General features: G+C 41.7%; 6 protein-coding genes across 7 annotated transcripts; 2 read left to right on the top strand and 4 right to left on the bottom strand.

Moving 5' to 3' along the window:
- Positions 1–14,750: 14,750 nt before the first annotated feature.
- Positions 14,751–19,421, bottom strand: tmem236 (transmembrane protein 236). The gene is made up of 4 exons (XM_030075021.1): positions 19,168–19,421; positions 18,618–18,690; positions 17,608–17,731; positions 14,751–15,391 (listed from the first exon to the last, which is right to left on the bottom strand). Exons 1-4 carry the CDS (start codon positions 19,419–19,421, stop codon positions 14,751–14,753), a joined length of 1,092 nt encoding a protein of 363 aa, XP_029930881.1.
- A 760-nt stretch (positions 19,422–20,181) lies between these two features.
- Positions 20,182–31,558, bottom strand: stam (signal transducing adaptor molecule (SH3 domain and ITAM motif) 1). Its single transcript, XM_030074433.1, has 14 exons — positions 31,203–31,558; positions 30,275–30,359; positions 29,879–29,954; positions 29,595–29,690; positions 29,303–29,449; positions 28,711–28,801; positions 28,241–28,436; positions 27,663–27,757; positions 27,222–27,310; positions 26,149–26,236; positions 25,675–25,729; positions 25,357–25,510; positions 24,141–24,262; positions 20,182–23,260 (listed from the first exon to the last, which is right to left on the bottom strand). The coding sequence occupies exons 1-14, from the start codon at positions 31,240–31,242 to the stop codon at positions 23,032–23,034; spliced, it is 1,563 nt and encodes a 520-aa protein (XP_029930293.1). The 5' UTR covers positions 31,243–31,558; the 3' UTR covers positions 20,182–23,031.
- Positions 31,559–32,352: 794 nt separating this feature from the next.
- Positions 32,353–64,692, bottom strand: colec12 (collectin sub-family member 12). Its single transcript, XM_030073661.1, has 10 exons — positions 64,240–64,692; positions 61,192–61,242; positions 43,971–44,093; positions 37,216–37,302; positions 36,072–37,115; positions 35,186–35,779; positions 34,579–34,721; positions 34,363–34,472; positions 34,013–34,155; positions 32,353–33,435 (listed from the first exon to the last, which is right to left on the bottom strand). Exons 1-10 carry the CDS (start codon positions 64,244–64,246, stop codon positions 33,416–33,418), a joined length of 2,322 nt encoding a protein of 773 aa, XP_029929521.1. The 5' UTR covers positions 64,247–64,692; the 3' UTR covers positions 32,353–33,415.
- Positions 64,693–68,604: 3,912 nt separating this feature from the next.
- Positions 68,605–74,082, top strand: clul1 (clusterin-like 1 (retinal)). The gene is made up of 9 exons (XM_030073663.1): positions 68,605–68,717; positions 70,306–70,447; positions 70,722–70,870; positions 71,022–71,192; positions 71,655–72,093; positions 72,489–72,611; positions 72,722–72,936; positions 73,493–73,671; positions 73,931–74,082. The coding sequence occupies exons 2-9, from the start codon at positions 70,345–70,347 to the stop codon at positions 73,944–73,946; spliced, it is 1,395 nt and encodes a 464-aa protein (XP_029929523.1). The 5' UTR covers positions 68,605–68,717; positions 70,306–70,344; the 3' UTR covers positions 73,947–74,082.
- Positions 74,083–74,304: 222 nt separating this feature from the next.
- yes1 (YES proto-oncogene 1, Src family tyrosine kinase) lies at positions 74,305–103,641 on the bottom strand. The gene is made up of 12 exons (XM_030073662.1): positions 103,256–103,641; positions 91,479–91,769; positions 89,314–89,413; positions 88,133–88,231; positions 86,904–87,007; positions 86,442–86,591; positions 84,404–84,559; positions 80,974–81,153; positions 80,091–80,167; positions 78,852–79,005; positions 78,448–78,579; positions 74,305–76,420 (listed from the first exon to the last, which is right to left on the bottom strand). The coding sequence occupies exons 2-12, from the start codon at positions 91,759–91,761 to the stop codon at positions 76,212–76,214; spliced, it is 1,644 nt and encodes a 547-aa protein (XP_029929522.1). The 5' UTR covers positions 91,762–91,769; positions 103,256–103,641; the 3' UTR covers positions 74,305–76,211.
- A 634-nt stretch (positions 103,642–104,275) lies between these two features.
- Positions 104,276–110,590, top strand: adcyap1b (adenylate cyclase activating polypeptide 1b). 2 transcript variants are annotated; one of them, XM_030075516.1, is made up of 5 exons: positions 104,276–104,422; positions 107,896–108,000; positions 108,996–109,130; positions 109,497–109,601; positions 110,261–110,590. In XM_030075516.1, exons 1-5 carry the CDS (start codon positions 104,334–104,336, stop codon positions 110,442–110,444), a joined length of 618 nt encoding a protein of 205 aa, XP_029931376.1. In that variant the 5' UTR covers positions 104,276–104,333; the 3' UTR covers positions 110,445–110,590. The 2 variants fall into 2 exon arrangements, with proteins under 2 accessions (XP_029931376.1, XP_029931377.1); XM_030075517.1 differs by lacking the exon at positions 109,497–109,601.
- Positions 110,591–113,041: the final 2,451 nt, after the last annotated feature.

The raw sequence follows: 113,041 nt of genomic DNA, 5'->3' as shown, positions 1-113,041 counted from the left end.
TTGTTAAAATTTACAAGCAGATGGGATGTAGGAGAAATTGAAAACAAATACAAGGATAGTTAACTGGCTCTCCACAGTAGTCAAACACTACAACTAACACATCAGATATCATAACATGTACACACTATCAAACAAACAGACAGTAAGGCATCAAACCACCAGGGAACAGACAACGTGGATAAAAAAAAAATGCTAATAAAAGACAAGAAGAAAAAAGATTTATGCCTCATACTGTGGTGGATAACAATAAGTGTCTTTTCATATTATTTTTAAAGGCTGGTTGTATGGACGGTGTTGTCTGGGTCGAATGAGGTACATTACAAGTGGTAGGGAGTCTATAAGAAAACCTAAACTGAGAAGTACCACTGAAAGAAAGATGGCAACATATTACAACAGCCATGGACAAATTGTACAATTTGTTGAGTGTAAAAATCCTATCAGGGCAAAGCCAGGGCAGATATGGACACATATTTGTCACCTTTGTTTGGGATTTTATGTCTGAAAAATCAAGATGATGTTTTTTTGCTGACTTGAAAAAAGAAGGCAAAGACATATAGTGTTACTGTGTAATGTTGCATGGCATCACATCTATACTTTTCTATCGTTAGTTAAACTAAAACAATGCCTCACAACCTCCATATTAATAAGTTAGACAGGTGGTTTACTGCACAGTGGCAAATGCAGACATGCTTCACCACAAGATTTCATTGCACAGCACTTTCTCTCCGAACGTCCCTGACTGAAAACCCAAGGTCCCAACATTTAGCCTGTGACCTGGGATTGAACCAGACTCAGAGCTTTACTAAATCTGCTCCATGACACCACAAATCTCCCCCAGCAAGAGTCAGCTCATAGCTCTCGAGTGCTAAGAAATACCCAAATTGTCTGCTGCTTACTTTGACTCACGCCAAGCACAAAAGAGAAGTGGTGACATGAGGGAGCCTGATCGTTGCCGCATGAGTTGCTGGAAGCAGCTATTCATGACGTAAATAAAGAAGTGACTCTGTGATTAATCCAAATATGTTACACCAGTTATAATAAAGTGTCATGTACCCGTGACATGAGCTTAGAAGGCACAATACATTCATGGATCATGTACACATACAGCATCCTTACACTAACTCCTGTATCATACATGCAAGCAGTTTGAGCATTTCACTCAGAATCTACAAATACAGTGTATAACAAATGAATTCACACAGTAGGTCCATGTGGGAATTTTGAATGAAGACTGTTTCAAAACTGCTGGGATAAATGGTGTTATATTGTGGGCTAGTTGTAATGGACAACATCTCGGATGTCACATTTCAGATATTGGTGAAATTTCAGAGAATAATACATATCATTGCTCAATTGTGGCTTTTTTTTTTCTTTTACATTTTTTATCACTTTTTTTTTATGACACTTCACCCTTAGCCTACAGTATATATTCTGTATCTGCACACTTACCTTGACATCAAAATAGAAAATATCCAGATGTCTCATGCATCATTTTTATACACATTTCCCTGTAATTCAGCAGCACGTATTTGGTATCTTTGGAAATGCTAGGATCTCCACTAGAATTTGAAATAAAGTTCTGTGGGTTTGAACAAATGCATTTGTAATGATGAACCCAAACCCCTCAGGACCAACAGAGCCAGAGTGGTCTGGTTGTCTGCATGTCATACACAATCTCTAGGGTGCCAGTGCCCAGATTTTCACAGCATGCACAGGAATGATGCATGTCACTGTGCCGTTTGAGCATTTCAAAATGTAACCTTTATAAATTAACCTTTATTTTGCTAGGATAGTCCCACTGAAATTAAAAATCTCTTTTTTTCAAGAGAGTCCTGGACTTATAATCTGCCAAGGGGAAGGGCATCACAGCATTTGCTTAGTTGTCTGTGCATCATCTAAAATATCTTAGACATCATTGATCACATTTTGACAAAAATTACTTGTATGATATACCTGATTGTTGTTTCCTGCCATTATCAAAATTGGACTGACATGCTTAAGGGGGGCACCACAATATTTCATTGTTTGTATGTCGCACACAGTATCTTGGACAGCAATGAATGGCATCTCTTTAACTGCTACATAGAAACATGAGGTTTCATATTTTCTGCCTTTGGTTCAATTGTATCGTTTGTGAGGAATGAAATGTTTAATGTTAACTTTTTGAAATGTAATAAAGACATAAAAATTCTCAACATGGGCAATAATAGATTATACCTTCAAATATATTGTCAGATGTGGACAGTGTTAAATGTGGACACAACATCCAGGGGACTTAAAACAACGTGTGATAAATCAAGCACTCCCTATATCTGTTCATTATTGTGTGTTCGACTGCAACAGTATTTCCGATAAAACAACTGACGTTTTAACAGTCCAGCACATAAACAGAGAGTTCTTACTGTATGATGCACACACCTGCATTATTCACAGAGTCACTAACACACAACCCCACAAAAGCACACTGTACGCCTGTCTCATCTCTCTCCCCAGCCCACCGCCCCCATACACACACCAGTGCACACACGTGCTCATGTGCACATGTGGTCTCACACACACACATAAACACACATCTGTCCCTAAGCTTCTTACAGGCCAGTGTGTGTGTGTGTGTGTGTGTTAGAAAGCTGGGGCCAACAGCACATGCAGGAATGGATGGCACGCACAACTCCAGGCAAATCTCCAGACCTTGGACCCCCACTCTGCCGTCTATCAATACAGCCAGCTGGAAAACACACATCTGCTTGACCTTAAAAACAGACTCCAGAATTAATTGTCGCCAGCAGGTGGACTGAACCAAAATGCTGAATAATTTTTTCATTGTCTCTCTTGCATTGACATTAAAGTCATTCAACTGTGGTCGAGCCTAATTGGAAAACTCGGCACATTTCAGCCCCTCCTGCTCCACACTCTCTGATTCAGGCCTAATTGGTGCTACATGACATGAGACTCTTTTTCTCTTTTGCAAATATTTTATTTTATTTTTTTTAATTGGCCTGGCAGCGTAGCATCATGCAGGCTGGAGAAGAGCGCCAAGGGCTTTAGGATAGCTCTGACTGCACAGCTGTTGGATAAGGGACACAGCAAGGCAGCTGCTCAAAGGAGCCATCAAAGATAATGGCCTTTTGCTTGCACGGACATGTTTTGTTAACCGTCTTGTCCAATAACCTCAATTATTAGCTCTCTGCGTCCCTGAAAGGAGCAGTTTTCTATACGACATGAGCTTCCTGAGGAACTGAGCAAACTGTTTTGAATCAGCCTGATGCTAAACCACAGCAGACTGAAATCCCCAAACTTGTATATGAATGTAGCGCCAAAGATAACAAATTAAAGTAGATAAGGCTGACAGAAATGAAAAAAGCACACAAACTGAACTGTTGTAATCCACCCACGGCACCCAACCCCACCTTCTCTCTCCATCTCCATCCAGAGAGGCAGTACTCACCCAGGAGACATTTTTGTTCTTGGGCCCTTTTGACATGGTGTGCTGGTGGAGTGGGACCCCGCTCCTGATCCTTTCCACTCAGCGTCCTGACACACACAGAGCCCAGTCCACCTTAGCAGCAGTCGGCTGGGCATGGAGACAGGATTTTCATTTGACTTCCTCTCTCTCTACTGTTCCCTGTGCCAACAACCCTTACCAGATAAATCTTACATGTGCCTGGAACGTCGCCCTCCAATCACACCCGGCTAAACATGCTCCAAAATAGACCCAAGAAGGAGGAGGAGTGGGAGAGAGAGAGCAAGAATAAAGAAGGATAACTCCAAAAACTGCTGGCAAGTTACACCAGCGGAGGCAGAAATGGAGGGTGCAGAAAAGTTCGATCTTCCTCCTGATTCTTCTCCTTCCTTCTTCTTGTCAGTGGGCTGTCAGTCTCCCCTCTTTGGGTTCATTATGTATCTGAACCCTGTATGAATATGCGGCCAAAGATCTGGCCGATGCCCCTCCTCCATGATGCCAGGAGCTTGGCGCCAGCCAACGGCCAATCCTGCCCCCCTCCAACAGCTGGGAGAAGAGAGATTTTAGAGAGATGGATGGAAAGGGAGGGAGGAATAAGGGGGTAGCGGATAGGAGAGCCAGACCAGAGATGGAGAGAGGCACACACATGAAGAGATAGAGAGATGGAGAAACGGTGAGAGAGCACCGAGCACAGATAGCAGCGACAGAGGGATGAAGGGGGAGTGAGAGAGGAAGGAGGGAGCGATGGAGTGAGTGGAGGAGGAGAGACTAGAAAGGGCCAGTCAGTGTAGGTGGAGCAGTGGAGGGCACGGCGAGGCTACACAGATCAGCAGACAAGTTACTGATCATGGGATTTTATATATATAAAAAAGAAAAGAAAAAAAAAAAAACGCCCCTGTGTCAACTTGGTACATCCAACAGCACTGGGACTGAGAGAGAGGGAGGGAGTGTGGGGTACAGACAAAGAGGAATAGAGTCAGAGAGACAGAGAGAGACAGAGAGAGAGAGAGAGAGAGAGAAAGGGAGTGTGTGTGTGTGTGTGTGAGAGAGAGAGAGAGAGAAAGAGAGAGAGAGAGAGAGAGAGAGAATGTGTGTTTGCCCATCAGTTTGCATTCATGTTTTGACTCTAAATCATCACTGGACTGGTGAGCTTAAGTGATTGGTCAGAGAGAGAGAGAGAGAGAGAGAGAGAGAGAGTGAAGCAAGGAGGGATTGAGAGAAAGAGAGACTGATGGTATTATAGTTGGATCTCACGCTTTGCCAATCCTAAATCCCAGCCTCAATTTTCACATGCTTGGTCCCCTGTGGAGGCCCAAAGTCACAAGAGAGGTTAGACACCTTGGAATATGTTGCACCCTAAGAGTTGGACAGGTTACTTTCAAAATGTCATCAGTTATAGATTAAAAATACCTGCTTCCTCCACTGGATTACACAAACTCACTAGTGTCATGTGATTACTTTTGATCACCATGTTCCTTAAATCAAAAAAAAAAAAAAAAAATTCTAAACTAACTGCAGGTCGGAGACTTACTCATTTGAAACCATAATTGAATATTTCACTAATGAAAAATTATGTTAATGGATACAATCTCACAATCTAAATGACTCTTCCCTGCAATCATTGTTTATTTTATTCAAAAATTGAAATGGATTCCATTTGTGCGTGTGTGTGTGTGTGTGTGTGTGTGAGCAGATTACTGTAACCCCATTACATTTAATCCAGTACTCTTCAACGCTTTGCACTCTAGCAAAAAATAAATAAATAAATAAATAAATAAAAAATAAGCCCATAGGTGAGCACACCTGCAGAGTCATGTGGTCAGAGTCTCATCTATGATTAAAAAAAAAATCCTGTTGTCTCCGGTGAAGTGGGACACAGCAGTGTGAGATGACAACACGTCAGTACCAACCACACTTGGTTGCATGTTTACCAAATCGACAGGATTTTGATGCAGCGTCATAATCAATGTCCATCCCTGCTCTGTATGGATCCGTGCTCCCTGCATATTCAGTCAACTGAGGTGAGCTGTAACAGCATAAGAATTGCAACCACTGCTACAGAAAATACCGAAAAAAAAAAAAAAGAAAAAAAAAAACAGCAACCCAAAACAAAATTTGTATCAATATCAGTGGCCAAACAGAACATGCTTAGTGCTGTAGCCTGCAGTAGAAGTGAAACTGAAACCAAAATGTAGATATCAAATGGATTCAGAACTAAAAACTTCCAAAGTGCTGTCACAGAAAAGCTGGTATGAATACATCCAAATTTGGTACCAATTAGGAGAAAATCATCACACGCCAGAATGATTATGAAGCCCTGAATGTAGCATTTTGAATATAATAATTAGATCAGAACTCAGCAGGCTTTCATGGTCAAGCTGTGAGACAGAGGATGTGTTTAAACACTGTTGAGTTTCCTCCTCATCCTCTCCCTCAACCATTACAGCTCTTAAGGCATGGGACAGGTGACAGCAGCTGAATATATCCTCCAGGAATCATATTTCAGGAGAGTTAAAATTTGTCTCGGTGAACACTGAGAAAAGCAGGCAAAAAGAGCGCTTCACTGTCACCACCGATAATCCGACAAGTTAAATGTTTCCACCAGTGACGTTATCTGTTCATTTGACTGTTTAAGCTTCTCCCAGAAGTCTCTCAAACACTGATGCGCGATTATCTCCAACATTCACGATCGTGCTAAATCGACGTTCAGGTATACAGCTGGCATGTCCAGGTGTGCATAAACAGCTGTGCCTGTTTCAGTTGGCAGGAACCTATCGCTACATCTCAGCCTTGTCAACTAGTGATTTGCGTGCAAAGCTTGTTTCAAAGCTTGTTTCTGAGGTCACTGAAGGTCGCTTTAGATAATAAAGCCACATATGTCGGGGGAAATCCTCCTAGAGAAGAGAAGCGACATAGTGACGAGGTACTGAAATATACTGGGGTGAAATTCACAAAAGTGCCCTTAAGATATTTCTTAAGAAGAAATTTCAGGAGGTTCTTAAGAAAGCTAAGGTGAGTTACATCTTTTGCAAGCTTGCCTTGGTTTCTTACGCATGAGCTTCTCAAATACACCTGATAACCTTGATGGGGAGATTTATCCTTGCAGTATTTATATATACAAAGCAATTTTGAACAATTGCTTAGGGTGCAACATTGGTTACCACCTGTTGGGGAACGGTGTCCTAAGTGCAGCTGTTTCAAGTGTTTGTGTCTTTTCTCAGGTTGCATTATGGGGCTGTGTGGCCGGACCTCAGCGGAGCCCTGCCCCTCACTTGCTGGCTGAGTCGATCTGACATAACAGGCGTTCTCAGCACAACATTATGAAAACAGCAGAGACAAAGCAGGGAATAGTATAAGCCCGTTCTTAGAGCCAGGCAAGCACTTAAGGTAATCCAGCTCTGTCTCTGTCCCCTGCCAGCAAGGGCCAACATCACAGACTCACACCTTGAGGAGCATCTTTAAAAAAATGTGGCTGGGAATGTTGAGTTTTAGAGGAGTTATTGATCATATACACTAAGCTTAAATTTCTTAATAAATAAACACTGCTGTGGAGCTTAGGATATGTATTGTGACAAACAAGAGATGTATCCAGAATCACGTCCTGACAATGACTGATCCATCTGCTGTTACCTCAGAGCTGACTGTGTGTAGTTGGCATCATAATGTGGTGTAGCAGAGAAATAGAGAAAAAATACCAAACAAGCAATGCACTTGGACACCATTAGACATAATGGAATGCCAGTTTATCAGTAATTTTTCTTGACTGAGTTTGTCTTCAATATTTGCAGACATAGTGGTTCCTTCCTTTAACGTCCGCCTGCATACACAGGGCTTTGTGACTTTGCTCGTGCTAAACTGTTGTAAGCAGTCAAAATCAATGACACAACACTGAATGTCCCCCCTGGTCCCATGACTTGATGTGTCATTGCTTTCAGCCATCCCTGGCCTTTGATTCTATAAGCCTCTTTCCTAGCTTGTTGCTGAGGTGGGCACACATACCATGCAGTACTATGTGTTAATCTGCGAGGCTCTGCACTGACAGCCTATTGAGTGTCGAGCGTTGACAGTAAGCCTATTTCCTCTAGGAATGTGGCTACGATAGGGTCTTCTGCAGTCAGCCTCGTCACACAACGCACAGCTGGGAGACTCCATACTGTCAGCTTGAACAGGGCTAAACAGAGGTGGAGGAGGGACAGAGAGAGAGAGAGAGGGTAGATCACTGGACAAACAAAGACACTGAGCATCGCAAACAATGGGAAAAACAGGGACATGCAGAGAGCAAGAAATGGCAACAAAGGAAGAGAGGGTGGTCCAAAGAGTGAGAGGAAAAGATAGGGAAGAAAGAGGACAGATAAGAGGAGAGGAGTGAGACTGAGTCACCCTGTCCTCCCTGCTCCACCGTGTCATTGAGAGGACAGTAAAACCTGGCCCCTAATGAGATAACTGCGCCCAGCGGTCCTCCCTCACTCCTCTCCTCCTTCAGACAGCCCTGCCAGGTCAGACAGTGTGAGAAAACCCTCTGTCAGATTTAGTCCTCTACCCCACACCAACAGGGTAAACTCCAACAACTCAAGCTAGATCCTAAAGCACTCCACGTTTATTAAAAGTCACCTGGTGCAAATAGTCCACAAATTGTCTACTTGTCTTCATTGATCCTGTATACATGCTTGGTAGCATCAAGCAAGGTGACTACTGCTGAAATAAACTGTTGCCTCAGGGGAAATGAAAGTGGTGCTATTACCCAGTAGTGGTTATCGGCTTTCAGGTAGTGTTTTCATGTCTCTGTGTACTGGAATCGATACAATGAGCTGTTTGACAATGCCACTGTCTGTTCTGATAAACCGCAGCCCAGCTGTAGACTCGCATGCAGTTACAGCCAATAGACGGTTATTGAGTACCTTGCATGTAAACCCCAGCGAGCAAATAACAGGTTGCAAGCGTCACCGCTGCCTCAAGTACACTATAGTGTGCATGGCTGTGCCTGGTTACATACTGCAGACATGGAGTAGAATGCAAAAGATATTTGGTATTAAATGTGAATGAATTAGCATCACCGCAATTGTCATTCTTAAGAATCAAAGTACGGCTGGTGACTGCACTGAATACACACTGACATGTTTAGATATGCGATTATCGGTCATGGCTTTTGGAATAGTACAGTTGTTTTTATGTTGTTGTGCTGTCTCCCCTCTCCCTCTTATCTCCCCCTTTCTCCCTCCCTTTTCCTGCCACAAAACAACTCCACTGTTGCTATGGGATCAAAAGGACGGATGCTGCAAGTGGCAATGCTGCGATGGTCACTTACATAGGTGGACTGCACTCTCCGCCAGTGTCCCAGCCCACAGCAATACATCAAGACATCCAGGGGGTGGGAAGAGGAGGGGTCAGGCTGAAAGAGCCTCCAGTGTCGGTCTCTTCAGGCCACACGTGCACACAGGATCCTCATGGCACAGGTGATCCACCTGATTGCCAGTGATGGATTCCTGGAGAGTTCAGGAATCCTCCCTCCCTTCCTCAAAAAAAAAAAAAAAAAAAAAAAAAATCTGAGTCCTAACTCCCAAGTCCACAGGTTCTTCACAGGAGGATCACACAGGATTCAGCTGCTGATCCCTCTCATAAGTTGCGTCCTCCGATGAGTCTGTCTGAAGGAGCCCACAGCTTTCCATGCGGCGGCAGGTGATCCTGACATCAGAATCCTCACTGCATCTTCAAAGTCCCCCGCTCACTGGGGAGCCTGGATCCAATCTGTACTTATCCCAAGTCCAACGACTCTCTCCGAGACATGCACACAGCCTGGCGTGCTGAGGAGTGTGTGTGTGCAAGGTGTGTGCGTGTGCTCACCTTATCTCAGCAGGGGGGAAGACTTCATCTACCATGCTATTTTATTTACAATGCCCCCTCCTCCCCTCTCCTCGCCCCTGTCGCAGAACCTCCACTCAAGCCCCCCCCACCCCCCAGTTCAGCAGCCCTGCCAGTAAGCCCCCTGTGTGGGCTGGATACATAAAGTAAATGTCATTTTCTTCTCTTCTTTGTGTCTCTGCGCCCTGTAGTCTCTCAGACTTATCCAATCAGAGCTCCTGAATCGCTCCACGTCCGTCTCGCCTCTATCAGCATGTATCTCACCCCTCGCAGCCCACTGTGGGAGCTGTAGAATCAAGTCCAGATTCAGAGATTTTTTTTTTTTTTTGGGGGGGGGGGGGTTTCTGTGCCTTCCTTCCCTTCTTCCTCCTCAACCTCCAGCTCTAGCTCCTCCCAGCATCCCTCTCGCTCCCTCTCCTTCTCTCTCTCTCTCTCTCTCTCTCTCTCTCACTCCGCCACGCTCCTCCTCTATCTCAAGGGTCCTCTCATCAGGGGCGTTCCTGCTTACCTGAGTCACTCTTTTCACTACTGTAGTGACTGACTGTGTATGCACGTGTCTCTGTGTGTGTGTGTGTGTGTGTGTGTGTGTATGGAGGCTGCAGCTGAAGAATACTGCTGCTCTCTCTCTGTTGCCATGCTGGAGCAGGTAACATTCCGCTAGCGCAGGAGACACACAGGCTGAATTCAAATGCGCCTCCAGCGCCACGGATTTAAAAAGCCCCCGCCGCTATCCCTCCCCCCCTTCATCTCTCTATCTGCCTTCTCTTTTTTCCCCTATCTTGTTCTCCCTATCTCGGTCGGCTCCCTCTCCTTCTGTCATTTCTCCCTTTGTGTCATTTCTCCTCTCTTTCTCTTCCTCTCTCTCTGTCTCTCTCTTTCTGTCTCTCTCTCTCTCTCTCTTTCTCTCTCTCGTTTTTCATGTTTTCTTGTGAGTGGGCTGAAGAGGCTCTGAGGACAATTCTTTTCCCTTTCTCTTCAATATGCTGACTGTGAAGTTAAAACTGAATGAATTAATGCAAAGCTTCTCTCAGCATGTGTGTGAGGCACATTTGGTGACAAGAAAGCCTCTGCTTCAGAGAACTCTTCATTTGCAACGTGGATCTTACAGGCGGAGATAAAGAGGGATATATGCAGGCTGGTGCCGGTTGGAAGTATTTATTTTTCCTTTGATCATGTGGAACATGAAGTCTGTCACTGAATGCACTTCCAGCCTACTTATATGAAGTGCTGTAAAAATGGGCAGAGTACCCCTAGCTGCACTAATGCTTTCTTGAAGATTATAGTATGAATCATTAAGGAGTAGAGGGATGATCATGGCTGTGGGGAAATGAAGAGAGGTTAATTTTAGTTTCTATTAGCACTTTCACACCAGTTGATGAAAGCAGGCTAACACTGGTGCCTCATTTAGCCACAAGAGAATCACAGATGAGTTACTCAATAAACTCTGTCTGGTGTCCTATCATTTGCTGTGTGTATCATTTATAATGTCTTCTACAAGTTGCTCTGCTCAGTGTGGCAATGCATTTCAAATGTATATAAACTTCTGTTTGGAATTCACTCGATTTATCAACATGGGTATAGAAGAGGGTTTGCCGCTATTTTTCAATTTCTTTCATTTTTCCTACTTGGGAGAGACAGCAGGTGCTAGTTTGGCAATTCCCTTACTTCTTTTGTCCTGCAGCACTGGCTCATCCATCAGTAGGACAAAGACCAAGTGCTCCATGGGGCATAATTCTGTCAGACTTGTCCTGGTGCAGGACTGCAGATTATACACAAGCATCTCTCTGTGGTGTCACTGTGGCATCGTCCATTGATACACACTCACACACCAAGGTCAGACTCCAATGAGTTATATGGCCATGGTATCACATAAACCACCATGGTGCCTGTGCCACAGGCAAAAGATTAGGGTGAGGTGCAATTTTGCCATAGCCAAGGACAAAGCATGGAATTAGGAGTGACAAGAGAGAAAGAAAGTGTATTTATCCACTGGCTGGGAATATTGCAAATATATGTTGAAGAACAATACTGCAAGTGACATTTTTAGTGTTGGAGTGTGCCTGCCAGAATTAATACCAAATGCATTGTGTATTCTAGGTAAGTCTTAATTTTCAGTATTATTGGCACACAGAAGCCTGTATTTTTTAAATGATGGGAAAAATGATTTTTATATAATTTTGTCTAATGAACCCAACATAATGGTCCAAGCCTGCACTGTTAAGTGAAAGTAATGGGTCAATTCAGTATTCAGTATCAGTTACTTAACGTTTCATGCTATGTAACTGTATCAGCATTAAGAAAGTGCTACAAGTGCTGAGCTTCAGAGCTCAGGTCCACTTTTTGAAATTCCTTGTGTTTTAATGTAAGCTACGGCAGGTCTTGCTCCAAGGTATAGTTAATCACACTGACATTGGGGGCCATGTGCAAACAATGTCGCTGGAAAGCCATTTCAGGAAACTTCAGAGTGACACGACCTATCAAGCACAAGAGCTAATTTAATCAACTTAAATTAAAAATGCATACCACTGAATAGAAAAGGGGGACATTTATTTAATACAGCTTGAGTTTGCTTGATGCAGTTCAGTCTGTTTCCAAATACAGTGGAGAGAAAAAGATTCTGCTGACAAGAACTTAACTCACTCAAAATTGGCAATGAATCTATATATATTTTTTTTTTTTTGGTTGTTTTTTTCAAAATTGAAAAAAATTGAGAATCCACATTGGAGTGTCCTGTGTCCAGTGATGTTCAACAACTCCTGAATAGGCGAAGTACCCTCACACCTGAATATTTCCACAATCTTTAACGGTAGGTTTTATGCATGGTCACATTCACCTTCCTTGCAGCTGTTTCCTCAGTGAAGCTTTGCAGTTTCCACTGCAAAGTTCAAACTTTTATTCATCTGTAAACAAGACTTATACCCAGCCCTCATCAGTGAAATTTTGGTGTCATTTGACCCATGCTTAATGTTTCGATTTTCTTTGTTGCTGAAGATGTGGTTTGGAAAGTGCTACTCTCCAATTAAGGCTGCAGTTTTCCACTCATCTTACTTTTACTAACTGGAACAGTGTGCTCTTTGTTCGGCTGGCTTTGTCTCTTGGATGCAGTTGCTGTTCTGCATCAAAAAGATCTCAGCTTGATGTGCTGGTCAGATGGCGTGTTCATCTTAGGTTTGCCTGGTTTTGCTTTGGATAAAAATGACTCAGTTTGTGAAAATCTCTCCAAAATCTCTTTTGAAAACTTTCAGCATAGCTTTAATTAGGGACCGGGATCGTTTTTAGCACTTAGCACTCTCACCCAACTGGAAAATAGTTTTTCACGTAAAGTCCTTGTTCAGAGTCAAAGCACTAGCAGTCGCACTAAAAATGCACAGGTGACTATATTAATCTGGCCAGTATCTGGTACTGTCTATGAGGAGTACAGATATGTAAATATTTGAATGACATGAATACATAAATTTGAGAAAACCTAGATAAACTTGGTTGCATACAAGTCTTCGCATTTTTTTTTCATCTGTTCTGCAAATTGTATATTGGAATAAGAAGCACCAAATGAGTACTACATTAGTTTTTGATGAATGATGAACACAAAGAGGTCTTGGTAATGAGCTCAGACTTTTGGGCCCCACTATGTAGGGGAGAGTGGGGTAATTTGTGCCAAGGGGCAAGTAGTGCCACCCCTGTTATCTAGAAAACCATAGAAGAAGTTGGTCATGTGACCACATATTTTTGAAGAGGCATCCATTTCACTCACCCCGCAAAGAAGGGAGACACATGGCTTGAGAGGAAAGCACATTTCAGTTCAAAAAACCTTTTCTTGCCCTCCAAAGTAAAATTTCTATGATCAAGGTTTTTTGATTGCTGTGTTTGAACAATTATAGAAAACTTTGAAAACAGTTCACACAGGTTTTTGTACTTTAGTAAGCTACACCATGAGTCTATACAGTTAGCATGATGTTAGCTCAAAACAGCTGGGGGATGCATTTTTTTTTTCAAAATGGTGGGCTTGGGGTAATTTGTGCCAAAGGGCCTGGGGTAAGTTGTGCCAGTGGCACAACTTGTGATTATATACTATATATTACTTTATTGTATTTTATTGTTATTGTACATTGTCTTCTTACCTTTGATCACTAAAACTATTCAGATTCAGATGAAGATGATTTGCAGGTGCTCATTTTGGAATTTTTATTTTGTTCTGGGTATGTGTTCATGTGGCGCTAGGCCTCATTATAGAAAAGTGGCCTGTGATCTTGTTAAAATAATAAATAAATGTTAAATAAATAATTTTGTATTGAATTTGTTTTGCTTTTACCGTATTTCACCAATTAATCACCCGGCCGCAAATAGCCGCCTGGTTCTTTTAAACGCCTGGGGTCTACACCCATTTTGCGTATTAAACGCCCACCCAAATAACCGCCGGGGCGATTATTTGCATTATATTGAGGTAACCCAAAATAAGGCTATTCACCTTATTTTTGCAGAAGTAAACAGTTAGCCGCACAATAACTGTGCGGCACTTCCGTTTTCTGTCAAAATAAGAGCTAGCTAACGTTAGAAAAAAGGGTGTACCGTAATCTTAAATTGACCGACTGTAAATATGTTGGACAGTAACTGTCATCACAATAATGGCCTGGTGCAGGTCTGTGCAAAAATAAATAAATGCCTGCAGCGAATAGCCGCCTGGTTCTTTTAAACGCCTGGGGTCCAAGTTAATTTTGCGTATTAAACGCCCGGGCGATTAATTGGGGAAATACGGTATATAGCATTATCATTTGTGAGATTAAAATGATCTGTTTTACTTCAATTATCAATGGCACAATTTACCCCAGTGTATTCTCTCTAATGGCACAATTTACCCCGCACCGGGGGCAAGTTGTGCCACAAAACCACTTTTTTTTTTTTTTCGAAAGCTATATTTCTCAAACCGTTTTTAGAAGATCCAAAGTGATTGTTCCCAGGGATGCACAACATCCTAAACTATATGTGCATATTTTAGTTGGAGGCATTACTGTAATCCCCTCGCTTTAAAGGCACTTTAAGTAAAAATTGGCACTACTTACCCCACTCTCCCCTACAGCACATTTAAATAAAGGTTCTTTCATCACTGCTCTATATTATGCTACAGACATGGTAAAGATAAAGGAAACTGAAAAAGGAGCAGAAACACAAAATCAGGTATCAATAAATACTATCAGATTCAAGTGTGTCATAAAAACAAAGAACAAAAAACAAACATTTGGCTCACTGTGTACTTCAACAGACGTATCTTGTTTGGTTTTAAATGTTGAATCATTTCAGTTTGTAATTTGGATGAACTGGGTTTCAGTTATTCTGTTGCCAGTTGCTCTTCCTGCTAGACATAATCATACCAACTGTTCAACCATCCGCAATCAAAGAGAATCGTCTGATCAACAACAGAAGATGCTGCTCGTCCTCAGAACATGCTCTCCCCTCTGAATATCCTCAGCTTGGCCAGGAATGTGAAGTAGACAAAGGTCAGGCAGACCAGTAGATTTTTCACCGGGTACAACACAGGCGTTACATAACCAAACACAACAATCAGGGCTATTCGAATGATGAGAAAAGGAAAATCCTGCAGAGCAAATCCTGCAAAGGATAACAATGGGCTCTGAGGCATGATGACCAGCCTAAAAGTAGACAGGAAGGCTAATATGTAGATGGGGAACACCCAGCCTGAGTAGAAGACTGATGGCTCTCCTGACACTCTCACAATCTCCACAGTGTCCAGCCAAAACAGGAAGCTATCCACGAGAACCTCTGCCCTTCCATCCCTGGCCCACAGGAAGCGGAGTGGGCCTGAGAAGAACTGGGGGCGTGAAGGTGAGGAGTACAGGTAGGCAGTTCTGGGTGCTCGTGAGGTGACTGTTGAGCGGCTGGGCGATCCATCCATGTCCTGCCATCTCCCAGTGGTGCTGCCATTCCTGGCCTCCGGCGAGCCTTGGGTCGACCCGTTTTGGCCCCTGTCAGGATACACCTGGCCTGATACAGTAGTCACCTGTTCTAGGTGGGTAAGGATGGGGCCCGGCAAGTCAAGGTCAGCATCCAGGCTGTCTGCTGGAAATGACAAGAGCACACAGTGCACAGATTGGCTCTGCTGCAGACACTTTGGTTTTCTCAAAGCATATCTGTGACCAGTGTCAATCTGAACACCATTTTCCCATCATTTTCCATCACATGCATTAATTCTGACCTTTATCTTGCCAATTGTTTTACAATAGAGGTCATTTACATTTAGCTTGCCTGGGTGTGCAGCTCTGCAGAACATCCCTATGAGACCGACAGATACTCCAAAAATCAACCCAAAAGCATCGAGAGCATGTCTTTCTTCATACAGCCTTGGTGGATGCTTCAGCACTTCCTTGCCCATCAATATGTTGAAAAATACTCTTGATCAGGATGCAAACTACAAGGGAGCCAGGATGAACTCAGCTCCCCTTAATAAGACATGAGCTCTCTTAAAGATACCCTCTCAGAGTCCCTCTCTTTTAGCCCTCTCTCTCTTTAAGAGAGAGAGAGGGCTAAAAACCCAGCTCTTTAGTAAATACCTTCTCACCTAATGGATTGTGTAATCCTCTATATAATAATAACAAAAAAAAAAAAAAAAATCTGCCTCTATGCTTTCTTCCTTCCTCTATGCACTTTATGCACTCTATACATTACCTCCTTGTGCTGCCTTGTAGCACCTCTGTCCTTTGGACCAGAACCAGAGCTTTATGGCACTTGATGTCATTGTTCTCTCCTGAATAGATCTTTGCTGGTGGTGTATAAAAGTCTTATATGTACGTCACTTTGGATAAAAACATCTGCCAAATGTGAATTGTAACTGAATTGTAATTGTAAAGACATGATTTGGGAAATGTTCTCATAAAATATGAATTGACAATATGCAGGATTTTCTTCCATATAAAATTCACAGGTGGCTGCCTTTCTTAAATGTCATGCCCCAGCATGACTAAACACATTATTTTTGAGTTCATACTAATAACCGCCATTCTGTATGTAGGCCTTCAACAATATAAAATGTCACAATTTTCATTGTGCAAATGATCCAACTGCTTAGACTTACACAAGCCTAAATTCAGTCTTTTTCCTTAGACACAACTGAGTTACCAGAGGAATACTACAAAAATATTACAGGCAACCATGTGCTTGTGCGCATTGCTTCAAACCTGCATCCACTTCCAAAAAACCAACCAACCAACCAACCAACAAACAAACACACTGCTCTTGGTGTGCCCAACAACTGAAGACTGCTAAAGGGACAGTGAATTGGTCTCTGTCTGTCCATTAGTGTTCTTTCTCAGCGTCTACTGGACCATTTTGGTTGAAACTTGGGAAAATTATGGATGTTGATACTGGGGTCCGGCAAGTTGAATATAAACCTGACTGGCCAACAGTGACACCACCAAGCCAACAAGGCCCCACGTTTCACACTAAATATCTCGGACAGTGCTGGGTCAAAACTGATGAACCTTTGGGATAAGATGCATTTCACACTGATATCCAGTATCTACAAAATTAAACTGATTGGCCCGCCACAGAGCCACCATCAGGCCAAAAAATCCTCCTTCAAGCAGCAGTGTCTTAGACACCACTGGACTGACTTTGATGCACTGTGATGGAGATGATGTCGCTTTATATTGAGATGTCACACAGAAATAAGATTAACTGTCCACAAAACAAAACTGAATGACCCACCACAGTGCCACTGAAAGGCCAAGAAGTCCCCACACTTCAAGCCCCAAGTCTAAGATACCACACACACACACACACACACACACACACACACACACACACACACACACACACACACAAATGCACCCAGGGTGACTTGCACTAATGGTGGGAGTCATCATGGTCACTACTGAGTAATTTAGTCGTGGCCATTACAGGACTGTATTGGAGAGCTGCATCCAGGCATCCAGGCAATGATAGCAGTTCTTTAGTGAAACACTGGATGGAATTTGGATTAGAATCAGTCAGTATGAAAGAAAATCATGGGGGGAAAGGGTCCTTGTTCACAATGGCTGAAGTGGTTGAAGTTATGATTAAGACCAACTGCTGCATTAGTCTATGATAGCAGTATGAGTGTATCAGTCCCTTTGAAACATTTAAATTGATGTGACTGAAGGGACAGTCAAGTCAAACCATCAAGTCAAACCATGATCCCTAACCCTAACTGTACTGGACTAATGCAAACTATAAACACTTACAAATACTGATCACATACACTTGAAAGTAATTTGTGCCACCTGTTAGTGATGCCTTACACTGTCCAGTGAGCCTGCATGGGCGAATCCTCTCTATGATGTCCACACAGATGAGAGAGAAGAGAACCAAGGAGACAGGCAGCTCAGTGAAGTGGTCAAGCTTGTGTCCTCTATCCATCTGTACCTGTGAACGGTAACGCCAAAAATCAAACAGAAAGAAGAGAAAGAAAATTTGATCTGACACATTGATATTATAAAAGATGAAGCAGGAGGAAATGAATTTGAAATTCCTCATTACAGCATTTGGTTGGTTTGAAAAAGACAAGCGAACGTATTCCAAATTTTATGAACTCATCCAATTTTATTACCGCTGTCATAAAACACAATGGGAAGTCACTGAATGCCCTTAACAAAATATTTTAAAATACTGGATGTGTAAACATGTCTACAAAATTTGTGGCCAAGTCTCAGTGGTCAAACATTCTTATTTATGGTTTTGAGAGTGTAAGAATAACATATGAAATAGCACACTTATATAGTGTAATCACTGTGTTATAGTTGTTCCCAAGGTTCATAGCATTAAGCTTTGGGTTAATGACCAACCTGTTTGCTCACACTGGGTTGCTGAATACCATAAGCTCATCCAGTGCAGTCTTGTGACAGGGGGCAAATTTCCAAAGCATTTTGAATCTCATAAAGAAGGTCCTTCTCAGTGCAATTTGTTATGAACATGGAAAACATCATTGGGAGGGAACTTGCCCACTAATGCATTGAGTTCTTTGTAAATGTATAAGAAACTAAACTCAAGAGAGTGAGAAGAAACTTTTGAGAAGTGATCATTTTCTTTTTTCTGTGGTGCAATGTGCCGTGTCAGCCGCCGCTCAGTGAATAATTATAGTGCTCTACAAACGCATTCTCTCACACAAGGGGTCGTAAAATGAGATTGTGCCACACAAATGGACTGTTTACAACAAATATGCCTCTTGGAGGACCCCATTGGAGCATGACAGAGAACATAATGTCAACAGATGCTTTTCAGTGACAAGAACAATCAGTCTTGATGACATTACCTTGGAGCTGGATATCAAAATAGCAAAGCACGGTAATGTACACAGAATGAGATAGGCCAGTGCGGTGGGTCTCCTGCAAAACAAACAGGTTTTCAGCTCATCTGAATGTCTGTTCCGATCGGTAATTGTATTCCCATTAAGAAGCCTGTCATTCCTAGAGGCAAAGATCTGATCCTGTTCACATTGTATTTTGCGAAGCGTTGTACTCTGAATTTCATCATTTTTTTGTTATCATATTTCTCCATGTTGTGTTCTGATGTCATTTAAATTCTATTATCCAATCTGATCGTGTCTTTGCCCTCTCAATGTTGATTGCTTTGTTTTAGGAGAGACATTTTATCAGCCTCTTGGTGTTATCTTACCATCATATATATGTATATATATATATATATATATATATATATATACATACATACACACATACACACACAAAATAGTACTTATATATTTATATATTTATAGATACAAAATAGTACTCATATATTTATTAGTTTATCTCCATGTGTTATCACTGTGCAAATGACTCAACTAAACTAACAGCTCCACTCACCACTGTGTGATTTCGGTGATGAACCTGCGTTTCCTCAGGATCGCGTATTTGAGAGGAACCCACACCAGCAGAGTCACAGAGGTCACATAGGCGATGGAGGCCGCCACCACTAGCCAGTAGGCTGTCAGATCCATACCTCTCACGTCATTCATGAGGCTAGCAAATCTCTCCATGACAACAAAGACTGGCACGCTGAGGGCTGCAAACTGCAGCACCTCGTACAGGATGAGCTTGATGGTCTTCCCTGAGGGCATGCTCCCTTAACGTTGTGGGTTTGAACCCTGTTGATCGACTGGTCTGAGATGAGGGCAGAAGACGTTCACAAGCATCTCCCACAAAGGAGACAATAGTGCCTCGGTTGGACTCTGCACACTGACATTGCTTACTCTGCACTGGAGGCCGTATCCGTTTATTGCTGAGGTAATGAGGTGGTCATGCTTGCCTTTTTATGGGCTCACAAAAAACAGCACTCCCATCTCATAACTTCAAGGAGAAAATTATGTTGAGCCTATTGCTGAATTATACACTACCAAGTTGTGCATAAGTGGTGATTTGATCACTCTGAGACTCATGTCTGCTTTAACAGGTCAGTATTACTGTTAAATGAGCAGAATAACTGATTAAGAACAGATGCAAAATAGTACTTAACATATTACTCTGCTTAGTTGGTCTTACATCAAAGAAATAAGAATTATTAAGTGGTGGTAAAGCCAAGTTAATACACAATTCTAAATGCAGCTCTAATTCTCAGAGCATGTAGAAAATAACTTGCTCATCAACAAGTGCTAAAGCAAACAGTCTTAACCTTTTACTGCAGCCTTGAATGTAGATTTGTTGAATCTCTGAACATTATTTGACCTCCATCTAGTGGCAAGGCAGAGAAGACAACAACAAAAATCGGCTGCTGATCAGTGAAGTCCCTGTGTAACAGAAAATTACTTGTTTTTCTAACATTGGTCTAAGAAATTAAACAATGAAAGGCAGACACAAAATAAGCAAAACAAGCACATACTATTCTGTACATTTGGCCTGGTTTTATTGTGAATACCAATTCATAAGTATGGTTAAAAGAGTACATACAAACAGCAGGGTACAATTTTAGACAGAACCTTTACAATAACGATGTTTGTTTCAAACATAAAAACAGGCAGCATGTCATTCCTGTACAATAAAGTTACATCAGGGCTGCAGTCCGACGCTGTCCTGTGGTGCAAAAAGGTGGTGCAATTGTGATGAACTGGCTCATGGTCCCGTGGTTCCAGAATAGCTGCTACTTTGATACTTTCTGCCCTCTTTGATCCAACACATAGCTAATACTGGATGATTACAGGGTTTAGTTGAAGGCAACAACCAGGATACCCAGTCAGAACTCTGAAACTCCAACTTAAATGTCTAAATTGGGTTGCAGAGTGCAGAATGGCCACTGGTTTGCAATTTTACAATTACCAAGCATGGAGGGGTATTTTGTATTAAGGCGGTGCGAGCACAGCAAGGAGTAGCACATTTGAAGGATAATTTCTCAAAGAAACTGGAATGACAATTCTTTAGTCAGATCCACATACAAATTTGCTGTTCAATTATAAATCAATTCAAATTTGAAAACTACTTCATTTTGCTTCTTTAAACAGTGAGGTATGCATCAGCACTCCACATTACACATCAACAGAAAACTTCAAACTAAAAGTTGATTTTTCAATATTTGAGAACACTCTTTCCAAAAGACAAAAAACCTTCAACATAAATGAGCCAATGACAATCCAGAAAAAAACAAGAGTGTAAGAATGTGCTTTTATCAAACAACATTTTCTGATGTATAGACAAGGTGCATTGACAAGATATGGGAAGCAAACTATGATGCCAATATGAAGCTACCTGGAAATCAGCCTGGAAATTTGTAGCTTTGGGAGAGACTGGGAGACAGATGTTTAAAAACCTGAATAAACTCATTTCAGTTCTGTTTCAGGTATAATTTGTTTCAACGTTGGACGAGCTTGATAAAGGAAAGTTTGAAATGCATGGGTGAGATTTTTCACATTACAATTTGACCCTACAATACAATAAGCAGCTCCTGGATATAACTTGTATCAAACACAGAGAACTCTCCACTTCTCATGTGAGCAACTTAAATATACAACTAAGTTAGGCAGAATATCACATATTCCTCTTTTCTCTCATTACATACTCACATCATGTACTGCTTTAAAATAGCATAACAATAATCAAAATATAAATTAAAATGCACTACAAAAAAAACATAGTATCCTTTTTTCAACACTGACTAAAGAGATGCTTTAAAGACATTGGGGAATTCAGAGAGTTCACCCTTTAGTAGCCGAGTCTGTGGTATGAGTCTGTTAGTACAGCTCCTGAGCAGGAGCGCTAACCCTAAGGATCCAGAACTGCTCATTTTAAAAAGGAGGACTCTGCAGTATGACATGGTAAGTCAACCAGTGTAAACAAAAAAGCCCACAAACAAGATAATGCACTCATGCCAAGTACTGTTCCATCTCATTGGCCTGATCTTGTTGGTTTTTGGCAGGTGGGCATTCTTTCACTTTGCACTCTTTGGCTTTTACACTGTTGGCCCCTCTATTCGCCATTAACATCATGACTGCAGAGTTCACCTTTAAGGCTGAGCAAAACTCAAAACGGAACTGTGCTAACATACAGCCCACCATGAGGTCGTCATGTGGCTTCAATACTAGTTCAGTAGAGTATATATACAAGGTCATGTGCATGCTTGAATTCTTCATGTTTCTTTTCCCTCCAAAAAAGTGTCTTCAGTTTTCAGTACTTCTAAAAGATGACAACACACACAGAATGTAGTAGCCTAACATTTTCAGCATTGCTAAAAGTAGTGTCCTTTTTTCTGATAAAAAAAAAAGAGAGAAAGGTAAATGTAACTCAACACCCCTTTCTTTGTGATGTGGGATTAGCGAAGCAGTTGCTAAAGTGGGTGGGATGGCTGTGACATGTTACAAATTTTTTCTCATGTTAGTGTGTGTAAATGAAAATGAATGATCATATATTGCTGAGGCTGCGTGAGCTGATAGTTGCAGCTGAATGTGTATGTGTGCGTATGCACTTGACTTTGTGTGTGTGTTTGTAAGCTGCTTTACACTTGTCCATAACTGTACCTCGGGTACAGTGCTTGTATGAATGTGGAGTGCATGACTGCCTGTATGCTTATCACGCTGGGTCAAATAGTATTTGCAAATACATTCTGTGGTTCTTTTTAGTTTAATCAGGCTACACTTGCTGCCTCAGACCAATTTCTAAATCATCCTCTCATAGTGGGATAATTGTCTAAACTGGATTTTCTTCACAAGGCTATCGCACGTTAAAAGCCAGATTTGGAAGTTATCAAGCTTAAACTGTGATCAAACTCTTATAAAAATCCAACTGAATGCAATTAAGCCACAATATGCAAATAAGCTGTGTGATGACATAGAAGGAAAGACTGGGGGAAAAACAACGTAATGCTGACACATTTAAATAAACCGAGCTCAGGGAGAACACATAAAGACCACTTTCAGGCCAAGTGTGGACTCACAAGATATCTCATTCAATCCAATCTCAATTATCAAACTCAGAAGCGTACCCGTACACTTAAATACTAGGTGGATGGGAACTGTCTGATAGAGCTATACAGTATCTGATAAGTGTAAGTATTTCAAAGTTCAGTTCAGTATACTTTTATGTGACTGACACTATCTGAATTTTTCTGATGCAATAAATCCCACCTAGTCTGGTGCTCTGATGACGATAAAAGAGATGCAAACAAGTATTTACAGCTACTATTTGAGCCAGGACTGGTGTGTGTGTGTGTCTGTGCATGAGAGGATACAGTGAGCTCTGGGGGTCCTATAGCAGTGCTTTCTCTGAATAGGGGGCCTGTTGGGTTTCTGGGGGTGGTATGCTCTGGCCAGAGGGGGCACTGTAGTTTGGTGTCTGAGTCATGCCTGCAGGGTTGGTGCCTGGGGCTGGGCCGGGGGCGCTGGCTGGGTTCTGGTAGGACTGGACGTCTGCCGGTGCCATGTTGCCTGGAGCTGTGCTATAGACTGGCGGCTGACTCATGTACATATGAACATCACTGTGGAAGAGGGTAAAGCAACCTTAATTACCAAAAAGCTTGTATTACATAATTACTGATTGCGGTTGCATCAGTGTAATTACAAACACGTCAACTATGACCATGACATCCCCCATGATTGGCACAACTGGGTGCAAGTTTGTTTATTTCTTTCTTGTATGTGTGATGTGTGACAACTGAGACATTGCTGCTTGAAGCTTGGGGACTTTCTGGCTTGTTAGTAGCACAGTAGTGGACCAGTTAGTTTTATTTCATAAATGTTGCATCACAATGTAAAAAATGCATCACTCCTAGATTCACAAATTTGACCCACCAGTGCCTGAGATGTTGAGCGTGAAGCTTATTGCCATGTTGGCCTGCTGGTGGGACAATCAGATTTATATTCAACATGCCATTCCCCCTAGTTTTGGCCAAAATAGGTCAGCAGAGGCTCAGAAACTGCATGACAGACGGACAGATGGACAGAGAGAGCCCAATCCATAATCCATTGACAGATCTCTGATCATGGGGTCAATTAAGACTGTATCAATTGCTTACTTTACTGATTAAGAATCACCTCTGTCATTATCAGTGAACCTTAAGGGACAAAGGAAACAGAATGTGTTTCAAATCAATCACTAGAAAACAAAGACTGACTCAAAAAAAATGAATGAAAAAGCCTTTTTAAGACTATGTTTCTGTTTTTATCTTAATATGTTTATGCTTTTGTTTTCCTCTTTACTAAATAGTTTATACTGGCAAGTGACAGTATAAGTGGCAGAGAAAGTAGGATGACAACATGGAAAGTTCTTTAACATGGTCAGCTTCGGGATGCAAAGATCTCCTTTATTAGAATTGGAGGCCTGGTAACGTTGAGATTAACTTTCTGTTTTCTGCTCACCTGGGGGCAGGCTGGCCAGGCATGGGGGTGCCAGCTTGAAGCTGCTCCATGGGAACAGCATAACCTTGCACCCCTGTGCCACTCATGGCATACGAACCCGCTGCAGGCTGACCAGGGTAGACCTGTGGACACACCCAATAGACATACACATGCAAAAGTGTTGTAGTGATCTCTTGGGATTTAACAAGGAAAATAAAACATAGTTTGGAAGATCTAAGACAACCTCATAAAGAACCAACCCTTGAACATACTGTTGACACATTCTGCATGGTTAATGAAAAAAAAAAAAAAAAAAAAAAAAAAAAAAACTATGTGAGTTAGACAAGAAGATAACTCTTGCAGACCAGCTCCTAAGGGACTCCGCCAATGAACCTGATTTCATACTGACAAAGGACTCCTTAGAACCATGGATAAAGATCAAGAAGTTCAAAGAACACAGCCTTGATTGCCGAAATAGACATGTCTTCCAATGGCTGAACAAATCAGGACATGTGAGTGAGAAACCTCTCTACACTTTTGGATCTAGTATTGCTAAGCTTCCAGATTAAGATTGTGATTTGTTTTTTTTTTTTGTTTTTTTTTAAGAATGCAGAGATGTCTCTACCAGCAAAAAGCAATCCATCTTAGTATTGACTGTCAAGGTACACAAGAACCCCTGCTGCAGAGGCAAATAATGCATGGGTATCACAATGATACCAAACCAGGCACCACCGATGGAACCAGAACTATTCTTCAGTCTCACAGACTACTCACGCAGCTAAAATGAAGTATTTGTTTTCAGTTTAGGAAACACCCTCATACCGACAAGTAATCCTGAGCCTTTCTGGACAAAGGCAGACCTTGAACATGAGGTTTTGATATTCTTTTCCACAGCAACAGAACTAGTCTACCATGAATGTGGCATCTCTGACCCCAAGATTTTTTTTTCTTTCTCCAAGCTGCCAGAACCCTGAGAAAGCTATCTAATCTGACTGGTCAGAAAAGGCACAGCAGAGGGACGAGCAACTTGTCCAATCAAGCGGCCAAAGCCTGTGTCTCATTTTTCCCTGGGCCATCTGACAAATTCTTACAGCTGAATCCTCCTTAGTGAATACCGTTCAATGTAACTACAAAGAATCATGTCTTCCTGAATCACTGCATTCGTCGTGATTTCATATTTACTAAACACAACTGAATTTCTCAGTACACTTAACTGCCTGTGACATGCTGACCGTACCTGTTGACCTGTGTTGGCAGGTTGCTGCATGTAGTACTGCTGGCTCTGCAGCTTGGCGTACATGGCGTAGACTGGATCTTCATTCATCAGCTTGGCGTATAGAGACAGGGCCTCCATCACCTTCACGTTCAGCTCTGACAGCTCTGAGTGCTTCCTGATATGAAACATACACATTCATAGCAATAGAGAGATTCCTTCCATTAAACACTGCATGATGGCTTGGATTTTGGAGGTGTTTATGTTGGTTATGTGGAAACTGTATCGTTCTCTATTGGCAAAACAGTGATGCACAACTGATGTAATGACTGCACAATGTACCTGTCTATATCCTCCAGCTTCTGGTCAATGAGAGGTCCCATCTGGTTGCACGCACCTGAGAAAGACAAATTCAGTTATGTGGCATCTTTCATGCAAGTCATCACTACTCAATTTTCTTCCACCTTTCTGAACAATTAAGAATGAAAAATATATAAAACCTGGTCCTGTGGGCTGATTTGGTTTGTTTCACTCTCATTCACATAAAGCGTAACTCAACCTCATACCCAAATCTGTGGAGAGCCTGACTTCTACAGGTAAAACGTAGGGTGCCTGGTCTTTGGTGGCTGGTGATGTCACCATCCGGGTGGAGACACCACCTGTCACCAAACAGCAGATACCCTACTTTTTAACATTAGAGGTCTAGCGGCACCGAGATTTGGTTTGGTTACTCTTTAAACTGAGACTCACGTTGCCTCTGAATTCCTTGCCCATATGAGAATTGATAGAGCTCAATTCAAAGCTAAATCAGCTTACCTTCCAACTGTAGTAACTCGACTGCGTCTGACTGGTTGTCTGTGGGATCTGCACTCTGGATCATCTGCAGTAGCTGGTCCATCTTCTCCTGAAAGGTTTTAATAATGTTTATATAGCTGGTACTCTCTGTGAGGGAGGAGCTCATTCACAACATGCTATATATGAATTTAGAAAGAAAATTAATTCACAGTAATTAATCACTTCCGCTTTCTAAAATACAGATCTTGACAATCATTACTTTATTGTTGCATCATTCTATCATCTGACTAAAAAAATAAAGGAAAAACAAACAAACAAACTATAATTTGCTTTAAAATTTTGCTGTCAATCACTAATGAGGGCATCACTTGTTTTTTCCAAATGGCACATCTCATTTTGGAACATCATTGATTAATGCAAGACTGACAATGGGCCTCATTCACCAACCATTCTTAAGAAATTTGTTCTTAAAACCTACTTACACAGTTTTCCCAAAGAATGTGACATTGACCAGTGTTTATTATTTGGGATTTGTTCTTTAGAAAGAACATAATCTACATGCACTCAAGAGCACACTTACTCTTTTCTTCAATTTTTCATTTGTATAATATTATAGGATTTAAATTACAATCATATTTAGATCATTCATATGTATTAACAATTATTTTCATTATTTTACAAAATGTTATGGTCTATTGAAATAAATAAACACTACACTACAATATTTTTTTGGCCTAAGATGTGAGATCAAACCATGTTTCTCCAGATACATAATGAGTAACAGCATCCCATGCATCATTTTTTCCTAGTACACAGCCCTGCAGTCTCATGCCCTTTTATGGGGATTGGTGGCGTGTTTAACTATGCTGATTAGAATCAACTGGCACATGCTTTTGATTTATAAGGACAGTAGGATTCATCATTACAAGAGAGCAGGTGCAAATGATTCTGCAATTTAAGAACACATCATGAATTTGATGTAGACTTTTCTTAGGACCTTGCTCAAAAAACAAAACTTAGAAAGATATTGATGAATGAGGCCTAATGTTATGAAGCTGGACAAGCTCAGCTGTGAACTGTAGTCAGCTCATTACCTCATCTATATATACAGGCTCTGGCTCAGGCTCTATGGTCTCCACCTGGATGTCCTCACTGAACTGCACTGACTTCTTCTCAGTCTTCACTGTGGAGTAAAAGGAAGTGTAAGAAATGCAGCAAGAAACAACACAACTGTACAGAAGTGTACAACACAACGTACAGAGAAGACCTGATGCAGTCAAGTATGGTTGGCCAGAAGCATAAACATTTGTTGTGATTTACAGCAGGTGATCCATTTATTCCTGTCAGTCTACGTGACCAGTACCCTGCTTGTGTTGTTCTGTATACTGTTTCACTAGCGGCATTTCAGAGATAAAAGTATTTGCCAGAGTGGGATCAATAAAGCAATATGGCTAATGGACTAAATGGGCTATCTAAGAAGAGGAGAGTACACAAGTGAATGGAGGAGATATGTGGTTGACTATGTGTATACTCACTCATCTCAGGCTCTGCAGTGAGGTCAGCAGTGACAAAGTTAGAGGGGAACAACCCCACTCCCTGGTATGTTTCCCCTTTCCACCAGTTGGGGTCACTGCAACCAAAAAATAGGACACACTTAGACATGAAAGGAAACTGTAATACATCCACTACCAACTGGATTTTAAGTGCTGCTAAGGAAACTATTCAAAATATATTGGAAAAAATGATAAAATGCCTGGTGTTCAATTTAAAAATGAGCCAATTTTTCATGATTCCTGAAAGTGTCATTTTAGACCTGAAAGATTTCCATCCAACAGTGATGAAATCTAGAGGGTAATGCTGCTCATAATACAGGATGTGTAATAATGTGATATGGGATAATTTTTTTTCACTTGCCTCTATTGACAAGCAGGACAGGTCAAGGTCAACTACAGAACACACTCTGAGCTAGAAGGGGCAGCAGATTGAATATTTGCCAGCACAAGGGATGAGAATCTGAGTACAGCCTAGGCAGTACACCACCATACAGCCCTGAACCCTCTCAGCTACTTGACAAATCCTTGTATGTGTTTTGTCTATTTATTTAAAAGTTCACCTGTCATCCAGGATAGTGATGATTTCTCCTGACTTGAAGGTGAGCTCATTATCTTCAGCAGCTTCAAAGTCATAGATGGCACGGACTTTCCTGCCGTCAGACTTGTGTGAGGAAAGCAGGCTGGAGGCGCTGGGGTAAAGGCTTGACAGAGACGTCTGGGGCTGCTGACGTTGCTCTTTCAATGACAACTCAATGGCTGCACACAAACAGAGATACGTATGTGTCCTTAAAAGCCCTTTAATCTTGCTAAACCTGTGTAACAGATGAATTTGGCATAAATTGCCATTGGATTATAGGAATGTAAATAAAGAACAAATTTTAACTGTGTGTGTGTGTCTTTTGAGGAAAATATCAAATGCTTCTACAATGAAAATGAAGACGAAGGGACTTGTGTTAGCATTTCTGTCATGTATAAATATAGTCTAAGACAGCAGCAAATAGTGTCTAATTCTCATGAGAAGTTTCTTTACCTTTGGCCAAGTCTTCCTCCTCCTTTTTGTTTGTTGTGGTGGAGGGATCCTTTGCTACTAAAGCGGGACTTGCTTTTGCTTGCTCTGCAGCCTATAAACAGTGATTATACAAAGCTTAGGCAATACAACAACATACAACAGAGAAGCAAAGACTAAGAGGCTTCAGTCTGTTTCTCCTCGCTTAAAAGAACAGTTCACCAAAAATGAAAATGCTACTATTGGACCACAAGTGGAATCGTTTACCTTAAAACTACCTGGATTATGACTGACATGCGCATTTATGGTCATATTTTTGCCCTTTCTGGAACTCTAAAGAAACAGTCTCTATTCACTGCAGCTGCTTTGGAGAAGGCCTAAATGAAGCTGTGCCAGCTAACGTGTTACGTTTTCATACAAACCCCAGCATTCTTTAATATGACACGAGCGTGAGTCGATAAATGGCGACGTTCTCATTTTTGCTTGAGCTACTCATTTATGCAAAACTACTGTACCTCCCTTGATAAAAAAACAAACAAGCATATCACCAAGTGTGGTTGATTCTAGCAAAGACTCAACTGATACACCTCCAGTCTATTTCACCAGGTACACCCACCTGGGAGCCCACAGCGGGGAAGGTGACACCCTGCTCACGAAGATTCTTGATCATGGCTGAGATCAGACTGAGCTGGGGATCATTGCGGAAGTCTTCTGCCCACTCCACCATTAGGGCCTTTAGCTTCTCACACACCTTGGGATGGCCCTGGAGACAAAATTATTAAGACAATTTTGAGAAGTGGCTGAATGCAGCAAGATTTAATTTCAAGTGTGCTGTGTCAGTGATTAGGGGTTTTAGCTTGACAACATTAAACTACAGAGGATGAGTGAACACTGAGACGACCACATACCTTATTTAAGACGTTACTGACTTCACTGGCAAACTCTCTGGAGCACACCTCTAAGTGGAATATTTTCCCGCAGTTTGAAACGCAAGCACCAAGTAACTGTTGGACAGAGGGTACAAATAATTAATGACTTGCTAATATATTTAAATTTTCCAATAACTTCTTAGATCAATTTGGTTACTCTACTAGCTAACAGATTATTGAGGGGTTAGGTAAGGTTAGATGACAAGACTGCATGGCGTTTCCCTGTAATCCCCAGTTACACCCAACACAGGGGCTCTGCTTACAGTCAGTGCCTGCATGGCCACATGAGGATCCTTGTGGTTCACTCTTCTCATTATAGAGCGGAGACATTCTTTAGGCCTGGAACAAAAGTTAGTGATAAAAGATTTACAAAGGCAGGCTGTTTGAGATGGAACAATCGAGACAGACACACAATAGATTTGTTTAGCCAAGAACATGACTCACTCACATCTAATTCATCAATAAACACTGATGTGTTTATCTAAAGCTACTTATCTCAAGTGCCCTTTTTGTCCTGAAACCAAGGTGCTCTAAAATGTCGCACAGGTGAGAAAACCTTAAAGTGAACTTTATGGAGTGCGTGATAAACTGGTAAACACTACTTCCGTGTTTTAAGCATATGACAATAAGCAGCACAGTGTGAAATCATTTGAACTAACCCAGTGCGAGACTGCCCTATCTTATCACAGATGTCCAGGATGAGGCCCCAGTCCTCAGCTGTGTTCATCTCACTGGTTGCCTTCTCTGCAGGAAACAAACACAACAGCTGATATTAACAGAAAAGGTTGCAACAGCACAACCAGTTTGCACGACATGTAAAATCACATTTTGACATGGACCAATTCTGCCTTGCTTGCAGCCAGAACACAACAGACACATGAACACAACAGACACATGAACAGTCATTTAAAAATGCCTCAGGCTAATGAAGTGGTAAACCGCCCCACACAGCACCGAGAAGGGAAGGGAAGCAACGCACTGTATAATGGTTTCATACACAACCGCAGCCACTGTCACTTCCCGTAACTGTGCGATATTAGACTCATTAGACATCTTACACAACAGGTGCTGAACAGGAAGGGAGATAACCTAAATGAGATATTTCAGTTACCGGGCGACATATGAGTGTGTCTCAGGTTCTTCAGCACACATTGGACTTTGATAAATCCTACATAAAATTTTGAATTTGTATAAAAATAGATAACTAACAAGTCTTGGTCAAGTTGGTGAATAGGGCGACCGTTATGAAGGCGTTTGGACAGCTACCTAGCTAATGCTACACCTCCACATAGCCCACCGTTAGCTGTCCATCTGTGTAGTTAGCCACACCGGCTAACTGAACTTAGCTGGGGCAAACATTTCAGAAGACACAAGCAAAACACACTCTTAGAAATCTGACACTGACTGCAAGCCATGATGACAATTTCGGCAGGCTGAGAAACAGCCATGTAACGTTGACGCCGGCAACACGGGTCGACTGGCTGTGTCTCGACTTGTAGATGGAAAACACAAACAAAGATAGCTGAGCACAGCTAAGTTAGCCTGCTAGGGCTAGCGTTAGCAGCTACGCTAGCTCCCTCAACTCACCAACATCTTGGTCAAATGGGTTTGTCGTGAAGAGAGGCATCGCTGACGCGTTGACAACAACAGATTCCGCCGCCTCCTTTGGTTTGTCTTTCCCTTTGTCCTTTATTTCATACGATATAAATGCATAGTACCGTTAAGTTCATAAATGACAGATGCAGAGAGCTAATAGATCCTACACAGTCACTCCTGAGCCAGACGGCAACATGCGAAGCATTCTGGGTAATTGAGGGCACGGTGCTGTCTCGACATACTGCGCTGCTCAGCTGTAACTTCACACACTTTCATGTACTGATGTATGCAGCCCAGGCCAAACAGCAGCCCAGTGAACCCCGTGCCTCAGTCAAATTGCCCTTGCCGTAAAAAATAACATGTCATCATCAGGTGATGACGATCACATGACGCTGCCTCATCATGTTGTGTAACTCTTTGATGGCTTTTTTCCACACAATGCTCCCGCGGCTCCAGTACCGTCATCTATCAAATGCAAAGAACCAGCCTATGCAAGAAGAAAAGTTTCACTTCTTTTTCTCTGTGTGCAGTGGAATAAATAGTTGTCTTTAGAAACTTTGTAATCCATGCCATGCTTATTCTAATAACATTTCAAAACAAAAAATAAAAACATAAGTGCTGACTAACACTAAACTAAAAACTAAAACTAGGTTTGAAAAAAGTTAGCTGACTGAAATAAAAATAGAAACTAGACCTTAGAAAAAAAACTAAAACGATATTGTGTACTCACAAAACTAACTAAAAAAAAAAAAAAAAATAGAGAAACTGTCTTGAATTTTAGTCTTTGTCAATTTAGTCAATTTCTCAACACAGCAGGCATGAGGAGGCACTGGTGCTGGTGTTTATTGAGACTGGGACATGACTGGGAGTCAGCTGCCTTCACAAAGTGTTGTGTTTGTGTTTTAAATACCTATTATGAACAAGCACATTATAAGCATAGCATATAGCAAGCATATTATAATTTTGATATAAAAAAAAAACAAACTAATACTGAAATGAATAAAAACTAAACTAAAACTAAACAGCGTTGCACAGTAAGAACTAAAATGAAATGCAGACACACTCTGGAAACTACCTGAAACTAACCAGTACTGAAAACAAAAAATGTAAAAAGAAAAAAAAAATCTGTAATAACTCCACACACCGTTTTCTTCCCACTTTATTGTTATAAGTGATCTGGCCTGATCCATAGGAAACCTGGCAATTTACAGGAGGCATGAGGAGCCTTGAGGTGGATTAAAAACCTACCTCAAACCTCTGTGCCATGTGAATGATAATATGAATTGGTTTACAAAGGTCAATCATACAATCAGCAATAACAATTGATTAAATCTATGCAAAATATAAAACTGTAAAATCTTTTACATATTGTATTTGGCGTAATGAACAAATCACCTTATGATGGCTACATCACAAAAATTACATATTGTTAATGTATGGCTTATATAAGCTTTGTACTGGTAGTCTAAAGTCTAAGGAATACTGTCCTTTCACCATAAAACAGCAGCATTGCTCACTTTGAGCGTCTAATCTCAAATAGAAAAGAAAATAAAAAATGTTGATTTTATTTTGTGACAAATTTGCACTAGCTTTGCCTCATAGCTTTGGAGTTGCATTATTATTTTTATTTTTTTTAAGAGATGGGAGACGTGTTACTGTGACATATTTTTCTAGAGCTTATTTCTGAACATAGTGCTGAATCTGTGAACTTCATCTGTGATAGTATAAAAATAATACCACTTTATTAACAAGATAATTCTCTGATATGGAGATTGTAGTGTCAAAAACCGAGGAGACAGGCAACAGGTAAAACAATAAGATCAAGATATGAAATTCTATCCCAACCAACACTGTCTTTTGTGAAATATTATTTACACAAACAACTGTACAACAGTGGCTGCAGCAAAGAATGATTTGGCATAGCCTGATTAAAAAACTATCTTATGCTTCCATCAGTACAAATACGGTATCAATACAACAGTGGGGTGGCTTTGTGCATTCTCTGTCTGGGCACCATACTGTGGTGCCTTTGTGACAGTGATATAAAGACCAATCCTAGTCTCAGTGATGCTAGACCAGGCTGGGAGGTGCTTTATCAGAGTCCTCTAGTAATCTAGAGCTCCTCCTCATGTCCTTCATTTTTTCATAGCATCTCTTCCTCTCCAGCTTTTCCCAGAGACAGGTCACATTTTCATTGATGGATGCTATAAAACTGGAACTTTCACTGTGGAGAGAATAACAAGAAAACGTGTGAGATACAATTTTACACTCACACGTCTCTCTTATTATAATGAGAATTGTAATAGCAATGTTATTTACATAATCATATGCGAATGTATAGCTCCATCAAAATGATGTAGCTACAATAGAAAATAGACATTCTTTCCCTTGCAAATGATGCAGGTTCTCCTTGGACCAAACTAAATGCAAATCTCCCCAAGTTTCATCAGAATCAGATAGGTAGTGTCTGAAATGTTACATCTGAGTTGAAAAATTTAATTTAATTATAGTGTCCCAATCAGGCCAAATGTCAGAACACAGTGCCAAAATGCATCATTTCAAAAAATCAAAATCAGATCAGCAAAGTCCAAAACTCTGGCATTTGTAGTTCCTCCATGTGGCCAATCAACTGCATTTTTTAACACTGGAACCCAGTGTGAAGATTGAGTAAATTATTATATTGTGTCAGAGAAATGATCTGAACTATTACACACCATCAACCACCCAACCACCACCCCACCACCATCAATCCACACACACACACACACACACACACTATTCCACCCTTGCAAGGTACTGACAGTCAGAGGTCCGTTCACAGATGAAGCCGATGCGGTCAGTGCAGAAGAAATCATTCCAGTTAGCTTCGTGGATAAGACCAGCGCAGTCCTCACCCTCTTCGTGGCCATGGGCCCAGTTATCAGGCTGGCCAGGTTTCCACTTCCTGAGGCAGTAACCACAGGGACAACGCACATGAAAGTTTTCCATCACAAAAGGTGCTTGCCATATAGATTTATGGGAACTCGTTAACTTTAACTGAAAGAACCAACGAATGCAGTTCCATATCACTGGATGGACATCATGCGCCGATAAGCTGATTTCTAATTTTACTGGACAGCCATTTCATTTTTAGCCCAAGTGCTTAACTCACGTGAAAGTGGGTATGGTTCCATCGACCCACTTCCAGACATTTTCCTCCTCCCTGTCAGTCAGGCCCAGCCAGAAGTAGCCTTTTCCTGCAATCTGTCTTCTCACCCATTGCTTAAGTGGAACAAGCAAGAGAATCCATTTACCAGCAATTCAAAAATCATTTTCTATTATTGTCATCATCATCATCATCATCATCATCATCATCATCATCATCTACCTGTTCCTCATTGTTGTTGATAATGAGCATAGAAGATGTCATGTTGGTACAAAAATCGTTGGTCTCATCGAAATTGAATCTCTGAGAACCCGAGGAGAAGTAGTAGCAGCTGTCTCCGAACCCTCTCCACTGGGGTGGGCAGCCTGAAATAAATAATTAATGGTGTTTCACAAAATATCAGCAAAATCAAAGAAAAAGCCCCCCTTTGTTACCCAGATAACATGTAAAGATTTTTGATCATAAATATCTAAAGTAGTAAAGATGAAGGCGATGGCGATACAGATGCATAAAATCAAGGACAAACAGACTCAAAAAAAGCTCAAAAAAAGCTTCTTCCCCAAAGCCATAACCCTATTGAACACAAACATGCACTAACCTTTTTCTGCTGCAAATGCCACTTATCATACACTATTTATTTCATTATTTATAACACTGTGCAATCTTATGAATGATGGACTGAATGTGGTTTTTAATGTGTTTATGTGCACTTCATACATTTAGTACATTTCATTGTACTACATGTATAATGACAATAAATTTGATTCTGATTCTGAAGTGAATATGTTTCATGTGTCAAACCTTGAACATACTGTGTTATTTTACTCACCAGGCACTGGGGTGGTGGCAACAGGAAGCTGAACCTGCCGAGACACAGAGGCCTGTGGCTCTTGAGCTGGTTTTGGCGGAGGTGGTTTTGGGCGTTGTGGGGGCTGAGCAGGTTGAGGAGGTTGTGGAGGTTTTGGAGATTGTGGGGGTTGTGGGGGTTGTGGGGGTGGTGGGGGTGGCGCAGGGAGCCCCGGTAGCCCTGGAGGACCGGGTGGGCCGATGGGTCCAACAGGCCCACGAGGCCCGTCCAACCCCGGAGCCCCTGCTAGTCCTCTGGGACCCTGTGGTCCTTGTGCTCCCTGCGGCCCTGGCTGTCCATCCCTGCCAGGGAGCCCTGGGACCCCAGGCTCACCCTTCTCACCAGGGGGCCCAGGCCGACCTCCAGATCCTCTGGAACCTTTAGGCCCTGGGATGCCACGAGCCCCAGGTAAACCCTTAGGACCTACACCCCCTGGGGGTCCCGCAGCCCCCCTGTCTCCTTTAGCTCCTGGCACTCCTGGAACCCCTTTGTCCCCTTTATCACCTTTTTGTCCTGGTGCTCCCACTGGGCCCTGGGGTCCCTTGTCACCTCTAGGCCCCCTTGGACCTGGAGGACCTGAAAGATCGTAACAGCATGTGAATGATTCCAGTAACCTCTGATGAGTTGTAGCACATATCTGTTGTGCATAGAGATCTACGTTAGAGACTGTAGGACCCCTATGAAGCCCTGTTGCCTCTATAGTGTGTCAGAATGTATTGTGAAACTAAACATGTTTTAAACATGTCTCCATGTTAGTGTCACCAAGACACATTCCTATGCATTTACTGCACTTTTAGTGAGTGTAAAAACAGTAAATAAACTTAAAATGTAAAAGATTTTCCAATCCAGGAACCTTTCTTACTCTTACCCTTCAGGATGGTGAAGTTTGTGATAAGCTGTGAGTGCTTGCTGTCCACCAGCTTCATCTCCTCCATGATGATAGACAGGTTGCTGACCTCTCTGTCCAGCCTAGCTGCCAGTTCATCCTGCTGGGCACGCAGCTCATTGCTATCTGCCTTGGCCTCTGCAACGCTCCCATTCAGTCCCAGCAGCAGGTCTGAGTGGCGCATCACTGTCTCAGCGCAGGACCTCAGGCCATTCAGGTCAGAGCTGATGGCACCAAGGAGCTGTGAGGCAAAGCTCACATTTCCAGTCACCCGGTCCATGTCGCTCTCATGTCTGTCTAACCGCGCTTCCATTTCATCAAACTTGACCGAGGTGGTATTATCATGGTCACGCTGGTGGTCCATCAGCTCTCGCAGGTTCTGGTCATGTCCTTCAGTGAGGGCTGAAGCGTTCTGGATTTGGTTGGTCAGCGAGGTCAGCTGTGCTGCCATGTCTTCCAAAGTATCCCCATTGGCCCGGGCTAAAGCTGAGTTATTGGCTGCCAGCACCTGGAGGTTCTGGACCTTCTCCTTTAGCCAGTCTGTGTCAGCCTGTGCCTGTCTGGCTGTCTGTTGCAGACCCTGATAGTCATTTTTCAGCTTTTGCACAGCCTGGCCTGCATCCTCCACCGTCTTCTGAAGGCTGCTGAGCAGACTGCGCTGCTGGGCCTGTGTGATGTTCAGGGCATTGATGCTCACCTGGGATTGACCCTGCACCCTAACCTGGCCCTGGAGCTCTGACTGGAGTCGTGCAGTGTCTGTCTGAAGGTCATCGATCATGCTGCTGTAGGAGGTCAGGGTCCGGTTGACCCCACGCAGTGAGGCGGCATTGCTGTCCAGAATGCTCTGCAATGAGACGTGGCCATTTTGCATGTCCTCTCCTGTTATCTTAAGTTCATCCAGCGTAGCCCGGTTGCCAGTGGCCCTCAGGGCAACGTCATTAAGTTGGTTCTGTAATGTCTGGAGGTCTGACTTGAAGGTCTGGATTTCACTGGTGGCATTATCTGACTTCTCCCCTGCCTGATCATCTGAGAAAATGACACCAAAAACAACAAATATCATCCCTATTATCAGAAATGAAAAAAGCCACGCATCGTTGAAATATAATTTCTTGTGAATAAGATTCACCTAGTTTCTTTAAGTCTGTCTCCACAGCAGTGATCTTGCCTCCGTAGTTCTGCATGCCCTCTGTCACATTGTCCATTCTCTGAACCACTGCAGGGAAAGTGAATTATGTTATTAATGTAATTAGCTTTTTGTTTTATTAACTGGCAAATACAAACACATGAAGAAAAAATAAAGATTACAACGAAATGGATAGTGTCACAAAACTGTTATATTACTGTTTAATAAAAGGAATTCTTACACAACCATCACAGACAACAAGACACTAACACAGGAAATGCATTTCCTCTGGAATGTGGACTTATATTAACTATGAGTTTCAATGGGGCTCTATGGGGGCCTGTGCTGTTCATTCTATATTAGTTGGTATATATATATATATATATTTCCCCCCTGGATGTTTCCTTGGCTTAATCACCTCAAGCTATGATGATGTATAATTCAGTTCAGAGTATTCAGTTAAGCTAGTTTTGAACACTAGAGGGTGCTAGTGTATTCTGACCACTCCAGTATATCACTCAGGGGAGCCAAACTTTGGATCCAGTATTAGATAGGGGCATGCATTTCCTAATTTTATTGCAATTAGGCAGTTGTTTATCTGTTATCCGATATGAATCTCCATTTTCAACTGGATTCAGCTGAGTACATTTGTAAATTTGACTTCATCGCTTTAAGCAATCACAAACACATGATAAATACCACATTAGAACACTTAAACTGTGGCTTCACCAGATTCCTCTTTTTCTCTCTCCACAACTGCAGTGAAGAGTCTCTCTCCTCTCCATGACGCTGTATTTTTCTATCTGTTTGAGGGTGTGTGAAAGTGGTTAAAAAAAAACTTGAATGGAAAACATCTTAGGCCTTTGTTGTCATCATTCCAGACATGGAAAACACGAAGCAAAAACATGCTCTCAGGACAAACAAAAGCACAAGGGCCTGTTTCAAGTGGCTGATAGTCAAGTATCGGGAGCAGGAGTACACATGGGAGGCCAGTCAACTCCCTGCCCCTCGTCTGGACCCTCCAATGAACTTTCTCTCTCAATCTCGTAATCCAATTTTATTTGTCTTTCAGGGATCACAGAACTCTTTATTAAATCTACTCCAACTGATCTACACCCTTAGTGCTGTGGCCTTGACCCATGCACTTCTTAATATTAGTGACTCCCTGTCCCGTTATCAGTAAAGCAATTCAACCCTATCCACACAATGAAGAAGCAGCAAAATGCCTACAGTGCAATGTGAAATGTAAATGCCTTTAATTTCTAACACTATATCCCTATCTCCCTGGTCTCTCTCACAGTTCCCTATCTCCACTCTGCCCTTCTTTCCATCTTCCTCACCATCTACCCCCACTTTTCTCTGTATTGGGAAATGAGGCATTACAAGTTGTATAATGATGCTATTTTGAATAGGGCTTACTGGCTGCATACTATGACCCTTAGTATGAGCCACATAAGGCAGTTACCCAACCTGCAGATTATGCTGGTTGAATGTTGGAGGACCAGGAGGAGGTGTGATGAATGCCCACAAGCATGCATCGGTAAGCCTGGTCTTTATTATTTGACATGAATTTCTCCTGAAGCAAGAGTCAAATAAGCTCTGACTCAACATAACTGGGAAGTACGCAAGATTACACAAGGTTATTTTAGCCAGTCATTATGAAACTGAAGCTTACCACTCTGAATGGAGAGGCCTAGCAGGTAACACCAATAAGGCAACAATCAGCAACATAAACTGAGTGCTAAGACTGAGAAACATCTATGGCATAGAGAGTTGTATTTTAATTAGCTGTGGTTGTATATATGTCACATTTTTGCATGAAGAAACAGATTTTTCGATTAGAGTTCCTTTTGAAAAGATCTTTGAGTTGAATGGACCTAAGCTTTTGAAAACTATAAAGGAAGATCTTAAGAGATGGACAACAGTGCCCCTGATGTGGGGGGAGAGCAGAATTCATTAAAATGAACTGAAATTATCGCCTCTCATCTTTTGTTTTGTTTTTAGTTTTTTTGTGGAAAACCAGAAAACCTAGAGTAAGTCTGAAAAGCATACCATCTCTAGACACAAGGGTGGGTTAGCTATACATGTGTTTATGTATATTATCTATCCTGGCAGATATATCATGGACTATCATGGGCATACAAAAGACATTGTGTAGAATGCAACAGGAATAAGTAGATTTCTGTACTCTCCTCTCTCTGCTTTTACCTGAAAAGTAATAAAAATATTTATAATCTCCATTCATATGCGGTAGCTAAAGAACTTCACCAACATCTTAGTATTTCTGGCCTATCCCTCCCCTCATGTCCAGTTTGCATGAACCCCTTATTTACTAAGCAATCACCAACTAAGTATGGCAAGAAAATAATATTATTACACTCTTTCAGTTGATGTTGGCATCACAAATTAAACGACTAATTTTTTTTCCCAATACAGCTTAAAACCATATTAAAGACACTACATGTTTAAGGGTATTATCCTCAGTCATAAAGATTCTGTTGATAAGAAACTGTTGGAGACAGTCAGTCATGAAGGAGTGGTTTCTAAATCATATAAATTATGATCCCACACCACTTACAACTCTTGTACAGCGATTAAGTCACAGCGGGAGAAAGAGCTGGGAGTATTTCTCACCACAGATCAACGGGAAACAATTTTGTGACGCTCAAATTACATCTTGTGAGGTGCAAAGTTATCAAGGTTAAAAAAAAATATAGATATTTAGATCATATATAACTCCAGAAAAATTTAAGAAAATGCATGGAATGTAACGCAATGTTTTGAATTTATGTTGGTGTGGCTGTAGTGGGACAGGTATACCTACTACTGTATACACCTCAATTGTGGGACTGTCCAGCAGTAAAAAGAGTTGAGTTGATGTTCTACATTTCTGAAAGGCAGAATGAGCAGAATTTGTTGTTGTGCTTTGTAAATCCAGCATTAAATGTTGTCCCCTCCTCCCTGGCTAAGTTACCTGCTGGCCGGCAACCTACCTGTCCCACAGAAAACAGGCCATCACCTCGTCACTCTTCAGTGCTCACCAGAGGGTGAAAGCCAACCTCTGATTAAGTCTCACTGTGGAACGAGCTTTATCCGCTTGGTGTTTTGCCTCACTACATTTCTTTTTTTCCACAATCTGCATCTGCAATATTCGTAGCTTCCTATTTGATGTCATGCTATCAATCTAACACTGCATGATACACACACCAACACACACTTCTACTGGCTCATAAATGTTGTTTGAGAGGGATTATTTTGTATGAGTCTATACATTGTTTTTTAGGAAAATCCTACTCACTTTGCCTTTAAATTATACTTTATGTGTGTTTTTTGACCAGTGAGGTAGATGGAATCAGTTCACAAATGATGCAACAGCTGATTGGATTAGCACGTCTCTCGCTGAGGACAAGACTCATCCACTGGAGAGTGGAAAGTCAGGACTCAACTGTTTCTTTTTTTGAGAACTGGCTCAAAGAATATCTGGACTTTGTCTCAATGTAACAAGCAGCCACAACTCTTCAAAACTTGGACAGTGGACATGAAGGTCCTTAGACTTCAGTTAGGTCATTCTTGAACAAGTTACATCATCATCTAGATACACATTCTTGTGGAGATTTGTTTATTGGTGGAGATTATTATTTTATTGTTTTTTTTTTTTTTTTTCTGTATGTAGCTCAACAAGTGAATGATGACTGACTGCATTTTGCATCCAGGTTGCTCTCTAAAATATGTAAAATCTAAGTTGAAATAGCATGGAAATGATATTTGTGTTAAAATGATATGGAATTGATATTTATGTGCAGTGACATAAGTAAACAAACTGCTAGTTGTTGGGTAGGTGTCCTGTCCATCTTTTCGGGATCTTGGTGCTGGGCACCTGACTTTGTGCGGGCTTCCCCCTTCTTTTGTGTGTGTGTGCGTGTGTGTGGATGTGTATATGTATGTATAGTTAATTTCAATTAACAAAAGGAATAGAAAACAAAACCAACTAAATTAGCTGTGGTTGTAGGTGCTATGTGTATATGCTGTACAACAGAAATACAAGACACAAAACCCACTTTCCACTGGTTTGTTGCGAAATCAAACAATTTTGGACACTTGCAGCCATTTGTGAGTCAACCTGTGGTTCATGAGACAACAAATTGCTACCAAGCCATAAAATCTCCTCCGAGTTGTTAAGCCAGGGTGGTCGCTGCATGGTCATCTGGTAGACATTATACCCAAACCATCAAATTCACATGGGCTCCATGCTAACCAAGAGCATCAAGTGCCTCCTGCAACAATACAAACAGTACTGGCAAGGCATGATCTGAGCTTGTTGAGCATTTATTTTATTAATCCCTCATGGGGGAAATTGTTTTTGCTGGCTGGTTGGGGTCAGACAGGTTGGGGTGCCCCTGGAGAAGGTAAGCGTTCAGTATTTGGCTCATGGATACTTTCACAGGTATGGCTTTCTGTTCTTTCACTTGGGGTTACAAAACTGCACATGCTGCTTGGGTCTACTCGTTGTACTCTAATTTATCATGATCTGTTAGGACATGTTTAATCTGGGACGATACACAAAATGCATTCCATGGTGATAGCCATGGAGATACTATCTAGGATGGTTTCCTGTGTCTATGTAACACAGCTTGTGTTAGGATTGATAAAGAATAGTGAAAAGAGTCAGAATAGTAAAAACGTTGCAACAAGGACAACATTGCATAAGAAATGTGTTTCCTATCCGAGGCTTTGTTTAAGCTCTGAAAAATAGCAGCTCAACTGAGAATAAACAATTAATTCTGTCAAGGGAGTCTCTGTTCAAGTGGTAAATCTTGGAGAGGCTGGATCTCTCCTGACTTGGCTGGATATAGTTTTTCATTCTGTTGCCAGTAATGTGACTATTCAACTAACATCAGGACTCAGAAAAAGAGAGAGAGAGAGAGAGAGAGAGAGAGAGAGAGAGAGAGAGAGAGAGAGAGAGAGAGAGAGAGAGAGAGAGAGAGAGAGACAGACGACAGACAGACAGACAGACAGACAGAGAGACAGACAGACAGACAGAGAGTGTCTGTTGGGGGTTGAGGGGCGTTGGCTATGTCAGTTAGGAATTTAAGGCGATAATTCTCATTTTTTACATCTTACCCCATACCTCAGTATGAACCCATAAATATTATAACTGTGAAGCAATAATTTACACTGAGCTGGCAACAATGTGGAAACCAAACCTATATGAATACATACTGAGCTTACAGTAGACACAAGCAAGTCCTATGAAGGATCCTCCTGCTGCTGCTGCTGATGATGATGATGACACATACATGCATCTGCTAAGACTGATGGCCAATTAATCTCACACTGAAGACATGTAACTTCACATGTGAAACCATCACTGATGTACAAGAGCATCAGGTTTGATCCTCCATGCTCCACTGATGGTTAAAGTGTTGAACTCAACATTCAGTGGATGTGCATCCTCATGGGTGTCATGGGACACTCCTTAAGATCTTGGGTGTTTAGGTGAGAATAAGTCAGAACATGACAAACAGCCTTTGGCAGGGTGAGTAGACTCAAATGAAAGGTGTGAATTTTATTTTTTCCACTGGTACTCTTTTCAGAGTTTCTAAGTTATCAGGGTATCAGCAGGTTTCAGAAAGCCGAATGTCAAACTTTTTAATGCTATCTGGAACTGAATTTAAAATCAATTTGAAAACAAAATGAAGACAAAAAACTCACAAGACCTGCTTATTTCTGATTGAACACAGTTTTTTTTTTTTATTTTTTTTTTAAGTTTTGAAACTGTTAATGGGCATAGTAAAATAAAAGACAACAAGAAATTAATTGTTGAGTTATACGAGGTGCCACTGTGTTTAAGATAAATACAAATGAGAAAACAACATATAAATCATTGATATACAATAGGTCTTATAATAATTTATCTGTAGACAATTTTAAAGCTTTTCCTGCAGTCCTTCATTTCAGCACTAGGATGGGCAGGTGGTTGAAGGACCATACCAGTGATTTTGAATGTTTGGCCAATTCACCTCAATTTCCCACATTTTTACATTGCAACAAACCATTTTGCAAATCATGCAGGGATGCTAAAGGTTTCTCAAGCTATAACTGAAATCCCTCTATTTTCAAATTTGAATTTTTTGTCGAAACACCCAGCTTATAATGTTCTGCTTCTGTGGCTAACAAGGTTGTCACCAGTCATAAACCACAGAACTGATAACTGGCTGCGGTCACTCTGCCCCAATTTCTGCCCCAATTTCAAGTCATCAAAACACAACAGTGCTGCTGCTTTTGGGAAAACTAATGTGGACGACTTTATTACAGTGATGGAGTCTCTGAAAGTTCATTTTCATATCATATAAATGTGAAGTTTACACATTTTGTGGATATTTGGCTTAACATGGAAAACCACTGGTGTAGTCCTATAAGACACTGTCCTTGAGATCTAATGGGTGTGGGTTCAAAACCTTGACCTATGAGTCATTTTACTTTTATGATATACCATCAAAAATACTGCCTAGATGCTCTACTGTATGAAGGCAATGCAACTGCTTTATTATTACAGTTCGGAGCTTCTTGCCTGACTTTCTCATATTTGAGCAGTTAAGCACTTAATGTAAGATTTCATAGCCATGGATCTCCACAGTGCTACTTGTGCTAGAAAAACTGTCTATGTCAGATCAAAGTTACCTTTCAAACCTCATGAAAAACAGGCAACACTTTCATTTCATAAGGCACTTGTATCTTTGATTTCAATCTCTACTTACCTTTGTATCCAAGCACAGCCACTGCTATGGTGAGCAGGGCACACAGCACATAGAGCAGTGCAATGGCCGCCCTCAGTGCCCAGTCATTTTTACACTTGGTGCACTCCGTGCCCTCCTGGATCCCTGCAACACACAACAGCATTCATGTTAATAGTCGATGCATAAAGGTAAGGAGTGCTTCAGGTCATGTTTCTTCACTCTAAAGAAAGAATGTAATGTTGAGAATCAGTAGTAATGTAATTGTGTAACTGGAACAAAGAGTTTATAAAAGCCTGCCAGCTGTTTCATTCAAAAAATGACATTTTTTCCCTTTTCATCATTGACTTGAGTTCTGCATTTCTAAAGAAGAACAAGCTGTGCCTCTCTTTCGCCAAGTGTCAATTGAAAACATTTGCCCTCATGAATAGGCAAGAGGACTCACTATGAAACGGAGTAGCTTTTTTTTTTTAGAATACAAACAACTGCACATGTGTTAGCCATACGGCAGAAGGGACAGAAACAAAACAGAAAGGCACCATTCTCGTTTTTTGTCATTCCTCATTGTCCCTCAACCTCAAACTACCTCAGTGCAGAGAAATGATTAGTCATTCGCAATACTCATCTTCACTGGTCCGGAGCTAGTTCCTTGAAAATCACCCACACTATGTGATGCTTAACATTATGGATTGTAATATGAACAGGAAGTTTGCTTGACTTCATGGAAACTGACCCAGTGGCCTCTGGCAAGCAGAGCGAGAGGGCAGCTGGTATAGTCACCACAGGCAATAAAGCACTTTCTGTAGCTGGACTAGTCTTTTAATCAGATTTGCCTGGGGAGGGAGAATTTATGGAAACCTGTAATCCTATACCAGACAGGAAGCTGACGAAAGCAACGGTTTTAGTCAGAGCAATAACAATGCTTTGGAAAACTATGAATACACTTCAATTGTGCTAATAACAACCAGATCTTGAACTGATAGTAACCTGAAACAAGACTTAAATGTATTTCTAAGACACTGCATGGTTCACTGCATGGAATGAGTTTTTTTTTCTTTTCTTTTGTGAAATAAACACTTTTTTTTAAGCAGTTTGGTTGTTTCCCCATGGCAATTCAAGGTCATAAACATGATACCGTGAATGGTGGAAATGAGATCAACAATTTGCACAAGAAATTCCTGAGTTGGACCACTGCAGTCATGTTTCAAATTTGGAACAAAAATTATGCTCATCCTTTCTAGTATAAAATGGAATGTTGATGGATCATTATTTCCTCATGAACCACTGCAGTGATCTTGAAATGAACAAATAGAACAATATCAATTGCAATATAATGCATCATCTCTGTTGATAGCAGAGAATGTCTTAAAGCAACATCATCCACGAAAGGCACCAGGCTGTTGGCAGAGATGTCCCCCACGGTATTCTGGGTATTGTTTCCACCAGGAGAAGCTGCAGACATTCCACAGCTGGACTCACATCCTCATTTGACTTCCCCGTCCAAACAGTATCAGAGGCCTGGCTCTATCTCCTGGCAGCCCTTTTAACCAGCTAATCTATGGTCAGTCACGTCATTCGTGGTGGGACTGGGTCTGGAGCCATAGGAGGCTGCTTCCCTCTCAGTCAGAGATGGGCCAGACCACCAGAGGGGCAGATGGGGGTTTGGCCTCTCAGCCTTGGACCCACACATCTGTGAAAACATCATGGCTGACCGCCTCAAAGAGGCCCAGCCGTGGACCCAGACGTGGATACGCAGGCCACTGTTGTCCTTATGTGTACTGAGAGCTTCATGTTCGGAGAGCTCGATCAGAGCCCCCCCACCAGGCAGCACCACATGCTGCTTGAAGCACAACATCACACCGTGTAAACAAGCAGCCGGCAGTCTGAAGCTCTGGGTCAAGAGCAAGGCGGACGTGGTATTTCTGTGTGTATCAAAGTTAGGACCATGCTTCAAAAACACTTAGTGGCAGGGATCACATGTGTGGGTAAATGGGTATGTTGTTTGTTGTTCCTGCAGGATCACTGATGCACAACTGCATTCTCATCATCCCAACCAATAGGATCACCCTGACTTTCAGTATGCCTGGTGTTTCGCAACAGTTCATCCAGTAACATCTTTGCAAAACTTGGTAGCACAAACTCAAAAGAACAGACAAACCTATTCCACCAACCCTGTGTTTTTCTACCCAGGACTTCCCACACAAAAACAAGTGGGTTACAGTGTTTACACTAGCACAAGTCCTGGACTGCATATTTTTACCTCTGGGTCAACTAGTGTCACAATCTTCCTGACTGAAACATAGCATTACAGCTACACTATGGACATAAGTCAAGGTTTGATATCCAAAAGATGGTGATGTATTAGTAATTTATCATATTGCACGGCTTAAAGTTACACTAAGGTTAAGACTGTCTTCCTAAAATTTGGCGCATGTCCCACAATTACGCCTTAAACAGGCTGCAAATGAACAGGGGGCTTGTTTACATCGACGCTGCTGGGAGCTGAAGCCGCTAATTACCCAGGACTGTTTCAGGGTCCAGAATGCAGGACTGAGATGCAGGCTGACCTGTTAACACTGACCTCAAATCCCAGATGATATTGGGATTTTTAGTCCAGAGAAAGGTTGTATTAGGGTGAGAATGTTAAAAATTGTCAGATTGTGTGATGGGATCTTGCCTTGCTAAATTGTGCTGCACTTGGACTTCTTTTCAAGCTCATGTGGTGTTTAAATATTGTATATTGGTCAGTATGTCATTATTGCCTGCTGTGTTCTTAGTAGTTACTGAGTCATAACCACATCTTAACATTAGCCATACTCCATGATTATACCTCAAACATTATTACACTGCCAAAACTTGTTTAGAGTCTACAATTTAATACAGGGTCACATGATCAGCTGTTCCCCAGCCTGTCACTCTGAACGACATCTTGCCCACAATGTCATTTTTTTTTTTGTCTGGGACGGCAAAATTGTAACCAAATTCAGCCAAAATTGCTCCGAGTGTGGTGAGTTTAACCGACAGACAGAATAACTTCGTAGCGCACGGGTCTGAATGAGACATTTTCTGTGGTCTCTCTGTACTGAACTGAACTGTTAATAGGTTGTCAAACAGACAAACACTGTCTCTGTTTAGCTTTGACAAATAAATCAACTGGGTCTCATATCAATTTTACTGTAGGTGTGGGCCATATAGTAAATGTTTCAATGGCTTTTTTTAGCATATTTGGCTGAGGTTTTGCCACATAGGACTTTACAGTAAGTGGCAAAATATTAAGGCAATCATAATAAAGGATTTCAACCATTAAAGATCCCTTTTTTATTTTAAAATAAGACCAGAGAGCGTAAATCACATTCAAACATCCTGACTATGTGAATAACTCAGTTCTGATAAAAGAGCATCATATAGAACTTTAAGATTCCAAGCTCAAGAGTGTTTTTTTTTTCTTTTTTTTTTCTTGGAAAATATGATTTGAGCAGGCCTGACTGACATATCCGCCTTCATGCACCTCATTACTCAATAAGTGTCAAATGTCATATTCATAAAACCATTGTGGCCGCTCGCTGTCTGTGCATGAAATACCACAGTACATAAACATGCTGACACATACATATCATGAGCTAAGTGAAAACACACTGGTAACCCAACTGGCTTGGTGCAGAGCACAGGGGGGCCTGAGCTCTACAGGCCACAGAAACTGGACTGCAGCCAGGGCGTCCCAATCAACAAGCTGGAATCTGGCCAGACAATCCCCAAGAGGTGAATAAATACCAGAAAAACCTAGAGGGAGCGGAGGTATGGAGGAAGACACTGTGTTTCATATAGTATTGCTATCAGGTGAAAACCTTGTTCTGCCAGTTCTGACGGTTTCTCTGTTTTTGCTTGAATTGATGGTTTATACAGCAATTCATCAGTTAAGCTTTGGGCTGTGGAAACCCGGTCAATTTACTTTTGAGAAGTTTTTCATTTGCCGTTAGCAATATGCACTATATGCAGCTCGCAGGCCAGATGCACTACAGTAAGAGTGTAAGTACTCCAAGTACATATGGAGCACTAATTGTGTGCCCACTCTTAGGAACATAAAGGTAGTTGTTTGTGTGCTTCAAACTCAGTAAAGTGCATGTTATAGGAGTTCCGCTTTATCACTGTTAATGAGCTAACCACTATATAAAGGGCAGAGAGAAAAAGAAACCAAGAGTGAGAAAAAGCATAAGGGAGAGAGAGAGAGGGGGAGAGAGAGATGGGGGCAGTTTACTGTGGTGTCTGTAAAACAGCTGTATTTCATTTGGACTCTGTGAGTCAGTCAAAAATGAAGAAGAAAAAAAAATCCTAACACTTATTCCCTTATTCCATGTACCTGCCATAGGACTGGCCTGCATGCCCTGTCTCACTCCCGGTTGGCAGTGGAAATTTCCATGGCAACACAAAGAAAGCCTGTACAGACTAGAGACTTTTTTGTGTGTGAAGAACCTTTGTGTGCAGTGTTAACGCTGTTATATACAGTAACTGGGTAAGGCTACCACAGGAACGCTTTCACTTCCCAGCCTTCCACTTTGCATCATGTGAAGGCTGTGTATGGGCACAAGCCAGTGGCCAAAAGTGACAAACAGGTCAGCCATAAAACGTTGGCAAATATTGCATATTTGTCCTAAATCTCCAGAGTATAAACACATTTTATATTTTTTCCCTGATCCGTTTTATTACTGTGTGGTACAGACACTCGTCTACAAAGGGATATGAAGTCAAGCATACAATTACAAGGCTCTGAATTACCTTCGTTTATCTAGTAGTTGCATGGCTTTGTAATTATCACAAATAGCCTTGTGCTATAACAGTTTGGTTTGCTAATTATTTCAACAGACCAAAGCACACCCAACAGTAAACACACCAATTTGTGTAAAACATAAATGCCAAGGTGGGCAATTGAGCATGAAATAAAATTTCTGAAACAAAACAGTTTTGCATCACAGTGATTTTTTTTTTTTTTTTTTTTTGCATTTCATTTCTTCATTACTTCACTTGTGTTACATAGCAAAACACATATACATAAATGATTTCAATCCAAGTGGTCTTATATAACTTAACGGGTAAAACTCAGCAATAACACCATGAAGGTCTGGGATAGGATTCCATTGCAGCCAACCATGAAAAAAAAAAGTTAAAAAAACGTTACTGTATGACATTTTATATAAAACTGTCCAACAAATTTATAGAGTGTCTCATACAATTAAAGTCAAATCACACACATTTACATACATTTTAAGACAACTGGCTTTTTAGAGCTGCACTAGGCAACTTTGCACATTAGCGGCTCCAAATGGCAACAAGTGATAACTGCTATAAAACTTTTAGCTTCCACAAATCCTTTAATGTGACGTCAATAAACTGCATGCAGCACACTCATGTTTACCACTGTCCCAGCTGCTCTGTGGTCACTTTAGACCAAATAACACTAAAAGGGGACAGAGAGAGGCAAAACATTCAATGCTGCTGAGCCCAGCTTTCTGTGGACAGAGCTCACTTGCTGAGTCTGGATTTTGTATTTTGGTCTTAAGTTTTGATTCATCACTTCCTGTGGGCGGAAAATCGACCATGCCCAACACCAGAACTTTACGGAAACAAATTGTAGGTCTCAACATGGGGGGGTGGGATGCTATTTGCTATTGCCCTACTCTGTGACTTACGCTGATCAGAGGCATGTGTGTTTTTACATAAATTATTGGCTAGTGTGGCTTTACAGAGCTGCTTTTGAGTTTATGCTCCAGACAACCTGACTGCTGAACCTATCATTCAGCAAACGGGGTGCCATGGGGTCATCACGGTGGACTCCTCTGTAGCCCCTGTTACAACCCCAGCATTAACAGCCTCCAAATGGAATGTTAACAAGTAAACACTCTCCGGCAGGGGAAGTTACCACTGAGACAAATTACCAAAACATTAGGGTCCTTGAATCGCTGAGCTAGCCTAGCACGCAATGGCAGCTTTTTTTTTTTTTTCACTTGCCGTTAACAGGTTTATGACACTTTAAATTGGGACTGGCCCTCTGGAGCATCTGGACCTTGTTACAGTGGACCCAAATCAAAGGACGCATGAAAACATTTGATACATCATCCTTTCATGTCAGGGATTCTAAGAACGAGCGGCAAAGGACTGTGGACTGCCTGTATTTTGGTGCGATGGATGTTTTTGTAGAATGACTGTTTTTCTGATATGTAAAGATATCAGCGGCTTGTGGTCAGAGATCTGTATGTTAAGGCTGTTTAGAGAAAGGTAATGTATGGAGGACTGTATGTCTGAACAGGATGGACCCCCTCTCATACAAACACACTACCCAGAGCTGACAGAGCAGCATCCTTTGAAGGCTGTGGCCACAGACCATAAGATAAACACCATACTGGGACATATAGATGTACTCCTGAGCTCACTATCATCCCTCAATCTAGTTTTTGAAAAAACATTTTAGGCATTTCTACTTTATCAGACACATATAGTGCAGAGAGAGAGGAAAGACAGGGCACAATATACAGCAAAGGGTCTGGGCTGGAAACAACCCCAGGCCACTGCAGCTTAACGCCAGTTTTACATGAAATACACTCCACACAGTGAGCTACCAACTCTCAATCCTGAATATATCTGAGATAAGGTTGGAATTCACTGACCGCTATAGACTAGGGCTGACTAGTCCTGACTGTAACCATTCATTTGTAACATCCATGCACTGATGATGAATCCCACCAATTCAACGGCATCAGTCTGCTAAAAGAAATAAAGTTACTCTGACTCTGAATGGAACTGATGTGAAATGCATGGAATCTAGTATTTACCATTCTTAAAAAAATAAGATCTAATGTTTTGTTATTGTGACAAAATACTATGAAATGCAATTTTTTTGGTCAATTATGCTTTTTGTTAGAATAAAAAAATGTATGAGTGATTCTTTTGTCTGAATTTTTCACATTTTAAGGTACGCTACACAAAACTGACAAGAGATGATTAAAGTAAGGACCCTTTAGACTCAGCTGACAAAAAAAAAAAATAAAAAATAAAAAAAAAAAATAAAACGTGAAAACATGTAATTTATCAGTGAGTCAGGTTAACCATGAGAACTATGTAGACTCATCAATGTAGAATCGACCATGTAACTCTAAATCACTGCTTTTTATTATTATTTTTTTCTCTGTTAAGTGCTACTCACCAATTGTACTACTCTACGTGTCCTTGCTATTGCCCCTTGGGAACAGATAAAGTGATTTGGATTGAACTGAACTGAAGTCTGAATAACATTTTTAGTGCACCTTTCAGAAGGAAAAACATAGTCCTGTACTGTATATTGCATGTGTTTATCTGATGGACATACTGAATGGAATTGATGATTCAGTTTATGGTTTATACACTCAAAAGGAACTTAATCGTCTCAACAAAAATTGCCAATTGTGAACTGAGAATGACTTTGAGTCGCTTTAAGGCCTAAGATTCACTCCTCTTGTGCCTTCTTAACTTTTTTTCGTGACTATTTCTATTATAGTATGAACAACGACAATGTGTGTAGTGTAATGTAATGCATAATAAAGGCAGTTAGGAGGCTGAGAAAGGACTTGCAACTGCTGAATTTTTAAGCCTCTGTTATCTGTGCCAATATTCACAATTTTGTGCTCAAATTCTCCTTGATCCGTGTTTCACTGCAAAGCAACTGTGTTTACTTCTTGCTGGCTGCCACCTGCTCCACATGCCACGCAAAAACATTCACAGATGAGTCTTCACTACAAGGATCACATAGAAGCCAGGCCCTGCAGGACACTGGCCTGGTTACAGACACGTGCAAGTCATGTTAAAAAAAGAAAAGAAAAGAAAAGAGAAAAAAAAAGAGAGAGAAATACTTTGGAAACTTCGACAATAATTTGGTTTTGACAGCAGAGTGTCCGCTGACAGAAAAGTGCAAAAGGAAAAAATGCTCTCCTTTAGTGGAACAGTGGAACAGATCTCCGTCTTAAGGGAAAGTTTTATGGCATACTTCTTGTTAGCTGAGCAGGCTGCTGCTTCTTCAGAGTGCTAAAAGGCAAAAACAGGGCCTAATTGGTAGAGAAAACTGTTAGATGGTCTATAAAAATGGGGATTCGGTTCCAGTGAAGCAGTGGACGTGGAGCTGATTAGATCTGGTTTTGTCATCCCATCTGTGCTTGGTTAAAGGAAGACACACTACGATAAATAAGTCATTTATCTTAATCTGAAGAGTCTGACTGTAAAGCACGCAATGCCTCATAAACAGTGCCGTGCCACTGTAATAGGGATGCTTTGTAAGGTAGGATTGGATATCAACAAAGTCTTCCTGTCAGCAGTTTCCATAAAAGACTGAAATCGAGGCTCACAATGTGTGTCCACAGGTCAGACTGTGGATTGTGAGATTTGGAGTGAATAGCTGGAGTCACATCTGCTGCCACAAGTTGTAGGGGAAAAAGCGTTAACTATCGACTGCATTATGGAATACAAGATCAGATGTAGCTCCAACAGAGGCTGGCAAGCAGTGGTGGTTTTGGCAGGAGGTCTTTTGTGGAATTGTGAATTAATATTCCCGGGGTAAGCTGTAAAATTTGGACTCAAATAGCACCTGCATCTACATTATGAAAGAGGAATGTTCTTGAAAGGGCACACTTAAGTTCACAAATACACACACAACACACACACTGAACTTACAAGATGCTAATTGATGATGAATTATGTTTCAACATCTCATTCACACTTAATAATTCAAAATGTACATCTCTGGTTGTAAGCACTTCAGCTTTGGCCACATTTTAAAACTCTGCTGTAAGAATGAGCCCAAGCCAACCATGACTTGGAGAAAACATTCAGCCCAGCCTTGTGCTGGCAAGGGACTAATCAACATAACTACGCCGTGGTTCCACTTAACATGCTGGAAGATAAATACAAGTCAAGCCTGAGAATCCATTAAGCAAATGAAAGCACACCTCTGCACAACACTGCTGTAAAACTGAATTCTCTTTGCTTTTAAGCAGCTGAGGCGAATGGTGAGTCAGGGTTTGAAAACACTTACGCATTGAATTCCAAGGAGTTCTTACTCGTCCACAGTACTGCCTAATGCCAGCTTTTCATACAGCCTGTGCACCTGGAACAGTGTATCTCCAAACACAATGTAGGACATTTTCAATAAGGACAAGCTCCCCCTTTAAGGCAGGGATTTCTCGATTACCATCATTCACATGCATGCATTTAGAAAAACAACATGGAGGCCATAAACTACTTTTATTGGCCTGTGTGGAGAGCAAGAGAGACCCCCTGGCTCCTTATGCTCATGTTCCAGTGCTGGCATGTTAGAATGAGGTCATTTCAAGTGAAGCAGGACCATGTGAAGCTCAGGGACACAAAGAGAGGGAGAGAGACACAGAAAGTCTTATTGATCTACATGGACACTGCATCATCTAGCCTCTGACTTGTAACTTGTGGAAATGTACATAATGTGCTCTATGCCTACTTACATGAAAGCGATCCAGTGTGTTTTCATTTTAATCTTGAAAAATAACAATTACTGTCAAACAAACAAAACACAATCAAATCCCTGCTTTTCTTGAATCAGGTCTGGCAAAAAATGCATGCATTAAGTAACACTAACCCTCAGGAGGGGCTCAACAGGGTCACTCTCGTGACTAAGTCAGAGTAAAATACCCCAGTCACAACCTCCTGTGGAACTTGGTATATTCTAGCTCCTCTACAGTGTGAATTAGTTCACTTATACTGTGCTCCATAGGGTTAGTGATTGATACAGCCTGCCAACACAAGAAAACATGGTTGTTTTTAAGTGGTCTCACAGGCCAAGTATTGATGAATTCAGTGATAGAACACACATTTTGAATAAAACTGCTTCCATGATTGGTTTAGGTCATTTACAGGGCCTAGTTAAGTGCACTACAGGGTCTATTAAAGCCAGTACCTTGGAATCAAGATCCAGGATGTTTTATTTTAGGACTGGAACCTCCATCCAACAATGTGCTGTGCCTCCGATGTCAAAATTTCGCAAGAGTACATTTTTCTCCAATATTCATTACTATGAAAAAAAAAAGTACAGCCTTAGGTTTCTGAAATATGGACTCTAAAAGTTTGATGCTCAACATAATTAGGAATAAACCACAACACAATTCCATAATTAATTATAACTTCAGTGGTGAAATTGCTCTTTCTAGGGAAAAGTCACTTCTGGGGAAGATCATTACAGAATTTATGATGGCTTCCCGAAATGTAGCCTCACAGGATGGTGCCTTGAAAGACAGCCAAAGATGAAATGTAACAGGTTCAAACAACAGGACCTGCTCTTCCTGATCCCAGCCTCACCGCAACACCATGAACACAAATAAGCCAGTACATTTTTTATCATGCGGTTGAAGAATATTTCATTACAACCACGTCCAAGCTCAAAACCACCACTAGGGTGTAAAGCTCTGTGCAAAACAGCAGAGCTGTGCATGAGGGTAAGTCCACAGACCATCTGTGCTGTTGGGTTTTTTGTGGTGAGGCCTGCTGGGTGGCCCACCATCGAGACACTTAGATACTGAATCAGCAACCATCAACGCTCGGCTTGGTGATCAGCTTGGGTCTGCCCAGACTGAGCAGCGCTGTGCTCCATCCCATCACCGCATGCCACTTTCAAGCTTCATCACTCAGCAGAGCCAATAAAACCACAGTGTGGACCCAGCCAGCCGACCAGCCAAGTCTGGCTTCACTCCGTCTAGTGGAGAAAGATGCTGGCCACAGAGAAGACGGGATCTCGCTGCTTGGTCAGGCATACATATCTATAACTGAGAGTTGGGTTATGTAATATTGTATTGAATCAAAATTTTCCACCTATAGATGCCATATTCAAATATAGTGAAATATATTTGTTGGAATTACTGCTATGAACTGTACAGCTAATCCTCAAAACATAAAAATTGCTGTCAGTATGTGCCGGCAGATGGAGCGAGCACTGACATTTTCCCTCGCAGCAGATGTGAATACACAAACAAATGCCTCACTTGAAACGTACATTTGAAACACTTGAGGGCTGAGTCAATGGAAAAACTCCATGTGGTTGACTTTTTCGCACAACATATGCAGCCATTTTCGAATATCTCCCCGAATGAAAAGTGGAGAAACATAAGCGAGAATAACATTGAGAGGTGTACTGGTTTCTGGCCAATGTAATCACAGCCGGAGCAACAAACGCACCATGCCTCTGTCATGGCCAGGTCTGAAACTGGAGGAGCGAGTAGTGCTGTGACTCACAACAGAACAAAGAAAAATACACATCTTTCATTTGAACCGTCTGCCTTTTTTCATAGAGAGGAAGCACCGAAGTTGATGTTGGCCATCTCCAGGGCCAAAAGACGGAGGTTGAGGAACAAGCAGCACTTCTTCCCCGTGCCTGTCTTTTATTGAGACGGCTGAAAGAAAATGGAGTCAGGCACCTCCATCCCTTGTGTTATTTTTACAACTGAGCCTAAACCTGCTGAGAAAGGAAGGCTTTACCAAACACACATCATGGGAGAGGAGACATCCTATCAGATGACAATGTGGTGCAGGGGTGTCATTATCATTGGCCAACGTGTCTTTGGGGACACGTCGCATGGAGTGGTGCAGAGGAGTATGGTGAGGTGGTTAGGCCAATCTCGGTCAAAACAATTATAACTATATATAACCACTGACTGACACTGGCTCTACTCCAGAACTGTCATGTTTCATAACTCAAATCTATTTGCGATGACATGTTGAGTTAGTGGGAGCCCTTTCTGTGATGCCTGCAAACACATTTTTTCTGTTTATTTATCTAATAATGCCCTGCTAACATAAGGTGGAAATTAAAAACAGCTGGAACACATCTTAGTCTCCAAGTTGATAAAAACGGAATATACATGCTATAACTATATTTGAGAATTAGTGATTTAATAAGTATTTGTGAAATGAAAATTCAAAGTAAAAGAAATGATGGTATGCATCACACAATGGAAGCTTTTTGGAGATTCTGCTGTTGTCTGATGTCTAAAAAATGATATTCAGGACAGACTTTTCTCTTTTGCAGCTTGAACACCAGAAAATGCAATATAGCTTATGTACATTAATTTGCTATAGCTAATGTGAGTGAGGGGCCTAGCTGAGCTCACCAGATGCAGTGAGCAGCAAAATGGACTCTGGTGAAAATGAAACTAAGGACATTCTATCAAGTTTTTAACCTACAAATTTTAAATCTGTTAAGGAAGGAAACGTCAACAAGGCTGCTAGAACTGTTTTGCTACAATCGTACTGTATGGGATCCCAGAAATGAAAAGGGATTTTTTTCACAATCACAAATGTCTTCATTCGAGATTTGATGACCAAGCAGTCAGAGGCATATTATAGAAAAGTAAAAACTGCTGAATTCAGAAGTTCAAAAAATGCATCCTTTGCCTGTAATGCAACTTTTTAAAGTTACGTGATTTTATGATGCACCACCTAGTGGCCACTGCCATACGTGCCTGTATGCAGACTCAAGAGTGTGGAAGTTATGAGCCAAATGGTATTTATCATAATTAGAGACAATATTTTTACATCACAACATTTCTAGGAGTAACACATATGGTTAGAAATGTTCAAGGGAGCTATAAAAAGCAACAGGCATCAGATCAAGAAAAACATATCTTAGGCTACACATATGCTACAAGAAGTTGTAATTCTCTATCATAAGCATGAAGGAGAAAGCAGTAGCAGCATTTGGCTATGTGTAGCTGCACACAGCATATGTTGCTTACCTGAACATGAAAACGAGCTCGACATGTCAAACTCCATCATAGCAAAAGTGAATTAACTGGTATTAATCAACAAGTAAGTAAATAAGTAATTTATTATATTTTACAGCTTTAAAAGGAAAAAGGTCAAACTTGCCATATAACAATATTACAATATCCATAAGTCCAGACAAGACCTAGTATCATGTCATGATATTTATGTATTGTCCATCCCTTATTGCAACATCCTATTTGATAACATACAACAATGTTATATGTTGTGCCCTGTCTACACTGAAACATGAAGTGCACACATCTCTACTCTGTGGTAAGATGCAGGGTTTTGCCTTATTCTTATCACCATGTGCACTTCAACAGTTATCAGCGGTGTTAGTCGCGTGTTAAACAAAGGGCAGGGGCCCACAGAGCCGACCTGCAGTTGACCTAAACCAGTCCCCCCAGTAATGCTCCCAGAGAAGCCTCCATGGCATGCTTTCCTCTGGCCCCCACCAGGACACGATGATTTGTGCCCTGTCTGGGATGTATTCCCGCCTACCTGTCATTGGTCAAACCAGGACTGACCCACCACTCTTTTGACCAGTCACAGACCATTTCACCGCAAAAAGGAAACTTTGCAGGTCTGGGAAGAGATCGACAGCACGTCAACACTGCAGTGTTCTGTCTTGGACAAAACACTCTTCTGTCTGTCCTCATTTTTTTTTTTTTTTGCTTCTTTTTTTGCTGCTTCTTTCCCAGGTACCGTTTGTAATCCTTTTTCTCCCGCTAGTCTCCTCCCACTCGCTCCACTCTTTATTGAAAACACGAGCGAGCAATCTTTCATTAGGACGACAGAACACAAACTGCGTGCATGCACACCCTAGGGGGGCAGGGGGCGGGGGGGCTGTAATAAGCAGGCATTCTGAAAACATTCTTTTCGGGTAATAAAGTCCCCTCAAATTAAAACCACTTGCTGTTTTGCCCCCCAAAATAAGTCGGGCAAGGAATGCAACTCCTCAGCTGAAAATAAAATGTCGGCAAATGCCCCTCCACCCCCCACCGCCCCCACCCCCACCCCAGATAAACAGATAAAAAATAAGAACTGAGAAATGAACATGAGCAATGCATTAATAAGGTGAACACCCACTTGTTTTTTGGTGCCCCCCCACCCCTTCATTCATAAACATTCACGATCAAATAAACCTCAATCTATTTTTGGGCTCCGCTCAAAACAAACATGTAAAAATGAGATGTATTGTGTAACTCCCTCATGGTTTCTCTTACCATCTCCTCCACCAAGACGTCATCCTAGCTGGTTGTATAAGCACTTTAAGGCTCTGCAGATCATAGCTAAGAAGTGAGAGAGACAGTTTTGTACAGTATGTCCTAAACCCGGCTGTCTCAATACATGCAGCCCCTTTGTCTCTAAATTTAAAAAAGCATGAAAATAAATAAATAAACATTTTATCTCCATTTGTGGTTGCATTTGGATGGACCTCTTTTCCCTTTTCAGAGTGCCCCTCAGACTGCCTCTCCTTGACGTATTGCTGACACAGCACAGCCCAAGCAAGGACTCCCAAACCCCATGATAAGGTCTCTCGCTCTTGCTCTTTATTTCTTTCTCTGGAGTCCACAGGGTATATAGGCTTGCGCTAAATAAACTTCCAGTATGGACACAGGAAGCAGCTCAGCAACTTCTCAGGTTTGGGCATAATCTCAGAGGGATAATAGAGCTCTCGTGGCAAGCAGATGTCGAACTCAGTCAAAGACCCCATTTCTCTTCTAGTTCTCCTCACTGAAGGGATATTAAAAGCCAGGCAATGCGCCCCTTTGCCACTTTGTTGATGCTGCTCATTTGCATGCAAGTATGTGAGACAACTGGACCACCGCGTTCAGATGCTGCTGTGACTGGAAAAGCACTGTTTCAAATCTCTGACAAATCTGGGCAAAGAACATGAATGAGTAATGATGAAAAAACTCCCACTGAGGTGCCTTTGAGCAAAGCCAAGACTGAAGCCCCGTCTGCTCCAGCAGAGTTGCTTGGGGCCCTTTTCCACTGCACAACAAGAAACTAGAGGAACTAGATCCGGTTACAGTTTGCATTTCAACCAACTTCAGGAGAAAAAGTTACAAACAGCAAACGGTGACTAACATCTTCACAGCGCACGTCTACGTCATGGCAGCGAACGGCAAGATGATATGAAACAGATGTAAACACGATGGAAAGTGAGGTGCTGTGTTTTATAGTATTTCTTTTCCTGGTTAGCCATTTTTTACACTGCCAATTCTGGTATTTAACCAAAAATGCTGGACAGAGAGCAACAAAATCCTTCTATTTCGAGAGGAATGCTGGCTCTTACTGTCAGTTGCTTCAGTGACACAAAAATGTGGAACCAATCAGCGATAAACAGTGCAGTAGTCCCGCCCCCAGGGACAAGTTCCTGTGAGTCCCACATGTTGAGCAGGGACCAAAAAATCAACTGGAACTGCAGCTGAAACTGGACCCTTGGTGAATGGAAAATCCAAAGTTCCTGTTTTTTAGTGCCAAGGCAGTGCCAAAATGTTTGGGTACCATTGCAGTGGAAAGAGGCCTTTAGTGGCTGGCAACCTTTTGAGTTTATAATAAGTAAATCTTCCCTGAATGAACATGCAGTTTTTACAAAGGTCTGTCTAATGTCTGGGATTTGCACATTTTTAGTGTTTGTAAAGAGCTTTGGTTTTGGAACTAGAGAAATCAAAAATCTCTGCTTTTGTAAAGGGAGTCGAGTCAGCAAATGCACACATACACACACACACACACACACACACACACCAATCTCATATCCGACTGGATCAGTGAGGTATTAGGTTAAAAGTAAGAAGTGTGCACATGTGTAAATTGACTGTGATAACAAAAAGTCATGTGACTACTGCACTCAGTCACTGGCACAGGACTGCTGAGTGCTTGGAGAACACACATAACCAAAAACAAAGTTCAACTAAATATGAAAATGTTGTCTTTATCTACTCAAGTTTGTATGACAGTATAACATCCAGCAATTTAGCTAGAGCATCTCTGATTCAGGCATTGGACCCATGGCGCAATCACTTGGCTTCAGACTGTACTGTTTTGGACCTATTTTGTTTTTTGTTTTTTTGGGGGGGGGGGGTTTGCACTTTTTGGAATTCCAAAGAAATGGTCTCAAATAACTCTAGCTGTTTTGACAAGCACTGCGATGACACAGTGATTGCTATTATACAGATCTGCAAATATCACCAGCATTTCAGTTGACAGGAGAACGAGTAGGCCATTTTTGGGTGAAATGTTCCTTTAAATCTGAGGCCCTACTGAGACCTTTTCAACATAAAGTGTCGTAACACGATATCTGCTCTGGGCTGGAAGCAGAGGACTGCTCTCAGAATGAGACACTAAAACACATCACAGTGAAATTATGGTTCTACACAGCTAAGCTGTCAGAAAGAACAGACAAAAACAACTGAGGAAAACCATATTGAAAGTGAACTTTTGGTTTCAGACCAAGTTATTTGTGTAGGTTTGAACAGTGCTGGGTGGATTAAACCAACAGTAGGATACTGATACGACTGCAAAGTCAGTCCTCTGGTCAGGAACACCCAGGATGCTGTGGTTTTCCTTTCCCTGCAGTCCACTGGTCTTGTAACAGAGAAATAAAAATGAAAGCAAAAGCCAATCTAAATAATCGCATAGGTTGGTTTCTGGGAACCAAGGTGAAGCCTGCTTGAAGACTCAAGGACGTTTATATGTGGGCTAGGGTCAGGGAAAATATTAGCAAACTATAAGAGTGCACTCAGTAGAGTGGAGATCTCTGCCAGGCATATCTCCCCTTCTCCGGTGCTCGGACTTAGGTGAAAAACCAGCTGAGGACTTAGCACTCAATTGTGGTATACAACAGGTTTTTCAAAGGTTTTGAATCACTTCAACCCCAAGAGGTGCTTGATCATACAGTCATAACTGTGCTCGAAAAATTATAGGCTGATAGACCAGGTGGTCAAGATTACAAGATTAGCTGCAGACAGGTACATGCACACAGACAGAAAAAACACTATTGCCATTATTAGACTTTTGCACAGCGCCCAAGTCAATTGAAGAATAAAAACATTTTGCCTGTCAGTCTGTGGCTGTGCAGCCTCCTAGGACCCTCACATGAATGTGACCAAGTCAGAGAGAGAGAGAGAGAGAGAGAAAGTGAGAAAGAGAGAGAGTAGCTAGAGAATGAATGAAGAGACGGAGCGGTGGTAGCAAGAACTTTTTTTCAAAGACTTTGATTCACCACATCCATGAGAGGTCCATGATTATACCATCATATCTGTTAACAAAAATTTTAAGATGATAGGTTCAGTGTTATGCAAAATTAGCTTTGGACAGATGCACACACGCACACACACACACACACACACACACATACACAAATGACCAAATGCAACGTCCACTCCAGGCTATATTCTGCTCCTGTTCCTGTATAAAAGGAGAAAGTACTCACCAAACCTCTTATAGCCAAAGGACTGCACCTCCTCCTCATCAGCAAAGTCGTCTGGGGAGTGAACACAGAAAAACATTTGTTAAATAATTTACTTAAAGGTGCACTATGCAAAATGGCAGAGGGTCAGTTGAGGTGAAAACCCTTCAGACTCACACAAAAAATGTGAAATAAGCACATAATTTGATGGTTGAGTCTAGATGGATTTTGTCATTGGTTGGACTCACTGATAGATTACATGCTTGTTCCACATTTATTTGTCAGTTGAGTATAAAGAGGCCTCAGTTAAATCGACCCTTGGCAAGTCTGCATACTGCACCTTCAAATAGAGTAAGGAGAGTCAGGTCATGCACCACTTGATAATGCTATTTCATAAAACCATGTTTTTATGATGGCCACATCATTAAAACATTAATTTCTAAAATTTAACTCACAAGGTTAAAAATTTGATCTGGTGTTCATACCTCAAATGTCCAAACTGGTAAACACTGAATTTCTCAAACAATGTTCTCAGGACTAAATCAGAACCTTTTTATATTTACAGCCCATTCACTGTGCTACCATGTGTTTAACCCACTGTACTATTAAACAGCAAGTAAACACACTCCTTCACTCAAATTAGCTCAGCTCGTTTCCAGTGATGTTTCTCTCTCTCGGTGGGGTTACTGCCATGTCTCATGGCCTTACAGGCCCCGGGTACCACCTCTTTTCAAGTGGCTGCCATGCCCGTGGGAAAGTACAGCAGTGACTTCAAGGCGGTTTTCTGTGTCATCATCCTTGGCCAGTGAAAATAAAGACAGACCACATGTCTCAAAAAGAGATCTCCAAACCAATCTCTTACTCCCTCCTGCCAAAAGTGGCAAACGGATCAGAGGTGTGGAGAGGTGAGAGTGATGATCCAGACTGCTAATGACGTCAGGGGGGAAAGAACAGGAGTCCATCTTATTTTTTATTTTTTTTTTTTAATAAAACAGGAGAAGCAAAACTGTCAACGCCTGAGGGGACGTCGCTTTTTTACTGTGTTATCACATACTCTGGCTGTCTCCCCATGCAGCAAGCACGTAGTCTGGGAACTCCTGAGAATGCTTTATTGGTCCTGGAACCTGAAATCCTAAGCTATCACGGTGACTTTTTAGCAGGCATTTCACAAGAGAGCACAGAGTGTGCAGAGAGGTGACAAGACTCTTCTAAACAGTTGTAAAAAATCTGCATCTGATGTGCTTATTAACTTGCCTTGCCCAAGACCTTCTTTCCTGTTTTTGTTTCCACACTACATGTCTGTGTCCTGTTATAACAATGATGACAGTGTAGTGCACTTGGCTTTTTAACAGCCATTCTGGGAAACTGATTTCATACCATTTTACCCACAGGACTGAGGAGTAACTGGACTCAAAAATAGATATCTACCTCTTGTCAAATTTGGATTTTGGAACAAATACTGCAGCTGTGGCCCTTGAGTGTTTGCAATATGCATTTGGCACATGTAAACTACTAAAATAACTAAGTGGAATTGCTCAATGTGACAGAGATAGACCAGTGGATTCCTGCAATGTGACAATCATTGTATGACTTCCAGTTTTCAAATGTGCATTCCTGCACCCTGGGAAAGTTTGGCATCTATTTTGTTTTGTCCTCTGTGAATTACTTCTTCTGTGGTGTGACCCCAGCACAGCTCCAGTGAAGGTTAATGGAAAAAGACAAAAGTAAAAAAAAAAAAAAGTAACAGGCTGCAGAGGGGGTTTCAAGATATGTGAGCACAAGTTCAGCTTCAGAAATGTTTACACTGTTTATGGCAGCAGAAGCTGGAACAAACACTCTTATGAATCCCCACAAACTGCCTCCTCCTATTGTCAGCAGAGTGGCTCCAGGATGCGACTTCCATCTTGATGACATTTTACGTTCAAGATTGAATTTACAGACTTAAGACGGTTGTTCAGACTCGTGTTCACACATTCTGGTTGAGCTGCCCCTCTGAGTTCTGAAAAAAAAAAAATGAACAACATTTCCCTATAAAGTTGCACTGACCCAGTGAAAATGAAAGTTCTGAGGTCGCCCACAAGGTGGCAGGAGTCTTGTGGCGTTCATACACTTTCAGTACAGCCCCACTGTAACAGGGACCAGCTTACTGGCCTATCAAATAATGCCTTTGTGTCTGGGCTCCAGTGACGTGTGATGTTCATTTTAGCATTATCTTTGGTGGGGGGCAAAGGCAGCAGTCAAAGGCATCAGGGCACCACATGGGAATCACATTTGGGCCAAGCGTGTAAGGACAATAAAAACTTGATTTGACATTACAGCGCAGACCACATTAATCCACACACAATGGGACACGCTGTATTGTATTCAGTGTGTTGAGAGGGACATTCTCTGTGTGTTTTTTTTTTTTTTTTTTTTTTTTATGAACCTTCTATAAAAGTCACAGTGAGTGCAAGACGTGCATTTTTGCGGAGAGGGAGGGGGCGTCATGTTTTAGGGAGCAGCGCCAGTGTGGCTTTTCATGTAAGGTAATTACATAAGTCTGACTCATTATCTCCCCCCCAGCAGGCCTACCTTTTTTTTTTTTTTTTTTTTTCAAACAGGAAAAACTTCCAACAACACATTTAAGATATACAAACTGACCCTCAAAATAATAATAATAACAATGCCTATACCTGCAAATCAGTTTAAGCGCACAAACAGCTCTAAAAGTTAAAATATTCACACTAAACTGTGACTCAAAACTTGTTTCTCTGCACGCCGACTCACTCTTCGGGTTGTAATAATGTGTTTTGGCTCTACTGTGAAAAGTTCACTTAGTGTAGGTTAGTGTTTGATGTGCAGCAGCGACCAGATGCAAAACAATCCCAAACCCGACTCCCCAAATTGAAACCAGATGTCACACGCAAAGTGTAGCCTACGCATTCCTCCCGTCTAGCGCTGGAAGAAAGAGTGCAGAAAATTGGCGCATAGGAAAGGGAGATAGGAATTCAGGAGCAGGCTGTATTGATCATGTGGGGTGCAGTTGAGCTATTTTATGTTTTTGTTATTGATTAAGTCTCGTAATCAGCCTACCTTTCATTGTGTTTTACAGGACTCTACCGTTGCGAAGCTGTCGTTTGAAGTCACATCCACAGCATTGCAATGGCATTTGCTCAAAACATCCCTTGAGCGCCGCTGCACCTTAGATCACCGAGTATCCCAATATCCACTGCCCTCAGGAATAAAAAGGGGGGAAAAAAAGTTCAGAGCTCCATCAGTAACTGTTACCGCTGGGGACGACCTCCTTGTCAGCGCAGGTAACTACAATGCTGCACGTCAGATGCTGCGGGGGAGGAGGACTAAACTTTGGTGGAAGTTGCGCTGAGCGCTGAGCAGGAACCTTGGCGCTGCAGCAACTGCAAAAACCGAGGGATGCTCCTATTTCTCTGGTAATTCGAAAAAGTGCTGAGGTGAGGGTGTATCTCCGTCCTGCACGGCACACTGGCACCCGCAGCCGAAAGCGGACAAACTCAAAGAAGTTGAGGAGTGAAGTGGTCCAAACGTGAGAGGAAGTGGTGCGCCCGTAGGGCTGCTTTGAGAAACCACGTGTTGCTCACATCTGTGCTCACCCTCCGCACCCCGGTCTCTCTCTCTCTCTCTCTCTCTCTCTCTCTCTCTCTCTCTCTCTCTCTCTCTGCGTGTGTGTGTGTATGTGTGTGTATGTGTGTGTGTGTGTGTGTGTGTGTGTGTGTGTGTGTGTGTGTGTGGTTGGGTTCAATAACCTATGCCCCTGTCGAAATTGCTATTTTCTAAATGCCGTTTGGCGCAGTAAAACGTGAAATAAAATGAAGTATTTCATAACATATTCATGCAATAGAGTGCCATGATTGCACAGTGGGTATAAAAAAAATCTCTTCGGAGTGTGTGCCTCTTAATTTAAGTAGCTCAGGGTCTGCTCAGGGTCAATATTTTCAAATAACAGAGATCCCCAAGATATTCTTTCTACTGTTGAATAAGGAAAATTGATTCTTTTTTCCAACGATACAACCATTTAACACTCATTCTGTTCTAATTTAGATGGATATAGGACTAATATATGGGATTCATATATAATTATGTTATATATTAACGTATGGGATTAATCAGAGATGGTACATTTTAATCATGCTGATAGTTAGAAGATGTTTGGGAGAAGCATCTACTCCCTCAAATTGAATGTCATAGTAGTGGAGGGGGCAGCTTTGGTGAAATATAATAAAACCATTAGTAAATTTACAGCCACATGTCAGTGAAAGTTAAATATTTCTTCTGACTTTCTCATGAAACGTTAAAATATCCAGTGGCGCCACTATATAATTAATTATTCATACATGAATATGTGAAGCAGTTAACCCCAAGCCTGTAATGAATGTGTTATGGAACTCCTTACGTTCAGCTTTGTGACATGAATTCCAAAACTGTGGAAAGAGTTGCACAAGTGGCACACCTCAGAGAATATGGATGGACTGTACCACTGTCATCACTCAGTTTCAGTCTACCAAAAAGGAAGTATTGCCATGAGCCCACAAAACACAATATGATTACCATGAGGGCATTTCTAAACATTGCCAGATGGGCTTTATCCCAGAAAAACTCAAAACTTGTGCCAAATCTCAAGCACATTTATTCCCGACATCTGCGGTCAGCCGTAAGCAACCATGAAGTTTGCTAAAAAATTAATTTATCCTCATGCAGTAAAAGCTAAGCTGTTTCTCGGAATAGCTGCTTATTCTGCTGCTGGTTCCAATCAACTGGCATTTCTCACACATTCGATCCTCTACTTTCTTGCACTTGCCCCATTGTCCTTTCATACTGAACAATGCCTTCGGCTGTACATTCCACCTTGACCCCTTTTTCGTGGAACGAGCTACCGTACAAGTGGCCTAGCAGATGTGTAACGTTCCCTCAAAGAAAACTCAACAAGGCCTTCAAGAAAGTGGTTCCCAGTCTATAACTGCTTCATCAATGGGCTCAGTGCCCTGTAAAGCTGCTTATCCTCTGCACCTGTTTATCTCTTCAGTCCAGACCTTCACGCTTTGATCATCACTGCAACCTGACACATGAGCACACCGTGAGCCTGTTATATGGACCTGCTGCAACACCTTGAAAGAGTTTATCAAGCCCTCTAAAAGCACAGACATGGACTCAGTGTCAAGTGGATTTTGTTCATCTGATGTTCGCACGGTTCCTTGAGATGATTTTTAAAGACCAAACACTGATTTTCCCTGCAGCACCTCCTGAATATTAACCTCTAGAGCGAGTATGTTCTATGTCCTTACATCGTACATAACTCAATGCATTTGGATGCATCTAATCTCACACCACTAGGCGTTTTTATGGTTTGCCATTTGGAGCCTAGGTCAGCTGTGGGAGAACATGGGAAGACCTCATCTTCTGGTAGGCTTATAGGAACCAGGTGTTGAGGGGGTCAGCAGGGCTGGGGACTGGGGTATAGCACTGGCTGTTACTGATTAGCATCCAGAGAGGACCCTATTTTCTGGGTCACAGCATGCAAAGAGGGCACATTTTTGAGGGACCTAGGGCACCAGTGAAGAGATGGGGAAAGAGGAACCCTTTCACCCCGTGCCCTTCACATTCCATCTGTGGCAGAGATGCTGAACATGGAGCTTCCTACTGGGAGGAATGTTTTCTTTTAATGATACTCTAATGATACTCTGGTTGCATCATGGTGATGGTTTACATTTTGCAGGTTGAGGATGGCCACAGGTTGTATTTAATGTGAGATCAACTGTTTGGCAGAACACCAGCGGAGGAATCTTCTGTAATCATGTGACTTCTTATGATATTAGGGTGACTTAGTGCAAGGTGCGCCATATGATGGTGCGATCCAAGCTAGATCTAAGCTTGTCTGATATGGGATTTTGAAAGCTAATGCAACATCAATGTTGTTAGACTAAAGCTGCTCATATTCAATAATTTATGATAGCATATGTGATACCATTATAGAACATCTATATTTACATGCCAATAATTCAGTGTTTCCTTCAGTGATTTGGCCTGTCATGTTTGACATGCTTTAAAAAAAAAAAAAAAAAAAAAAAAAAAAAAAAACATAATTGAACATAATTAAACCATAAAGTGAATAAATATCATCTGCAAAGAAAACAAAACTTTTGCATGATTCATGGACTGTTTTTATGTAATCTGGAGGGAGAAACCTCCATAATATTGGAAGCAGAGAGCGTGACTGACTGATATCCTACATTAAAAAAGGGCCAATATTGTAATATCAACATATTTGTCTCACTCTGATCCAGAACAAAACCGTTTGGCAACCAATACATGAAAATCACAGGAATGATTTTCGTCCTCACTTTATTATGAGAAACAACTGACATACGTTTCACCATGGAATGTTTAATGAAGGACTTTTTAATTTTTTTTCAGGTTTAGCCATTTTACCATTCACAGACAAAGTGTTTATTGTTGTTTCATTATTCTAATTCATAACTACATGACATCATGCATGCTGGAATAAATGTAACATATTGTTGATGTACCTTTAAAATAACAGATTTTCAGGAGGTAACAAAATCATATTTGTTTTCAGCTTGCCCACAACGCATTTTGGGGTAAATTAACTAAATTCCATAAAAACCAAGTGAAGTATAATGTTTTCATTACAAAAAGAAACATATAATCATTCACTTGAAGTTAAAACATGACAATTACCAAAACTGGGAGTTGCATGGTTTTCTCTTGACCACAGCAGTATGTAATAGTAGCTACTTCTACCACGGTGACAAATCCCTCAGTCAGTGAAGCAATAAAAAGTAATGCAATACAGAAAAAAAACACATAATCTGCATATGTGAGCAGCCTTATCATTGTGTGCTGAACATGCTTTACATTACTTGTGGAATCAAAGACCATCCTATTGTGGGATCATTAAAGTAAATTTAGTGCTTACAAGACATATCAACACATCATGATGTCATGTTTCAGTATGTGTGGATTATGCTGCTGTATTCTGTGCTGTAGCCATAGAGTCCACCTTTTCCTGAGACAAATGTCAAGTCTTCTGTGATTGTTTTGTGACCAAAATGACACCTGCAGAAACATTATCAAATCATATCATTTTAATACAAACCATGTATCTCAGCTCATCTTTTGAAGGACAGCATTCAGTTTCAGCGCTCCTCTGGTACGCTACTGAATCTTGATTATGTTCTTAATCCATAACTGTGGTTTGAGAGTGCTCTGCCCTCTGGACTACAATGTGTGGTGGTATGGCTATGACCAAATATAAAATCTATATCTACTGTATATGCATGTACTATTTCTCTGGCCTGACCAAGTAATCTCTGCAACCTCTTATGCAAAACAAAGGTCTGCTGCAGTATGGACGGCTGGATTAGTGTGCATCACCGTCAGGCAAAGACTGTAATAGGATAAAGCTTGAGTGGAAAGAGCACAAATAGACCTGGGCAAGTAAAGATAACTGCAGCCGCTGTCCACACAGAGCATTTAGTTTCTCCTACCAGTGGAGAAGCACCTACAGTCTTCCACTGGTAAGTTACCTTTGTTTGTTATTGGTTTTTGTTTTTGTTTTTGTTTTTGTTTTTGTTTTTTTCTTTATATAGAGATGTGTTTCTGTGGCGGGGTGTCATGGTGTGTCAGGGTGTGAGTATTGTTCTTCTAGATGATATTTTGTATTGTTCAGTGCATATGAGAGGTTCATGTTAAATATTAATTTTTAAAGTAGTTATAGAGCTCTTGGTCCTGTCTTTCTATGGGTACCAGTCAGAAACCCCAGCTGGAGATGCTACCTGTAGATACAATAAGGAAGATGATTTGTATCTGCAGCATAAACCCTAATGAAATAAGATTATTGAGTCTATCCCCATTTATCATAAATCCCCACTGGATGGCAAATTATGTTAATTCATGCATGGCTGAACTGGGGCAGCACCTCCAGTGAAGTGAGCCAGACAAGGTTAACTTCACGCAGTTCAGTGACTAGTTAGCACATTAGCAAGTAAACACAATATGACCTCAATAGCTTCTCAAGGTTGTGTATATGCGTGTCTGAGTCTGTGTGCTTTTTGTGACTTCATGGAGCAAGACCTCTGACGAGTCACTCCTGGCACAGCAGATGGCCCAAACACAAAGCTTGCCAAGTTTTCAAGCTGAAGTGGACCCTTTAAAGTGTCTCGCTAGGTGCTTTGCCCCCTACTGTTAACCTCTTAATGGTTTCCCTCCGAGTAAACAACCAAGGGTGAAGTTGCTGTCAGTCAGCTTAATGAACAAAAAGTGCACATAAGCGTCTACAGTAGGGGGAAAGAAAGTGGTCTTGCAGTACCCATGGTTAAAATGATGCAGCCTTGTTCTGGATCATCACCGAAAACATGAGAAAGTTCTTCAATCCAGCAAGCTATACTGATTACAATACTGTGCAGGTTAGAAGCTTTACTGCATGTGACCAATTAATATCACAGTGATTAAGAGTTATTTCAAATTTGCAAAAAATTAATCTTGAATGTGATGATGAAAATGCTTTTCAGGACCATCAGGGGACCCTGGCACAGTTATTATCTCATATCCAAGTATGAAGGGCAGACTACTGTGTTTTTTCACAGTTAGGCAGATGTGTAGCACCACCAAGTGGCAGGACTACTTATGTGTTGCCATGTGTTGTTGATGTTTACCCACTTATGCTCAAGCTCAAATCCTATTAGCTATCTGGATCTGAGCAGAATGCACATGCTGTTTTTTTTTTTTATTATTTGAACGTATGTGCATGCATGGCTGTGTACATATGTATGTACACATGTTTTCACGTGCACATATGTGGGTATGTGTCAATCTGTCTGTGTGTAAATGTGCTTTGTCTGTATCAGTCAGTTTTACACATGACCACAGAAAAAGAGGCACACCCTGGAAGTTAGAAAGATTACTTTATAAAATGGTATCTGATATCCTCTGAAATTCAGTTTATCATTAGCAGTCATCTGTATGCATTCCTGAACCTAATTTTGGAGTTTCGTTTTACTGATTCAAATCAGTATTGCCAGGATGTAGTATAATCGTTTTCACAGTCATCTGGCTAACTTTCGAATCCTTGTTTTCTTAACTATTCCCCTCTTTAAATCCTTCTAGACTGAGTTTTTCTCTTCAAGACTGTAACTGGGATCCAGCATGAAGATCCTGCTTTGTTTGGTTGCTCTGGTGGTGACACTGGATGTCATTCGTTGTGCACCAGAGGACCAGCTTAAAGGCATCTCAGAGGACACCTTAAAGCGTGAGTTGGCACAGTGGCATCAAGTCTTTCTCAAATGACCTCAGCATCAGTGCCTGTATACTTGGCAACAAATTTCCCTTTAATAGCAGTGCTCATGTGCTCTCCTTGACATGAGCACTGCTATTTGTGCAGCGCTTGCAGATCTTTCGATGCACTCTAACCACACTTATAAGCTACATGTGTAATTCTGTTAAGAAAAGTGGTATGCAAATTAAATTTAAGATGTTAATGATTAATAGATCTCACTCATTAATACATCTTCCCTCTCTCTCAGAGTTGTCCCTGGATGGTGAGAAGCTGGTGGATGAGGAAGTGAGGAGAGCTCTGTATGGGGTGAAGCAGATGAAGGAGGTGATGCTGAGGAATGAGCAGAAGCATGAGCACCTCATGAAGTCACTCCAACACAGCAATGACAAGAAGAAGGTCAGGTTGCCATTAACTCAGCAGTGCCTCAGTTGTATTATTTGAAAATATGTGGCACCATGGTTTTTTATGGAACTTCCAGCACTGTCCTTTTCGAAACAGCCCACTAGGATAGACTTAAGAGTTGAAGTGTTTCCCTTATTGCCACCAGGGGGCAGCCCAGCTGGCTCGGGAGGTGACTGAGAAGCTGGAGGAGGCAGAGGAGCAGTGTAAGGACTCCCTCCAATCTGAGTGGGAGGCATGCAGACCCTGCCTGGAGGACGTATGCAAGACTTTCTATGTCTCCACTTGCCGCAGGGGGTTTGCCACCTTCCATGCCAAGGTTTGGAAACTACAAATTCAACCTTTCCTGCCTCAACCTCCAGACTCTCTCAAACTCAAATTATTGAGTTTATGTAAGATGTGTGGTATAGTTGTACTGTCAGTTAAAATACCATTAAGCTGACATCAAAATAACTGCAAAAGGTGAAGATTAGAGTGCACCAACCACTCTCTCTTTTATGCACCAATGGCTTTTCAATTATTTGCCTTTATGATTGAAAAGTGTTTTTTTTTTTTTCAGCAAACCATTACAGCAGCAGATTTCACTATTACCTTCCCTCTGGTTGAACATGTGTCAGTCACTTACATCAGCTGCTGTTTGGCTGGAATGACAATCTGCATATTCCTGGATCAGCCCCAGCTTGTACCTCAACCAGAATTTTTCAAATGCTAATTTTCCTTGAGAGAGTACAGGTGTAACTAAATATACCCAACAAAACCTTTCCCCCCTTTCTTTACATAGGTTGAGAACTTCTTCCGCAAAGTGTCCAGCCGGTTTGGGCCTCGTGAGCCTCCCATGGAAGCCGGAGACATCCTAGTCAACCAGAGTGCTGACAATCCAGACATGGAGGTGGCCCGCATCGAGGATTCCTTTAAACGCCTTATGAGCAAGGTGGGCACATTGGTGGACCGCAGCATTAACCTGGTCTCCAAGATGAGCGGCAAACTTGACAAAGTCCTCCAGAAGGCATTCCTCAACAAGACTGACGAGGTAGTGGAAGTGGCCACCACAGACCCCTTCTATCCGGCCCGTGACTCCGGTTTCCTGCAGGGGGTGGGCTTGGAGGAAGTGCTGGAGTCCTTCTTTGATTTTGGCAAGAGCGTGGTGGAGGAGTTTAGTGCCGTGGTGACCCAGGTGTTTGATGACCTCCATGAGGCAGTGGAGGAGGAGAAGACGAAAGGTAGCGGGGGCATCAGTAGATAATTGGATTAGAGCAGTGATTCTTAATCATGTGCCATTGAGTCCTAAGACCAGCTGATTTCACTGATTAGTTCTCCCCCTGGTTGAATGTGCTAATCAGTAAGATCAGCTGGTTTAGTGATTGGCTGGAATGAAAGCCTACCCTTGGGCTTCTGTGACACCTGATGGAAAACCACTGTTGAGTTATCAGAAAATAATAGAACTTTACAAAATGTGCCATATAATAAATGTCGTAACTAGTCTTGGTGACTAGTTATGACATTTAAGCTGCTGCTCTTCATGACTGTAGATATCAGAAAGATCCAAACAAGATACCAATTAATACAAGAACTGTTATCGGGCATTTCTGATTGTAGCTCTTTTTGCCTGGTGCAGAAAGGGAAAGTTTCCCCCGTTTCCTGCAGAACAGGAGGCTTTGCAGAGACCTGCGCAGACAGACCTCAGAGTGCTGGCAGCTACAGAACCGGTGTGAAGCCTGTCAGGGGACTTTACTTACAGGTGAAGTGCCCCCACACCCACATGAGATAGCTTGTAGTTACAGAAATACTTCATTGCATAAATTCTCATGTACTGATAGCTCATTTCACCCCTCTTTGTCTTCTCCTTAGAGTGCCCCAGTGTGCGGGAGCTGCATGTGGAGCTGGATGAGGTTTCCCAGTTGCTGGATGTGTCCAAAGAGCAGTATGAAGAGATCCTCTCTATTGTCCAGCAGCACACTGATGAAACAATCAACTGGCTGAGCAACATGGCTGCTGAATTCAGCTGGGTAGCTGAGATTGTGGGCAACAATAGCATCCCTGAACATGTCTTCCACATCACCACGGTGAGCAGGATGAGGTGGGGTGAAGGTGAATGAATAGAAAGACAGCACAACACTGTGTATTATGAGGATAATAAAAGACAGTCATTGCGAGCAATCATGCCCACTGTGTATGTAAATTATTCATTTTGATGATACCGATTATTTTTTATTATTATTAACATTCTATTTGCAATTTCTGATAAAACGAGCGTTGACGTCAGTGCCAAAGGAGGTCCAGAACAAATCAACAACCATACCAGAGCAAATGAGGTCCTGTCCAAGACAAGACCAAAATAGACAAAATAATGTTTCTCAAGTTTCTTAAGGATCAGCAGATATGTGCATGCTCTGTAGGTACTGTACTCCATTGGATTAATGCATTGCACTTTGACTAGCCAGTGCCTAATCAACTATGATGAAAGTGGCAGCAAATCAATTTGTAATAAACTGCACAAATGAAATTGGTAAAAAGAAATGAGAAAGGTAAGCAAAAGTGGCTGGGGGAAATAATGACCATTATTACGATTGGAATGATGGTAAGGGTGTAAAATATGACAATACTTCTCCCACACCCCAGGTGGTGCCAAAGAGCCATGATGAAGACAATGCATCTGCAACAGAGACCAAGGTCGAGGTAAACATCCTGAACTCGCCCCCCCTCATCCTCTCTGTCCCTGGGGAGCTGGAGCTGGAGGACCCAGCCTTCATCCAGTTTGTGGCCCAGGAAGCTCTGGGCAAGTACAAGGAGATGGTCAGGTGAGGACTTTAACTAAAAGGTTTAGGTTGTCAAGCTGGATAGTATTATGTGCTTGCTGTTTAAATCTGACCCATGACCTGCACCGCCCTTTATCTCTTCTGTCTCTTGACTGTCAACTCTGATGAAGAGAGGGGAAAAATACATGTGGTCATTACAGACTAGACATTCATCTGAGTTGTTATGTTGATTTGTTTTTGGTGTGCTAAATTCTCAGATTTACTGTAATACACTTCTAAGAGATTTTTTCTTTGCTTACAGACCTGAGGAGGACTAAAACCCATTTCGGGATTCCTTCCCTGAATGCAGTTTCTATCAACTGACCCTAGTAAAGAGAACTAGGCTGTGTTCCTGTGTACTAGGTCAAATGTATATTAACTCTTGTTGAAATAAATGAACATATGTTTAACATTGCCATTTATTAAAAGTGAAATTATGTACATATGAAAATGCCCCCCAAACACAAGAAAGCTGATTTAATAAAAGTAATATCCAGCAACAAAGGGGACATGATGACATTGTGTGTTCCAAATAAATTATTCTTGAAAAAAGAAAAAAATCTGCTGCATTATTCATTTTAATATAGTAATGCCACTCAGTAGTGATGCACCTTCAGGAGAAAGATCACTAATGGAGACCTTTGAGTAAAACGTTTATTTTTTTCACTGTACAAAATCATATTAGTTTTCATCCTCAGTAATTTCATTATCACCCTCCCCGCCAGTTCAAGTCCAACTTCTGGGAATAATCACATATTAATTTCCCATGAAGCACATGCCGAAATAAGAGGTAAAAGTGATTTTCACATCTTTGCCGACGCCTAAGGCTTATTGAATGACAGGAAGAAGTTGTTTCCATCTTCTCAGATCCTGCATTAACGACCTTTAGACAGACAATGGATTAAAGTACCTCTAAGACCTAACTTCTCATCATTTTTTTGCTCTTTTATTCTCGATATCCTTAATAGCACTACAGCTCTGATCAGGCCACCAACTGTGCAAGGTGTTTGTTCTGTTCTGGTTGAAGTTTTTTACTCCTTGCTCCAGAAATTATACACAATCTTTACTGCCAGGAATTGGTACAGGAAGGTCATGGGAGGAGCACTTAAGCAAAAACCATTTGAGATGTACTGTCCCATAAAACATCATCATGGGATGGCTTTGCATAGATTTAGATTCTGAAAGGTTTATTTCACATTGTTGGCTTTGGATGGGCCTCATGGACATATACCAAGGACATACATTAAGACCGTCTTCACTAATGAATTATTAAGATCTGACTTATGAATACAATAACTTATGCTGCCTTTGGATGTAGGATGTCTTGCAATGATGTTATAAAAGGAAATTGAATGGTGTGATCTCAGTAAGAAAATCTGACAGTTCCCTGCATCATCTATCATGGGCCAACTTACCTATTGCAAAGTAACACTAGCTGGGTGTGTGCAATAGTAGGAGAAATATAGGGAGTCTTTTGTGAAGAGTTCTGCACTGAACAAAAGACAAAATGCTAATTTCAGACACAAATGAACTCAATCTTATAATTTGAAATTTCACAGCTGAAATGACAAAACATTTATAAAATGTTACAGAGAAAAGATTTTACCCTTGGAAATTATCAAAATACCTTTCATGATTTCAAGTTCATGAGTTAAATCCCCATTTAAAATGAAAAATAAAAAAAGCATAAAAGATCCACATGATTTATCATTCAAGTCACCATATTAAAAAGAATCGTACAAATAATTTCCAAAATTCTCACTCTTCTCAGCCTCATCACACCTGCTAAAAAATACATTTCTCTGCACATACATTTGCTTTAACTCTCCATACATTCTGAGATACACCGTGCATCCTATTCATTTGCTCATTCACTTAATCACTTTCCATCCAAGGTTTACAGTCACAGCACATACTTAGCAATTCAACCACAGTTATTGGTCACTTTAAAAACATCCTATCAGCCTAAATAAGACAAACCAAACTCCTGTACATACAAAGGATCTTGCCTCCAATATGTTGAAGACTTGGCTGTTGTAAAAGAAAAGTCAAAAAGGGGGTGGGGGTCGGAGTTGGGGATGGGTGTAGCGGGGTGGGAGGGGGTTGTAGTGGAGGGGTTGGATTATTATTTGAAACAAAAGTCAAAACCTGTGCAATCGGAAATGAGTCATCGATTTGAAATTCAATGCTTTGACAAAACTCCCTCGTTTTGATCACAGTGTTCTGGCCGGTCCATATGGATTATTCTGATTAATAGGGTTCTCAGAGCTTAGTGTACCAGTACCAATCTGCACCCTTGGACACTTTCCCAAATAATTGTCCACAGGTACACAAAGGTCAATTTCTACTTCTGCAACCATTTCCCCCTTGAGTCTAGAGGCAGGGATGACAGTTCTGATATGCCAGTGTGGTTGCGGACTAGTTTGTAGTATTCTAGCACTAAAACCTCTTTCTCTGCACTTTCAGCAGGGGTGGCCTTGCTGTAGCTCTCTCTTGTCCAAAGCTTTGATCTCTCGTGCCAGGGTTGACCCAGATCCCCCATACTAGAGATTGTCCCCTGGCTGGTACTGTGGCTCTGTGGCTGTGAAGTAGTCTTCCAAGAAGGACTGGATGTACTCGAATGTGGGTCTTTCATCTGGGTCCTTCTTCCAGCACTGCCTCATCATCTCGTGGAGGGACTCGGGGCAGCCCTGGGGGCAAGGCATTCGGTAGCCTCGCTCTACCTGCTCAAGCACCTCCCGATTCACCATGCCTGGCAAACAGACAGGAATATTATGTGAGGATAATGGGAAAACAAGGCCAGCAGGGACAGAATCTGAAGGCAGCCTGGGGTGTAAATGCTTTCTACCACTGGACAAAAACAAGTTTTCAAATCAATCACTGAATCACTGAAGATTTCAAATCAAAACAAACCAGCGCTGAAGGCAGGCCTTCATCAGGGTGTAACTGGTGTGCACAAACAGATAGACAGATAGGTAGAAAGACAGATTTTGTTTTTGATAATTCTCTGCCCTATGCCTGTTTGAAACCTTTTTTGTAGGTGCCTGCTTTATTTTATCTGACAAATATTCCATATTGATCAAAACAAAACACATATAGGACTATTTAAATGAAATACTATAGTTTGCATTTATAATATTCCATATTCCAGCATGGCAGGATGCTGCAGTGATCTTAGAGCAAGTCAAGAGCATAGAAATGAGAAGCTAAATTTCTGTCACAATGCTTATTTCCATAACAAGGATGCATCTTTGACTTTCCCTTGTTATCTTTCAGAATTTCAGCTTTTTGACATACAATTCCTGCTCATCTGTAGTACAAAATCAATACTTTTATCCTTGTGTTTCTAATTCAAAGCAAAGCCAAATATTTAAGGATGCAATGTCCAATATCCAATATATTCCCACTCATAACAGCTGCTACCTTTGTGTATTTTTTTAAAGAATCAGAATACAAATAGAGGTGAAAGGACAAGCCTGTTTAAGATTATTAAGTATTTTTGTTTGTTTGTTTGTTTGTTATTATTATTGGTGTTGTGTGTTCACAACCAAAAACTGACAATAAAACCAGAACAATATCAATATTACTTTTTAAAGTTGATATGAACTGTTAACCAATAGGCTGCCAATACACTTGTCCATCCATACAAACAATGTGCTTTTATATGCCTGGTTCAGCCCTACATGAGGACTAGACAGCTGGATCTCTCCCTGGTACAGGAAGAGAGACCCTGAACCCTGTGACACAGCAGACAGAGCTCCATGGGGAGCAGGGCTGTAGCTAAAAGAGGTAATGACACAGAGACAGTGGCATGGACACAACCATATCCTCTCCCCAGAGTCCACCCTCTCCCCCCCTACTTTCTCAAGTCTCTCTGTGGGACAGTGGGGATCAGATTCTCTCACACGCTCTGAAAGAGGAAAGGCCTGGAACAACTGCTGGAACTTGGATAGGGTGGTCGTGGTATGTCGGATGCTGAAGTGTTAGCATGCTTTATATCTTGGATAAGAATATCTAAGCGCTCATTGCATGCCTGTTATGTAGGCCGATCTGTGTGCGAGTCTTAATATACATATAGATGCACTGACTAAAATAGAACAAGAGACTGCATTCCCATGTTGGTGCTCTTCAATGCCTCGGGGTGATCCTGGTATACTTGCTTACTATTGCCTTTGCGCTATCAAGTTTCATGTTACACTAAATTCCCTCTCCAAAAGACAAGATGGCACAGCAACAGCCACAACCGGCCTGCGAGTCTAACCCACAACTTTGAGAAGGGGGGAGTGAGGGTTCAGTTCCCAGAACTCGTGGCTCTTGGGTGCATTAATTAGACCGGAGGGTTTGCAGTCAAAGCCAAGCAGGCCACAGGAGCCAGATGGTCCTCTATAAGAGCTAGTGGTTAAGTCTGCCATATGGCACACTCTGTAATCAGTGCCAGTCACACTGTCAACACCATACACACTGCAATACTGTTGTCAGACAGCAGGGGTCAGAAGTGAGGTGGCAGGAGTGTGGCTGACTTGGCTCCACATGGGCAAATCATACATGGCAGAGTAACGACTACTTTCCCACGCAATGATAAACCCTAACACATCTGTGCTGACTCCTATAGGCTGTGCACCATTCTGTTTTCTCACACATATAATTTAGAACAGTCACAGCAGCAAAATAGCAATGTTAACCGGGAAATAAAAGGAAATCACACTGACAAACCGGAAGGAAATTCAGAAAAAAGACCTTGCATCCCTAATCAGCACATATAATAACACTTGTGCTTACCTGGGTATGGTACTCTGCCTTTGGTCACCAGCTCAGTCAGAAGTATACCGAAAGACCAGACATCTGACTTGATAGTGAAGCGACCGTACAGAGCAGCTTCAGGGGCTGTCCACTTGATGGGAAACTTAGCACCTGGAAAGAAAGATAGAAATTTGTCAGGAAATATACTGTTTACAAAAACAAGAAAATCATGAACTGAGTTACATGGACCATCAGGGATCTTGTGTGATTGAGAGAGACAGAATGTATTTCTGTGTGATCCTCTACGTCTATCCCTGTGAGGACAATATTTTGACACTAAGGGGTTAGAGTTATAGTTGAGGTGGCGATGCTAGAGATTAGGCATGTAATGGTGAGGCTTAAAGTCAGGCTTGAATCAGTGTAGGTTATTTCTTTACACACACCTTGTCTGGCAGTGTACTCGTTGTCCTCGATCAGCCGGGCCAGGCCAAAGTCGGCAATCTTACACACCAGGTTATCAGCCACCAGAATGTTGGCAGCTCTCAGGTCCCTGTGGATGTAGTTCATCCTCTCTATGAAGGCCATGCCATCTGCAATCTGGGGCAGGATTGGGGAGGACAAACAGAGAGGCGGAGTCAGCAAACACAGAATGGCATCAGGATGCATCCAAAACAAATGGTCGGAGACAGCAGCTTTGTAACTTGGTGGGTCTTTGCAACTGGCCAGACTTGGGTCGAACAGTACATGCATTTCTGAGTGTTTGTTTTATGTGGAGCACCATATTGCTGGGGTTGGACTCAGAAAAGTTGTCAATCAAAAAAAAGAAAGCTACACTATAATTCCCCAGTTTGGGATCAATAAAGTAAATCTATCTAAAGTAAATCTATCTATCTAAACTGACTTTCCCAAAGTGTCAGACTTCTTGTGCTTATTCTGTGTAGTTCTATGCAGCAAACTCCACCAATCTGGTACTTGAAGTAGATTAAAACAAATACTAAGACTTATTTGCACATGGTATCTGAGTGAATTTAAGTAAGGATGGATTGCCCACAGCTATGAAAAGAACAAATGGCTTAATCTTTAAAACAACTGTCTTCACACTGCCAACTCTCTGAAAGGCATCTTGAGGTTTCAGCCAGCCTCTGTCTAATTCTCCAACTCTTTTCCACACTATCGAGCGAGGAAGATAGGGGGAATGAGGAGCGAGGAGGTGAATTAAGCGAAGATCACAGTGTGCGACCGACCCACCGAGCTTAAGTGGCCTCAGAGGAGCGGTGTTTAAGTGCTCCAGGCAGTTAAGTGGTGGAGAACGAGGAAAAGCACACACAGTGAGAAGAGGAGGAGGACAAGGAGAGGGAGGAGGGGAGGTAGAGATGTCAGTGTGGATATTAAATAAATATGACAGCCAGATGGAGAATCAACTGAAACCATTGCACACAGGGACCTGGCACGGCTGGATAACTGACTCATACACACCTATACAAATGTACACACGCAGCTACACACACAGCTGAAAATGCACCCACACATGGGCTCTGGTGTTGTTGCTTTTGCATGATAATCATTCCCTGACACACACACGCACAGCTAAAACAACAGCTGGGCTGGTAGAGCAGGGAGTTGCCTGTATTTGTATTCCACTAAGCTGTCAATGGCGGTGATGTGGTTGTGTGCAGCCGTACCTGTGCAGCCATATCCACCAGCTGGGGCAGCTTCAGGTATTTTCCATCTCCTTCCTTCAGAAAGTCCAGTAAACTTCCTGTAGGATTTTAGAAGGCAAGCAAAAAATCATCAAATTTGTCGAGGAATTGCACACATAAATACCCAGTAACAACAGAAAAACAGAGGCACTGCCATTTGGCAGAAGATTGTGCAGCAACACAACAGCTGATGTTACCAAGACCTCTTGGAAGCAGCTACACAGATCATGACAGGCCATGAGCAATCACTTCAATAACACAGTGAGTTTGTGTTTACTGGTCAGACAATCCTCTTGCTACTGTTTGCTTATGTCCATCTATCCGAGAATAATACATCCAGAAAGTTTGGTCCATTAACTCAGAGAGAACAGGAGCTTCACCAGAAGTGCGTGGCTCCAAAATGAATGGAAACCGGACAACACCACAATTTTGTTCAACGATGCAAAGTTGAATACATTTTTTGAACGACGCACAACAGCTGATGTTTGTTTTCATTTCACTTTCTGCAGTATGGTATTGTGACCATTCTGCCTACAGGGAACTGAGTCTTCAAATTAATTCGGTCAGTGCCCTTTAATTAGACTACATTAATTAAACTACATTTGCAAAACATTATACTCAGCCAAGACACTTTTTTTTAAAAAAAAAAAAGAAGTCATGAAAGCAGAATGACACGTGATCTCCAATTTTGATGCTGTTTTCTGCCACAGTTCCCATACAGAGCGACAGTAACCATTTTGAGTCCCTTCCATTTGGCACTTTGTGTAATTGACTTCTATCAGCTGTCAGATTTTCACTCACATACTGCATGTCTAAAGATTACCTTTTATAATGCTTAATGTCAGCAATTATTAACTGTCCTCACCTTTGCCCATGAACTCGGTGACAATGTAGATGGGTTCTTCAGACACCACGGCATAGAGAGGCACCAGTTTGTCATGTCGGAGTTTCTTCATGATCTGAGCCTCTTGGAGGAAAGCCTCTGGTGACATGGTGCCTGGCTTTAGGGTCTTGATTGCTACCTTAGTGGTGCCATTCCATGTGCCTGAATGAAAAATATGTGTAAATCGTCAGTGTTGTCTGAGACATTTTTTCAGTTTATTAACCTGCATATGAATACCAATGCCACAATGGACAAATAATGAGATGTTAGATTAATTTCTTCAACTCTGATTTCTCCTTAAATTTCCCCTTACTTAGCTTCAATGGTACAAAAAAAGCTTTTCACCACATTGTGGTACAATGGCACATACATATTCAGTATCTGCTGGATGCAAAGCTTCATTGAAGCTATCATCATGCTTATATTGAGTGAAATATTCAAACCCAAGATAACACTATTTATGGCTGCAGCATTACATCAAATAGAGAATATCTAGATGTTTTGTACACATATACATTTCCTTGTAATTCAGCAGGACATATTTGGTATCTTTGGAAGCCTTGGGATTTAAAGAAAAGCTATGTGGGACTGAGCAAAGTTCAGCTGTGCAGCAGGCATTTTAAATGACAAATGCACTGATGGGCCGGGGAGATATGAGGAGGTTTCTCCCTTTAAGTGTGACTAAGAAGTATATCCTAAACCAGCCTTCAAGCTTATGTTCCATGGAAGCAGATTTCTCTGTAAGGGAGTGATCATGCCCATTTCCCGTGTGTAAAGCAACGCTCCGGAGAAAAAGAACGTGGCAGCTTAAATAATCAGTCTCTTCCTGGTTGAGAGCCACTTACTCACGCCCTGCTTACACACAAAAAGCTGAGGCAGGAGATCTAGAGCTTCCGTCACAACGCTGACCTTCATGAATGAATCATACTGAACAAACTACACACACACACACATACACATACACACACTGTGGCTAAAGGACAAAGTAGGGCAATGATGATCATATGTAATATTATGGGGTAGTGAGACTGTGGGAAAAGAAATGGAGGTCAATAGCCTTTCTATAAAAGAAACGAGGCAACATAAAACATTTAAAAAAAACAACGATGGCAAGAAGGAAGAATGCAGATAGACAGGTATACATGGAATTTTCACTGGGAAGTTGCAGCTAAATCCAAAAACAAAAACAGCACAACAGTGCAGGCAGAGATGGAGAAGATTTCCCTGGAATGGCACAGTAGTGGTTTGCAGGTTGGGGCTTGCAGCAAGCTGCAGTTAATTTCAGAGCGAATGATGAAAGAAGAGCAAAGTGTTTGCTGAGGCCGCCGTCTCGCAGGCAGGCCAGCGAAATGCAGCATGGGAGGCGACCTGTGATTACTGAGCGCAGTGCACGTGTGCATATGTGTGTTAAGAAAGTGTTGAGGAAAAGCAAAGCAATCAGGAACAAGCTGGAAAACAGTATTCACATCACAGTGCAGCATAAAGAGAAGCACAACAGACAGGCAGCTTCCACACAACCTTATTATTTTCATATAAATTTCATAAAAATTAACAAGTACTTACTATGCACAAAATGTGGTATTATGAATTTATTTGCATATATATGATGTTGCTGTAATGTTTTAGTGTATCAAACGTTTAGTATATTACTTTATGCCTTTATATTTGTGTGAGCAAAGGTACGTAGCAATAACAGAATACATATACAGTATGCCTGTTTGTTGTCAACATATGAAGTGTGTATGCAAAATAAATATCGGAGGTCATGCCTTAATCGCCGTCTATCCCGATAGCAAAAATACAGGTGGAGTAAGTGAATGTAAAGCTTAAAGTGCCCTTGAGCAAGCCATTTACTTGTAATTACTCCAAGATCTTGCTTATGTGTGTGTGTGTGTGTTAGAGTTCTCATCGGGCCTGAAAATTAAGACCCGACCCGACCCCGACTGGGCCAGCCCGAGGCCCGACCCGACCCGACTAATTAGCCGAACTTTAGGCCCGACAGCCCGATAAAACCAGGAAAAAAAAAAAAAAAAAAATCGCCAAATTCGCCATTATTTAGCAGAGCCGGTCGGCCGCGGCACCGGGGCACTATCAGTCGGTATCAGGCACCAGCCAGCATCAGGCAGCTCACCTGTCAGATCCGGCAGACCTGACGGGTGGGCGCGGTATCGGACGGTGCGGCGGCTGGCCCGCCTGATGCCGACTGATGTGCCGCGGCTGGCCTGCCTGATGCCGTGGTGCCGCGGCATGTGCGGGTCAATAGGGTAGTCTAAAAAACTGGAGATTTTTTTTTTCTCGTGCGCCCCCAAGTAGATTGCGCCCTGGGCAGTTGCACTGCCCATAGCAAAAACCGTCCCTGCTGCCGAGTCTGCCAGCACAGCGGGATACTGCTGCAACTCTCTCTCACTTGTTTGCGCTGCGCTCGCACAGCTGGTTGTCTGTCTGTCACTGACAGTTTAGCCTCCAAATCCAATCCAGTCTCTCACTCTCTCCACCAGTCACATAAAAATGAAACGTCATAATCAATAACAGAACACATAATTCTATTTTTTATTAAAAAAAAAAAAAAAAAAAAAATCCCCCACAGAACCCGAAGCCCGACCCGACCCGCCCAATTCATGTAAATTTTAGGCCCGACCCGACCCGAAAATGTCGGGTCGGGTCGGGTCGGGTCGGGTTCGGGCAGAATATGAGAACTCTAGTGTGTGTGTGTGTGTGTGTGTGTGGGTGCGCTGTAAACAAGAATGTGAAGGTTTTTCACAATTTGGTTTGTTATAACATAAGGCTACACATTTCTAATTCTACCTACATCCTTTTCATGAAAGCTTTTATAATTTTTTTGGTTTGTTTTGTTCCAAATAGAGTGAAAGGTTGGTCTTTTAAATTGGAAAAAATGGAATAGTTCAAAGAAGCAGCAATCGCCACCATGGCAAACATCTTCAGCAGTGGATGGGGCGTCACAGCAGTGATGACACTATACGGTTGCAAACAGATTTATGGGGAGTGCAACACAGAAATGGCCACTTATCATCGTTGCCACCAAAATCACCATCATCAAAATCAAAGGCCATACTTCTCATGGGTTACCGCTTTAAATATATATTGTAAATGCTGATGTTGCCACTCCACTTTGAAACTTTTAGGACTTGAGGAGCACATTCTGTGGCCCTCAGATTTATTCAAAACTCATTGAAACCCTGTTATTTCAGAATATAGGCTCATCCATGGGAAATTAAAACTGTTCGCATCTATTCCTGAGAAGCTGATATTTTCTTTTCGTGCAACAGCGACAACATGCAGCTGCAGATGGTGGATGTGTTTGTAGGTAGCATAGACACCTGCATGGTGTGTGTGTGTGTGTGTGTGTGTGTGTGTGTGTGTGCGTGTGCACATAGCAGCAGTGGTCTCTTACCCATCCAGACCTCTCCGAAGCAGCCCTGGCCAAGTTTGAGCTCCAGTCGGAGGGAGTCTCGGGGGATTTCCCAGGCGTCCTTGGCCAGGCCCTGAGTCTGAGGCTTCACCGTGGGACACACAGTCGTCAGTCTGTAACACAGCCCGTCTGCGTGCTCTGCACAGGAAAGGACATATAAGGGAAAAAAAGAGCCAGCCTGTAAATTTGAGCTTGTTCACACTGACGAGCAGCCTGCTAATTCAGCCTGTGGGCCCTAATTTGGTCTCTACTCATCACTATCCTGACATGCCGACACAATCACTGCGTCTGCACACTGATTAGTACATACAGTCCTGGCGGTAAAAACTAGCTACATTAAACGTACTGTAAACACGTGGCATATAAAAAGTACAGCAAAGCATGTTACATGATAAGCTAGATTCAACCCACACTGATGCAGTCACATTGTTCACCATCATCTGCATGATAATTCATGAGGGGTCTTTTCCGTGATGCCATTTTGTGGTTACACTTTTGTTAATGTCAACTGAATCACTCCCAGAAAGTAATGCATTATCCTGGTCATTTCAGTACACTGATGTTAACAGTTTTGATCTGAACCACTTCATTTTTTTCAGTAGATTAAAAAAGCCTAATGATCGAGAAGCTTGGTATGGAAGCCTTTTCAGACACAGCAGGAGTCTAGCTGACTATAACAGCACCAACCATCTTGTGAAATGTCCCCTCTGAGTTCTGCACACAGAAAGGGAAAAACCGTGGGGTTAACCGTGCAGTTACATTCAACCACCAAAACAGTGGGTAAGTTAGACTTCACATACTTTGATTAGACAGTTTTCTGCACAAGTGCGCATTTAATTGCTAGCGGCTTAAACACAACTCATTCTGGACTGTACAAAGGGTCTCAAAGAAACGAGTCATCACTGCAAAAAATCTCCAACGTAACAAGCCATTTAGTCCCATATTCAGTCTTAAAAATCATGTTTGCCTTCAAAAAACCGAACAAAATCTGCCAGTCGTATGTGAGAATCACGCTTGTTTCCAATGCAAATCAACTTGTTTCCAGAATTTTCTCAAATCGAGTGTCATTTTCTGGATATCAGTAGGCTGATCTGCCTAATTCTGCCTCAACATATTTATTTTTGTTCCCTGAAAAATTCCTGAAACAAGTATGACTGCATTCAAAACAAGTGGGGTTACTGCATCCCACTGATTCACTTAGAAAAACAACATTTGAACACGTAATAAGAGACGAAATGACTTGTTCAAATGGAGCTTTTTTTGGCAGTGATTCCCTTGTTTATATTACAGTTGGGAATAAAACTGTATTCTCACAAAGTCATCAATGAAGTGGTTTGTCCCATGTGTATGTACATCATCACGACTTCCTGTTCTCTTGTTGTGACGGTCCACAGGGGCTTTTTCTGAACAGCTGCCTGCTTATCAACATTGGACAGATTACAGCAGGCTTAAGCATGTTTTTTTTTTAATTAAATTATTATTTTTTTTTTTTTTTATATTCCTGCGTCTTTTGGCTTAGTCCCACATGATCCTGCTTTTCTGGGACTCAGTCACAATTACTGAGCCGTGACTGTGTCAGTCAAAGCACTTCTTGAAGTAAAGTCTAGAGTCACCACGGGAAAAAAAAGCCTCTGCAAAACATATTCAATAAATGTGACAGCAGCACCAGATCTCCAGCTGAATAATGCATTTTGCACCACAAGCACTGCATTCTTTGACGGCATAAAGGATTGATAGCAGTCAAAGATGTGCTCAAATATCAAATAAAACAAGAGTGGGGACTACTTCTATTATAAAAACACATCAAAAAAAGACAAAAGTGACAATTAGAACCCTTGACTGGATCAAACATCGCATGGCTGCATATGGTACTCGTCTTTTTTGTCCGACTAAAAAAATAACAAGCAGTGATGACAAAGTTGTGCAAACCTGGAATGTCCATTCTGCTGTAAACAGTAATTTTGTATACAAACCACCGACATAAGCATAAGGTAGCGCGTCATGTGGCTGAGCTGCATACCTGTGTAATGTTTGACCAGCTTCTGCAGCGTCTCAAACTGGGCCCGAGTAGTGATGTAATAACCACCGTTATCCAGCTTGCGGATCTTGTAGTGTTTGACGTTGTCTCCCTTCACCTCGTCCCAGTCCCGGATGGACAACGAATAGGCACCTTTAAAATCACCAGAAATTAGATTGTAGTTTACAGTACAAAAAAGGCTCTGAAAAATTTAATTATAGGCTACCTTTTAATATAATGAGAAATTAAAAACACACACACATTGAACTGGTAAATATAATAGTGCAGAAATGTACAGTAGAAATTATCTGTTCCATATTAATACACAAATGGCTGCATTAAACTTCTCCTAATCAGGGCCGCAGCCCTCAGTACAGGCATTAATCAGATAAAAAGTGTTCTGGTGTTCTGAAACTGCAGCGTGCATGCTTGACAGTTTTGCTTTGCAGACAATAAATCTCATACCTTTGGTGGTCTCGCTCTCTCGTGCCAAGAAAGTGCCTCGCTGGTTCCCTGGAACCAACAGGAGACGCTCAGCATCTTTGCGGCCCATTTTACCAAAGTACCATCTGCCCAAAAGAGAGAGAGAGCGAGTGAGAGAGCGAGTGAGAGAGAGAGTCAAAGGAGCAGTTGTCCTTTTGATATACTGTATAATATGCAGGGTTTTATGCATAGCTGTGCAAGCAATAATGATGATGCTATGGTGCCCAAAAAAAAAAAAAAAAAAAAAAAAAAAAAAAAACGGATACAGCTCAATATAATTCTTTGTGTCTTGGTATGAATTGTAAATACTTGTGATTTGAATTTTAAATCTTTTCTGTTGTATTGCTAAGTTACACATCAAAGGCAGTTGAGTGGTGAACAGCTATTACTATTATTATTATCGTCACAAGCATTTCATTTGATTTTAATCAAATATACATTCAGAAAATAAAACATGGTTGTCTTTCAAGTCAGAAATGTAATATCTTGTCATGTCTTATCATGTCATATGTCTTGTCTTATCATGACCAAGGGAAAGTGATTGGACCATATTACTACCACTACTGGGACTACTATCAATATAATAACAGCTGAAAAGGCACTCACTCTCATTAGATATCACAACTTTTTGAAGCCGCACCACTGTTACATAAGGCCCTATACAACCAAAAGGCAATTAAAAGAAAAAAAAAAATCATCCTAACAAGTCACTTATTCTTGTATACCCTCTTAAAATCTTGCTTTAGGAAAAAAAGAGGAAACTTGTTTGCCTATTTCAAGATACTGTATCACCATGATCTCATCTCACTGGCAGATCCATTCTCTTATTTGAAGAGGAATAAGACTAGAACTGCATTGTTAGACACCTTGTTGAGGTGTTCTTTGCAGAACAGGTTAAACATGTAGCATTATAAAAATAGAACCATGGCAAAACCCTATTATAAAGACACAGTCCATTATAACCCTGTCATATCGGATGAAAAGTAAATGGAGTGCCATTGGTTGTCAGTAAAAATACAGGGCTCTATTGTCTAGACTCTAAACCTGTCATGTGTACGTGATGGGTTAGTCACAACATCTGATCACCCAGCCTAGTCATATAACTGATAGCTGGTGTGGGTGAAGAAAAGGAGTGGGAGGAAGTAAGTGACAGTAAGAAGCAAACAGAGAGAGCAAGAGCAAGAGAAGAGAGAGGGGGAGTGAGGTCTTACTCTTCAGCCTGTATGGAGTCAGCTGGGGCCACGTAGTTACTGGGGATGTAGCCTTTCTGTCCAGTGTTGATGGAGCGAGCCTCCCACCAGTCGCCTTCCCTGGAGAGAGGCGAAGTCAAACATTGGTTAGACTGAACTAGTACAAACAGCAGCTCCTTCATGTTTGTTTGAAAAACCTGACACCTGCTCTGGAAAAAAAAAAAAAAACAGAGCGATCACTGCTATGAAAGTTAAACCCACTGTGGAGTACTGTTTAGGAGGTTAAGAAATATTTTTACAGCATCCTTGGGAATGATTCTTAAGAAGCCAGTGATTAATAAGCACCTCCATGACAAAGAAAGAGCACGGCACTTACTAATGCTGAGGTTTTGGATGTGATTCCGGCAGATTACTGTCACTTTTTATGGTTATAACAAAAGGGTGAACAAACAGAAAAGCACAAATTGTTATCCAATTATGTACGCCTGATTGCTGAACATTTAAAAAAACTCCTAATGTCTAAAGATAGCTAATTCCTTTGTTACATTATGAGACTGACTTTCATGCATGTTACAGTTTTATGAGCATGTAATGTTTTTAAATCAGTGGATCTCCTGTATTGAAAGTCAGCTCAAACATGATTTATGACATTACAATTTTCCCACTCGGCAAACTGTGTACTGCCACTGAATGCAGGTGCTGTAAAATGTGCCTTTATTTCACTGTGTGGGATGTACCTTGTTTTACTACACAACAGAAAAGTGTAGTTATGTGGCACAATATATAAACATTTTATACAGAGGATTCACTGCGATCCATATGTGACGTGATAAACTCGCAGAATGTGCCGGACTTCATAAACTGTGCATCAGATCTGAAAAAATAAATAAATAAAAAGGCATGGGAGCCAACCAGATGGTCCATTAGAGGGACCCATTAACCCACACAGCTTTCAGCCTTAATATCAGACATGAATACAATGAAGGATTAAAGCACGTGTGCGCACACACACACACACACACACACACACACACACACAGGATCTCACGTGCACACATGGGCATGTTCAAAGAGGCATGCAAACAGGCACAAGCAGGCACACACCCGCAAATCTCAGGGTAATCACGCCAGGAATTAGTCCTTGTGCATGATATACTTGTACCAACATCATGAATGTCCATGTCTAGAGCAGATGTACTCACGTGTTATTGATAATTTGGAAGCGATCCCCTTTTTTGAATGACAGATCATCTGACGTCCGGGCTTCATAGTCGTACAGCGCCACAAAAAATGTTACACCGCCTGAAAGTACGACATCACAGTTTAAGGATAAGAGATATGATACAGGAGGTCTGCATGAATGTGATAGTAAATCTATGATAGCTCATAACTATACAAACTCGGACATAGTAAATGTACTCCCCAAAATGTTAATAATAAATGAAGAATGTTTCTCAACTCTTTCGACTCGTTTTTATTTTATGGAAAGGTCAAGGAAAAAACAAAGATCATATGCTTTTGAAAATGAGAGGTATCACGCTGAAAGTCACTGGGTCAAACTGGCCCGACTAAATCCCGTGCTACAATGAAAAGAGGGCTCTGGTCCAACGTATGAAGTGACAGAGCGCAGAAAGACAGCACAGCTCTGACATGTTTATCTTGAGGAGGAAATGGAATGGGCAGGATTAGATCTAAACAGCCCCTCAGGCTCAGATTATCCTGCTTGAGAGAGAGCGCAAGACAGAGACAGGGAGAGGGACACAGCGGAGTGTGTGTGTGTGTGTGTGCATGCTAGTGTGGAGAAATGCATTCCTCTTGAATTGGTAATTGCATCACAAACACATCCATAATCAAAACAAGTTGTGAAATGTAAACTGCAGACAGTAAATGTGCGTAAATAAAGTCAATGAATTCAGTGCAGTCATCCAGTGGACTCCAGTGCACAAGGACATAATTTGTGTTTTTGTCAAGGGAGCGGACTACTGCGTCGCCTGCCATTTTGATTATAGACCTGTTTTGGGTTTCATGCATTGGCTGTCTCGTTTGAAAGGTCTGATCTGCATAACATCTGTTGCTCATAAAGATCTGTGCATATCGAATGTGCAAGTAATACAATGTTGCACAAATGAAAGATATTCTCAATTCACACTGTTTGCAGAGAACAATAACAGAATGCCAAACTATAAAATGGCTGGGCAAAGCAGTTCCGAAAGTATTAGGTTGAACTTGGCTCTGCAAAATTAGCTGCGTTAACTTTATGTTCATCGTTCCAATGTCTATTAAAAAGCAGCTGACATACAGATTTCACCCTCTTCCCAGCCGTGGCAAGGGACCCAAATGGGCAAAACACCCATCACTAATCCCACAAAACATTTCATAGGCCACATTGAGAAAAACTCAACGACTTTTCAATGACTTTCAAGTTGTTGTTTGGCATGCTGTGTCTTTATAAATCCACTAAACCAGTGGTTTTGGGTCTTTAGGGGCTTTTGGGGGGGCTCAGCAAATTTAGTAATAGTATAATTTCTCTGTTATTTAATTCCTTAGACAATGTTGCAAGTTTAAAAAATGTATCAGTGTTTATATGTTTCACATCACATTACTTCGATTCTGTTTGGCACTGTTTAAGTATAACTTCTAAACAATTGAGTACTTAACACAAATGTAAATATTTTTCACATCAGGGTCTCTAATGGTGTTTTTCCATAACTTGGTATTGGCTCTACTCGTTTTTGGTACCGGTTACTTTTCTGGATTACTTTTTCCATTACAGATAGCAGCCACCTCACACTGAAGCTCTGTCTGTCCCATGTGGGCATGTTGACTAGTTTTTCCTCACCTCTCTCCCAGAGCCCCACGGGGGTGTTTTATTTTTAACAAAAAAAAGAAGAAGAAGAACTCAAAATGGCTACTTCAAATGAACAACATTGCTGTAACTAAGAGATTTGCTGATTTTTTTTTTTTTGTTTGTTTTGTTTTTACCATGGATAGATTATCAACTATGACACAAGTTTTGTGAGTCTTTTGTAAGTATCTCCTGGTTGTAAGCAGTGACCAGTGGAACTTTGCTGATCAATCTCTCTGTGATCAATCAATTCAAAACATCAAAACGTCACCTTCTGGTATCTGCTCAGCACGTTTCAAACCTCAACTAAAATTGTTCCAAAAGTAGCATCCAGTACCAGATGCAATCCCAAACTTTTGCCTGATGGAAAACAAAAAAAAAAGCAAGTAGAGTCGAGACCATGTAACGGAAAACAACATTAAAGGCTAAATCACTTCAATTTGAGGTCAGTAGCTTACTGATGTCAACTTGGGCCTCTGGAACATGAAAAAAAATTGAAAACCCTGCACTAAACCAACTGACCTGTGACGACACTAGGGAAGGGACTGCTCACAGCCACCGAGGTGAAGGAGGTTGAGGCCCCGCCAAACGGTGTCATGGCCGAAGAGGCCCCACCAAAGGGCGTGAGGCTTGCGCCGTGACTGTTGTAACTGTTGTTGTGCGTCTTCATGGCTGGGGAATGACCCATCAGGGTGGGGTCGGGCCCGTAGTGGCCCATGTGGGCGTTGACCGGCGCAGCATTTGAGCTGTCTGGCCGGTACTTCAGCGCCGGGCCCTTGTCCTCTTTGCTCCTGACACAACCCATCGTCAAGCCTTGAGGAAGAAAAGGAAACAGAGCATGAGCTTAACCGTCCGATTCGAAAACCAAAGATCATTTTAATTTGACTTAATGTATATTTGGAAAGCAATATGCATTGTGTGCTGTTATTTGTGTGCACCTCTGTTTGACCATGTGAGGTCATGTTGTGCTGATGAACTGCAATTGGATAGCACACAAATGCAAATAATTCAAGTGTAAATGCACCTAAAATGCATTACAGATCATCCAAACCACATTCCAAGGTGGCCAGAGATACATTTAGTTACTTCAGCAATAAACTGTAACAGCACTGCATCGTCCATCCATGTAGAGGAGTTACATGAAGTTTACAGACAAACTTATCAGCACAACTTTATAACAGAAGAAGTCACATGCATGGCAGTCTGCGATTTGTTGAGGGACAAAGAAATTCTATAGCCTAGTGTGTTTTAATGCCAGTTGTTAATAAAATGCACTGCATCTGGATGCAATCTGGATACGGGATGCATAATGCCAGATGTGTGCAGTAGTTTGCAAAATGTGAATTGCCGCTGCTGCCGGGTGGATTAATAAAATATTTTTTCTATAAAAAAAAGGAAACAACTTTAATTGGAATTTTAAATGGGTCACAGTAAACCAGCTGTGTCCACAGGCTTATTTATGCTTATCGGTTAATGGTTAATACTCAATTAATTATGAGCGCCTAACGGTTAGAGGATTTTGCCAAAAACTGCATCCCTAGAGGGTACATGGCTTAGGTCCACGCTTTGTCATGGGGTTACGCTTGTGTCATGAATGCAGCCCATATAACCATGATACTGTGTGTTGCCTGAAGCCTTCTGGGGGTCTTAACATAACTCTCCCATCCAGAAAACAAAGAATGCAAGCCAACACTGACCTCACATGACTTCAGTTCCCGACAAAGGCGTGTTAACCCAGCCAAGCTAGAAACTAGATCCTGTTACAGCCTATGGCCAATTCCTTCTCCCCCCATGATCAAGCTCACTATCACTGACACAGATATGAGAGGAGTAACAAGCCCTTCAGTGTTCAAGAGATGGTGCTCTCCCCCTTAGAGCTCAACGTTATCCGAAACCTCTGTGTGCGTGTGTGTGTGTGTGCGTGTGTGTTAAGACTCCCACTGCTGGGACCAAATTACTTCACAAGGATAGAAAGATAAGGAAACTTTTCTCTGAGGTAATTTTTGGCCCAGTTACTGTTTGGCACAGAGAGGGAAAGGTTATGGATAAAGGTGTGAAAAAGAACAAGTCAACCGAACATTCTTACAAGTAAGGCAACAGATAAAAGCACGTGTGTGTGTGTGTGTGTGTGTGTGTGCTTTGCCTGATATAACTGACAGCACCATGTTTAGAACCTGCTGTGTTCACTCATTTTTCTGCCACTCTTGGCCTCCTTGTTGAAGTGTGCGCGTGTGTGTGTGTGTGTGTGTGTGTGAGTGACTAGTGATCAGAGCAATGTGGCGCCGGGGAGGAACAGGTGTCACAGCTTCAGAGAACAACACCCGGCAGGAACCGAGTGAACAAAACGACTGGCCTTTTCTGTCTCCCTGTGTGTGTATATGTGTGTGTATATGTGTGTGTGTGTGTGTGTGTGTGTGTGTGTGTGTGCATGTGCGTGCCCAGGTTGTGTGAGTGGGCGTGTGTGTGTCCGTCCAACTGTACACAAAGAGAGAAGCTGCCAGCACATGACAGATGAACTCTGAGCAACTCCAAGAACAATTCACTTGTGATGACTCAGATCCTGGCACTGTAAAAACGTTACAACACTGTTTCTCTGCCTCTCAGCGAGACACTTGGAGCAGCATTTGTGGCAGAGGTGTGTGCCGGCGTGTCATTAATAGATGAGAGGGTCTGGCAAAAGCTGAGCCAAAAGACAAAGGGCAAGACAGGCAGAACAGAGCATGGAAATGAAAGACATTTTCAGCGTTTGAACTGTAATAAAGTGTGGATATGGTGTGTGTGTGTGTGTGTGTATGCTTCTTTATGACTGGGTATGTCAAGTCATGAGGGAGGGGTGTATGTTAAGTGTTAAGGGTCCTAACAACTGATGTGATGTCAACTATATATGGAAAAGCAAGAAAAATAAAATTCTACTAAAAAACTGCAATGGAACACAGTTTTTTTTGGCTATTTTTACATGCGCATGATGATAACCCTATTACTGTGAGACTGTGTGATTAGACTGTTTACATGAATGAGTAAAGTGACTCTTACCAACTTAATGTGTAACATGTGGTTATTACAAGTCATTTCTTTTGAAATCACATGACAAAACGGGTCGCACATTCCAGTCCCGATGCAAAGTTGATTGTTTTATCGTTACGGTGCCAACATTTCAAACTGCCCTGACGAGGATTCAGTTTCAAACGCTGGCACTGTAACAATAAAACAACCAACTTTGCATCATTTCACTGCATATTCCAATTTTTAGGAGTTGGCACCTCAGAAATCTTGATGTGCCTTCCTCCTCCTCACCATTCAAGTGTTTTCTTTTGATTGGCTTAGAGAGAGGAGATTAAAAACTAAGACGTGTTCTGACTGGTAAAATTTCAGTATTCTGTGTCACAGACACAGGTATGAATCTTTGGCTCAATATTGATTCAGTTTGATTCACCATTCACAATTCAGCTGGCAATTTCATTTAAGGAGGATTTTTTTTTTTTTGGAATGATTCTATTTGATATGAGTTTGTAAACCAGGATTTGAGTCAACAATGTGGTTCAGTGCTTTTAGCCAAAGGTGGTGAAAGACAGTAACAGACACTAAAATTAAAGATGTGCCGGCATCAAAATAATGGTTTTTCACAATGCCAGCATTTGGATATCTATCTTCATCAGGGCATGCTGATGCTGATAGATATCAAAATGTTGGTATTGTGATTTTTTTTCACACTGCATCAGAGTGTGACTGATTGTGTCCTCATATATCAATTAATATTCACATGAAATAATGTAAGACCTCCTCTTCTGACATGAAAAAACTTAACTTTTATTGTTATTAGAATTTTTAAGAATTTTGAATAAGTTGAACCAAAGTATTTCATATAAATTATGCTGAAACCAGAGCAATTAATTGCCTATTTTTTTAAGCATAATGATTCAAGTAAATCAGCAAAATTACTAATCGATGTATCAATGCAATAAATTAATCGATGCAGCTCTATATGCAGCTCTATAATGCTTAACTGCTTTAACAAAGAGCAGAATCACACAAACAGAGCTGAATCTGTGTTTGCATGGGTCTTTCTCTTATTATACTCTCATCCATCACATCTCTTACACAGTGAACTCACCACCAGGCCCACAGGCTGCTGCTGTCGGCTCCCACTGTTGAAAACAAAAGGAGACACCAACACATCTCCCTCTAAACACTTACAGGACATAATGTAACATTTGGTCTAATAGATCATTCACTGACTGAGCACTGAATATTTTCTAGGTTAGGACTGTTTTGGACTGGGAGTGTTCTTTATATTTTATAGTATATCAAAGTGCATGATTATTACTTTTTGTTCAGTGTTGGCCCTTTGTATGTGCACGACGAATTCCTCTTCAGGAAAATAAAGATCAATTCTATTGTCTTAACACGGTTGCATTTTTTCAGTTTAAGTAAAAATGGTCCAAGTCTGTTGGACAGGACTAACGATTACTCAATGCTACAGACCCAATGGCAACATTCACCCATCCATCCGTTATCCATGCCTGCATATTGCTATGCAGGGTCACAGGGGGGCTGGAGCCTCTCCCAGCTTACATGAAGACCCTGACATACCAAGTTGTTGTATTCGTAGTTTGTGCCATGCGTCCCAGACCATCAGCACTCAGCCCTCAACAGTGGGCAACTAATAGATTCAACATGTTGAACCACTGACCGTCAGAGGGAGAGAGCTTTCTGATTGGCTGTTCACCCCAAGTGAGTCAATCCCAACAATAACATTTAAAACTTTCATTGTAGTCCTTTTACTGTAGAATTTCTGTCCTTCTTCCCTGCTGTTCCTACAAAATGTTCCAAGAAAATATTACATGTCTGTTATGAAACTAGATATTTGAAGAGTTGGAAATATACTGATGCTGCAGTATCCCTTTGGTCTCTACTCTTAGGAATGACTTTGCCTTTGAAGAGCAGCACAACAACTGAACCTCATGAAAGTCAGCACTTGATCTATGGATCTATTCATTAGAGATGGATGGTGCATTGACTTCCCCTCATGAACAAACAATATTGACCGAAGAGCAAATGCTGAGCCAGCGGCAAATGAAAGGGAAGAAGGAGGACGACTGGAAGAGAGACAAAGATGGCAAGAGATGAATAAGGGAGTGGAAATGGAGTGAGGAGGCAAGGAGAGAAAGAACGACTGGAGTGTGACCGTGAGGCAAAGCAGATTCATGCTTCTCTCAATTCAACGGTTCACACATTTTTCCTCTCTATGTGGTAGATTCACAAGTACTCTTCAGTATGTGACTTAGGCAACCAAACATTTGTCCAGTCACTGAGGAATGGCCAAAGACTAATTCCTCTATGTGATATTGATGTAAATGGGATGCACCAGGCTCCTTCCCAGGGTAAATTACACCAAATACACCTGCTTTTAATGAATGTTCTCACTGACTGATTGCATGCATTAATGAGGTAGTCTATACTCTGTCAGACAGCTGCTTGCCAAACTAGCCTAAATCCCCATGTGTCAATTAAATATTGATGCCTGCCTTGATTCCAGTGCTGGATTTTTATTCCCCAAACATGAAAATATTTGTACGCAGTGGACAGCACAATAACAGGTAGGGACTAGGTTCCCACTCTGTTCTACAAGCTTTGTGTGTGAAGTCCTACATTTTTAGAGGGAGGACTTCAATAACAGGCATCCCTTTGGCCAGCGTGGCAATCTGATCCCCTTTGAGTGTGTATCACAAATGACAGAAATTTGAATACAGTTTGCACTATGCATTACTATTTAAATGTCTGCATGTTAGGATCACTAATGCCAATTTTCCACCCTTATATATTTAGTCATGTGGTCATTATTCTTATCATCAATCACTATCCAATCAGTGTTAATTTAATGATTAGAAGTGCAATTGCGATTGCAATACATTAACCCACACTGCTATTGCTATATGCCAAACACACAAGCCACCACAACCTCAATCAAAACAAGCTGCGCCTGTGCATTTGGCCTTGGAAAGGCTTTTCCATAATGTGAGAAGAGAATCTGATGAGGGTGAGATTATATGTTGTAACAAATATGAAGTGAAATGCAGTGAAACCAGAGCAATGAAATATTGCTTCCAACTCAAACACTGTCAATGGAGGCCATACTATCTGGTTACTATGTGGTTGTTCCTTCAGACATTGTTAAAGCGAGTCTGGACTTGCGCAGACAAACTCTTTTCCACATTTTGCTTTGCTTCCCTTTAGCCCTGTGTCACACAAGGGAGAGCTAACCAAGGGAATGTGCTCTTCATGTTTGAATCTAAACACCACCCAGCCCCTTCTACCAACACTAGACCAGCTTCTCTGTCTCTGATGACATCCAAGCAGCACCCAGTTCTGTGCCCTGGGTAAGTGACATGAAGAAAGGGGCACTAATGAAGATGTAAAAGAGTAGATCAACCATTGAAAACTACACTCACATTGGAAATCCACTGTGAAGTGTTCCTCACTGAATGATAATCACTGTACTGGATGTAAGAGAGGTAGGAAAGGAGCACAGTGGGCTGAAATGTGAGAAAGTGAGCCGCAGACTGATGGCCACCAGAAAATGTGTGAATTGTTGGCACACAAAAGCAGCCCTGTCTGTGCTCATGGGGAAAGACAGGGTGCTTCACACAACACACACACACACACACACACACACACACACACACACACACACACACACACACACACACACACACACATACAGAAACACACACACACACACAAATATGTGGATATGCACCCTGCAACACACTTAAATTAAAGACCATACAGGGCTAACTATTATGTGGGAAAATGCTTCTTTTATTCTTTGTAAGAACAAACCCCTATTCAGTAGTACTTTCAAACAATTTGCATGTTTTAAATTCCAGCAAATGAATCACAAAAGTTTTGAAAAGAATTATTAATTCTCTGCTGGAGTAATCTGAGCTTGTTCGTATTCATTCCATTGCTCTATAATGGCAAAACCCACCTGCTGGGCATCTAAGCAGGTTAAAACAAACCATAAAAATCAATTAGGAAACCTTATTTGAAAGGACTAGTTGGAGCACAGCCTCTGCCGATGAATGAGCAATGACGTCGGCACTGCAATACAGAAAACACTAACATCAGAGCAGAAGCCAACATAAACAAGACCACAACCTTTGACCTCTTCCTGACCTGCGTGTCCACCAGCACCCCGTTCCAAATGCAAACACCACTCCAAAATAGGCTTAGGAGCCACTTAGCACTGACACTGAAGCTAATGCTAAAGCTAACCAATGGCTGACCTAAAAGGGGGGCAAGTCAACATGATGAATGAGTGTCAGTGTAATCTGAGCGTAATCTGGGAAGGGTATCCAATGGTTCAAATCCTCTCATGTGAGATCTGGAAGCAAATGATCCTGTCTTGGGTGACTGGTTAACCTTGATGAGATCAGACTTTTGGTGATATAGGTGATGGCATGTAGACAGATTGTCGCAATTAGCAACCGATCCAAATAAGGATGGCAATGGTAGACATGCTGTAAAGGTAACTTTTGACTGCAAACTATTGACATAAGCCACTGGCATGAGGATGGTAACCATCAACATCAAAGAGTGACGAGCACCTGGATGATCAAAGCATTTTATTTGACACTCACCAAGATATCTCGGTAACTTCAAGAAACAACTCCAAGAACACAATGGTGCACACAGATTCTGTACTGATTTCTAAATGTTCAGACCCTGAAAACACTGCATGTCCCAAAATAGTCATTCAAAGTTTAATATAGAAGCACAACAGTATTCGGGTGCTCCAGTGGTCACTTCATATAATTTATAAAGCTACCAACGTCCCTGATTTAAATGACACGCTTAAGAAAATCATTCTTAATGTGTGGAGGAGATTCTATACCATTCAATACCAAAAGGAAAATGTTTGCAGTCTAGTTCCAGGGCACCATTCCTATGCACACAAAACCATGTTCCCAGGGGATTCGATTCTGAAATGCCCATGAACAGATCACAAGCCTCAGCGAGCCCAAAGGGATGGCACATGATCCGGCATGTCAAATTGGTTCTACGCCCACAAGTTTCACTTGAGAGGCCTTTCTCTTTGGCACAGAATGCAAGAGATGGCCTGGGGTGAAATCAAGAATGAATGTTGGGATACTCTATTAAAATAACGACTTATTAATAACACAACAAGGCTGCCACTGATGAAAGGAAACAACTAAGCCTTTTTTTTTTTTAAGAATACACACAAATAACATGCCTTGCTGCTCACAGACACTCATTCTTGAAGGGAAGCAGGGAGCAGACAAAAGGAGATTCCTCGGGGACTGAGGCTGACACTTGGCTGAAGCCAGTGGTATGCAGCTGAACCCCTCCAGCTCTTTCTCATAACCATTACCCTGATTTACATTTCTGACGCCACAGTCTTCCCTTCTCCAGTCTTTTTCACAGTCTCAATTCTGTAGCTCGGCCAAACATTTTAGCTTCTATCAAAATTAGTCTTTGCTTGAATAATATTTTGATGTAACACACAATGTCAAAAAAATCTTTTTTTTTTTATTATTGTTAGAATGAATATAGTGCCTGGCTTTTGAACCATCCAAAGAGAACTACCCTCTCCAAAAACAGAAAACAGCTCCTCAACAGAAAAGGCTTTTAGTTTATTCTTTTGTCTGTTCTTCCTATCTTTGTTATGGACAAGGGGAAAGTACTCGACACAGTATCTTGTGGTGCTCCCATACACATGCTAACAACGAGCAGCACAAATGCTAATGAGGGCATGGAGTCACCCTGACTGATAGTAATGGCCTAATGGTTAGTGTGACCTTACAATGGTGGAGCTGAATGGCTGAATGATCAATCAAGCGGACTACTCCAATATTCAATTCAAGCAGCTGGCTCTACAGACGGCATCTGGTGTGGTCCTGTATCAGACCACACATGCAACCGTAGTTGATATAAATCACCAGAAATTTGTCCTTGCAGTAAATTGCAAGTCTTTGCAACACATAGCCTATGCTTTTTCTGTGAGCATTTTTATTTAAAACAGCTTACCATACGAGTACATGCATCAGTAGCATGAGAGGCATCAGTGGGTATCGACCCCGACCTCTGGCTGTTTCATTGACATGCTCTATCCACTAAGCTAGCAAGGAGTTCATTTAGATATTAGGATCTGAAAACACTCATAAGTACGGAAAGGATAAGAGTGGAAACAACCTGATGTTGCTGACGTGCTGGAGTTTCTGACATCCTAGGATGAGAAACCTTTCATCAGTGCAATAAAACTGAGAAAAGGGGATTATGGTGCCTGAGGCGATGAGTATTATGGACACCAATGTTTTATCTCGGAGTGACAAATTTACCAGAACTAATGACAGCTCAATTCGACTTTACAGCAAATCAAATTACTGGCAGATTATTGGATCCTCTCTCAGATGGCTTCCTAAATGAGGCTGTGTAATAGACAATGAGATTAGCAGTGAGAAATGCGCCATTCTTTTGGTGGCTCCAGGGGAAGAATACAGTCTGTAGAGAAAGACACAGCCCCGACACAGATTTGGGTCACACATTTGACGAAGGTACACGTTACCATTTGTTAAAAACATGAATCAAAGACCTGTCGAGCTGTAGAGTTAGTGGAGCATCATTGAGCGGTTCTTTTATAGCCCTGCACAAACCAAATTGTCATTAAAACTTCTTGAATAAAGAAAGGGAATATGAGGAATGGAGTAGAATGTTCTGTGGTTCACGGACGATTTCACTGTCCTCCAAGAAAGAATAAGGGAAAGGAACCGATGAATAATTACTAAACACGCAATCGACTGCCATAGAAAAGAATTATTTTGAATAATGGCTGAGCTGTGTGGGAGTTAAGGGGTGAATTCAAGTATACCACCATATATACAGCACTTGTGGATAAGTTTTCTCTCTGGCATACTGCAGAAGAACACATAAAAAGGTTGTGTTGGGAAAAAAAAAGTGCTGGAGCCAGATCCTATTCAAGGACATGTGACATGTGAGGCTGGGTGCCAGACTGCCTGTGATGCCCTGTCAGATTAAGGCGACATGTGCTGCTGCTTCCCACTGCGCATCATGAACCAGCGCTGCAGAGCTGGAGGAGAGAAGCTTTTGCAGTGGCTGGCATGGAGGCAAAATTCAGGAGAAAAGAAGGCATTCAACAATAGCACCACTACTTGTTATAAAGCGAAACTGTCAGCCCTGGGTAAGCCAAGGTGAAATTAAACCCAATAACACTATAACTTGCCAACCTAAAGTATACTGATAAATTAATCCTGCTATTTCTTGTCAGATTATGCCTATATATAGGGTCTATAGCAGTGAGTTATGATAGGAGGTTATTTTTATGGCTCTAATCCCTGAGTGGTGGCTCTCAGAAATGCCTGTGTGTACTTCTCATAGCTGGGATGTCTTTGGCAGAGTTTGTGTGATGCGCTCAACAAGAACAAGCATGACGTTGCCCTTCACTCCCTTTCCCATTCTGGTTAATCAGATAAGATGCAACTTTACAGCGTTCTGGGAGAGGCCTTGCAACCTTTGTGCCACTGCATTGCGTAATGTTTGCAGTTACTCAGGACAAAACTCTGACACATTTTTTGCAGGCCTGGGACATTCAGCAATCACAAGTTGAGGGGTTTGTCATAGCTAAACTGCTTTTGATAACAAATGCGTTAAGGTGAAAAAGACGAGAGTTTACATACAGTGCGTGAGATCTGGTCACGGTTTTGGGCAAACAGCCGGCACCCTCACGATATGGAAGGTGCATCCGACAAGCTTACAGGCTAAATTGGCAAATTTGTTTAGTAAACAGCGGTCACAGTCATGGAGATGAGGTAGTACCAGGGGCTGCAACCCATTACTACCCATTACTGAAGCGTAACTCAGTAATTGCCCTGGCACACTCTCTGGGGTGCAGTATGATCGTGTCTTCAGGGCACACTGCCATCTCTGCCAGTCAAAGCAAGCAGGGAGGGGTGGTGGGGGGGGGGACTTCCTTCCGAATCCATTCATTCCATTGAGGCCACCTGCTGTGCCTGTCAAAGAGCAGGGAGAGAGACTGGGAAAGGGAGAGAGAAAGCCACCTTCAAGCTCTAAAAAGAAGGGCTCTTCTTGTTCTCTGAGTCCAGCAAACCAGCCACAAAAGAGGGTAAGCACAGTATAATCATACAGCAAATGTTCAACCCAGATATCTGAAAGACGGGCTCTCTTTTTGAGCCACTCTTGTGAAAACATATGCTCAGTCGGCCAACATGTGGGCATAATCACATGTGACTCAAAGCTTACAACCATGACGCAGAGCACTTGCAACCTTATGATCTTTACTCAGTTAACTTCAGGATATTTAATGGCACCGCACAGTTACAGGCCAGGACACTTAAGGAGTGTGCAGGGCTCCCTCATGCCTCCAAGTTAACTGGAGTCGCTGTATGCCGGCCAACACCACCTGTTAGTGCTCCTCACTCTTCTGCCAACAGCCTCCTCCTTTCCAGCTGTTTGTGTGTGCAAATGTGTGTGTACATGTGTGTGTGTGTGTGTGTGTGTGTGTGTGTGAACAGGAGACATGTCCAGCCGCCTGGGACTGTACTAACAAAGGGATTACCATGGAGGGGGATTACTGTGGCACCGGAGCCCATACACACATGGCTGTGTACACTTTAAGACACTTGCACACCCTTGGGGACTCTCTCTCTCTCTCTCTCTCTCTCTCTCTCTCTCTCTCTCTCTCTCTCTCTCTCTCTCTCTCTCACACACACACACACACACACACACACACACACACACACACACACACTCAGATAGAAGACATGGTGGTGTGTAAAATCAGGGCAACAGAGTTGCACCACCATGCTGAGAGCGGGTTGTAGATGGGAAATTCACATGTTAAATGAGAGAGATTATTATTTTGTAGATCTTACTGTCATGGCATATTGCACAGGCCTATCACAACTGAGGCCTACGTTAGCAGATTGTGAGCGAGTGAGTGAGTGAGTGAGTGCGCAAGTGAAAGAAAGTGTTGAGCTGGACTTGTTCAAACTGTGCTGTTGTGTTGAAACATCCAAGTTCAACAAAAAGAAAACAGTCATCTGTGGAAACCAGAGAAAGGCTACATGATTGTCTTTATCGCATACCAGCGCGAATCGTAACTATGCTGACTCGATACAATGCAACACACCGTGAAAACTCCTCTCATCGTTCTCTCCCAACTTTCTCCAAGTGCTACAAGGCCTTGCACGCTTCACTTCCCCGGACATTTGTCCAGACATTTTTTTGCAAGCATTTCTTACCTTAAAAGCGACCGCTGCCGTGTTGTACTTAGACTACATGCGTCCTGTGGTCTTTCCTCCACGTATTTTGGGTTACAATCCGAGTGGAAACACTCGACACCAGCCGTATGGAAGGAGGAATCTCAGTCCTCGGTCAGGTCTGTCCCATCCCGATAAACTACTTCACCAAGCTCAAGTCCTCTGCCGAGATCCTTGATATTCCTTTAAACTGCGAATACAACAGCAGCTGTCAGCGCCTCCTACTTATCTCTTGGGTTAAAAGCTACGTAAAATAATTAAAACAGTCAGAAGTCAGTGCTTGGTAACCGGCGAGAGCAGCATTGAGAGCCACATAACAATAGAGAGACTAGCACCAAGGAGCCGATGAGGCCAAAGGAGGAATCATGCCGCATTCACGTGCCGCTATTCAACTCGTACTTACGAACCTTTAACTTTCCGTAGGCCTTTATTGTAAATTAAATGCGTGCATTTACATGGTTGCATGTTGATTAAAAAAAAATGACAAAACGGACCAACAACAGTTTTGTCAGCATATATTTTATTTAACAGATAACTAATGTGACACAGTGGGGTAAAGAACAGAAAAAAAATGCACAATGTAAGGAGGCGTAATCGATGTGTTGATTAGTTAATTAGATTTCAAAGCTTCCACGATTTCCATCCCTTTAACGTTGGAGAAAACAAACACCAAAGAAAAGTACATTTTCAATTGGATTTGCCATGTTCTTGGGTCGTCAATGAGCATAAATATCATAAAGTCAATATCACCGATAGCACTTGAATGCACCATCATCTCCTATTGAGAGCTTTTCCCGTGTGTCCAATATGGCCGACATCCCAGGCTCAGATGGGGGTGGAAATTCAGTGTATAGCCCTCATACAGCTGAATATTGGCATTTATTTTTTAAGTCAGTCCAGTAGCATAGAAACATAGAAGGCCAGTCTACACATAAACAGCCACACTGTGCTGCCTGTGTAACCTTTTAACCTTAAGCAGTTTGATTAACAGTGTGCAGACATGTGTCGCCTCCTAGGATTTGGAGGAGGACAGCTAGGTGGTTGAGGCTTTGTGCGTCCCATGCAAGGAGGGGACACTAGCCAGCCACGCTGCAGCCCAAAGAAAAATCGAAATAATAGCCCAGCAAGGTGCATGCAGTGGTTTAGTAGGTAATACCGCACTTTGTATTATTTAACCTCAAGGGGAATAATATTCCTATAAAATTCTTGTGGAAGTTGGTTTTGCTATTGTGGTTTACACCAGGCCCGTTTCTCTAGTTTATCATAAGATTACTATAGCTTTTTTGAATCCCTTAGGAGCTCAGTGAATTGTGTGTGAAAAGTGCGGTGCATGGTGGGATTTTTAGAAATACTTTGCTGACCCCTAGTGGCTGACTGCAAGTACGCAGGCTGCGCCGCAGGTTCCTCTGGGAAAACCGAGTCATTGGCTTTCTTTGGCGATTATTCCTGTTTTAACACAGCCTTACCTTACAAAGCCTCCCCCTGACTATTGATGTTTATTGTCTTTTATACAAACATGCATCCTAAAAGCAGTTAGTCTCTCTTGGAAACAAAGGAAACAACCTTGACAAAAACCCTATCATATTGCTGTAGTATTCCTACTGGGATTTAGAGGGAGTATTTGTCCATTTGTAATCAATTTATTGTGATTATTTAAACAAATTAAGTCGCCTATTGTGCCACTGTAAGGATTCCATATTAAAGCGTTAAAACGAAGTGAAGACGGACGGATTATCTATTCCATTTTAATTCAACCTCCCACTTCAGCTCCTTGTTTAAATCTCACTAGGATGAGATGCTTGACAAGACACTGAACGGCTCTAGACTTGGAAAATGTGTTCTTTGCTGAAAATCTTTCCGGTACCATAACCTTACAGGCTGTTGAAGGTTATTTGAGGGGAGAGAGGTGGAGAGGGGGTATGATGTGTGTTGAGGAATTGTAATGAGCACAGATTTTAGGCTACAGTGGGGTATAAAGCCACACAAACTCTGTTTTCTTACCTTTAATTTGTGAAATATAGGCTGACACAAGTCTTCATGAGGAAAATCAGGTCAGTAGGTTAAACTGATGCCAGTAACGAAAATATACTTTTTGGATGGGTTGAATGCATACAGTGATTCTTCTTTGAGAATTTTGTTTATGATGGTGATTATCTCCTTTATGAGGAGCCGCCGTTTAATTTCCCACTACATCACTGGTGCAGACTCATGCTCACACCTCGGCGGCGGCGCTTGCATGTTTTTCTCCCTCCCTCATGATGGCGCCCTTTGCTCAGACTAGTGTACGGTGTCTGCCGCTGTGGGGAGGATACTTGCCTATTAGCAGTCTTCTCCAGTTAAAACATGGGCTTTAAGTTGTGCTTTTCCTTGGCTTCACGCCCCATAGCAGAAGTTGTGGAGAGTCCCCCCTCCCCCTTCGCCAGTGACTGGGACTGTTCGTCATATTGCGTCAGAGTAAACAAAACGCTGACGTGAATCTCTCTCGTGGCAAACTCTTCAAATGAGTGTGTGTTGGTGGGCTCTAGCCTAAAGGTCTGATTTCGTGGGGTGGTGGTAAAGTAAAAGGTGGGTACACCGTGACCTCAAGTTATAACAGTGCAAACCACCGCCAGTTTAAAATAGAAATTAATTATATTCTCAGAAATGCCCTCCAAACACACACACACACACACACATGCACATACACATGCCTTAAAATAGATCCTTGTTATTGAACCGTGCACTGTTTGATAATCATCCGCTTACTATCGTGTAAAAAGGCCTTATGGTAAGGATTCGTATAGCATATGGGTTAGACTCCACTAAATACCCATTTTGTCCATATTATTTTAACAGCCTATAGTGTTAAGTGTTGGCCTACTAATAGTGCTATTGAGAAGCCGCAGGCCTAACCCTGGTGGTGGCATGGTATTTCGATCCCTTAATAAAAACTAAAAAAATTCAAATTAAAATAAATTAAATTAAACTTTATCATCCCGGCAGCCGATGGCTGGGAAACACGAGGTCCATCACTTCATCATTTTATAGTCATATACTGAAAAACTGTAGTCACAGGTTCTTGGTTCTGACTTTTTTCGTTTTCATACATCAACTTTCGCATTAAAATGGTAAGTCAAGTTTCACGACATCGTGGGAAAATGAGTGAAACGCTTAAAAGGCCACGTAATGCCTCTCTGAGTCGGCATCCTGCGTCACCAGCCGTGTTCAAATCGGATTACGTTCATCGTTTATTTCGACAATCTAGGGATAGGCCAAGGCCTGTGCTGTCACTGATGGCCAGTAAGCGAAACCCCAATATCCACACTGAGCAGTTATTGGAAATGATTGGAGAAGTGACTGGATTCAGGAAGCCGCAAGTTGACGCTATCCGTTTCAGCACCGGACAGCTCCTGATTCCCGAGAGGCCTTGAACTTGGGTATCGGATGGCCTGATGCCCATCAAAACTCCCCGCGGTCCATCCTGTCAGAGAAACCACAGCCATCACTCCTTACTAAAAAGATGATAATTTCCCTGCTTGGCCATAATCATAAAAGCGTAATTGGAGTTATTGATGAGGCGTGGGGGGAGGAGGCGTCGTGGTTGCGGCGACGTGGTGAAAAACAAACGATTTGCACTGGCCGTCACGTCGTCTTGTGCAAAGTTCATAAATGTTTGCATGCATTCAGCCCCCCACACCCCCTCCCCCTTTCTGACAAAAAGGGGGAAAATTAAGTTTCTAAGTAAACTTCCATCTTAGAAGGGAGGTGGAGGTGGTGGTGGTGGCGGGGAGGGGAGGGAGGGGGTCTGACGGATGCATCGATGAGGAAGGAACTGTACTATTATATTCCGGGAGGAAGGCTTGATGACGTCTATAGCATCCTTAATGTGACTTATTGAAGGGGGGAAAAAAGGCAAGGCTCACGATACATGGATAAAAATCCCAGGCAGTCGGAGCACAGGACAAAAAGTTTAGGACAAAGATATGTAGACGAACGACAGTGTACTTTACCATCGAGTTTTTGTTTCCTCGTACGACTGGTTTAGTCATATTAATTGTGCATAAAAGTGAGATAGGCTGTACTGAGGGGAACATAAGGAGACGGCGGAGGCGCTTCAGCCAGGAAAGAGGTGCCGTGAGAAAGATACCATCTCTCTCACACACACACTACCACAGCCGCGCCCGGATCACATCCTACAGCACCGCGCTCTTCCTCCTTTCCTGCTATAGGTATGTGCTTATCTCCGGATTTTCTAAAAACAAAAAAAACTTGGAGAAATCCAATGATGGAGTGCAAGATTAAGTTGCGGAAATTGTTCTCTCTTTTTGCGCTGCACGGAGACCTGCAATTTTATTTTCATTTTATTTTACTTTGCTGTGACCAGAGGAAATGGATCTTGCCTTATGTTCACAGCACTCTTAAACTTTTATGAAATGGGATGAATGAAACAGGGGAGGAAATCTGTTTGATTCAAAACTAATGGACGTGATGTATTTTTAAATCAGTAGCTTCTATCTGCCCAGCTAGTTTGCAGTATTAGAGAATTAACGTAGCCTGTGGATTTGATAAAAGAAGCGAGTATGTTCTAATGGACAGAATAATCACCTGTTTAACGCTGCTTTCTTTTTTTCATTTTCTAACAGCATGGCCAGTTCGAGTAAAGCGACTTTAGTCTTGCTCATCTACGGAATCATAATGCACTACAGCGTCTACTGCACACCTATCGGACTAAGTTACCCTAAGATTAGGTAGGTGGATGTGCTTTGTTATGAGCCTTTTCTAAATTTGATAACACGATTTTAAAGGAATGCTGTAATGCGATCCAAACTCAATGCAGAATGAATGTTTAGGTATTCAAATGGTGATACCTGATTGTTTAACGATTTAACGATAAAGTCAGATTTTAGTTGTGATAATTTGGATTTGAGCACTTTTAGTTCAAATAAGCGTGCGTGATTACGCCCGAAATGTGCGTATTCACTTCTGATTAGAGAACTGAAGAAACCTTTTTCCATGGAACATATTTTCCATGTACACAAATGCTTGATTCTGCTATGGAAAATGACAATGGAGATTGCGTAGAGGCATCTGTCCGGTGGGACGGTGCACAGAACTCCCCTTATTAAAAATGAGAGTGCAGTCAATGCAATGGATAGCCCTTGGGATGACGGTGGACTGGCGTCACCAAGGAGAGGCGAGGCAAAACGAATAGGAGTGCTCTATATCCTTTTGAGATTTTTTAAAAGATTTTTTTCCCCTCTGTGAAAGGCATATTCATAATTTAGGCGTGGTTTTTATATTGAGTCTAATTTTCACTGGTGATTGCGGTTCTTTTTTAAAACGTAATTTTGGCTCAGGGCCTATCCTAAATGTGATCATTTTCACAGCCATTGTTTCGATTTTTAAATAATTAATGAGGCTGTAGCCCGTGTGGAGATGGCACCAAAGTAGAATTAAAATCAGATTTTCATCACATGAAAATATGAATTTAGATGGCGGAAAAACACATGTAGGTGGTTTAAGTCCATATATCGGCCAGATTAAAATAATTCGTTTTCTGATTTTTAATTTAAATCATTCACAGCTACTGAAATAATTTTCGTTTTCTCCCCTTATTTCTAATGCATTTAACCGTCCTCTGTTTTAAGATGCAAATGCATACATTTGGCATTCTCTCAGTTTGACGCCTCCTTTTTAAAGCTCTCAATACATCAAATTCCTGATGCATGTCTTCCCATTGCAGACTTGAAAACGACGCCTTCGATGAGGATGGGAATGCATTATCCGACATGGGTTTTGATAGCGATCAAATTGCTATACGAAGCCCGCCATCCTTAGACGACGACGTGTATACTCTGTACTACCCGCCAGAGAAGAGGTACATATCAGCTTTAATAACGCATCTTTAGCCTTGCGGTGGAGGTGCAATTCCATTTTTAATGACTTTTTTGCTGTTGCGATAATGTTTGCTTGCTTTGTTTTCCCAGAGTTTCTCATGTTATTTGTTCAATGTTATTTTCATATTGAGTAGCCTAAAATGTTGATTCAAATACTGTATAATCAAGATAAAAGCTCGATAGCAGGCGAGGGTGTATAGCCTGTGTAGGCTATAAGGCTCCGATTAATTGCTCTTGATGTGATATTGGACTTGCGGGTGGGTGGGGACATTTTAGGCTACTTTTGATCATTTTGTCTGCGCTTTGGTCACTGATGATCTATGTGTTTTGGCGTTTTATCATCTCAGACCAGAAAGGCATGCAGAGGAAGAATTAGATAGAGCCTTGAGGGAGATCCTGGGTCAGTTAACAGCGAGACAATATCTGCATTCTCTGATGACAATACGTGTAGGGTAAGGGCATTTCTTATAAGCGTTTACCTGCAGTCATCATTTTTTTTTATGTTTCTCCGCCGCCCAAGTCCAGGTTGCTGCATCACTGTCTGTATCATTTTCTGTGGGTGTTTTATTTTCTCTCTCTACAACAAACGTCCACCAGACATTTTTCACTGCCTTGTGTCTTTCTTTGTTGTGGCGTGGCACTGCGTTCATGATTAGTTCTCTTCTTCCCCCCCCTAAAGAAAAGAATGAGGGTCAGTTTTCTGAGACTAAAAAAAAAATGCGAATTATGACTTCTTATAATCCATAAATTGATTTTTGTTCCCCTCAGCACTAATGAGAAACCATGCGTCAGAATATACAATGAATCATGAATAAATAATTTATAATAGTTGCCTAAAAGGCTTAAAAGCATTGTTTTCTTTTACGCTGCCTTTACTTTCCGCCTTTTGCCTATTCATCGAAATAAATACAGAAAATTAGGTACATTTGCAATACTAAAGACTGCAGGCAACTTTTGTGATGACATGTATCACGCCAAGGTGGAATGATCATCAGACAGTTCATAGATGCAAAATGGAAAAAAAGGTGCAATGAAATGTTGAGAGATTAGATCCTGCAGCCTAAACGTGTGTTCTTTTTTTATTTTTTTATTTATTTTTTATTTTTTGCAGTGAAGACAGCAGCATGGAGGAAGAGTCAGAGCCCTTATCCAAAAGACATTCAGATGGGATCTTCACCGACAGCTACAGTCGCTATAGAAAGCAGATGGCCGTCAAGAAGTACCTGGCAGCGGTCCTGGGAAGAAGGTACAGACAGAGAGTTAGGAACAAAGGACGTCGACTTGCCTATTTGTAGCGTTATTAAAGCGCCCAAACTGCCCTCCTGTGTATATACATCCAGTCGTTAAAATCAAAGTCATTCAGATATACCTGACCAAACAGTGGATTGCGCCTGTGTTCCTTAAACATGTATTTATGTATGAAGTAAAGCCATTAAAATGAATATTTTAATAATAATATCGTTTTTTTTTTCTTTTTGTACAAAAGCACTTGATACCGCACAGTTATACTTTGTGGACCAATATTTTATTTTCATGTCAACATGTTGAAAACAAAACAAAATGACAAAAAAAAAAAAAAAAAAAAAAAAAAAAACAACATAGAAAAAAAAAAAAGATAATTGTGCACCTTCAACGTTATGCGCTTGAAATCTCTAAAGGTCATCTACATATGCAGAAAATAAATAGATTTTAAAAAGACAATCAAAGTATTGAATGTTATACTTATTTTTGTAACCAACGTTCTATTTTTTTAGTGTTGTTTTGTTTTCCAAACAGGCCCAAAGAAGCAGTGAGCATGCTATGTGAGGCATATACAGCTTATCAAAAAAAAAAAGAAAAAAAAAGATAGATGTTGCCCTTGTTCACCCTTCTCCTCACTCCCTCAGTGGGAGCTGTGTGGGTTTGTATAGCTCGCTGCCCCTCCAGGGGAAGTCAGATGGCTTTTGTTGTACAGCCTCTCATTTGATGGATGACTGATTGACTTGCCCAGTCGTTCATAGAAGAAGTGGTAGTACAAAAATAAAAAATAGAAAAAATCTAACCCTCATTTTTGGAGAAATTTCATCGCAGGACTTGCAAAGGCATTATCGCCTTGAATAACTGTTGCCCCAATGATAAAGGAAGTGCTCAAGATTGCTGTTGACAGTATGCGGCAAACACTGCTTGCTCACTTGCCTCAGAGTCATTTACTGTGGGAGTCAAACCCAGCTATGCTAGATAGGCCTGTGTAAAGAATGTTTGTGTGTTATGTACAGTATAAAAATTATACAGTGTGCATATTCATCTCAATGTTCTGTGTGTTCGATCAGCAGAATTATCATTTGGAACAATGTGCTTCAATCTGGGCAGCATAACCACTATCTACCCACAATTCATAAGAAACGCAGGAAAAGAAGCATTTTGGACAAAATGGTACAAAGGAAAGGCAGCATCTGAGTTACTGTGGTCTCAGGATTTGACAAAGCGGGCTTACAGTTAGAAATATTTACCTATGTTTTCTTATATTCTGGTGCATGTGGATACCGACACCTTGCTAATTTGCTAAGACGCTGCATGCCGTCGTGCTGTTTGGACTGTGCTGTCTGGGAGGCGGTTTGTGCTCAGCTCATTTCATCACCACTGCCCCTCAGATCCGGTGGAGATGTGTGCAAGGAGACAAGGGGGGCTAGAGGTGGTGGAAGCTGGTACTGCACTGACTTGTTGAATTTTTACCTCCCTGCTCCTGTCATTGTGGATACCATAAGAGAAGACACTGGACGCCCTTGCTGATTGCCTTTATTGCCTTTATAGGATTCTTTTGCTTCTAGATTAACGTGTTTAAAGTGTTGATTTGACAGTGCCGTGGTTTTATTGTTCTGACAAAGCTGATCTGTGTTAGATGTCTGCTGAGCGTGTTCGATGAGGGTGTGATCCGGCGATGAGGAGTGTGTGAGGTAGTAGAGAGGAGACAGAGAGAGCAGGGAAAGGAGGATGAGAAGGAGAGAGAGAGAGAGAGAGAGAGAGAGGAGCAAGCAGGGAGAAGGAGTGTGAGCAGGAGCGAGTAAGAATGAGTGTGAAGGAGGAGGAGGGTGGAAGAAAAGAGAATGAGAGCAAGGAAGAAAGTGAGGGAGTGAATGAGCCTGTTACATAAGAGGCGGATTGTAGCAGCCACAAGCCAGAGGGAGGTCGTCACACCTGGATACAGAAACAAACAGCGGCGAGAGAGCTATCGCCTCACCTCGCCTTGCCTGACAGAGTGAGATCAGGGTCAATGAGTCTGATAGGAAAGAGCCGTATCAGATGTTGAATTCCCTTCGCTTTGTTCTCGACAGAGAGCGTCACGGTAACGTGAGTGAAGCACTGCAACAGAGCAGCTGGACAAGGCCACTCTTGAGTGTCCCTCCTGCATAAGAATGGAGGTGGATGAACTTCATGGCCCCTCCTGCAGAGGGATCTTCCCATTGACTTTTATTAGGGAGATATATATGTATTTATTCAATATTATGCAAATGCAGCTTTATGTGCCCCTGCAATCCAATCTGTGGCCTGTGTTCCCCATGGAAAGTATCAATACAATCTTTCTTCAATTTGGCTTTCTCCCGCAGGCTTTGTGCGTGTGTGTGTGTGTTTGAGAGGGAGAGAGAGTGAGTATATGTGTGTGTGTGTGTGTGTGTGTGTATGTGTGTATGTGTGCAGGGATGTTGATGTGTGTATGCATCTCGGTGCACATTTGTGTCTCTGTGTGTGTGTACAGGAAGACGTCTGTGTGTGAGTGAATGAGTGACTAAATGTGCATGTAGAGGTGGAAACAGCTTTTGGCTTTGGTGCCTTGCTTCGACATGAGAAAAAAAAAATCGCCACAAATGACAGATGGCAATTTTTAGTGGCCCTACAATGCTGCAGTCCATTAGCT

The sequence above is a fragment of the Myripristis murdjan genome, chromosome 17, assembly GCF_902150065.1.
Source record: "Myripristis murdjan chromosome 17, fMyrMur1.1, whole genome shotgun sequence".
NCBI classification, from domain to species: Eukaryota; Metazoa; Chordata; class Actinopteri; order Holocentriformes; family Holocentridae; genus Myripristis; species Myripristis murdjan.
This window is presented reverse-complemented; position numbering and strand designations above follow the sequence as displayed.

Excerpts from the sequence above, each read along its gene's own strand:
- tmem236 (XM_030075021.1), bottom strand. The coding sequence starts at position 19,421 with ATGCCCTCAGGGAAGACCATCAAGCTCATCCTGTACGAGGTGCTGCAG. Across the intron at positions 17,732-18,617 it reads TTTTGATATCCAGCTCCAAG|GTACAGATGGATAGAGGACA; the intron begins GTAATGTCATCA and ends TACCGTTCACAG. Across the intron at positions 15,392-17,607 it reads ATGCAGGCTCACTGGACAGT|CAGACAGCCTGGATGCTGAC; the intron begins GTAAGGCATCAC and ends TGTCATTTCCAG.
- stam (XM_030074433.1), bottom strand. The coding sequence starts at position 31,242 with ATGCCTCTCTTCACGACAAACCCATTTGACCAAGATGTTG. Across the intron at positions 29,955-30,274 it reads ATAGGGCAGTCTCGCACTGG|GCCTAAAGAATGTCTCCGCT; the intron begins GTTAGTTCAAAT and ends CTTTTGTTCCAG. Across the intron at positions 26,237-27,221 it reads AGCCTGTATATATAGATGAG|GAGAAGATGGACCAGCTACT; the intron begins GTAATGAGCTGA and ends AAAACCTTTCAG.
- colec12 (XM_030073661.1), bottom strand. Across the intron at positions 37,303-43,970 it reads GGCTGTGCTTGGATACAAAG|TGGTTCAGAGAATGGACAAT; the intron begins GTAAGTAGAGAT and ends CTTTCCCTGCAG. Across the intron at positions 34,156-34,362 it reads GGAACCATACCCACTTTCAC|GAAGTGGAAACCTGGCCAGC; the intron begins GTGAGTTAAGCA and ends TTACTGCCTCAG.
- clul1 (XM_030073663.1), top strand. The coding sequence starts at position 70,345 with ATGAAGATCCTGCTTTGTTTGGTTGCTCTGGTGGTGACACTGGATGTC. Across the intron at positions 70,448-70,721 it reads CTCAGAGGACACCTTAAAGC|AGTTGTCCCTGGATGGTGAG; the intron begins GTGAGTTGGCAC and ends CCTCTCTCTCAG. Across the intron at positions 72,937-73,492 it reads ATGTCTTCCACATCACCACG|GTGGTGCCAAAGAGCCATGA; the intron begins GTGAGCAGGATG and ends CCCACACCCCAG.
- yes1 (XM_030073662.1), bottom strand. The coding sequence starts at position 91,761 with ATGGGTTGTGTCAGGAGCAAAGAGGACAAGGGCCCGGCGCTGAAGTAC. Across the intron at positions 86,592-86,903 it reads AGAGAGCGAGACCACCAAAG|GTGCCTATTCGTTGTCCATC; the intron begins GTATGAGATTTA and ends GTGATTTTAAAG. Across the intron at positions 78,580-78,851 it reads CGAGTACACTGCCAGACAAG|GTGCTAAGTTTCCCATCAAG; the intron begins GTGTGTGTAAAG and ends CTTTCTTTCCAG.
- adcyap1b (XM_030075516.1), top strand. The coding sequence starts at position 104,334 with ATGCAAGGAGGGGACACTAGCCAGCCACGCTGCAGCCCAAAGAAAAAT. Across the intron at positions 108,001-108,995 it reads CTAAGTTACCCTAAGATTAG|ACTTGAAAACGACGCCTTCG; the intron begins GTAGGTGGATGT and ends TTCCCATTGCAG. Across the intron at positions 109,602-110,260 it reads CTGATGACAATACGTGTAGG|TGAAGACAGCAGCATGGAGG; the intron begins GTAAGGGCATTT and ends TATTTTTTGCAG.